Source organism: Anomalospiza imberbis, chromosome 22 (assembly GCF_031753505.1).
Source record: "Anomalospiza imberbis isolate Cuckoo-Finch-1a 21T00152 chromosome 22, ASM3175350v1, whole genome shotgun sequence".
Lineage (NCBI taxonomy): Eukaryota > Metazoa > Chordata > Aves > Passeriformes > Viduidae > Anomalospiza > Anomalospiza imberbis.
Window position 1 is genome coordinate 2558646 of NC_089702.1, and position 139531 is coordinate 2698176.

The 139531-nt window shown below is 43.2% G+C and overlaps 10 protein-coding genes, 2 long non-coding RNA genes and 1 pseudogene across 22 annotated transcripts in view; 6 read left to right on the forward strand and 7 right to left on the reverse strand.

Annotated features, from left to right (window-relative positions):
- LOC137486685 (olfactory receptor 6B1-like) overlaps positions 1–2516 on the reverse strand; it is a 2927-nt gene extending 411 nt beyond the window's left edge. The window contains exon 1 of one of the 2 annotated variants that reach the window (XR_011005777.1): positions 829–1539. Coding sequence is in view for 1 of the 2 variants with exons in the window: in XM_068212115.1 (XP_068068216.1) it covers positions 1629–2516 (888 nt within the window). In the remaining variant the exon portion in view is untranslated. Of the gene's footprint in view, positions 1–828; positions 1540–1628 lie in introns of those variants that run through there. The other variant, XM_068212115.1, reaches the window with a different exon arrangement.
- Positions 2517–5749: 3233 nt separating this feature from the next.
- On the forward strand, positions 5750–15443 carry LOC137487082 (histo-blood group ABO system transferase 2-like). Its single transcript, XM_068212722.1, has 6 exons — positions 5750–6078; positions 7319–7393; positions 8445–8513; positions 9950–9988; positions 13260–13394; positions 14699–15443. Exons 2-6 carry the CDS (start codon positions 7329–7331, stop codon positions 15441–15443), a joined length of 1053 nt encoding a protein of 350 aa, XP_068068823.1. The 5' UTR covers positions 5750–6078; positions 7319–7328.
- A 12673-nt stretch (positions 15444–28116) lies between these two features.
- On the reverse strand, positions 28117–29363 carry LOC137486772 (olfactory receptor 10C1-like). The gene has a single exon (XM_068212251.1). The coding sequence runs from the start codon at positions 29253–29255 to the stop codon at positions 28317–28319; it is 939 nt and encodes a 312-aa protein (XP_068068352.1). The 5' UTR covers positions 29256–29363; the 3' UTR covers positions 28117–28316.
- Positions 29364–35762: 6399 nt separating this feature from the next.
- LOC137487084 (ubiquitin carboxyl-terminal hydrolase 17-like protein 6) lies at positions 35763–42055 on the reverse strand. The gene is made up of 13 exons (XM_068212723.1): positions 41881–42055; positions 41196–41308; positions 40430–40630; positions 39908–40018; positions 39730–39832; positions 39517–39584; positions 39288–39358; positions 38674–38756; positions 38311–38422; positions 37847–37987; positions 37540–37640; positions 36063–36809; positions 35763–35775 (listed from the first exon to the last, which is right to left on the reverse strand). Exons 2-13 carry the CDS (start codon positions 41218–41220, stop codon positions 35763–35765), a joined length of 1776 nt encoding a protein of 591 aa, XP_068068824.1. The 5' UTR covers positions 41221–41308; positions 41881–42055.
- A 7729-nt stretch (positions 42056–49784) lies between these two features.
- On the forward strand, positions 49785–52822 carry LOC137486637 (acrosin-like). The gene is made up of 5 exons (XM_068212062.1): positions 49785–49891; positions 50049–50261; positions 50995–51260; positions 51531–51676; positions 52074–52822. The coding sequence occupies exons 1-5, from the start codon at positions 49806–49808 to the stop codon at positions 52626–52628; spliced, it is 1266 nt and encodes a 421-aa protein (XP_068068163.1). The 5' UTR covers positions 49785–49805; the 3' UTR covers positions 52629–52822.
- A 1521-nt stretch (positions 52823–54343) lies between these two features.
- LOC137487021 (G protein-activated inward rectifier potassium channel 1-like) lies at positions 54344–65502 on the reverse strand. The gene is made up of 3 exons (XM_068212665.1): positions 64607–65502; positions 58602–58818; positions 54344–56429 (listed from the first exon to the last, which is right to left on the reverse strand). The coding sequence occupies exons 1-3, from the start codon at positions 65255–65257 to the stop codon at positions 55858–55860; spliced, it is 1440 nt and encodes a 479-aa protein (XP_068068766.1). The 5' UTR covers positions 65258–65502; the 3' UTR covers positions 54344–55857.
- A 4639-nt stretch (positions 65503–70141) lies between these two features.
- On the forward strand, positions 70142–96018 carry MPP3 (MAGUK p55 scaffold protein 3). 6 transcript variants are annotated; one of them, XM_068212090.1, is made up of 19 exons: positions 70142–70269; positions 73108–73218; positions 74469–74587; positions 75073–75150; positions 77452–77532; positions 78039–78176; positions 79106–79187; positions 80001–80086; positions 81541–81615; positions 82578–82774; positions 84409–84473; positions 85638–85658; positions 87318–87359; positions 89115–89279; positions 89973–90053; positions 91436–91529; positions 92270–92378; positions 93513–93635; positions 94546–96018. In XM_068212090.1, the coding sequence occupies exons 2-19, from the start codon at positions 73194–73196 to the stop codon at positions 94723–94725; spliced, it is 1761 nt and encodes a 586-aa protein (XP_068068191.1). In that variant the 5' UTR covers positions 70142–70269; positions 73108–73193; the 3' UTR covers positions 94726–96018. The 6 variants fall into 6 exon arrangements, with proteins under 6 accessions (XP_068068191.1, XP_068068189.1, XP_068068192.1 ...); XM_068212088.1 differs by having other exon boundaries at positions 94543–94885; XM_068212091.1 differs by having other exon boundaries at positions 87321–87359; positions 94543–94885.
- Positions 96019–96885: 867 nt separating this feature from the next.
- LOC137486659 (ras-related protein Rab-18-B-like) lies at positions 96886–102946 on the reverse strand. The gene is made up of 7 exons (XM_068212094.1): positions 102757–102946; positions 102630–102685; positions 102402–102463; positions 100629–100701; positions 99563–99681; positions 98597–98663; positions 96886–97771 (listed from the first exon to the last, which is right to left on the reverse strand). The coding sequence occupies exons 1-7, from the start codon at positions 102837–102839 to the stop codon at positions 97596–97598; spliced, it is 636 nt and encodes a 211-aa protein (XP_068068195.1). The 5' UTR covers positions 102840–102946; the 3' UTR covers positions 96886–97595.
- On the reverse strand, positions 98716–99038 carry LOC137486661 (uncharacterized). Its single transcript, XR_011005771.1, has 2 exons — positions 98948–99038; positions 98716–98910 (listed from the first exon to the last, which is right to left on the reverse strand). It is a non-coding gene; the product is annotated as an uncharacterized lncRNA (long non-coding RNA).
- Positions 102947–102969: 23 nt separating the features above from the next.
- DUSP3 (dual specificity phosphatase 3) lies at positions 102970–114939 on the forward strand. Of its 4 annotated transcripts, XM_068212098.1 has the most exons (4): positions 103024–103161; positions 106481–106651; positions 108763–108989; positions 113704–114939. In XM_068212098.1, the coding sequence occupies exons 2-4, from the start codon at positions 106566–106568 to the stop codon at positions 113907–113909; spliced, it is 519 nt and encodes a 172-aa protein (XP_068068199.1). In that variant the 5' UTR covers positions 103024–103161; positions 106481–106565; the 3' UTR covers positions 113910–114939. The 4 variants fall into 4 exon arrangements, with proteins under 4 accessions (XP_068068196.1, XP_068068199.1, XP_068068200.1 ...); XM_068212095.1 differs by lacking the exon at positions 106481–106651 and having other exon boundaries at positions 102970–103161; XM_068212099.1 differs by lacking the exons at positions 103024–103161; positions 106481–106651 and adding an exon at positions 103470–103535.
- A 7734-nt stretch (positions 114940–122673) lies between these two features.
- On the forward strand, positions 122674–128857 carry SOST (sclerostin). Its single transcript, XM_068212060.1, has 2 exons — positions 122674–123370; positions 128436–128857. The coding sequence occupies exons 1-2, from the start codon at positions 123151–123153 to the stop codon at positions 128855–128857; spliced, it is 642 nt and encodes a 213-aa protein (XP_068068161.1). The 5' UTR covers positions 122674–123150.
- Positions 126609–128417, forward strand: LOC137487046 (trichohyalin-like; annotated as a pseudogene).
- A 3682-nt stretch (positions 128858–132539) lies between the features above and the next one.
- Positions 132540–139531, reverse strand: part of LOC137486636 (uncharacterized) — an 11583-nt gene continuing 4591 nt past the window's right edge. For both annotated transcript variants that reach the window (XR_011005767.1, XR_011005768.1), the window contains exons 2-3: positions 136680–136751; positions 132540–133268 (exon numbers count right to left, since the gene is read on the reverse strand). This is a non-coding gene — a long non-coding RNA (uncharacterized lncRNA). The remainder of the gene's footprint in view (positions 133269–136679; positions 136752–139531) is intronic.

The following is a 139531-nucleotide window of genomic DNA, read 5'->3' on the forward strand; positions in this document are numbered from 1 at the left end:
AAAATTATAAATATGTTCACATCTGGATTACTGCACCCAGCTTTTGGCTCCCCAGTGGAAGAGTGCCATGGATCATCTGGAGAGCATCCATTCCCTGGATGGAATTGAACATATTGCTCAGTGTTGAAATCTACTCAGTGGGCACCTACAGCCAGATTCACTTCCCTAAACATCAATTCCTGTTGCAGTTTGAGGTGCCACAGGCTTTTCCATTTGACATCCACACCAAAGAATCATACAAAAACTTGGGTTGGAAAGCCAGAACTTTACTTCCAGAGTATTTTAACTCACTCTGCAGTCACAAACATATTTCAGGGTGGTCAGGTTTTTCAGGGACTTGTCAGGCCAAGCTTTGCAAAGCTCAAAGGACAGAGATTTCATGACCTTTCTGGGACTGTGTTGTGGTGCTTCGTCACTCTGATTGATTTTGTTTGATTTTTTTTTTCTTTTTTTGGACTATCTTATCTGAATTTAATTTGTTGGAACAAGTTCCTGTTGCTTTCGTCTTTTCAGGCATGCCCAATTAAGAATTGCCTCTATCTCCTCTGTAACACTCTTCAGGTGGTGGCAGACTGCAGCTAAACACCTGCTCAGCATTCTCTTTTCCACACTTAATCAACTGCTGCCGTTTGTCTCTGTGTGCTGCGTGCTCCCACCCTTCTGTCATTTGGTAGCTCTCTGCTGGACTGTCCATTTTGTCCTTCTTGTAGTGGGAAGTGCCAAACTGAACACAGTAATGTTGCTGTAGTCCTGGGTAACAAACATAGTCCAAGATCATTTATCATCAGGCCTGCTGGTGCAAGATTTTCTATCTGTGTGTTAAATTACCTTAAAGTTTTTCCTGACCCTCTCCTTTGAATGTTACTTTAGGAAAGATCTGTGTTTAGACAACTGATTCTTCTCTTAGTGCTTATATCTCCTCATGTAATGTAGAAGGTCCACAGGAAAATAACATTTAAAAATCAGGAGGTTCATTTAGTATTTAAAATGGAAATTAAACTGTGCAAATTAACCATCTTCCCCAAAAGTAAAGGTTTGTTTTCTGAATCTGAGCTACTTCCCAAAGTTACATTTGAAGTTAATAAAGAAGAAACTTCTCAGTGGTGGTTTATGGTCTCCTATCACAGCTATCTAGAATGACTGTTATTATCTGAATTACTGAAGTTCCCATCCTCATTCCTGTGAAGAAAGCTGACATAACTATTTATCTGGGGCCTCAAGTTCTTGAATCCTAGTTTCATGTTAAGTTAGATCAAAGTCAGAATGCAATTTTGTCCTTTGGTGCATACCAAAAAAATACATTAAGAGAAAGCAATTATGTTTATTGCCTTTTCCACTCCTCGGGAATTATGTGTGATGTGTTCAGTTAGAAAAACCTTTTACATTCACACAGATTCATAGATTTTAGCTGAACATGCAGATTGACTCGGGAGAAGGAATTAAGCACTGATGTTCAAAGAGAACCCCAATAACCATTTCTGTCAAAGTAAAAATCTTAATAGACTTTCACAGGACTCGGACACATTCAGCTGGAAGATTATCTCCCAAGCATTACATCAGGGGTCAGATGCAGAAACTCTGGAGAGAGCAGCCCTGCTACAGAAGACCTTCAATAAAGTGTCCTTTACTTCCTGGTTCCTGAGGCAGTAAATGCATGGGTTTAGCATTGGAGTGACTATGGTGTAAATGATGGAAACCAGCTTGTTGAGATCCCTGGAGTTTATACTCCTGGGCCGGGCGTACATGAAGAGGGTGGCCGAGAAGAAAACGATGACCACAGCCAGGTGAGAAGCACAGGTGGAGAATGCTTTCTTCCTGTTCTGGGCCTTGGGAATGAGCAAAATAGTTCTGATTATGCAGGTGTAAGAAATTATGATGACAGAGAGAGGGATCAACAAAGTAAACAAGGCCGAGATGAAATCCACCATCTCAGCAAATCGCCGCTGGGCGCACGAGAGGTTGAGCAGCGGGCTGATGTCACAGAAGAAGTGGTTGATGACCCCGAGGCCGCAGAAGGAGAGCTGGGAAATGAAGGAGACCTTGAGCACAGCTATGAGAAAGCCAAGCAGCCAGGAGCCCGTGGCCAGCTGCAGGCAGGCCCTGTGGCCCATGGCGAGCGTGTAGTGCAGCGGGGTGCAGATGGCCACGTAGCGGTCGTAGGCCATGGCGGCCAGGAGGACACACTCAGTGCACACCAGGGCGATGAAAAAGTACAGCTGGGCCATGCAGCTGCTGAAGGAGATGTTCTTATTCTTGGCCACGAAGGTGACCAGCAGCTTGGGAACGGTGACTGAAATGTAGCAGGCCTCTAGGAAAGCCAGGTGGCCCAGGAAAAAGTACATGGGCTTGTGGAGCTGGGGATTGGTTATGACCAAAATGATGATAACGATGTTCTCGGTGACAGTCAGCAAATACACAGCAAGGAAAATTACAAACAGCAGAATCTGGAGTTCTGTGGTGGTAGGGAATCCCAGGAGGATGAACTCATGGATGTGGGTATCATTTTCTTGTACCATGATGACCTTGAAGACCTGGAATGAAAGAGGAGCAAAAAGGAAAGAAATAAGGGAATATTTTGTATTATTCCCCCCAAGCACCCTCTTCATACTGGACTTGCAAATACAGTTTAAGTAGAGATTCCAAACCAGCTGTTTGATTGACATTCCTTATTATTTAACCACTTCTGAATTTTTTTTGTGTCCTACAGCAGGATCTTGGATTCTGCTTCCAAGATTGGTGAATCTTGGAGCAGGATTCTTGGATCCTGGCTCCAAGAAAATATTTGGGCTTCACTGATTTCTTCACAGACCTTCTTACCCCTGTCTTCACTTAAAACACCGTCAGAGGGGAAGAGACAACATTATTAAATGTGTGTTTGATCTCAGTCCTGAGCTACCCCCCAGACAGAAGCAAACTTGAGCTGTTTTACGTCTCCCTTACTCCTGAGTATTTGCAGAAGAAAAAAAGTGTTTATTCTCTCACACAGAGTACTTTAATTAAGTTTGCTAGGTTTAAGGGTTATGTGAATTTGGATTTTTCTTTCAAAATTGGAAAAGACCTCTGCAGCTGAAAATTTCTCTCATTTTCAATGGATTGACTAAAATAGGCCACTTGTCTCCCCAGTAACAGTTTTTACAGAGTCTTGGACTACAATAATTACAGTAGCCATCCATCATTTTTCTTCTGCATTAATTGATAGACTGAGTCTTGATTTTTCACAAAATACCTGAAGTTTGATGTTTATGCCTCTTATTTCCTCTTCTTAGGGAAGATGTCAAACAACTTTTTTTACATATTCCTGCACATTTCTATCCAAAACTCAACTGACTTTCTAGAATGATGTACAGTATTTGTTATTCACAAATTATTTTTTCATATAAAACATTAAGAAAAAAATCCATTAATGTTCTGAAAAAAAAGGAAAAATGTGTTTTTGTGATACCATTATTTATTTGTCTTGGAGTTTCAAAATATTTATTTCAAATTAGATTTTTCTCTTGCATATGGATAATCTGTGTGGAATCAATCTGATTGCATAACTTACATATTTCATTACAAGTACATCATTGCTGAGATATAATAAAGTGACAGAATACTGAATACAATTTCATTTCTAAGGACACCTTTCACAAATCCCAGCCTTCCATGAGATTTAGGCTGTGGTAAATACTGACAGGAAAGGCAGGTAACTCATTTTCCAGTATAGCCAGTAGAGATTCAAGCAATACAAGGAAAAAACCCAGTTTAAGTGATTTAGCATGCTATAGAATACAAATCATAATTGAAAAGTGCCTGAATGAAAAGGATATTTAAAAAAAAAAAGAGAAAAAATATGGTTCCCCATTCCATTACAGTCTTTAAAAATTCCAGATCTACCTTATAGTACCTTAGAATATTGACTGGCACTGCTTTAATTTTAAAAGGGTGATTAATTGGAGCATTTCAGGTACCTGCCCCCAACTAACAGATCATTCTCAGGTGGCACCAAAAGATAAGTTCCATAATTCAAGAATTAAGCTTTTCAATGTAAAAATAATGATGAATGTTTTTTACATTCTAGTCCACTGAAAGTAGAATACAAATCTCTTTTTTACCACATAAACATGCTCAGAAGCACTGCCATCGCATAGAAAACACAGAGACAGAGTGAGGGAAAGGTTATATTTAACTTACACTCTCAACAGAGGTTGTAAGATTTTTAAAAGACCATAAAATACAATAAAGAATTTCCATATTTCTAGTCTTTTAATCTGTTACATCTGATTTCCTTTCTAAGCAACCCCTTTCTCTTCTCTCTCACACTTTGAGAAACATGTCCATGTTTCCCTTGAAAACTGCTCACAGCATCCCAGAATCCCAGAATCCCCAACTGGTTTGGGTTGGAAGAATTTTAAAGCCCATCCAGTGCCACCCCTGCCATGGCAGGGACACCTTCCACTGTCCCAGGTGGCCCCAAGCCCTGTCCAACCTGACCTTGGGCACTGCCAGGGATCCAGGGGCACCACAGCTGCTCTGGGCACCCTGTGCCAGGGACTCCCCACCCTCCCAGGGAAGAATTTCTTTCCAGTATCTGATCTAAACTTATTCCTTTTCCATTTGAAGCTGTTCCCCCTTGTTCTGTTGCTCCAGTTTCTGATAAGAACTGAGAATGCCATTTCCAAGACACTCACAATTTATGTTGGAATTCTCAGAGCTCAGGTGAGATCAGATGAGAATAAACATCTCTAAAAAACCTAAAGAAAAAGAAATTAAAGGCTTTTTGTCTAAGAAGAGATCGGTATCTATGCTTTTCTCTCTTCCATTTAGCCAAACCTTACCCCTGTGCTGCTCTGTTTCTCTCCAGTGGCTGGAAGCTGGTCTGTTGGTGGCTGCTTTGTTAAAAGCTGTGAGCACAAACACCTCCTGCAGGCTCCTGGCACTTCAGCTGAGCAGGAGATTTCCCAGGATGGTAAAATATCTCTCAGTACATTATCCTTAAAAGCCCAAGAGGACTGGGAACAGAATTAGAGGGAATAATTTCCCCTATTTTTTTCTAAACCTCACAGAAGGTGTTGCTCTGCTGCTGGTTGGTTGTTTACTTGTTAGTTTTTTATGTGCTAACTATTGTAGCATTATTCATTTTTTTTTTCCTTCTCCCAGGTCACTGCTGTCTGTGTGACAAGGCATCAGACCAGAACTCAGGACATTTGTACTTTGCTGGTGGCTCATGATGGGTAGCTCTGACCAGTAAAACTCTTCACTTATCAGTGCCTTAGTTTCTCCATACATTAAATTGTGGAAGAGGTTTTACAGCAACTTCTGTGAGCCAGAGAGAAGTTTGATAAGAGGATCCATGTTTACTCCTGAAAGAATTTCCTACCAAGGTCGCTGACACAGAAACCAAGAAAGAAGGAAGGATAAATAAGAGAAACATGCAACTGCCTATTCCAATCAGCACTTTGTTTGTCTCTGGTGAGCAATGAGTAAAGTGTAAACTTCTGAGCTTTGTAAGAATGTACAAAAAGCATGCACGCACAATAAAAACAGTTTGAAGCCTTCTGAAAATGGAGTGTGCTGCTTTGTATTGCCTCCATCTCAACTATGACATTAAATAATTTTTGCACTGGTCTTGAATATTACTTGAGGTTCCACAGACACAGTAGTACCCAAGCATTAAGTATCAATCATATTTTAGGTGTGAAAGACTCCATTCCGAGGGGAAATCCAACTCCCTGCACGTGCCTACAGCTTAGAGTGAGATACAGCCCAGAGAGGAGACACCCAAATATTCAGTACACACCCATATTCAAGAAATATAACCACTTTTTATCCCCTTAATTTTGTCTGGCCTCTGCTTCTATGTAACCCATAAAGGTTGCAGTGTTAGGGAATAACTGGCTGCTGCAGGTTTCTTGTTGTTTCCCCATTGCTCAGGTGACAGCACTCCCACAAAAGGTGAGCATTTGGGTGGAGGTTCCTCCTGGCCCCGAGCCCAGGGCTGACACACACACAAGGATCTGTGAGCTGGTACTGGTTCAGCAGGGCTGTGAGCAGCAGAGAACAGCAGCTGCTGAGGTGTGAGCATTGACAGAACCACGGGTGAGTGCTGTGGCTGGGTGCTGGAGCTCTGGATGCTGAGATTTCAGACTTTCTGTGCTGCCAGGCACTGACCCCCAGGAGAACACTGCATCAGACCTGAGGCTGTGGAGAAAACTTCCAAATGAATGATAGAACTGGGATTGTGGGTGTGCAGTTTGGATAGAAGTGTGTGATATCACAGGGTGGAAAACTCGGAGTTTAAGGTTTTAGAAAATAGTAATATATATAAAGCAAGATGGAGGTTTTACGGCAGCTGGCCCTCCTTCTTCTCCTCCTTCTTCTTCTTCTCCTCCTTCTTCTTCTCCTTCTTCTTCTTCTTCTCCTTCTTCTTCATGGGTTTGAGTGGTTTTGTGTAATTCGACAGAAAAGTCTGCATTGCAGGGCACGGGTGGTTGGTTATTGGGTTAAAAGTAAAAATAATTTAGATGTTATTTCTTAATTGGATAGGTTTTTTTTCCCTAAAAGACCAAGTAGAGAGAGATATGGGGCCATTTTGTAGCTTGTTAGAGAAATGCTGTAGGACTCTTGGCTTGTAAGACTGCAATATAATAAGAAATGAGTTGGGCTGAGAAAGGATCCCAGCAGGAGGAGATGCTGAAGAGCAGCTGAAAGCAGGGGATGGTCAATACTGGCAAACAGAATGCCCCAGAATCTTTTCAGAAGGCTGGCACAAAGGAAGATGTGGTTGAACCACAGTTGTGAGCAGCCCCAGAATGGATGGAGAAGCTGACCCAGAGAAAAGGAGTGTGACCTTCAACTTAGAAAGAAAGAGAACTGCAGCAGTGAGGGACAGAGTAGAAAGCAAGGTCAAAAAGGAGAGCTAGGGGGGAAAAAAGAGAGAGAGAAAGAGAAAGAAAACAGAAGAGGAGAGAGAGAGAGGAAGAAAGACAAAGAGCAGAGAGGGCAGAGAGGGGAAAAAAAAAAAAACCTGATTCAGAGTAAATCTGAAATGAGAATTACTGGTTTGAACAATTAAAAATGGCTTACTATAATACTGTAAAATGAGAGCTCAGTGTGTAGCATTGTGTGTAAAGATGTAGTATGTATTATAAATACCTAGATGTAAAACTTTCTATCTAGAAAAACAAATTTTTCTCTGTATTATGTCCAAACCTGCAGTGCAAAACAAAAGACTTACTCAGTATTTAATAACAACAGTATTTTCTGCCTTTTTGGTTTTGTGGGTTTGGGGGTTTTTTCCACTTTGCTGTCAATACAGAGTTCACAATCTTTTTTGCAGCACTAGGGAGATGAGAATCACAAAATTACATGGACTGGCTATTCTAGTGACAGCAGGAATCACTGGTGCAATCTGGTGGGTGTTCAACCTTTGATAATTATCCTCAACTAGCATTTCTTTCTATTGCCCAGACTGAGTTTCTTCTAACTAATGCAGATAACAATGTAAGCATTTACACAAAGCTAAATTCAAAATCCCCTTTTACACTTGAAAGATGAAAATAAGCAAGGTGTGGACACTTTTAACCTCTTCTAAAAGAAATTCTAAAAGTATGATTAATTGTCTCTGTGTATTCCTGTGAGCCCAAGTGTGTGTTTTCATGTTTACATCCCACACCTCTGTGCTCCAGACCAGCCCAAGGATCCTGGCACAGAGCTGGAACTCTGTGGAGTGGATTGAGCTGTGTTTGATTTAGCTGTATTTATTTAGCTGCACCGTGGCTGGATTGTCTTCCTTGGTTCTCCTGTCTGCCACAGTCAGGCTTTCATGGGGTGCATTCAGTGCTCTGGAGCCCGAAATCAGAGCAGGTGGGGTTAATTCAGAGTTGGCTGGAACAATATTGAAGATCTGTTCCAGTTGGAGGAATTAGAACAAGTTTTCAGCCCCACACTTTCTCTGCAGCAGAGCATCCATCACAAATGCTCACATTTTTGTTTAAAATGGCAGTCAGGCTCAGGAGATCCCACAGACTGGCCAGAGCAGAGTGATGCTGTGAACACCTGGCTTCAAGGGGCAGCTGCACAGCCAGTTCTAGCATCAGCTGAGACCAATCTCTGCTGTAAAAACAGCTTTTTACCTGCTGTAAAAACCAAGCTCTGCTGTAAAAACAGCTTTTTACCTGCTGTAAAAACCAAGCTCTGCTGTAAAGCACACACATTTCGTTTGGTGCAAGTAGTCTGGGGCAAATTAAACCATTCACAGATCCTCAGAGTTAATTGGTCTTCAGATAACTTTAGGCTAAACTCGTGTCTTGAAACAGCTGAGATTTGCAAATCCTCATCACCATACTGACCCCACAGATGTGTGTTCTGTTAGCTTTGTTTTATAGTTTCAGGCACACAGGAAGTGGAGGAGAGGTTGATTTTTGTTTCCATCATTGAATCATTGCTTTCTTATCCTGTCCAAGGTACCACCACCCTTTCTCCCCAGCCAGAACCCAGGAACACAAAGCCTCCCCTGGAGAGGATTCAGTCCTGTAAGTTCATTCTGCATGCAAACCAAAACAAAATAAAAAAGTAACAAAAGAGGTATGGACATAGTGGAGAGAGTTTACCAAAGACTTTACAACACTTATGTGAAAAGACTCATTCTTAGGCATCAGATCCATGCCCTAGAAGTGCTGATTTCCATTTTGATATGAGCCATCCTGCAGGGCCCAGCAGGCTCAGATTCCTGAGACTTCATACGGGCAAATGTGGATCCATTGATGCAGCTCCCCCAAAATCATGCAGTGAAAAGGCAGCTTAATCCCACCTGCCTTGGACACCTGGAAGCTGCTGTCTCTGTACCAGGAACTCATTCAGGCTTCCTCTGTATTCACTAAAAAAAATTGGGCCCTTTGGCATATTGTCTACTCCCTCTGGTTTAGTGTTGTCCACAAACTTGCTGAGAGCTAACAGATTCTGGATATGGAATCAAGAAAGATTTCTGGTAGTTTACCAGACTGAAACTTCCTGGGTTTTTAATGCTTAGTTTCATTTAACTGAACCATATTTTACTATTTTCTTTCTCTCGTTTTTGTTTTTTTTTTTTTTCCTTATGGATTACACTTCTCTTATCCCCACTGCTTTTTTTACTTCGGTTTGTCCTCTTCATCACTTCTTTTATAACACACACAGTTGTGTAATTCTCTGGAAATGCTGCTCTGAGGAGTCTAGCATATATGACACGGGGAGAAATAAACTTTAATACCAATAAAGCAATATGACAAAAGCAATGCATCCTTTTTGTAATTAATTTGAAACTTAAAAGACTGCAGTATGAGAACATTTTCATACCACCACCACTCCCCCACCCCAAAAAAAAATTATATGGCTAGATATCTTTCTGGATTTGTGTATATGTGATTCTTTTAATTTCCCTCTATTAGCCTGTTTAATCTGTTACTTTTAGTAAGTGTTTCCACCTGACAGAACCTGTTTTTCCTGGTGGAAAATCTAGGAATCAAGACTGGTGGGTTCCTACTCAGTGACCCATCCACAGGAACCTGCACAAGCAATGAGAATGGAGAGCAGTGACCTCTGCTCTGTGTCCTATGGACATAAACCTGCCAGAAAAATACAAATTTTGTGCAAGGTCTTTGGCCTTACTGGACCAGGCTCTCACTGGGTAGAAGTAAAACTGAGTTTTCCAAAGATGCGCCACAGAAACAGACACATCGAAAATAATTTTAAAACTGATTAATTTGCATTCAGCTCTACTTACACCAGCTGAGTAGTCTGTTAAATGTAGTTCACACTACATGAACTCATATAAATAATAAAATAGTGTTTATGATGGAGTCTGACTGGATGCTCACTGACATTGAGCCACAGAAAGCTCTCTTGTGGGGCTCATCTCTCAGAAAAAGAAAATCTGAAACTTCTGTGCCATGATGCATTTTTATATCTTTTATTTCTCCCTCATTTGCAGAAAAACAGACCTACATGAAACATCTCTGATGGTGCCATGGTAAGTGTATAAGTGTACCTCCTCTGGCTCCATTACCATGATATCCCATGGTTCTCAGAAACACAGACTGTGAGTGGCACAGAGAGGTCAGGACAGCTGAGAGCCAGACTGAATGAATAGCAAAGGATGCCTGGCTAGAAAAGCAACTCTTCCAGAAACCATCAGAAATGCACAGATGAAGAATCTTTCATTTGTTACTTTCAGAAAGGAAACCGAGAAATGATGGTGAATGTTGAAAATATTTTGGTTTAATTTTATCTTAATTCATTTTTTGCCTCCTCTGTCACCACTCAGAAGCTAAAAACAAGAGGCTTTGGCTGATACTATTTCTAGTGGTAGCAGTCAGCATCATACATGATGTGTAAATGCCTGTGGAATTAACATTTTAGGTCACTGGGATGAATTATTTTCTGGAATTGCCTATTATAGAATTATTTGCACTAGGGAAAAAAAAAGGAAAAAAAAAAAAGGTATGGACATACTGGAGAGAGTTTACCAAAGGATCATGAAGGGGCTGGAGCTTGTCTTCTATGAAGGATGGCTGAGAGAGCTGGGACAGTTCAGCACAGAGCAGAGCAATCCCTCCCATCTGCTCTGGAAATTAGCCTGGCTGGCTGAGGGAATAGAGAAACAGAAACTTCAGAGACACCGAAGGATTTGATCTGCAGCCTTGGAAGAAGCTTAGATTGATGTAAAAATACAATACACAGACATTAAGCAGAAAAATCATAAATTTGTGTTTCCATAGTTGTAGGTGAGAATGTGCCTTGAGGAAGTGACAAACTGGACTGATGAGATGGTGAAGGGCTGCAGTGTAAGGGTGTGGCTGCATGGAACAAGCTGAGAGTTCAGAAGCTATAACAGAAGCCAATGTGTGCACGTGAGTTCGAAGCCCATTGGACAAAAGTACCCGCAGTGCAGCAGAAGTGAGCAAAGCTGATGGGTTAGAAAAGCAAAATAAACCCTGTGGCAACGGCGCATTGGGTTAGGAAGTTCTACATTGCCTTGTAACAGAGAAACTTGTGACTGCTCTTGAGCTGTGGCCGAATGCTTGCTCCTCTAAAATCTCACAGCCCCTGAGACTGATGTTTGTCTGAGCAATAAATCCTTCTGAGCCTGAAAACAGTCCCACCCCTTCATTCCTAGCAGCAATAGCTGACCTTATTAGCAGAGCTCGAAACTCCATTCCTCGTGGGAAGGGGATGTTGTTCTGAGTGTCAGAGATAAACCAGTAAACAACACCCTAGGAAGAATCAGGGAAATACCTGTCCATCATCCCAAAGGAATTAGGGAGCAAATTAGGGATCTCCTCCTCCTCCTCCTTCCAAAGGAGGAGGAGATCAACAGCCCAGCTGAAGAGCCTCCATCAATACACAGGTAAGGAGCAGAAATCTGTGCTGCAATCAGAAATCTGTGATGAATTGAATGTGAAGATGTGAATTACGATGGCAGAAAGCAAGCAACCCTGAAGTCCTTCAGCCAGTTTCCTTAAGAGGGATATTTCTCAGAGAGAAAATAGGAGTCTGCCTACCTAATGTGATACAAGCAGTGGATGAATTCAAATTTCTTGAGAAATAGCCTGAATGGTCACATGAATGAAACTTTTCCTGCATTTACATATCTGTTAAATGGTGATTTTGACGCAACATAAATTCTTTGTTGGGTATCTTTAGTCTTGCGTGCGTAAGAATTATTAATAATTATTATTATCAAAGTGGAGAGCTGCACATCTGGGGCACTGCAGCTGAGGGCTGAAAGCTTTCCAGGAGAGACAGGCTGGGAACAACGGGAGCATGTGCTGCGCACTGTGTTAAGGGATGGATGGATTGTGAAAAGCTGCCTCTGAGTGACAGCCACCGACAGCTTGGGAGCTGGGGGGGTGACAATCAAGGATAGACACCTATTGCAGGTGTCTGCTCCAGGATTAGGTGACTTGGTGTTGTAGTAAGGTAGAAAAATTAAAAAGAAAGGTCTCATAAAATCAGGCCTGCTCTGTTAAATCAGTGGCTGCCCTTGTCAAGCTAGCACTTTGCAAATTCCCATGTAGAGGCAATCCTGGTGTGAGCAGTCTGTTAACATAACAATCTATTCCCGGGTAAAAACAACTAGCACCTGCATAAACATTAAATCCATCCCATGAGAATCAGTGAAGAAAATATATAAACAACTGAAGAGCAGAGAGTTTTGATAGACAAGTAAAATACCTTTTACAAAACATTAAAGTAACAAGTAAGCTACTTTTAAGTAGCTTAGAAGTAACTACTACTTGTTTCTTGTAAGTAGCTTGGTAGTAACAAGTAAGCTAGTATATAAAGTAGCAAGAAAGCTGCTGACCAATTGGAGTCACACATGAGGTCTGTAAAACTGTATAAAAATGAGTAGTGTGAATAAAAAATGGGCTTTTTCCACCATGAAGAAAATGGAGTCTGGTGGGATTTATTCTGATATCTCAGATTTTGCTGACAGTACTTCCTTGACCCCTAGCGATTTCAAAGGGAGACTGGAATGATTAACTCAGTGTTAAATCTGTGTTTGTCTTCCTGAAGTTCCTGGGCCTGATTTATTAAAGAAATATGGATATTGATCTAGTACCGATACCCAACTGTGACAGACAAAAACTCTCTAACAGTTTGAAGTTAGAAAGTGTATGTTTATTGCGGCGCCGGGCAGCGTGCGGGATAGCTCCCAAATACACGCTGAACCTTTCAGGTGATTACAGAGTCCTTTTATCCATACAAGTGTTGAATACCCAAAATGCAAATACATATTCATCATTTTGGTACATCCCATCCTCGCTGCGTAAGCTAATAATTTCAAAAGATATTAAGCACGCGTAGTTTGTTCCTTGAAATGGGTCAGGGGTGCCTTTCATGGGGAGGGGTCCCAAAGTGAGGAAGTAAATGAAGTCTTCCTCATTCTGACCTTTCTACCTTTTCAGTGCAAATATGACAAATGAACCATGGTAGAGCTCCCATTCCCTGTCTTCAATTGGTTTCAGAGCAGAGGAGGCCCACAACTGTCTGATGTTCCTAAAATCTATTTGTCAGTTTCTATATTCTTCATTATAAACCCAGCTAACTAAACATTGTGTTGACAAGCAATCAATTATTAGTTAACTACTAACTCTTCATTGAGGCCTACTCATTTATTTTAATTAACTCCAGTAAGGCTCATCTCTAACTAAAATCTCAGCTCCTCTAAAATCTCTAAATCCCTTAAAGTTTATGTTTCAGGCCATCTAAACCCTGCCTTCATTCTCAACCCCTTGCAGGAGACGGGATGTGCTGGTGTTGACACCATGGCTGGCTCCAATTGTCTGGGAAGGCACGTTCAGCAGGGACATCCTGAACGCTCAATATCTGCAGAAGAACGTGGTCACTGGATTGGTCACTTTTGCTGTTGAAAAGTATTGGTTTGCCTTTTATTTCTTGTTAAATAGTTAAACCTCTCTGCAGTACTGCTCATGGAGCACAAGTGAGAAACATTCCAAAGACTGAAAGTGAGCAGCTCTAGACTGGGAAAAATGTGGCATGTCAGTGTCACCTTCCAAAGTAAGGCAGCTGGCTGGGACATTGTTTTGAACAATGGACAAAAAAATATCCTTGGAAATATAACTAGCATTTTGACCTATTGAAATAAAAATTCTAGCTCCTGCTACATTTCTAACAACAAGCTTTCCCTCTATCCTCCACTAAAAAATAGAAAAATTCTGTGAAGTTGAGATGTTATTTGGTTTCTGTATGAGTTTAAAGGTAAAATATTAGCTCTAGTAAAAATATTAATCATGCTGTTACAGCTTTTATGTTCTTGGGAAGGTTCTTTTTCAAGTTTCTGAGGGAAGAACTATATCTCTATACCCTCTATCTCCACTGGCATCTTAGAGTTACACAGCAACTTCAGGTACTTCAAGGCAATCAAAGCTATTTAATTGATCATTTTCACCCTCTACTATGAAAACAGTCTGAGAGAGTTGGGGTTGTTGAGCCTGGAGAAGACAAGGCTTCAGGAAGGCCTTAGAAGCCCTCCTGTACCTAAAGGGGCCCTACAGGAAAAGGGGAGAGGGATTTTTTAAAAAGCTGGGTAGAGACAGAATGGGGGAGAATGACTTTACACTGAAAGAGGGTAGATTTAGATCAGATATTAGGAAGAAATTCCTCACTGTGAGGGTGAGAGGCCCTGGCACAGCGTGCCCAGAGAAGCTGTGGCTGTCCCTGGATCCTTGGAAATGTCCAAGGCCAGGTTGAACAGGGCTTGGAGAAACCTGGGATAGTGGAAGTTGTCCCTGCCCATGGCAGGGGGTGGAATGAAATGGTCTTTAAGGTCCCTCCCAACACAAACCATTCCATGATTCTCTGTTGATTCTATGATCCTCTCTATGAAGTTAAAATATTCCACTGCAGAAAGAGTGCCAGGGAGCAGGTAAAAGGGAGGGATGAGGGGATTTACATTATGGAGTGATATCAGAGAGCAGCACTGGGTGGAAGGCACGTGTTCTGTGAAAAGCTAAAATGTGAATTTTTAGTGAAAGCTAAAATGTAAAATGTGCAGCAGCATGAGGAAGGCTTGAAGGGCAGCAGCTGTGTTAAATAAGGAGCACTAACATTGTGAGAAGGAGCGACAGACAGAAAAAGACAAAGAAAGTGAAGTTGAAAAGCTGTTGTTCTTCAGCAGGAGGAGCCTCTCCATTCTTTTCCTTTCCATGTCTCTTAGATATGTCCAGTTCATAGAAGGGTTCATGAGCTCTGCCAACAAGTACTTCCTTGCTGGGCACCCCGTGAATTTCTACTTGTTCACAGACAATCCTGAGAAGATCTCTCACCTTCAGATGGCCCCTGAGAACCACCTGGTTGTCATCCCTGTCCAGAATGGCCCCAGGTGGCAGGACATCTCCAGGAGCCGTATGGACATCATCAGCTCCTACATCCAGAGCCATTTCCAGCACGAGGTGGACTATCTGTACTCCATGGACATTGACGTCCAGCTCCTGGCACACATCGGCGTGGAGATCATCGATGCCCTGGTGGCCACCATCAGCTCCTGGCAGGTCACCCCACAGCACGAGAACAAAGCCTCTGAGGCACACCCCGAGTCACAGTCTGCCATCCCTCAGGGACAAGGGGACTTCTACTACACAGCAAGCTTCTACGGGGGCAGCGTGTCCGAGGTCTACAAACTGACCCGAGCCTGCTCTGCAGGGCTGATGGAGGACACAGAAAATGGCATTGAGGCTCCCTGGCACCACGAGAGCCACCTCAACAGGTACCTGCTGCAGCACAGGCCCACACGCCTGCTGTCCCCAGAGTACTACTGGGACCCAGAGCACTACTGGGACTCAGAGCTGAGCCCCAGCACCACCCAGGTGAAGAGGATGTGCTCTCTGCGCCAGCACAGCCAGAGGCAAGCTCCTGAAAAAAAGAATGTGAGGCCTTTCCTCTTCCCAGCCCCACTAAACTGAGGGTAAGGGGCAAAGGAACTTTCCCTCTGTTTCTAGGACTGCACACATTTTCTCACATAAAGTGGGTCTCCTTAGCTAGAGACTACTAAACCTAGAATTTTCTTTTATTAGCAACTTCTTTTTCAACTTTTTGCTTTGCAGCTGTCCTTTCATCTGCATGTTTACAAGCACAGGCTTCTTGCCATCCTAAGAACATAGCAAAATTGATAAGGACATGCTCAAAACCAGTATTTAGGCATCTGAATAAAGTCAGTTTGCAAATTTACAAATGGTCCCCACAGATAAGGCTCTGTAATTATACTTGTCTTCTGTCTTATATTATTTGCTGAAAAGATGTCCTAACAACATGATAATTTAAGAATTTGAACGAGACACTACTAGCAAGCTTAAATCATTTACTCCTTAATTTCTGACAAAATGAAAGCACCTTCCTCATTGTTCAAGTTACAGAACTATCTGATTAATTAAAAACATGGGTGATTCTACAAATCCTAAATGTATGTGGACTATCAAAAGAAAATTAAATCATACTTGAAAAATCATAATCATTAAATCATACTTACTTTTTCAACTTTCCTTTTTCAGTGTTAGCTGTATCTTCAGATACAGCAATATTTTAACAGTGGAATCATTAGCCAAATGGCTTCATTAAAGCTTTCTATTGCTCTCAATGGAAATTATGATAGACAAATAACTGAAAATTGTGTACACAAAAAATAATTGGGGCAAACCAATCCTGTCACACAGCTGCAGTCACAATGCTGTGCTGCTGTGGGCCACTGAAAAGGCCACAGGAGCAAGAGCAAGTCCATCTGTTTTATTCTTGATTGCTCCTGTCATGAAGGGGTAACTCAGATTGTCCAAAGAACCCTGCCAAAGGGACCAGGGAAAGTGCTTCCACTGAAACATGATGTTGTAAAAATGCAAAACTGATGTCTTGTGAAGGTTGACCTAGAACAGAGACTGGAGGAGCTAAAGAATAAAGTAGGGATTTCTTAGGAGGCCTCGATGGATCCACCTTGGGCAGCACCAGAGCCCAGCCAGGGCTGCACCCCAGGTGAACCCAAAATGGTCACAAAATGCCTCACTGGTCACGGGGTCTCTCACTTTTATAAGCTCTGCTCCATTTGCACATTGGAGTTCATTGTCCAATTCCAGCTCCAGCCCATGCAGTCCCATCCTTGTTTCTCTCTCTTCAGCCCACGTTGTTTGTGCTCTTGGGCCTCAGATTTGGATCATTTGTCCTTGGTCCCCAGCTGGGGAAGGAATTGTTTTGTCTCCCTGCTCTGTGAACAGAGCTCACCATCCCATAATATGAAACCCAGACCCACCCACTAAAGCAGCACAGAACCTGAGAAATACAAAAGCTCAAACCCGAGGCATCAAACAAAGTTAAGCACAAATTAAACAGGAGGTGGAGTGGCTGACCCACACTTAGGACACATGAGCAAGCCAGGCTCTGCAGGAGGTTGAAGTGGACCTCTCATTTGTCTGGGTTATACATTTGTCATAATATCTGTTATGAAGGTGCTGCTCTTTGCTTCATAAGTCTTGTTTGGTCTTTTAATTGTGTTATCTGCTTTATTGCAATTGTATTCCTTCAGAGTGGTTTCTCAGATTTGAAAACAGAACAAGAAGATAACATCATGCTCAAACGTGGTTTGTCCAAAGACTGGGCAGTAAAAGGTTACTGAAAAAGGGCCAGACAAGAGGAATCTGTGTGATACGAAGAGTTTTCAGATAAAGCTTGGTGTGAAAGTTCAGCTGAAGCATTCTGGGGAATTGAGTTAGCATTCTTAGGTGAAAGTAATCAAATAATTCTAGGTTAATGGAACAGGACACAGATTTAGTTCTAAGACTCAGAGAAAGTCAATTCTGGTATGAACTAGCCCTTTTGAATCACTTCAGAAAGCATAGCTGATGATGGTCCCATGAAATCAGAGTGCTGAATTAGGTGAGGGGGTAAATTAATATTCTTTTTGCAGCATTTCCCCTCTGCCAGGCTTAATCCTCTGTTGCTATCTGATTTCTCAGTCACTCTCTGCCACTGCCAGACAGGTTTAACCTGTGAAACTTGACCCCTTGGGAGACAGGACACTGCAAGGGTCCCACTCCCACTTCCCAGTGCAGAACAAAGACCTCCACAGGTTCTACAGCCCCACTCCTCTGGAACATCCTAAGGACTGGAAGATCTCTCTTATCCATGGAGCTTCCTTGCCCAATGCCTCTGGAACCTAAATCAGGTTTCCCAGCACCTTCACAGACAGGAGTTAACACATAATGCACAGAGAAGAGCTGAGCTGGGAACTGTGAATAAGGACTACCAAATTCTCTGCCTTAGTAGCCCTCATCTTATCAAGGTAAGAAAATTTGGCTAATCCTTGCACTGGGCAAATTCCTGCCTTGTGCTGGGGTCAAACCTGGCCAAGAAGGAGGGTTAATGGGGTAGGTCATGGCAAAATGTACTGCAACTGCATGAATGGAGCGGACTTCAGCAGAGTTCTGTACCTGGGCCAGAGCAACACTGTGCAGCAGGACAGATTAGGCCAGAGTAAATGTAATTTGCTATTATTTCCATTCAAACACCTGGCTGCAAGGGATGGTATAATAGAGTCTGTGCTGAGTTGCAATTTAACTTTTAAGAGAGTATAAAGATTTGGAAGCCTTACTAGCTTCCAAAATCTAGTCCCACTGGTAATAAGAAATCAGTCTGTAAAGGCTAACAAATGGTTTAGCCTCCTGGACAACCTCACACATCATCAGGCCGGCTGCAATGCCAAGGCCTTCCATTATCAGAGGTGGAATGGGTTGTGGATTGTTGGATTAAGCCCTTTTCTAACCCAGAGATGGGGTAACTGAGAGGTGTTTTAAAAGCTTTTATTCCATTTTCAGTCTCATGTGAAGGGTGAGACAATACAGATGTTATAATTCACTCCATCACAATCAGAAGCCAATTATTTCCTAATTACAGTACATTATAAGTGTTTCTTGGTCTATCAGCTTTTGCCACCCCATGCTGTAAATGCCTTAAAGCCAATCATCCAAAATTACCCCTCGTGGGTCCCACTCCAATGCATCTTTCATAGTTCTGTTTCTCCAAAGTATCTAACCTTATTTGCAAGGCCATCCTTTGAAACTTGGTTGTATTTCCATTTCTCTCTCAGCAATGTCTCTCCTATTCCATGGCATTTCTGAGGCAGCATTTCTTATCTCAAGGTTTGCACACAGATGCACACTGTGTGAGCCTTCTGCCAGGCTTGGAGAATTCCCTACAAATCCACTTCCCACAGTGGATGTTGTAACTCACTCCTGTGGTATTTCCTCCCTTTTGTACAGGAAGAGCTACAAGGACCCAGTCATGAGGATGTGTACAGGTGACAGACAGTGAGTGCTCTGCTTGAGAGGAAGGAGCAAAGTGACACAATCTGTCAGGCCAAGCAGTGAGCTGGGATGTCCCTGACTTACACTGAGATCATGGGGGAGAAAGAACCCAGAACAGAAAGTCACAACAGTGCACAAAGTCTCCATGGCTCCTTGTGGGAACACAGAAACAGAAACTTCCAGAGACACTGAAGGATTTGATCTGCAGCCTTGGAAGAAGCTTAGATTGATGTAAAAATACAATACACAGACATTGAGCAGAAAAATCATAGATTTGTGTTTCCATAGCTGTAGGTGAGAATGTGCCTTGAGGAAGTGACAAACTGGACTGATGAGATGGTGAAGGGCTGCAGTGTAAGGGTGTGGCTGCATGGAACAAGCTGAGAGTTCAGAAGCTATAACAGAAGCCAATGTGTGCACGTGAGTTCGAAGCCCACTGGACAAAAGTACCTGCAGTGCAGCAGAAGTGAGCAAAGCTGATGGGTTAGAAAAGCAAAATAAACCCTGTGGCAACGGTGCATTGGGTTAGGAAGTTCTACATTGCCTTGTAACAGAAAAACTTGTGACTGCTCTTGAGCTGTGGCCGAATGCTTGCTCCTCTAAAATCTCACAGCCCCTGAGACTGATGTTTGTCTGAGCAATAAATCCTTCTGAGCCTGAAAACAGTCCCACCCCTTCATTCCTAGCAGCTCCTAACTCAGGAGTAAGGCTGAACCAGGATGCCTTTCAGAGCTTAAAAGAGAATTGAAAAGGAAAGATGGAACTGGTCATTTCCTCGTGCTCCTTAGTAGGCCACATCACCTAGAAAAAACATCCAGGATCTTTTCAGCTCCACGTGCTTGTCCACACAGACTCTGCAAGGGAAAAAAATGTTCATCCAGATTTCCAGTTTTGTCATTTTGTTAAACTGAATGGACTCAGGCAAGGCATAATGAAAAGTTCTGGTCCATGCTCTCAGTGGGAATAATTTATTTTCTGCTTGTTTGTCTCCCTATTAAAAGTCATGCCACCTTCAGAAACCCTTGTCTTTAAACAACTGGCACTAACAGAGTATTGGCACTATAAGACAAAGGCTCATGAAGCCTTAGATTTTCTGGAAGGAGATTGAAGGTGTAAACTGCTCCTCATGGCAAAATAAATCTTAAAATTGGTGCATTAAATTGGTGCTGTTTCATCCATTAGGTTGTACACTCTACTTAGAGCCTTTACAAATCAAAAAAAATCCATTACAAACTTCTTTTTACTTGCAGGAATGTGAAATGGGGGTGGATTTGTAGTCAGGGAACACAAGACAGGAATCATGGCTTGTTGCCTTCAGAAGTTAGGTTCATTCCCTGGCAGACTCTGTCATGCAAGTGTTTGAAGGAAATTCAGAGTGATGCATCCAAAAGAATTCCCAAGAATGAGTTTTCTCACTGAGGGAATAGGGGGCTGTGCGTTTTAATTGGCACCTGGAGGAGGAGAAGGCACGTAGCTGAACCTGTCCAGGGCAGTGGAACACTGACAGAGCAGAGCAGCTGGTGAATGCAGCAGGACTGGCTGTGGGTGGGACAGGCCAAGTGCCAAGCTGATAAGGTGGAGCAGGCCAGGAAGTCAGAGATGAATCAGGATGGATCAGTCTGGGATGACTGTGAAAAACGCCAATCACTTGTTTTTGGTTTGTTTTTTTTTTTTTAATCTTAAAATTTTATTAGCAATAAAATAGTTATTAAAATAGTAATAAAATTAGAGTAATAAAAATTTGGACAATGAGGCTTAGGACACTATGAGACAATAAAAAGCAAAGAATTACGGACGTCCAGATATTTTTGGGCACTAAGTGGCCAAAACCATGCCTTGTGAACAAAGGAATAACCCTTAACAGCAACAGCCTGTTGCATATTCATATATCTCATACATGATGCATAATTCCTTAAAAATTAAGATTTTTTCTAGTTTTTGTCAACTTCTTCCCCTTAATCCTGGTGGTTCCATAAAGACAGAGAGAAGGTGGAAGAATGTTTCTCTTTTCTGATAAGGAGGCAGTAACTCTTTATGGGCCCTGTCGCTGTTATCTCTGTGTGAAGAGTTTCTAGATTATCTCTTTCTTGAGCTAGTTAAACGAATCTCTTACATTGCAGTTTCTATTTTAACATTATGTTATAACCTAAAACTATATTTAACACACTACTTAAGAGAATTAATACAGCATAACTTTCTAACATAACACATATAATATTCATTTTAATATTTGTGAAAAGCCAATCATAAAATACACATTTTTCACAATGACCTAGCCTGTAGCATGGTAAATCACTGGCTCAGCGTGGACATTATGGCCTCTAAATAGAGATTCATGCTGTGGGTCAGGTTTGACAGGACCAGGGCACAACAAATCCAGGCTTTTAAAAAAATTGTTATGGACATGGCTAAATAATGAGTGGAAATGGATGTACGAGATAGGGTAGCAGTTGTTAGACTGGGGTAGTGGGCAAAATATGAGGCCAGAGCAGGTTGTGATGCAGAAGTGAATATAACTAAGGAGACAGAGGTCAGCCTTACCACAGCCTTACCACTGCCAGTGAATTTTGCAGCTGTGTACAAAGGCATCTCCAGAAACGCCTCCAGCAGTGCTTGTGACACAGTTCTGCAGCTCTGCTGAACCACCCCTACACAGCCTCCCCCACCTCCTCCTCGCACAGCAGCAGCTCCAGCAGTTGGCATTCCTGTCTCTCCAGGTGGTGCCTGCAGCAGAAATCCAGCACATCCAGGCTGCTGCTCCCATCTGCTGCCCGTAGCATTCACTGCAAGCCTCTCCCTGCCTGTGAGCCAGCAGCAACAGCAGCAGCTCGAAACAATCTTCAGGGGTACTCAGCACAAAGGAGAGCTTAAGCAGAAGTTACACTAAGGATGTGCCAGATCCAAGATGTTGTCCTGCTGTCACACATCAGGAAACTCGTGGTGACAGCAGGTGAGTGAATGAGCCTGAGGAGCAGGCTTGGCATGAAGTAATGTAGAAACACCTCCCTCGACCTGCTGGCTGTCAGATTAATCCCTCTTCTGACCCAGACATGGTGTAACTGAGAGGTGTTTTAAAGACTTTTATTCCATTTTCAATCTCATGTGAAGGGTGAGACAATACAGATGATATAATTCACGCCACCACAATCAGAAGCCAACTATTCTCTAATTATAACACCCTGTAAGTGTTCCTTGGCCTATCAGCTTTTGCCACCCCATGCTGTAAATGCCCTAAAGCAAATAATCTAAAATTACCCCTCGTGGGTCCTTCTACAATGCGTCTTTCATAGCTGTGTTTCTCTTAAGTATCTAGTCTCATTTGCAAGGCCACAGCTGGCCATGTTTTTATCCAGACCAGGATGAAATTGGCCTTGTGGGCTGCAAGCATGCATTGCCAGGTCATGCTGAGCTTCCCCACCCCCAAAGCCCACATCTTTCTCTTCATGGTTAGTGCCAGTTCATTGTCCCACAGACTGTTCTTGTGCTGGGGATGCCCTGACCCACATGTGAGACCTTGCTCGTGGCCTTGTTGATCACGAGATTGGCACAGGCCCATCTCTCAAGCCTGCCCAGGTCCCTCTGATGCCTTGGGAAGGCTGAGCAAGAACAGAGACTGCAGGAGCTAAAGAATAAAGTAGGGATTTCTTAGGAGGCCTCAATGGATCCACCTTGGGCAGCACCAGAGCCCAGCCAGGGCTGCACCCCAGGTGAACCCAAAATGGTCACAAAATGCCCCACAGGTCACGGGGGCTCTCACTTTTATAAGCTCTGCTCCATTTGCACATTGGAGTTCATTGTCCAATTCCAGCTCCAGCCCATGCAGTCCCATCCTGCTTGTTTTTCTCTCTCCAGCCCACGTTGTTTGTGCTCTTGGGCCTGAAATCTGGATCATTTGTCCTTGGTCCCCAGCTGGGGAAGGAATTGTTTTGTCTCCCTGCTCTGTGAACAGAGCTCACCATCCCATAATATGAAACCCAGACCCACCCACTAAAGCAGCACAGAATCTGAAAAATACAAAAGCTCAAACCTGAGGCATCACCTCTGTATGAATTAAGGCTGAGCTCAGCCTAGCAGGGGCACAAGTGCCTGGCACTGGGAGCCCAGAACTGAGCCCAGAGCTTCAGGTGTGCCCTCGCAGTGCTGAGCTGAGGGCAAGGATCACTCTCCTGACCTGGTCTCCAGCTGGACAACGAGCTATTGACCACGATTTCTTGGGTGCGACCATCCAGCCAGTTCCTCACACACAAGTGCTCCATCCATCTCCAGTTTAGGGACAAGGATGTCAGATGTTTTGCACAAATCCAGGATGCTGATGCCTGTTGCCCTCCCCTGGTTCACCATTTCCGTCACCCCCTCACAGCGGGCTACTGTGGGAAGTGGATTTGTAGGGAATTCTCCAAGCCTGGCAGAAGGCTCACACAGTGTGCATCTGTGTGCAAACCTTGAGATAAGAAATGCTGCCTCAGAAATGCCATGGAAGAGGACAGACATTGCTGAGAGAGAAATGGAAATACAACCAAGTTTCAAAGGATGGCCTTGCAAATAAGGTTAGATACTTTGGAGAAACAGAACTATGAAAGATGCATTGGAGTTGGACCCACGAGGAGTAATTTTAGATGATTGGCTTTAAGGCATTTACAGCATGGGGTGGCAAAAGCTGAGCAATAGCTTTGGTTAAAGGGACTTAGACCAGCCAGGAATAGTACCTATGATCTGTCTCTTGCTGGGAAGTGATTCTTGCTTCCCTTTGGTCCTTGTTCCTGGGATTTGTTAATCTCTGGGCAGAGGTAAACCAGGCCTCTTAGGAGGCAGGTGCATGTTGGCCTCATGAACACAATGCAATGTCCTGACAGCCCCTGGAGCTGTTCTGAAGTTTTCAATAACTCCTAACTCTCTCCAGCTCTGATGTTACAAGGGCGTAGCACCAAAGGAGAGCAGTATTCCCAGTCTCATCTAAATTTGTGTTGATGTGATCCTGTCAGCCCTTCCGAAAAGGAAATATTTGTGTTTGGTAAAAAGCTAAGAGCAATTAGCTGGAGTTAACAAGGACTTCTGCAATTAGACTCACTCCTGAGATTCAGAACTTTCCTAGCTGGTGATTGGGCCTCTCCCCAATTCTCTACAGCCCAGGAACTCCCCTGGGAGGGATCCAGCTGAGCACAAAGGCCTAGTTAAAACTTGGTGAAACTCTAATGCCTTGGGACGTCTGTACTCAGAGTCTTGGAAGGAAACTTCATTGAGAAGAGGGAATAGGCAGCCAGGGATGTGAACAAGGGCACAGGGGAAGAGCTGGAGAAACTGAGGTAAACTCAAGATACTGACACTATCAATGACTGCAGACAGACATGCTGCAGTGAGCTCCTGATCTGTCCCAATTTAAGGCCAAAATAATCTGCTCATTAACACAAGAGTAATTGTCTTGTTTCAGAGCAGGTTTGCTGGGAGACCTGAGGCATCACACCTGTTATGTCCAGGGCTGGTGACAGGAGGTCAGCTCTGTGAGGACCTTGGCAAATGGGCTGTCAACAAGGCAGACCTGCAAGGTCATAGAACCACAGAAACTCCTGAGCTGGAAGGGACCTGTCAGGACCATCCAGTCCAGCTCCCGGCCCTGCATAGGACACCCCAAGAGTCACTTCATCTGTCTGACAGCATTGTCCAGACACTTCTGGAGCTCAGATGGACTTTGTGCTGAGCCCACTCCCCTGGGGAGGCTCTTCCAATGCTCAACCACCCTCTGGATGAAAAAGTTTTTGTTGATATCCAACCTAAACCTCCCATTAGTCAGCTCCAGCCATTTCCTCAAGTCCTGTCACTGTCATGAGCGTGAAGAGATGGCCACCTGCCCCTCACTGCCCTCAGGAGGAGGGTGCAGACCACACGAGGTCTGACCTCAGGGTCCTCTCCTCCAGGCCTGCAGACCTCTACAATTTCAAGAAACTTCTCTGTAGGAGTAGCACACACGGCACACATGATCACAAATTATCATTGTCTCGTGGAGGGCCTCAAAGATGATGAGAATCCCTCTTGTGAGGCCAGGCTGAGGTAGCTGGGCCTGGTCAGCCTCGAGAAGACTGAGAGGGGACCTTACCCCATGTAAAAGTATCTGCAGGGAGGTTGTCAGCGATGAGGAGAGATGGGAAAGACTGATTTGGTGATCAGAATCTGATTTATTGTGGGACACAAACGCTTATATACTATTTTAGGGAGGCTAGTATGTTTTACTACAGTGATTGGGTTAATATTCACACAAACAAACTTATACATTTTAAACATCTCTTGCTTGCAGAAGTCTGATGTAATTTTCTTTTTCTGGTAAATCCATCTGATTTGATCCTCGTGCAATCTTGATTTGATTCTCAAAGTTCTGTTTGCTCTTGCCAAGGCATGCTCTCATCAAATCTCTTGTGCTAATCCCAACAGGAGGGTGTGTAGCAGGGCATTCCCCCAACAGGAGCTCATCTCTTGTGTATCACAAGGTCAGATAACTCAAGCAGGACAAGCTCTCCTGAGCAGAGGTACTTTGGGCCCATGGTTATTGGTTATCTTGGGGTTAATACTGGTCTGGCATCTCCCAGCTGCCCAAAAACACCTTGCTGTTGGAATGAGATCTGGAAGACAAGCTGGATTTCTGACAGACAGGCACATCACTCTGTAAACTTTATAAAAACCTTCACAAAGCAGAAATCTCCTGTGCATTCCATGGAAATGTGTGGAGTGTCTCCCATGAGTAGGGACTCTGCTTTGTGGTTTCTCCCGTGGGGTTAAGTGAAGGAATCTGTACATTATCATCATCTCAGTGCTAAATTCCATTTGATTCCCAATTAATTCCATTTCTTTTGCCATCTTTACTACAGCTACCTCGATATAGTGCACTGTTTCATGTTATGCTGTAATCTACTAGTAATTCTTTAGGTTTATACTATGTAGTAAGTAAATTTTAATATCTTTCATCTGCTATCTCTTGTCTGTTTAATAAATAATTAATTTTTATGAGCAGACTTAATTTGCCGTCATTAAAAGCTGCAGGCTTGAATTTAAACTGTATCCAAAATGTGAGGCTGAGGCAGGGCTTGTCTGAAGCTTCCACTCACCCTATGACAGGGGGTCAGTGTCTCTGGTCAGTGGTTTTTTTTAAAAAGGTATTAAGAAAGTTTTATTTTAAAAAATAAATAACAAAACATATATTAAATCATAAAATTAAATAAAAGAATAATAAAAATCCTATAATAATAATAATTCAAATATAAAATTAATCTTTTATTTCTATTTAGTTCAATAACTTTTATTATTCTAAATAAAAATTATATATACTATATATTTAATAATATTTTAACATATATATTTCACAAAACCAAAAAATAAAATATAATCATTTTACATAAAAAACATCTACAAATATAATATAAAAAACTTTTATATAACTAACAATCTATAAAACCACTAAAAAATTATACATAGCTCTATAAAAAAACACATATTAAAAACAAAAAATCCCAAAAAACCCTCTCTTTTCTTTCCAACCTAAAAACAAACAAAACCAACCTAACCTCTGTCTCAACCAAACCAAACCAAACAACTCCTACCACAAACCCAAACTATTTTTTGCTCTGCTCAGCCAAAGGGTGAAAGGCACTGGGTAGAAACTGCTGCACAGGAAATTCCACCTGAATATCAGGAATATTTCCGAGGATGTTTCAGATATTAACACAAATCTGCCTAAGGCTGAGTCAAGCCTGGCAAAGGAGATCCCAAGCTCTGTGTGTGTGTGGTTTATCTTTATCCTGTGGCAGTCTGGGCACATAAACATCAATAATTTGGAATGTCATCTGACCCCAGACCCTGTTTGCAGGGTCTGAATTCCCACCACAGTCAAAAGTAATCAAAAGTTAATGGAATCTGGTGACCAAATCTGCTGAAAAATGTAGCTGGCATCTGTAGGCCACAGTGACAACTTCAAATGTGGACATTTGGTTAATCTAATGACAAAACTATTATTTAATATCATTAAGTATTATTTATTTAATGATAAATTAAATTTTTAGCATAATTTTACATGTCCAGATGTGCTGTACCTGCCTTACAAATGCCATCCCGAAATAATGAGTGCCTCTTCCAGCCGTTGTGGCTCCCAGTTGTATGTCAGAAATGTCATTCCTAATTATGAGGAATCCATGCTAAAGATCACTCGATAGATGTCAAAACCATCATTCATAGAGTAAATGTGCTAAGTCCAAGGTGAAAGAAATTGTTCCTGAACAACAGAATTTCTACATTTTTCTTAATCTCCATCTGTCCAACCTTTAACAATTACCACTGAATCACTGCTCCTTATCTTTGGTACAGTGAAAGTAAAGATATAATTAAAACATCAACCCTGCCCTCCATTATAAGAAAAAAAATTAAACTTTGTCTCAGTATAAATCCTTCAAGTCTTTTGGTACAATATTTTCTAATTATATCAACGGTGATGGAAAATAGGTCTCAAATATGCTTTTTATATTTTAAATCAGTGATGACATTTGAAAACATGATGAATTAAATCTCTTATTGGTGTCTCATTTTCTTTTTTAATTAATGCTGAAAAATATTCTATATTTTTCTGGTTTAATTTTTTTTTTGGTACAAAATAAGATGTGATTAAAAACAAACATGTCAAGCTGCTGCAAAGAGTCATATCTTAAAATTTTTCTGTGGAATTGCAAACCCTCAAGATAAAAATTCATATGACATCAAATTAAGAACACTGTACTTTTATGATATTTCTATTTACAATTATTTTAAGGATTAATTTAAGGAGTAATTCATGTCCTTAACTTTCCAATATAATTTAAGTTTTGAGGATTTAATATAAAGAAATTTATTAACAGTCACAGAGCTTTACAGTGATTAGGGTATTCAAATACATAGACTTGGTCTAACAAGTTTAAAACTATTACTCTAAAATTAAAGAAATGTTTTTGAGGCACTGGAGCAGGAATGCAATTTTGCAAACCTTTTTTTTCCCAGTAACAATCTCAGAATTATAACCAGTACTCATTCATTTCCTGGGCTCCACATTGTAGTGTCAATTTTGTCCTCTCCTTTCCCCAAAGAAATTTACTAAACATTTTCAGGAAATTAATGCAAACGGATGAAAACTTATTCTTCTCAGTTCTTTCAGTAAAATCAGGCCCCTGAATATTACTCTTCTGTTCAAAAAAGTCAGAAGTATGTAAAACACAATTTTAAAGTTTCTGGAAAATAGCAAGGAAAAGAAAATAAAAATAAAAAATAAAAAAAGTTTATTTATTTAAGAATTTCTTAAGTATGTGGAAGAAGTTTCCTTCCAAAATGTTAACATAGCTTCTAACTCTTACAGCTGAAAATCTCCACTTTTCTCCCTCTTTCCCACCCAAAAGCTGAAGTGTATCTGTAAATTCATTTTACTGAACAATAATTTAGAGTGAAAAATACCACTTCAAACACCTGAAACACCCCAATTATTCCATTTCATTTCCCCACGAAATCAATTTTTCTCCATCTTTTCTTCAGGGCTTCTTTCACCTCTTTATTCCTCAAACTGTAAACGATGGGATTCAATAAAGGAGTGACCACAGAATAAAAGAGCGAGAGGAATTTATCCACGGATGCACGGTAGGTGTACTTTGGCCGCAGATACACGGAGCCTGCAGTGCCATAAAACAGAGCCACAACCAAGAGGTGAGAGGAGCAAGTGGAAAACGCTCTCTGCTGGCTCTCAGCTGATGCCATGTGAAGAATTGTGGAAATGATACGAATGTAGGAGTAAAGGATCAGGAGGAAAGGGCTCAGAATAGCAAAGACAGCCACCACAATGACCTGCAGCTCTCTTGGGAAGGTGTTGCCACAGAGCAGGTCCAGCAGGGGCTGAATCTCACAGAAGAAGTGGTCGATGGCAGAGCCACACAAGGGTGAGCTGAATGTTATGAGGGTGTGAATTAAACCCACAGCAGCCCCACAAATGTAACTCCCAGCAACCAGGCTTGTGCAGACCCTGCTGCTCATGAGAATTATGTAATGCAAGGGGTAGCAAATTGCAAAATAACGATCAAGGGACATGGCAGCCAAGAGAAAACATTCAGCAACTCCAAAGAAAAGGAAGAAAAACATTTGCATTGCACATCTTGTCTTAGAAATACTTACTGTTCCCACCATCAGGGTCTCGAGAATGGTTGGGATAATGACTGATAAATAGCAGATATCCAAACAGGAGAGCTGGGTGAGAAAGAAATACATCGGGGTGTGAAGGGTGTTGTCACTGTTTATTGTGAAAGCTATCACTGTGTTAGCCATCAAGGTGAGAGAATAAAGAGATAATAAAACTACAAAGAGCAAAGAGTGCAAATGAGAGCTTTCAGAAAAACCCAGGAGTCTGAATTCACTAAATCCACTGAGGTTCCCAAGGATCATCCTTCTCTGGTGCCTTGTGGAACTGTGTTTTAGATGAAGCTTCAAACAGCCAGGCAAATCTGCAATCAAAATACAACTGCCTGTTTGAACAGACAAAAGGATGACTAGAATTTAGGAACTATACAGATTTTGAAAAGATCTTCTGAAGAGATCTTCTGAAGGTTTCTAAAAAAATAAGGCAATCTTATGCATTTATTTTTGACTCTTTTTTTGACAGATTCTTCTTTCATAGCATTGCCTTCAAAGTTTGCATATTCACTACTGTCTTCCAATGCTCAGCTACCATTTTTACCCTGTAGAAAAAGACAAAAAAAAATGATGGCAGATATCTTTTTATGGACTAATCAGTTCAAGTCCCAAAATTATCAGTAGCAACATTTGAATATAACAAAGGTAATTTCTCTGTTACCTGTTATGGACTGTGGTGGAAGAAGAGGAAGGGGCAAAAAAAAAAAACCCTAAATGATGAGGTCTCCAGAAAAGCTTTCACATCTGAGCACTCTGCAGTGAAGCAGAAGAGAGGCTTTTCCACAGCTCTTTATACTGTATATATATATGTATTTATAAAGTCCACTGAGACTGGCTAGTGCTGATTGGAGCAATAAGGAACAGTTGTTAGAGGGTGGATAAACATGATGCATGTGTATGAGCTGACTCACAGCCACCTCTAATAACTTGGAAAGCATTTCTATATAAGCCAAATATCAACAGAAATATCAAGATCTGATTTTACTTTGAATTAATTACTATTACTTCATAAAGCAGCCAAATTAATGACAGAGTTGCCACACAGGCTTACCATACTTATGCTTTCTCAATAAAACTTGAAGGTGAAGCAAAAATGCAATCCACATTAATTTGTGGATTAGGGACAAAAGATTCACTCATTACCAATCTTAATTTTTATTGTATCCTATTAAAAGATCTTTTTTTATTTAGCTGTTGTTTGGTTTATTGTGTGGTTTCGTATTCAGATCCATCAGCAGCCCCACATTGTCTCTCTCACCACAAGGCCCCTTTCAGTGCCAAAGAGATTGATTAAAAATTGAATTACTGGCTGATACTCACATTTCCAGTGTTAAGACCTCTCATTCAGTCTGATCCTTTTTTCCCTGGCTGTAGGACTGTCTTTGCCCACTTTTATCCTTAGTCACTGACTGTAGAGTGACCTCTGCATCACAGTCAGATCCTGTGAACAGCAGAAAGTGATTTTGTAGGGAAGAACCACCTAATGTGATGTAGGTGTCTTCTATATGGTGACAGCTTGAAAGTGCAGTATCTGTGTTTCATTAAACAGAAACATAATAAAGACAGACATTATTATCCACAGAGGAAAATCTCTGAGAAATCTGAAGGACCTATCTGTGGTGGCATGATGTGCTCTCCCATGGCAGGCCTTTCCTGCACCATTAAATAGAAAATAAAACCAGAGTTAGACATGAGTTATGCACCCGTTCTTTCCTCCTGCAAAACCTTTAAAGCCATTTTCCTGTTTCTCTTTATAGTTTGTCTCCACCCCAAATTTTTATCCCTTAATTCAGGCAAGATCAGGCCCAAGATCATGAAAGGTCAAAACATGACAGATTAAAACAGATATGCAAGTGCTCTGTAGGTCTTTCTTTACAGTTTGTTCTAACAGGAGAACCAGAGAAAGAGTTGTGTTGTACCTAAACAATGAGAAGAAAATAACTGACTCCTACAACTGCAGCAGTCAATATCCAACAGACTCTTTTCCTCTGGGAACACAGATAGAAATACTTAAGATTTGTGATGTGGCTGTTCCAAAAACATTAACCACAGATTTCTCCCACTGGCAGCTGAGCTACTTGATTTTACTTCATTCTTCTGTCTCTTCTTCCTGGTGCTATTGTCCTCTGGCACCTACACAGGTAGGACTTCTCTTTCAGGGAGACTTACCAGCCTATGAAGTAAATGGATTATTGGAATTGAAAATCAATTCCAAGACATTTTTGTATTTTTTTAAAAAAAAGCTGCTACACCTGAAACATGCCTGGGACAAATGTTATTTCCTGGGATGCAATCCACCCTCTTTAGTACATTTTGCATGGTACTGTGGAGAATATGTGGGATTATCTGTGTTCACTAGGTAATTCTTTCCTGGAATGGACCCCATCCAGAGAACCCAGATATTAAACCATGCTTTAGGGTTATTCATTAAATCTCTCTCTTCTCCATGTGTGTTGGGTGTGTATTTTTTGGGATGTCACCAGAGTCTTACATTCCCATTTGAGTGACCCCATACTTATTTTACAGGAAATATTTACTCTAATGTAAATAAGTTCTGAGAAGTGATTTAAACACCCAAATTGATTTGCAAGAACTTTTAGCATATAGGTATGGGTTTAAGGAAATGTAATGAATCTGTGCAAGTCACACAGATTTAAACCAGTCTGTTAGCTAGCTGTGGTGTGTGCAACTGGAGGATATCCCCAGCTGAAATAAAATAATGCCACTTTCTAATACTAAAATCACAGAGTTAAAGAGTTTTATTCCTGACTTTCAGTGGCAAAAGCATAATTCTGAAATCTCTTATGGTGGTACTCTGCAGAACTGGAGACCACTGACTATTTGCCCACTTCAATTTGGGGTTTTTCCATAATTTTTTTCTGCTTACTACATGAGAACATTCCTTAATGCTACCTAGAGTGAAGATAAACTATTTTCCCCGTTGATGTCCAGATCATCACAATTAAAAATCAGTTGACCTTGATCTATTTTCTAGTCACTCTCAGATTTGAAGGCCCCTTTTTATGAGACCATGAAGAAGTACACAGACTCTAGGTTTTGCCAAGGCACTGCTAATCCTCTACATAATCAGCCTTGGCTTTATGTTCCTCTGCTGCCAGATACTTCCCCTGCTTCTGCTACTGTGTCTTACAGTCTGCTGAAACACTCCCACTTTAACCCACATTGGTGTCTGAACTCATATTTCATTTCTGGGTCCCACCATCAATGTGACTCTGCTGTAGAGGAACCCAAGACAAAGGAGTGTGCATTGATACAATCCCCACATGCACTTTGGGATAAAGTTGCCCCAAGAGATCATTCTTGCCCACAAATTTACATGCAGTTCTCCTACTTCTTCTTCCTAAGGTTTGTCCTTCCATATCTTGTCATTAATCAGAAAAAATTAAAAGAAAAACAACAACAACAACAAATCCCAAACCAACCAAAAATCAGACACTTTCTTTGCCACGTCTGCTGCAGCAAATAATGATTTAGCATTCAAATTATTTATTTGGGTAAGATTTATTTGAGAGGTGGGAGAGGTGGGCCCACCAAGTGGTCAGACCAGCATTCCCAGCACAGACCAACTCACTCAGTGTTATCCACTACCCACTGTGTTTGGGAGAAGGCTCAATAACCAAGGGCTGGCATAGGTGTTGGTCTTCATTCCATTTTACGAAATCCTAATCAAATTTAGTGATGCAAGGTGATACCTCTCCCTGCAGCCCATCCTTCCCTTTACCACAGTTTTGAGTAATACGACCCCCCCTCCCATTGTGGCAAAAAGAAAATCACTTTTCCCCTTCCACTATTTCATAGAATCATCAAATCATAGAATATCTCAGGTTGGAATGGGCCCATAATGCTCAACCAGTCCAACTCCCTGCTCCTTGAAAAAGTTATCAGTGAATGGAGAACAGACACACTCTGGACAAAGTTTGTTAGAGAGATCCTCCTGTCCAGTCAGCAGGTACAGAAAGGACATTGTGGTTTTCTAAACTCCTCAGAGAAGAATCTGGATGCATATGGATCCCAGCCCAGCCCCAGACTCTTCAGTTTATGTCTAAAGGGTTACAGAGGTGTAAGTGAGCCTGTATACAACTTTGTCCCATGGGGTTAAAGATGACAAAGCAAATATAATTAGATAAATAAAATGAAATATTTATTTAAATTTATTGCAAGGATTAAGCAAAATAACTTGATCAGAATTATTTGCTACGTAGCATAGGTAGCCATAACTACTAGTATAGTACACTGCACTATTTTTGAAGCAATAAAGAAGCAATTATATTAAATCTAGCAAAACAATTATTAAGTAGAGTAAATGTTACCCATGCAACAACCATGAGCAAACCTATTTGGCTCAGCCTTGAGAAGTGACCTTAAGGGGCTTCCCTACTCAAGGGAGGGATCTTCACACACCTTAGGGAGGTATGCTAGAAATTCTCACCATGCAAAAGTGGGACTGCCCTTCTGCAGCATAACATGATTGGCTGCCAGTCTGATACATTTTTAGATTTTGTATTGTCAGGTTTATTCAGCAAAATATGCTTTGCTGCTGAAAAACGTGTTAGAAGCTCTTTGGTTTCTTCCATGTGACACTTGTGACTCTCACTTCCATGTGAAGGCCTGGACATCCCTGCTGCTCCTGCCCTCAGATCAGGGAGTATCTGTTTGCATGTCCTCATGGTGTTGGAAATGATAGAACTTTACAAATACCCCTTCTAATTAATTGTTTTAATTAAGTTTTCTAATTACTTGTTTGAATTAATCATAAGCAGTGTCATTTTCCACTCTGTCATATGCCACTGTAGCCAACATTCAGCAAGGTTTGTCATAAGCTGCTTACCGCTTGGGAAAATTCCTGGAGCTTTACATTTTGCTAAAACAACTGTAATCAACCTTGATATGCTTCAGTGGTCTCAGACCTGGAAGAGGGATTTATTGCTGAAGCTGAACACTAGGAATGCAGAATTTATGAACCATGGGGCCATTGTGCAGAACCCTGAGATAAAGAGGGAACTAAGAAACACAATTCAGCAATTGTACTGTAATCCCATTCTCCTGGTTTCAGCTAGGGTAGAGTTAATTTCTTCTTTAATTTCTACTTTAGCCGTCACAGTGCTGTGTTTTGGATTTGGAATGAGAATGGTGTTGATAATACACTGAAGTTTTGGGTTTTGCTAAGTCATGTTTATCCTAAGCCAAAGACTTTTTGTTTCCTCATCTTCTGCTCTGCCAGTGAGGAGGTTCACAAAAGAAACTGGGAGAGAGCACAGCTGGGACAGGTGACCTAAACTGCCCAAAGGGACAGCCACACCCTAGAACATCATGCCTGGTATATAAACTGGGAGGAGTTGCCTAGAAGGGCAGCTGATCTTGGTTTGGGAAGTGGGCTCTGGAATCACTCAGCAGGTGGTGTGTAATTGCATTGTGCATCACTTGTTTGGTCCCTTTTCACTATCATTATTAATTACTACTATTGTTGTACTTTATTTTCAAATATGAAACTCTTCTTAATTCAACACACAAGTTTTACGTCAAATCTCCTCCCCATTCCACCAGCTGGGGGGCAGGGGGGGAAGAAGAAGTGGCTGAGCAAGCAGCTGCGTGGTGTTTAATTTCCATCCAGGTTTAAAACACAATACCTCTCTCTATCTGGAAAAAAGATAACAAAAAGACTGAAAATATGGACTAATTAGCATGAGAAGCAAGAAGTCAATAACCAATAGAAGACAGAGAACTAATTAATGAAGAGCAATTTATAGCCAATGAACATTAATTTCGTGGTTTGCTAAAACGTATAAAAATTGCAAAGCTTTGAAAGAGCGTGTGCATGTTTAGAGGAGCACTGTAATAAAGTAATGTGTGCTTTCTGATATTAAAGTAGCATTAAAGAGCTTAATCTATCCTGATGTTTTCAGTGACAGTGGTGGGTGTGATAGTTTGGCCAAGCTGCTCTCAGTGCTCTTTAACACTAAAAACAGGAGACTCTCCTTGTTCAAGCCATTCCTGGTAAGGTGTAAACAGCTGGAGCTGCTGTGTCCCTGCTCAGGCAGTTTCCTGCTGCAGCTGGCTCCCTGGGCACCCCCTGACTGACAGCTATCCCCTCAGACTGTAAAAGCCCTGTCCCACTCTTTAACAGGACAGACTTCTAACATCCCCCTTCTCGGAGTGTGGAGATTCCTTCCCTGAGTGGGGCCACCCAGCAAGGTTTCACTTTGAGAAAAAGAGACTTGTTCAGGGCCGTTGGCAAGGGTGAGTAAAGTCAGTCTCTACTTAACATTTATTTTTCTACCTTTAATATAATTGCTTCAATACTGAACTATATTAGTAGCAGTAACCATCTACACTGTGGAATAAAGAATTCTAATTAAAGCCTTTTAGTCTAGTCATTAGCATCATCATCCATATAAATAAATTCTTCCCTCATGTTTGAGAAGGTGTGTAGAAAACAAGGACACCTTTGCTAAAAACCGCAGTGCTAATCTTCCATTCTGCTTCAGCCAGGGCCATAATCTGACTGCAGCACTCCGGGAATGCCCTGGGTGCTTGTCTGACATGCATCTGTGGGCCATGGAAACCCTCCCCTTCCTCGCTGAAGGGTGGTGGGCAGTGCACAGCACGAAGCGGCTGCGGAGATCATAGCCCGGCTGTGGGGATCTTCTCTGCTCTCTCAGCCTGGTTCGGGATTGCTCCCGAGCAGCCCTGAGCATGGGAACCCACCTGAAGCTGCTGTTGGAGGGCCCTGAAGCTGCGTTATCCACTGGGGCTTTGCCACAACGTGGAGGACTTGTTGTCCCCCTGTTCCTCTTGCCCAGAGAGGGGAGGTGGGCTGTGCGCTGCACAGAGCGGCCGCGGAGGTCACAGCCCTGCCGCGGGGATCTCCTCTGCTCTCTCTGCCTCGGTCGGGTTTGCTCTCCAGCAGCCCTGAGTATGGGACCCTGCTTCCAGCTGGTGCTGGAGGGCTCTGGAACTGCTCTATCGACAGGGGTTTGGTCACGACATGGAGAATTTGTTGTCTGCCTCCTCCTCTTCCTAGGTGAGGGCTCTGTGTACTGCACAAAGCGGCCGCGGAGGTCGTAGCCGCCCCGCACGGATCTGCTCATCTCTCTCTGCAGCAGCAGGGTTTGATCCCAAGCAGCCCTGGGGGCACCAGTCCACTGCAGGCTCCTGCTGGAAGGCCCTGAAGCTGCACCATCCCTGGGAGCATGGTCACAGCTGGGAGGGCCCACTCTCTTCCCTGCAGAGTGGTCACAGTCTGTGGTGTCCACAAAGCAGCTGCGGCCATCCCTGCCCCACAGCGGGGATCTGCTCCAGGCCTGCTCCCTGCCAGCATCTTCCATGTCCAGCGCCATGTCCTGCAAAGAGGGCTGTGGAGAGTTCCTGCCCTTCTCTCCTGAAAGGGCCAGACTCAGTGGGGAACCCCCAGAAGTTCTGGGAGGGGACATTTCAGAGCCTCCCAAAGGCTCTTCTGGAGGGCTGCCAAGGCCATAGAGCCAAAGGTGCACAAATGGGATGGATCTGGGTGGGATGCTTTGAGAGGAAGCAGCATTGTGGCTGTGAAGAATGCTGCAAGGTGGGAAGGGGAGAAGGGAAAATGCTGAGATCCTAGAGAGGAATCCACTGCTCCTCTGGTGCCAAGTTACCCTCCTCCCCAGAGTTACCTTCATCCTGCCAGGCAAACCCTCTGGGCCAACAGAAGCCACCTGCTTGCTGCTGCTTGCCCACTGACTGAGGAAGGAAGGAGCATATGGTGGTGCCAGCGAGGAAGAAGCCCTTTCTCCAATCTTCAGATCAGAGCATCTGGAGAAAAAAAGAGTGATCTCAGTTTAGAGCTGTTGTTGCCTTCCCTGAGGTTCAGTCATTTTCTTGGAGAGGTTTCTATGACAGAGAGAAGACTTAACCAAGGCCACTAATGGAAATTTCAGCTAGAGTCTTCTCACCCAGTCTGCTCCTGTCCCAGCAAAACCTCATTTTTGTACTTTCTACAGCCTCCATTTCATAAATTCACAGACTTGTTTGGGTTGGAAGGGACCTTAAATCTCATCTTGTTCCACCCCCTTATCATGGGCAGGAATACCTTACAATAGACCAGGTTTTTCCAAGCCCTGTCCAACCTGGCCTTGAACACTTCCAGGGATGCGGCACCCACAGCTGCTTTGGGCAGCCTGTTCCATTATTTCACCAGCCTTACACTGAAGCATTTCTTCCTAATATCTAATGTAAACCTGCCCTGAGTCTGCTGAAAACTGATAGTCTTCATCCTATCCAACCCTCCCCACCTTTCCTGGCAGGCCCCTTTAAGTTCTCTTGCTCTTCTCTACATAAGTCCAGCATCAGAGGGCAGACAAATAGCCTGTTACATCAGGGCAGCAGCCTGAAGGACAGACATGGAGTAGTACAGGTTTCACAGCACTGAATGATGCAGGTAGTAATTGCAGTCAGTGAGAAAAACACTCTAGAGTATGAGAAGCAAAACAATAAACAGGGAAAAGGAAACATCTTCTGAACACATCTGAATCCTGGTTATTACCTGGCATAAAACAGCAGGTAGGCTTGCTGTCTGAGAGCTGTGTCAATGCAACAGAGCTCCACAGACTCATCATCCATCTGGTACCACAGCCCGTTGCTGGCCTGTGAAAAAAAGACAAGGATCTCTGCATGGTTTATCTCCAAAAACACAGGCAGAAAACTACCAAAGAGTATGTCAAAACAAATCCAGTCCAGTCCCTAAGGAGACCTTCTGCCCCAAAACCTTGGCTGTCAGTAACACTGATGGGAAAGTTTATCTTCCCCAGCAGACATTTTCCCCATTGGGAAGGAAGGAAGTAGCTGCTTACCTTTGTGTAGCAGAAATAGTGTCCTTCATGGCAGCTGACCCCACTGTGCACCAGGACAGCATACAGGGAGTAATGGAGGGGTTCTGCATCGGCCTGGGACATGTACGGGCGAAGATCCAGGTACTCGGGGTACTCCACAACCTACAGAGACACCAGGAGGGCTCAGAAGTGACCCTGACCTGTGACATAGAATAGTCTGCCACATCCAGGGGCCAGAGGTGTGGAAATACATCTCTGGGGCTCATGAACAGCTGGTTTTCCATAAAGCAACATGTAATGGTTTGGGTGGCAGGAAACTGTTCTTGGCCAAAGCAGCTCTGTTGAAGATGAGTGCTTGCCTGTCTTCCCAATGGAATTCTTCTCTCCCCAGAAGGGAACACGACTAACCCAACACAAGTGGCTTGTGCCAAGCTCTAGGAAATCTGCTCCAGGAAGAGAAAGCTGCACACCGGTTGTGTACACACCTTGCTGATCTTCCCGCCGGTGAGACAGTCAAACCTTTTCAGGCACACTGTGAGAATCTTGGGTGCACAATGGACTGTGAACCTCTTGGAGGCAGCAACATTCTTCTTACACCTTGAAACCAAGCACAGAGCCCAGTGCTGAAATGCACCCAATCCTCCCCCAGGTTGGCCAGGCAACTTCTCCTGACTCACACAGCTCGAGCTCTTGTGAGTCTTGCTATTCTATGGCTATTCACTGCCATGTTTTTAAAAAGCTGCATCTCATCTGTGTGCAGTAAACCTGCAGAAGATGACTTCTGCTCAATGACATGCAGCCCCCTCCCACAGGATCTCGTGTTAATATGTTCTTAGTAATCATCTTACTTGTTACATTTAAAGCAGTTATCACCGTCCAGGTGCTCGGGTGTCACAAAGTCCTCCAGAGCTGCAGTGAGGGACGAGGCTGCCTGGAGCAGTGAGAAGTGAGCATGCTGAGCTGCAGGAAATGCCCTCACCCCAAACATTTCCCAGGAGCTGACAAGAAAACCCCTGCAGATGATACTGAAGAGACCCACCATGAACCTCTCCAGAAGGAGGCAGAAACAGAGTGTGATGCTGAACATTTCCCTGTGTTCCAGCAGCTCCTGGAGCCATCAAAAGCTCCCTCCCTGTACCACTGCTCACTTAAACTAATGCCACTGTGCAGGGGCATCAGTGGTGCAAACAATGCAACCCATCATCCTGGGAGCCAGACAGGTGTGGGAGGGCAAAGGGAACAAGGATGAGGATATATCAAGGGTGCAGAGAGGATAATGCTGTTTGTCCAGCTTAAAAACAGTACCTACAGAGAGACCAGTGCCACGGCCTCTCCATAACCCTTCCCATCCACCACCAAGATCTCTTGTGTACACAGTCTACATTTTTAAGACAAATATGTTGACTCTGGAAAGCTGCAGGGGCCTTGGGATGTCTTGAATCACAACTGCAAAGCCTCTTACTTTGATATCCAAAGGAACATCCAGGAAGGCCTCATAGGAGTCAGAAATGGCTTCACAGCTGAAGCAGGTGACTGGAAGGAAAAATCCAAATGTTGAGCAATGGTGAGCTGACCAACATTGCCCATTTACACACTGCACCTGTCCCACCAGTCCCAGGACCAACTGTCAGGCACAGGCAGACAGAAGGGCACAGGCAATGCCAAAGAGAGTAATAGTTGTGGAAACGTACCTCTGGATCTCAGAAAGCCCCCAAATATTTGATAGACAACGGTGGTGGATTGAGAAGAGAGATCCAAGCTGGAAACAAGTGGTAAGACAGAGCATTATCTCCTCCACGAGTTTTGCTTGGCCTGAAAGCCCAGGGTTTAGGTTTCCCTTACAGGAGCACATCAAGCAGTCCAAAGGGCTCAGAATGTTGTGAGGGTAATTTGCTTGTGCTTACTCATTGCTTGCACTCAGACAAGCTCTCTGCATGGCATTGACAGTACAGCATAGGAAGTCATGGGCATCTTCCTCCCTGCCAGGCTGAAAATGCTCTCCTATACCTAAGAAAGAAGAAGTTTGTAGTTCTCTCATACAAGAAGGGAAGAAAACTTGTCAAAGTACCTGGCACGACTTACATCTGAAAACCTTGAGGACAGTCAAAGGCAGGATGGCACTGACAGGGGAATGCAAGACCTCGTTAATGTGCGCCTCCATGATGCACATCATGCAGAAACCTTGCTGGTGACCTGAAGAGGGATGCAGGGAAGGTTCTTAGGTTAGCAAATATCCACAGCAATGGGGTATTTCTCCTCTTCCACTCCCACTCCGGTGCAATACGCCACTGCTCCCAGTGTCCCAGCAATCCCAGGACATTTTAGAAAATGTTCTTAAGAGGGATGCTAAACCGACAGTTTTCTCTGCAATAAGCAAAGAGAGTTTAACTTGCAGGAATAAAGACTTGGAGTTACAAAGAGGTGTCTTCATGAAGGGTAAGACAGCTGGGTAGTTCAAATGGCTTCTAGGCTTGAGTGCTCAAAGAACATAAACTCATGGGGCTGACAAAGGGCTGCTGTTCTCCTAAATCAAATTCCAGATTCTGGGAATCTTTGGGATTTGATTAACAGATTTTCAAAGAGATGTTCCTAAAAAGCACTCACAGGCCCTGCTGTGCTCTCGGGACAGCAGGTAGTTGGCCAGTGGGGGGGTGTAGGTCAAGCACTGCAGGACTGCATTCAGGAAGCACGTGTTGCCCACATTGAAGAGCCCTGCTCCAGCACTCTGTCTCTGCTGCCAGACCATGCAGATCTTCTCTGGTGGAAAGAGGATCCTTTTTGGAGGAGCCAATCCTTCAGCAATGACTGCAGAGAAAATCCATTTGGAAAGAGATGAGGAACAAAAGCATATTTAAACTTTTGAGTTCTCCACACAAGCAGTCAGGACAACCAGCTCGAACCTTCAACTCAGTATCAGGGGAAGCCTAGCACTGCTGTTGAAATTTACTGATTTGGAAAATTCTGTACCCCTGCTTACTTTGCCAACAGTCCAACAAACCCCAACTCTGATTTCTGGGCCCCAGGGTACCTTCCTTTCTCACCAGAGTTGTAGACTAGATTATCAGGTCAAGTTTTCCTTGATTGTAACTGCTTGTAACTTACTGAAAACAAGCAAGTACTGAACACAAAAGATAACTCAAGGATGTCAGACCTCTCTATGAGCGATGATGTTTTGAAGTCTTGTACATAGTGACAAAGGAGAGACAAAAGGTGTTTTCCTGTGACTAATCATAAACACCTGGGTCAGTCTGGCTGCTCTCAGGAAACATCCCAGAGTTGTGAGCACATCATTCTGGGATCTGACCACCAGTCACATCAGTTTCTGTGGGGATTCACAAAGTCCAAACCTGCCTGTGAAGCTGTTACTCACAGAAATGATTCTCTGTTGTGGCCATTGCTTCTCTCAGGAACAGAGGGCAAAGCTCTGGATGATCAAGGACATCAGGACATGCTCCAGAAAGAGATCTGTGTCAATCCCATCACCTGATTGCAAAGAAATTACTGTAGCTCACCAAAAGTATAAAAACTCCAAATAAATACAACCTACAAAACAGCATCTGCCATCCAGAGTTTCAGTGGTGCTTGTACCAGCTGCCGAACTGCAGGCTCACACCTTTGGGATCAGTGACAGAGCCCCAGTTCACAGGAGGTTCAAAGGTTCCTCTGAAGTGCTCCAGTGCATGTTCCCTTCTCTGAAGAGGCCCTGATGCTGCTGTCACAGCATCAACAGCAGAGCTCTCTGGCTTTCCCACCTCCTCTGCAGGAGTGACCAGCTTTCAGCCACTAACTTAACTACTGCCTTTGCTGCTTTCCTTTTTCTGTCTCACTCCCTCCTGCAGCAGCCAAGGTGTGCTTTTTGCCACTCTGGGCTGAGCCCAGCCCCTCAGACTACAATCACCCCCTACTTACCTATCCTAGGCTTTAGTAAAGAAAAGAGAATCAGCAAATAAGAACTCTAGCCTAGCCTGGGCAGCCTACAGGGTATAAGCCAACTTAGACTTTTATCCCATATCTCCTTCCTCTATGATCTATCTCAAGAGTCTAATCAAAATTACCTTTGAGAGGATGAAAGTTGAGGAGGACAGTAAACAATAAATTTGTTTAAAAGACAGGCATGAGAGTAGCAAAGGAAGAAGCTGAGTTATCCTGAAGGCCAGCTCTTTCATTAGCCTGCTTTCAGGACACCGCGCATTGGGCAGGAGAGGTCACAATCACTGGAGAGCTGCCACATCTCTGCCGCTCTGTGACATCGGGCCACACCAGGATGTGTCCCCTTGAGGCCACACAACCACATGGTTGGCACAGGAACCCACATAGCTCCTCTCACAGGTGGAAGTCACTGGGACTCCCTCTGTGCTGCTGATGAAGAGGAGTTGGCTGGCAGAGCTGCCACTCCTTTCCCAAACCACAGAGCTCAATGAGTACAGGCCTGCCCAGAGATGGCACAAGCCTGGTCACAGTTCTGTCTGGCACACAGGCTGCTGGGGATTTCTGTTCCACTGTGAGACTTGTGTGGGCAAAGCAGGGTCATTTCCAGTGAATTTTATCTGCCCTCAAGGTACACCCACAGGCTGACCTGGACTGGCACCACCAAAGGGATCCTCCAGGGCCTGAGCTGGGTGAACCTTGGCTGCCAGCCCCCCACCCAGCTGCTGCCTCACCTGGGCAGCTTTTTAGCAGCTTCACATTTACTCCTTCCTCCAGGCTTGGTTAGGCTAGGTTTGATCAGACACAGCTTCAGCCAGATTCCCACTCAGGATGGCTGGAGGCAGTTTTGTTCCTGCTGCACTTGACCCATGTGGTTTAGGGCGATGCTCTGGATGCCTGGAGTTCTGAGCAGCCTCTGAGCAGCAGGCAGTTTGTGTTCCTCATGCACCAAGGAGGCAGCTGGCTGCTATTCACCCCTGATGCCTTGGGATTTTAGCTTCTATATTTTTCATATATTTGTAATCCTGCAATTCTTTAGTGTATAACTCTAAACTCCAAATACAGTGTTAGCTACTGTCTTCACATTTTGGTCAGACACAACAATTCCTCTCCAGTCCTGGCAATCAAGGACACCTCACTGCCTCAGGCCCAAAGAAATGTAAACAAAAGTGAGTTGGAGGGAGCAAATTTGGGCTAAATTACTTCATTATCTGAAGCTGTAATTGGAAGATTAACCCTCAATATGCAAACAGACCAAACTTATAAAAGTATCAAAATCTGTGACCTGTGGTCCATTTTTGGGTGTAGCCCCTGGGGGAACTTCATCTGCCCAATATGTACCTGAAGGCCCTTCAATAAATACAACCACTTTTTATTCCCTTAATTTTGTCTGGCCTCTGTTTTTAGGTAGTCCCAAATGGCATTACCCCCAGGTGAACTGGCTGCTTTGGCCCCTGCCCAGCCTGGGCCACCAAGTTTCACTACAAGGCAGCGACACACACTGACAGCAAGGATGGATTTTTGGAGATCAGGGCCCACCAAACAGGGTGGAGTTTTGGAGATCAGGGCTCTCCTGCTGGGGAGAGTCTGAGGCACAGGCAGGAGGGGCCAGAACCAGCACAGCACTGCTCCAATTTACTCCATTTGCATTTGTGTTAATTTAGGAATTTGGTTTTCCTTCTCACGTCCAACTAGGCAATAATTGTCCCTTTTCCCTGCAAGCCCCACAGCAGCCTCGGATCAGGATCCAAGAACCTGTGTGGGCAATGACCCACTTTGGCTGTGGCACAGCTGAGCCCGCGGCGCTGGAGGTGCGGCTCCTGTGGGAGCTGCCCGAGCTCCCTGCACGGCCCCGAGCCCTCCTGCCTGAACACGGCTCCCCTCTCACCTCCGGGAACAAGGCTGAGATTTACACAACTCTACTCCAGAGTGCTTTACAGCAGCCAGGGCTCAGGCTCTGTAAGCAGAGGGGCACTGAGGAACTCCACTGGAAGCAATTAATGATGGCACTTCTGACCACTGCCTGTCCCCTGCTCACAGAGGGCCATGACAGCTTTTGAAATTACACTAATTAAAAACAAATTTCAATTATTTTTAATTAACTTTTAAATAATTGATTTTATTGATCATAACCAGTATATTAATCATAAGCAGTGCGTTCGTTTTAAACCACTTTTAGCCAGCATTTAGCAAAGTTTGTCATGAGCTGCTATTGTGGGAACAAAGTTTGGAAAAATTACTGGAAATTACTGGAAATTAAAGTTTTGCTAAACTAACCTTGACATGCCTCAATGAACAAAGTCTGAAGAGAGACAGAGATATATTGCTGAAATTGGACACAAGGAATGCAGAATTCAAAGGTCGCAAGGACATTTTGCAGAAACCAGAAGATGATGAAGAGACTAGCAAAGACCATTCAGTACAAAACAGAAAACTCTCTACAATGTTGTGATTGTTGTATCCATATGGCCAGCCAAGGATTGAGATTTTCCCCAGCCTGCAGAGGGTTTAGGTGATGGGGCACCATAACAAAACTGCTCTCAGCAAAGGTTTATTCTGATCCTTCTGAGCTGGGGGGAAGCTGCAGCTTCAGGGGAGGGAGGTCTGCTGTCTGCATTTCATTTTGATGCCTCATCAAAACCACTGCAGGATTTAGATAAAAATCAAAGGGTAAGTGCCCAGGAAGGCTCCTGACAGCCTTAAACAAAACAAGACTTTGGATCCCGGTTGCTCCCTAAAGGAGGGAGAAGCTGGGTGTCCCTCTGCTCCCTCAGGGAGAACCCAGGTGTCCCTCTGCTCCCTTTCAGGAACCCAGGTGTCCCTCTGCTCCCTTTCAGGAACCCAGGTGTCCCTCTGCTCCATTGGGAGAACCCAGGTGTCCCTCTGCTCCCTCAGAGGAACCTGGGTGTCCCTCTGCTCCCTTTGGTGAACCCGGCTGTCCCTCTGCTCCCTCAGGGAGAACCCGGGTGTCCCTATGCTCCCTTTGGTGAACCTGGGTGTCCCTCTGCTCCCTCTGAGGAACGCAGGTGTCCCTCCGCTCCCTTTGGGGAACCCAGGTGTCCCTCTGTTCCCTCAGAGAGAACCTGGGTGTCCCTCTGCTCCCTTTAAGGAACCCAGGTGTCCCTCTGCTCCCTGGGGGGAACCTGGGTATCCTTGTGCTCCCTCGGGGGAACCTGGGTGTCCCTCTGCTCGCTTGCGGAATCTGGGTGTCCCTCTGCTCCACTGGGAGAACCCCGGTGTCCCTCTGCTCCCTTTGGGGAACCCCGGTGTCCCTCTGCTCCCTGGGGAGAACCCGGGTGTCCCTCTGCTCCCTTTGGTGAACCCGGGTGTCCCTCTGCTCCCTCAGAGGAACCCGGGTGTCCCTCTGCTCCCTTTGGTGAACCTGGGTGTCTCTCTGCTCCCTCAGAGGAAACCAGGTGTCCCTCTGCTCCACTGGGAGAAATCCCTCTGCTCCCTCAGGGAGAACCTGGGTGTCCCTCTGCTCCCTTTGGGGAACCCGGGTGTCCCTCTGCTCCCTGGGGAGAACCTGGGTGTCCCTCTGCTCCCTCAGAGGAACCCGGGTGTCCCTCTGCTCCCTCAGGGAGAACCCGGGTGTCCCTCTGCTCCCTTTGGTGAACCTGGGTGTCTCTCTGCTCCCTCAGAGGAAACCAGGTGTCCCTCTGCTCCACTGGGAGAAATCCCTCTGCTCCCTCAGGGAGAACCTGGGTGTCCCTCTGCTCCCTTTAAGGAACCCAGGTGTCCCTCTCCTCCCTCGGGGGAACCCGGGTGTCCCTCTGCTCCCTTGCGGAATCTGGGTGTCCCTCTGCTCCCTTGCGGAACCCGGGTGTCCCTCTGCTCCCTTGCGGAACCCGGGTGTCCCTCCGCTCCCTCGGGGGAACGTGCCCCGATCGCCAAGGGCCGGGCCGAGGCCGGGGCGGTGCGGGCCGTTCTCGGCAGGCGCTGCGCGGGCATGCCCGAGGCCGTGCTGACGGTGATGGCTGCCGGCCGGGAGCTGTTTTGGGGCGGCTTTGGGGCATTTTGGTCATTCGCAGGGAGCTGCGAGGGCGGTGGAGGGCCCCGGCGCTCCGTACGTGTCTGGCAGGGCGGCTCGGAGGCGCTGGTGTTCCTCTCAGCGCTGGAAGTTCCCTTCTCTCGTGCTCTCTGCCCTGCCCAGCCCGCGGGCTCCCAGAGCCGTCCCTGCGTGCATGGGGGCTGCTCCCATCCCGGGGCATTGGGCAAAGCCATTCCTTGGTGTGGGTTTGACGTTCCCCACACAGACAGCGCCGGGCTGTTTTGGGGAATTGGGGCTGTTCTGAAGACTCAGCTGGAGCCCTGCTCAGAAGGACCGGGAGAGGCCCAGCAGCACGGAGCCAGCCTGGCCGGTGCACAGGGGCACCGAGCAGGACACAAAATCTGTTACAGAGGTGCCACTGGCCACAACAGCACATGAGGAAATCTTCCTCTCGCTGCAGGTCAGAGGGAGCAGCAGATGTGATCAGCAGCGTTCCAGGCCCCTCTGAGGTGGAGGTGGAGAGTGGAAGAGCCTGGAAGAGACTGGCTGGACGCTGCAGTGGTCAGTGTGACACGGAGCTGTGGCCTGGTCAGTGCAGGTCACAGGCTCTGGCCCCTCTGTTTGGAGGCACAGGTCACCTCGGGGCTGGAGCCCAGCTGGAGGCAGGAGAGGCTGCGCTCAGCAGTGCCTCTGGAGTTGAGAATCTCTCTCTGATTCCCGTGTGGCTCAGGTGCCACTTCCCAAACAGCACGGAGAAACCCACCTCTGCCTTTAGTGTGCTCTGAGAAAGCCCAGCTCAGACCTGCTTCGTTTTCTAGTGAGGGAATTTGTCTTTTTCCAAAGGCTGCAGAACCCAGGAGCAGGTTGCCAAGTGTGAACAGTTGGATGTTTTCCTTTCTGTGAGCACTGGGGCTTTGGTCCTGCGTAAATCCGTGGGGCAGAGGGTGAGAGATGCTGGGATCAGGTGGCAGTGCTGGTTGCTGGAACATGCCAGGATCCTTCTCTGCAAGCTGCATTCTGTAATTCCTGAACCAGCCATGCTCACCTGCCTCTCCCATCAAGTGGGTTTGTTTTCTGGGGTCCTGTATTTCTTGTTGTCTTCCACAAATCCAAGGAAAAACATGCACTTTATTTCAGTTCTTCCCCTCACCTAATCCCCTAAGTGTTCATTTGGAGGTCTCTTGCAGCCCCTAATACTGAAGCAGTCTTTTCAGGGTTACCCAGGGGTTCTGGGGGGTTGAGAGCTCACAGATGAAGTGCTGCTTGTGGCCAGGGACCAATGGAATGGCAAGCAGTTGGCTCTCTGGGTAGAGAGGTCTCACTTCTAGCTAAGGGAACCCATTTCTGGCTCTGATCCACAAACTGGGTCAGGTTCAGGCAGTTCTCTCTAGACTGCCCACGTTGGTGAATGCAGCTGCCTCAACCTTTAATTTTTCTTTTTTTCAGACTCCATTGATGATGTGCCTTATGACCTCCTGGAATGCCATGGCAAAAGGAACCTTCTTTTCAGCTTCATCATGTGCTTCCCTTCTGGAGCAGGAGCTGCTGGCACATCAGCCATTGATCTGAGAGGGAATGAAGCAGGGTGCACAGGAGAGCATTTTCCAGAGCCAGAGGCCATGGAACAGGCTGGACACAAGCTTGGGGAGACAAAGTGAAATTCACCTCATATTAAAATCCTCTGTGGCCTATGGGGAAACAGCAAATCTCTCTCTGGAAAGCCTAAGTCAGGAATATGCCAGCACCCGTCATGCCGATATCTCCCTGTCTTGTTTCCAGTCAAACCTTCTGTTACACATGCCAGGGTTGCCAAGCTGGCCAGAAAAGTGAGGGCCTTTCAGACACAGCCTCTTCCCCTTGAAGACCTCTTGAGCTCCCCAGCTTCTTCTGATCTCTGCCCCATCCTTGACTTGTCCACCCCACTCCCTGCCCCAGGAGCCATTGCTGAGAAGGAGTTACCAGCAGTGCCTTTGGGAACTGGAAACCTCGAGACTGAAGCCTTCCAGCAGGAGCCCCAGCTCCCAGATGTACCCAGTACATCTGTAAATCTCCCCCACAACTGTTATTTGCTGAATAGAGCAGTCCCAGCACTGCTGTGTTTCATCCCAGCATTTAGTTAGCCTTATTTTTTGTGCTGTACAGTGTGGCTGCTTCAGTGAGGCCCTGTGGTCCCCCCACCTTCCCCTGCCTGGCCTGGCTGTCCCCAGGGCACCTTGCTGAACTCCTGTGGTGCTGCTGACTCCTGGGCTTGTGTCACATGTCCTTTCTAGAGGATGATTTTATTCAGCAAACTCCTTGTGCAGGACAGCAAAGCCGCAGAGATGAGCCCAGATGTCATCAGAGAGCCTGGGTGTGCTGAGGCAGGACATGGAGCTGATGGAGGTCAAAACTGCCCCTGGCTCACCCCATTCCAGTCAGCAGTGTGGTATCAGGGCTACCAAACTGTGAAGTGAGGTAGCCCCAGCGTGCGTCCCTGTGGGGTGAGGAGGACAGGGCAGGGGAGTGTGTGAATGGGGAGGGAAGAGCTTCCAGGTGTTCTGGATGAGGCATGGTAGAGCCAGGGCAGCCTTCCTGTGCACCTCAGGTGAAGTGCTGTGGGAGAAACCTTCACACAAAGCCTTGGGTTTTCCCACTGCTTTCCCCAGGTGCAGCAGGATGTCAGAGAAGGAATCAAAGCACGGAGGATTTCCAGTGAAGAAGACACCAGGAGGAGTTGGACATGTGTTATTCCATTCCATAAAACAAGGAAAACCAGGGGCCAGAGAGAGAGGTGAGGAGTTTCCAAAGTCTGCCAATCCCTGGTGACTGCCCTCCCTGCCCTCCCAGTGCCTCTGGCACAGATCCCAAAGCTGTGGGGCAGATTGTGAGGGTGAATGTCCCGGTTCTGGCCAGGATGGGGTAAATTTTTGCCATAACCAGGACAGGGCATGGCCAGGACCTGGAGGTTATTCTGAACCACTCCACACCATTTTCCAGGGACAGGGGAAGAAAACTCCTCTGGGTGACATGCATGGCAGCTTGGTTGGGTACTGCCAGGCTCCATGGCGTGGATGGTTGCATGTGAATTGTCCCACTCCATTATTAATATTGTTGCTGTTACTGTTCATTTTCTTGTTTCATTGCTGTTTCCATTATATTGTTCTTGTCTCAACACACGATCTTTACCTTTTGTGCTTCCAGTTCTCCTCTCAAGTCTACCTGAGAAGGGAGGAGAGAGGGAGAAGGGAGAGGAGCAGTGGTTTGCAGTGTTCCAGTGGGAACACCAGACTGGGGAATGCCATTCCCAAACCACAGCAGTGAGTGCATGAGCACTCTCCATCTCAGCCCCTCATGTTCTGCAGCCATGACCTCCAGCACCAATGGAGGTCAAAATTGGTGACCTCCATTGCAAGGAGGTCAATGGAGGTCACCAATTGAGCAAGAGGCAGCACTGAGGCAAAGCAAGAGGCAGCACTGAGGCATTTGCAGTACTCACCCTGCTCCAGACATGGAAAATTTATAAACAGGCTCAGAAGGGCTTCCTCGTGGCATTGAAACTCCTGTCTCCTTCTCACACTCTCTGCCATGGTCAGCAATTCCTCTTGCAACACTCAGGAGTTTCCAGGTTTGTTCCATCAGCTAAGGCTTATGTGCCTTGATGCATGCCCCCAAGTTGTTGGCACATGGCATTGTTCCTTCCTGTCCTCCTCCTAGCTTTGATGTGCCAGTTTTCTCCATCCTGGGGTGGCTCTGAGCACCCTCTCTGACCAAACACTGCCTTTGGAGTGACTTTCCCTTTGTGCCAGATTTGTCTGCCCACGGCGTCATTTTGCAGGTGCCAGGCACGGGACCCCTTTTGCCTTGCATGATCTTCAAGGTCCCTTCCAGCCCAAACCATTCTGTGGTTCTTGGGGGCTGTGGCCTTTCCCTGCCCTCTGAGGACACCATGCCCAGAACCTGGAACCACCCACTCTGTGACATCAGCCCCAGGGCTGCAGGTGCCATGGGCAGTGCAGCTGCTGCAGGCACTCCGGTCAGAGGCTGCACTGGAAGAGACAAGCTTTTGTTTCTTTCAGCTGACAGATGCTGCTGGCAGTGATGAATCTGCTGTACCTCTTCATCCTGCTGGCTGTGTACAGACCTGCACATGGCACCTGGGACAACTGCAGGTATGGCCCCAGGCTCTAGGAGGGTGCTTGTCCCCCACTGCCACACCCCAAACCCCATGTGGGAGCCTCCTTGCCAGCACCCAGGTGCTGGAGCAGAAGGAGCCAGCATCAGCAGCAGCAGCTGCTGGGCAGGGCAGTAATGACTTTGTGCTTCCAGAGGGACCTGTGGGCTCCGGCCCATGGCTTCTGACTACAACTCCATAGCTGCTGACTACAGAATTGTGACTGGCACAGGTGCCCTGCCAGGGGCCTGGCCCTGGATTGTCAGCATCCAGGACCCCAGGAAAATAGGCACCGGCCATACGTGTGGAGGGTCCCTCATCAGCCCACAGTGGGTCCTCACAGCAGCCCACTGCTTCCTCCAGGCCAGGTAAGGACGAGCAAGAAATGAGGGTATCCTCACCACACAAACAGTTGCCCAGCCTGCAGCACCTCGGTACTGCAGAGCCCAACTGAGAGACTGCTCAGAAGGCTGGGCTTGTGCCACTGCTGCCCAGCAGCCTCCAACGTGGCATTCCTGGAGCCTAAGGCATGCTAGGTCAGTCACACTCCTCATTACTCTGCTTTCCTCTCTGCCTTGAGAAGCAGAAGGCAGGGAAGTGCTGAGCTGCCACAGTGATGCCTTTTCAGGACTACCTAAAAACAGGCCAGACAAGGAATAAAAAAGTGATTATATTTATTGAAGGACCTTCAGGTACATTTTGGGCAAAACAAAAGCCACCTCAGGTGCTACACCCAAAAATAGACCACGGGTCACAGGATTTCACACCTATAAATTTGGTCCATTTGCATATTGAGGGTTAATCTTCTAATTACAGCTTCAGGTAATGAAGTCATTTACCCCCAGTTTGCTCCCCACAACTCACTTTTGTTTCCATCTCTTGGGGCCTGAGGCAGTGAGCTGTCCTTGATTGCCAGGTCTGGAGAGGAATTGTTGTGTCTGACCAGAATGGGAAAGCAGCAGCTCACACTGTATTTGGAGTTTAGAGTTATACACTAAAGAACTGCAGGATTACAAATAGATGAAAAATACAAAAGCTAAAATCCTAAGGCATCAACAGCACACGACTCTGCTTCCCCTCAGCCCTCTCTCTGCCTTGCAGGAACGTCACCATGTGGCGTGTGCTGATCGGGGCCACCAAGCTGACCCATCTGGGCCCCGAGGCCCAGGTGCGCCACGTCAAGCGGCTCCTGGCCCACCAGGAGTTCACGGCTGATTCCCAGCAGAACGACATCGCCTTGCTGGAGCTGGACAAGCCCGTGGAGTGCAGTGACTATGTCCAGCTTGCCTGCGTGCCCAATGCCTCGCTCACAGTGTCAGAGCTGAAAACCTGCTACATTGCTGGCTGGGGTTCTGCCAGTGCAAAAGGTGAGTTCCCAAAAAGAGCCCTGAGGGTGAGCTGGGCACACTGGAGAAATGGGTTGGGCTTCCTGACAGCAGAGACCAAAGTCAGGCTGTAGGATGTGTTCCTCTGGAGAGGTGGGCCTGGCCTGCTCTCCAAAGGCAGACAGAAAGGACACAGCACTTCAACAGCTGCTCCAGAGGCAAAGCCAAGCCCTAGGGAATGAGTTCACCCCCAGACAGGGGAGTGGAACTGGCAAGGAGCTGCTGGGTGCTCATTCCTTCCTGTGCTCCCAGCTCAGGGTCTGAGTGATGTCCTGCAGGAAGCCAAGGTCCGTCTCCTGGATATCCGGCTCGTTAACAGCAGCCGCTGGTACGCTGGGGCCATCCACACCCACAACCTGTGTGCTGGCTACCCACGGGGTGGCATGGACACCTGCCAGGTACGACTGCTGGGAGCCAGCAGTGAAGGTACCCCGTCACCATGGGCTTTGCCTGGCAAACCACTTTTCCTCCACTGCTGGAGTTTCCTTGCCAAGTGCCCATGTTCCCCAGGCCTCCCCGTCTGCCCAGAAAGCCCATCCAGTGTTCTCAGCAGCCCAGAGGTCCAGATTCTGGATCATCCATGCTCTGCCCATCCAGGATCACTGTGCAGATACAAAAGGGGGCTTTCACAGACACCCACCCTGTTTCCAGCTAAGGTTCTTGACACTCCAGCACCTGAGCAAAGCCTTTTTGTGCCATGAATACAGCTGTGGCAGGGGCTGCAAGAGAGAAGCAAACCTCTAGTGCTGACAGCAGCCACCCAACAGCACCCTAATCCTCTTTCCTGTGTTGCAGGGTGACAGTGGAGGACCTCTGGTGTGCAAAGATAACCATGCCAGCTACTTCTGGCTTGTTGGAGTGACCAGCTGGGGAAAAGGCTGTGCCAGAACAAAGCGGCCGGGAGTCTACACCTCCACTCAGTACTTCTACAACTGGATCCTGATCCAGATGGGCGTGTGCCCACCTGTAACAGCCACTCCAGCACCAGAGTCAACCTGCATCTCAACCCCTCTTGAGCAGCCAGAGCCAACACCAACAGAGTCAGGCTGCTCTACTCCCACTCCATATCCACAGTCAGCTGAAACAGCCACTCCAACGCCAGAGCCAACCTTCAGCTCAACCCCCTTTGAGCAGCCAGAGCCAACACCAACAGAGTCAGGCTGCTCTACTCCCACTCCTCATCACCCAACTGCAACAGCCACACCAGAGCCAGCCTTGACCTCAAACCCCTCTGAGGAGCCAATGTCAACGCAACCTCTCTTGCCTGCTCCACATCCGTACCAGATACTGGTGAAATTCTTAACTCAGGTGCACCAGATGCTGCTGGGCCTCATGAGAAAAAAGACATGAGCAGCAGGATGAACAGGATCCAGTGCAGACTGCAGTGGACCATAACCATTTCGTACTGGGGCAGTGCCTGCTCATCCAAAGGCAGCCTCAGGGTCAAAAGTGTCTTCTGTCCTGCCCATCTTCCTCCTCTGCATGCACACAAACGCTGAAATTGATTTAGTTGTGGAAATAAAGTTGCCTATTGCCACTGTTAACATGTGTTTGCAGTCCAGTCCAGTCTCCTGTGCAAGGCAAGGAGTCTCAAGCCAGGCACCAGCAAAACAAAGCTCTGATGGGAGAAGGGAACACAGGTCACAGGGGGCTACAGCTCTTGTGGACAGCAGTTGGGAACACTGTTTTATGCTGCCCATCAGTGGGATCCCTGGGTGTGGGACTTGAAACTGGACTCTCGTGACTCAGGAGACACCATTCCAGAAAGACTCAAGGCTGAAGATTGGCCAGACACAGGCTGAGGAGGAGTTCCACAGCCAGGAGCAAGGATTTCTGAGCAGTGGGCAGACAGAAGAGCTTTGTGCCACCCCCAGTGTTGTGATACATGAACGGTCCACAGCTCCCCTGCAGACACTGCTGGCACTCAGACTGACTCCACATCTGGCAAGGTGCCTCATGTTCCCCTACTGAGCATCCTTTACCACTCTGAGGAAGCCACATCTCTGCACTAAGGCTGGAAAGCAAACGCTGGGTTATCTTCTAGGTAAAGTTAAAACTTAACAAAATCTCCTCAAGTGCTGAAGTGTTTTCAGTCTTCTCCTCATTCTGCTTCTGAGGCTGTACCTGCAAGGCTGAGATCTCTGTCACCCTGAGAAGGTCTGTGTGCCATTCCAAAAGCACTGCACACCATCATCTGGTCAAGAGCCAAGCAGCTCCCCAAAGCAGAGCAGAGAAAGTCAGGCAAGAAAGGGGCAGGTAAGTCACAGTGGGGGATGGATATGCAAGGCAAGGCAAGGAAAGAGAAGGGAGGGGTGAGCAAAGCAAGGGAGGTTAAGGCAAAGATAGAAAAGGGATTTGTATGCAAGGCAGGCAAGACAAAGAAATTTTTATCTGGAAACAAAAGAGAACAGTTGCTGGGTTTCACATTCACATCAAAGGATATCAACAACACCATGCAAAAGAGCTCTCCTTTCAATGTACGGTCACATTCTTTTAATCATGCACAACTTCTTATATCAAGATATATTCACACACAGATACCCTCCAGTTTATTTTCTATTCTCTTGGAGGCGTCAGCTGGTTTAGTCTGAAGGGTCTTAGAGGACTAGCTGGCTTTTTTATTTTTTACAATGCAGTTTGCTTTTGAACCCTTTTAATGCTGCTTTGGGTTGTAACCACCCTTTTTTGGAGGGGCCCTGTATGACTCACCTGCTCCCCCACCACATCATCACTGTCCCAGTGACACTGGGGTGCTACCATCCCCCTCCCAGGCTTCCCCAGCCCCCCATTTTTACTCACCCCCAAAAGAAGGCACAAAATGAGTGCAACTGCCCTGAGCAGCACCTTGCTGATCTAATAATGTAATAATCCAATCTAATAATGCCATTTACATCTGTACATGCCCCAGCCCCACAAAGGGAGGGAAGCCCCCAAGCAAGTGAAGCTCCCCAGGTTCCTGCCTCACAGCAGAGGGGGAGTGTGCCCAAGGATGAGGCCTCATCTCCTGGAGCTGCTCTGCTGCCAACACACACATGCACATTTGAGTAAAGAATGCTTGAGACCCAAGGTGGATGTAATTTTATTTTATACTAATTTTGGCAGTTCTGGAGAGTAGGGAGAGTCATCATCATTTAAGACTTCATGCTGTCATCTAAGTAGTCCATACAAATACAGTTGATAAATGAAAATACAGATTTTAGCACATATATATTGTTGAAATTCATGTTGAGAACAGGTAAACAACAACAAGCAGCACATCTTATCCCTGCATAAAATAGCATTTTCCAGTTTCATACAGTAGACAGACCAAAAGCAAGAAATAGCGAGTTCTGCAAGCCAAGCTATTCCAAGCTTGGATACATCACTTTACCATCAAGGAATGCATTGCCAAACAATATGGCCATTGCCCTTTTAAATCTGACTGAATTTCGTGCACATAACAAGAGCAAAATTTGATCCTTCTATTGGAGAGTGCCCTGGTGATGAGCACCCTGTATGCTGAGCTACTGAATGCTGTTTACAAAAGAGCAGGGTGTGTTTATAATTACTACCAGCCAGGAAAGGAAAAGCCTCTCTCACAGACAGAGGTGGATTGAGCTGAATAGCAATAAATATGAAATCTACAAAATTACTGAGAATCATATATAAATGGAGAAGGCAAATGTAACAAAATGAAAATCAGCAACATCAAAGACTACCATTCATTAGTAAAACTCTGAGATGTGTAATGACTGAGCATTATTTAGCACTTTGTTTTTATTTATTTACTTACAATGTCTCCAAACTGAAATGCAATTTAGTTGCAATATAAAACATGCCAAGAAGCTGAGCTACTGATCTCAAGTTTCCTTCACAGTGAGTGGTGATATGGCCATTAAAATTCAGCATGTGATCCACCAAATCAAATGCTGAGGTCTAATTTTGGACAGGATGAAGATCCTCATGTTTACAAGAGCTCATGTGGGTCAAATGACCCAAGTGGTAATTGCACACTGCTTCCTCTACCTGAATGACCACGGATGAGACACTGGGAGCACAGAGGGAGCGTGCCACAGTCACTGGGAAAGAAGGATGGACCAGGAAAGCCTCTTTCCAAAGGATCACTGAGTGACAACTGGACTAGGACTGAGCAGTGTCACATTTTCCTCTTGTGTTCTGCTGTTCTGCCCATCAGGAGCAGTCCAGGACCTGAGCTGCACAAAACCAGGTTTCAGCTGCTGTTACACCCTTCTTGCTTCCATCTGTGTGACTAAGGATCTGATCCTTGCTTTGTGAAAAAGCATCTGCATACATGGAAGACAGGGTAGATTTGCAATGAGCATGCTGATAAGCATCATCAGGGTAAGAATCTCTTTGGCATGACAGGGTAACCATACTGCCCCTCAAAGTCCTGTTATGCTATCCAAATTGGATCTGTACAGAACAATTACACAAAAAGGAGCATTCTTCCTGAAAGCAGCAAAGCCAAGTTGTGACTTTACTGTGAAACAACTCTTCCAGGGCAGCAGTTTCAAATGCAGTTTATCAGCAACAACTTCTGTTTCTCCAGCTCTTAAAAGAAGCAATCAGAGTTCATTTTTCAAAGTTTGGCAGGAAAATTATCTTCCAGTTTCTCCTCTAGAGTGCCCATACCTGGAAAATCCTTCTGTAACTCCAGCTCGCTAGTAGACTGAGTCAGAGCCTTGGCATTTATTTTTAAGGCTTTCAGCTGCATCCTCTTATCACTGTCTTCACCATCAGAGATGGGACTTATTTCTTGAATTTTCAAGAGATCTCCAGTACTGAAAGTCTTCTGTGTGTTACTGGAACTCATTCTCAGGGCTCTTGGAGGAAGGCCTTCCTTCCTTGAGCTGATCTTCTGAAGTTTAGCAGGGAGCTTGTTCTTCTCTCCTGTAACATCAGCACAGTCAAGTGGACAAACCTGTTCTCTTCTGGTTTTCTTATCAAAAGGACTATTCAAGAGGGATGACTGGGACAGGTTTTCTTCTTGCTCTTTAACACTGTAAGGAGGAGTGGGGACTTCAAAGGTGGCGTGAAACTGAGAATAATCGACACGGAAAAAGCCATCTTCCAGAGACATTACTGGGAGGAACCTGTGACCCCACAGGACTTCATCTTCTGTGTACGAGGTCCTGGCTTGGCACGTCATTCCTGTGCAAATGGACAAGAGCATTCCAACGTGAGCAAGCAGACTGGCACATGGGACCAAAAGTACATGACAAGGCTGACAGATAAAAACCAATTGCAGCCAGCAAGCCAACGATTTTATAGGTTATAAAATAGGGCAATTGTTCCTAGACAATCTCTGGACAGTCAGTGGAGTGCCTCTAACTGACTGACTCAATTTTTATGCAAATATTGCAGACTTGCAACCAAGCCATAGCAAAATGTAAAATTAAAACAGTATTAGCTTGTGTTCTGGTTTCAGCTGGGACAGAATTTTCTTCATTGTGTCTAGTATTGGAAGCAATTAGGTCATCCCAAAGTTTCCCTTTTCCAGGCTGAACAATCCCAATTCCGACTTGACAGAGTAAGTAATTCTGTTTCTTGGGAGAAAGAACTATTGCTTGCCAGAGGCTTACAGTGTGGGAAATGAATTTACAGAAAATTCTCAAAACAAGTTTCAAAAGGTGGCCTTACAAAAAAGACTAGATACTTTGGAGAAATAGAACTATGAAAGATGCATTGTAGTAGGACCCACGAGGGGTCATTTTAGATGATTGGCTTTAAGGCATTTACAGCATGGTGTGGCTAAAGCTGATAAGCTAAGAAATACTTACAGTGTATTGTAATTAGGAAATGGTTGGCTTCTGATTGTGATGGTGTGAATTATATCATCTGTATTGTCTCACCCTTCACGAGACTGAAAATGGAATAAAAGCTTTTAAAACACCTCTCAGTTGCCCCATCTCTGGGTCAGAAAAAAGTATAATCCAAAATTACAGAATCCTTTGGCAAGGATCAGGTGTTGGGGGAGACAATGCCAAATAAAAAACATAACCTTGCTGTAGGTTGTGTTACTTTTTCTCCAAACAGTATGTCAAGACAAAAGCTGGGCAGAGCCACTGAAGCTCTTCCATGTTCAGACACAGGTGGCATTGTAAACTCATTGAAGATTTTATTCCACTTAGTGCAAAATACATCACTGGTAGTATTTATGTGTGTGAACTCACAGCTAAAATGTGTTCTAACAAAGCTGGCAAATCTGTTACCATGGCACCACAACAGCACTCACAATAATTCATACAAATATCCCAGGTGAGCAGAACTTTTGGACTTCCTGTCATGGCAGTCTCCAGAGGCAGAATCAGCAGTCAGTAAGCCCAAACTCTGATTTGCTCTCTGGTTGCTGCCACATGGATTCTCAAGTGTAAAATGTCTCCCTTTAACTATCCAGACAGGTAATTGCATTAGGGGAGGTTATGAATGCATGCTTATCTAAAATAAATGGTTCAGTTGCAGGGTAAGATGAGGCCTCTGCAGGGATCTAAACATGCCACACTCAATGTGAAAGAGCATTCTGCCCCAGTGGATTGTGTATTTGTGTGGAGAGCAATCAGACAGAGATGACTGCACACAGCTGCACCAAAGGGACACCCCTTTTCCAAGGCAGGAATGAGGCAGCTGCTAATCTTGTGGAAAGGACAAGAAAGCTCTCTGAGTAATTAAAGTTTAACAAATCAGAAGAAGAAGGAAGATCAGAACGCTGATGACCATACTGAATGATTTGGACTTTACAGTACTCAGGGATCATTGATGAAGAGCTCCTTATATAACTGGAACCCATTTTCATGGGATTCATAAAATAATTGAGTCCTCAAAACAAAAGGCCACAAAGTCAGCTGTCATCTGGACAACACCATACCCAAATTTTAAAAAGAAACAAAACTCTTCTCATATTTGTCAATAACCACATATGCCTACAATCTCTGTGACTATGAAATCTCTATTTGTGCTGTAAAACTGGATTTCTTACTCTGAATTCAATTCAGTGCAAGCTGGGCTGAAAGGAATTTTACAGCACTGGCAACTTATGAAGTTTAGCTTTCTTTCAGAGTGGTGGTCCTTAAAACAGAAGCCTCATAAGAATGTTGAGCTGTTCCACAGAGAGTGGCAGGCCGTGTTCTTGCTGGCCACCTTGGGAATTGGCAATGCAGAGCCTGTGGGGAAGGGAGTCTCTATTGGCTGGTGAGAGCCACTGAAGCTCTGCAGCATATGGCAGGATATGCTAGAGCATCCAGGACTAGCAGCTGCCTTGCTAAAAATATCAGCACTGAAAACAAAGACTAAAAATCAGAGTATGCAGGTTGTTCTAAGTCTTACCGGTGGTCTCAACGATTCCTTCGAGGATGACAACGATTTCAAATTGCTCACTCCTCAGTGATCTTTGTGAGAGACAGAAAAAGGGGCTCTCTGAGTTAATTTCATGACAGATGGTTAAAGGGGAAACTAAAAACAGCTGGTCAGCTCCAGTTCCAAATCCAACATCCAGTTCACACTGGTCCAGTGGCAGAAATTCTCCCTCCGGTGTCTGTCTGGACTAAAGGTAAAAAGATGATTTAGAAATCACTGTGTGAGGCAAAACATAAAATCAATGCAATAAAGTTTAAACCTGCCACTTCCATAACATTATCAGCTACACGTGCTAGGTCTGGGGGCTTCATAATGGAGATGTAAGTAATGCTAAATACTGTGAGCCTGCTATGCAAAACCAATTTTGACTTTTCTTCTTATGCCAGTAGATCTCACCACCACCTATAAACTTTACTGTGACATATATATGTGTGTGTATATATATTTCTCTATTAAAATATTAATAATATAATTATAATATAGATAATATTATGTTGTATCTTTTTGTATATTATATATAAATATATATTTTATATATTTATAAAAAATATTATGTTGTATCTTTTTATATATTATATATAAATATATATAATATATTTATATAAAAATAATATTATATTGTATATTTTTATATGTTATATATAAATATATATTGTATATATGTATTTATATTTTTAACAGATATTTGTTTTTGACAAAAATGTCATGTACCACACATTACATGCCTCATAATGGCTGTTCAACAAGAATATCCTGTGGCAAAAGTTCCTGTTAACGAGACCAAAATCTGCAAGTTGGGCACATTTTATTCTGTTGTTTGAATTCACGTTCCATTATTTTTGTATGTCACTAATTTTTGTTTGGCAGACACTGTGATGCACTAACTCAAAGGTAAACACCACAGTAATTGCACAGTGCATCTGGTAAGTGGCATTTTCACAAAAGCTCTTGAATTGACACTGCTGATGCTCTCATCCCTTGCATGTACCACATACTGCACTGGCCTTAACAATTCACTTGTTATTAAGCTAAGTGCCTCCTTTTTCTTCCCATCATTTCATAGGTCCAATAAAAATATTGATATAGTAGCTCCCCTCTACTCCATAGGGTTGTCTCCAAATTTTCCTGGTATTCAAAGTCTAACGAAAAACTACATCACTTGGCCAGGCAGCTCCTCTTGTGATTGCTTTGAAGGTCTCTGGTGGAAATTGCCCACCAAAATTAGAAGCTTTGCACAGCTGATAAATAAATCCTATTTAAAATCTTTTCTGTTTATTGTTTGATTAAAAAGCACTTAACGATTCAAGAAGATGACTACTGATCATAAATAAATAAATATTATTATAAGTTATACTATAATAAATGAATAAAGAAATCATTTTAATTGTGTTGCATTTTGGAAACACTGTTCACTGAGAGCAAACCAAAGGCAGCAGGTTTGCCATCAACTCGGGTTTGACTTGTGTTCTTTTAAGAAAGTTTCTGTCTTTAAAGAAAATCCCCAAGCAAATAGTCTATCTTCATATTGTCTCCTCTCCTCACATGGACCTTAAAAATGCTGATTTTATAACTGCCTGGTATTTACTGGAGATTACATAACCAGCTAGGCAGCAGCTGGAGCCCAGCTCGTTATTAAATACAATCCATGATTTCATCTATATGCTACATGTTTGTTTTGCTGCTGAGGAAGAAACATTCTTCCTGTCTAAGTAACAAAGCTCTCCCCTGCACAGGAGGACAAGAGTCAATTTCTCCTTTACTGATGAAGACAGAGAAAATATCAGGTGACTGCCTGTGAGAACATTTTCACAAATGATTTATGATCTGAAAGGTAAAAGTGCTATGAGATAAAAGCAATCAACACCACTGCTACATAGCAGTCATGACAGTCTGTTATGTGCAAAGGTGGAATCAGCCTACTGCAAAAACCTCGGTTCCCTTTTCCTGAGGCAAGCTGCAGAGCTAGGCTGCAGACCAACACTGCTTTTGTTGCCTGGCAGCTGTTCTTGCAGCGGGCGCACAAACTGATTGCCCAGGTATGATCTTTGCTCCAAGGTAACAAACCTGTATGAAGCAACATCCACATCTCAAATTGTCCCAAAGCTTCATCAAATACATCTACCTGGACAAAAACGTGCAATTTTGCACAAACTGTTGCCTGACTGACTCAAGAACTGTTTGATCTACACATCATTTTTCTTTTGTGGAAGAGTCTTCGATCAAATCCACTCAATAGTAAACGAATCCAGCGAGGATGAATAGAGGTAACAGATCTGGGAGAAAGCAGAAGGTTGTGTTTGAGGTATTCAGTATCTTACAGACAGGATTGATTTATGCAGGGCATGGAGGATTTTTAAAAGAAACTTGTTTGTTGAATAAAAATAGGTTAACCTGAATGAAGAGAGCTTAATAGCCCCAATAGGTTCAGCCTTCTAGCCAGTGACCTTTGTTTTACATCTACAGCTTTACTCAAAGGATCACAAAATAAGAAGACAGAGGGCTATAAAATGTCAGGAATAAGTCTGGAAGGAACACTTGTGACTCTTTGGAACACTTGTGACTCTTTGTTTTGACCATCCACATAACACAAAGTAAATTTTGCAGATTAACACATGTTGTACAAGGGCAAAATTAATTAGAAATGCCCTAACTTGCAATTTAAATGTGGTCAGAGATTGATAATCTAAAGCTCTCAAAGAATTCCTCTAAAGGTTAATTGCTTCACAGCTAAGAAAAAAAATTTAAAAGAAAAAAAGACTCTTGTGTCTTTAACTTTCTGCCACTGGATCTTCAAATCATCATGCTCTTCAAATCTTCACTTCTATCCTTTATTCATTCTCTTTGCTTTTCTAAACTTTGTTTATGCATAAATATGCATATCTCCCTTTAACTGGACATCATGCAGTTTTATTATTATTATTATTATTATTATTATCATTATCATTATCATTATTATTATTATCCCTCTGTCAGTTCACTCATTAGAGAACTCATATAATTATGTTTTGATATCCATAATTATCCATAATTTATATCCATCATCCATAATTTGATATCCATAATCTCATATAATTTTGTTTCGATATTAGGTGGACTAATTAAGTACTGGAGCAGAAAAAGTGCAATTCAAAAGATGCAGCACCATCAAGCTTAATATTGTAGCACATTGTAGAGAAACATATAAATCTAGAAAATGCTGAACTGGTACATGCTCATTGCTCCTCCCCCACACTCAGACCATCAGCTTGCAAGAAGTGTTATTATATTTTTTATTACTGGAATAATAGGATCTTGTTACTTTGATACCATTGCTGAAGATTGGTGTGGAATTTTTCAGTTGTTACACTACACTTGGAGCTCCACTGTAGATAATTCCTGGCATCACTGCAACTTTTTATTTTAAATAGTTTTAAATAGTATTTTAAATAGCTACAATACTTTTTATTGTAAATATGACCCGTGTGAGCTGGGCCTGTTCAAAGCAGAGAAGAGAAGGTGTGGAGGGTGATCTAACAAACATTCCAGAACCTGAGAGGAACGTTTTTTTCTGGAAAAGTTTTTGCTGAAACACACACAATTAGCCTTCTAACTGTTTTCCAAACTCTCCACAACTCAGTCCAAAAAGAGCCACAAACTTTTGCATGCTATCACTTTGCCATGCTGCTGCACAGCCCCTGGACACAAAGAAAAGGCAGCCCAGTGTGGCAGCAGCACTGCAGTCTGCTGGATGTATCAGGGCATGTAGCACACTGTCAGGAAATGCTGTTCAGACAAACTTGGTCCATTGGACTCAGCAAAACACCACATTCACTACTGAATAGCTCTCCTAGCTCAATTACAAAAATGTGATGTATTGCTCACATTCCTTCAGTGTGACACCAGTACAAAAGAGAATTCTGGCTACCTGCTCAGGTGCAGGAGAAGTGTAGCAAGATCAGCTGCTGGCAGCACTGCAGGGAAGTACAGAGGGCAGAGCTCCAACCACAGAAAGGATCTGCTGAAGGCAGCAAACACATTCTGGCACACGCACCCTAAGTTTACAGGACTCACAAAGCTCCCTGAAAGCAGCTGATGGAAATTCAAGGGTGATCTGAACAGCCACCACGGGCTCCCAATGGTGTGTCCAGTTTGGTGACAAGGATTTACAGGAGGACATGGGAACCAATACCACGCCTTTCAGTGAGGACTGAGGGGGCAGCTACTGCACATTCCATTCTAAATCTTCTTCTGTTCAAAGCTGGTGTTTGTCAGAGGTCACAAAGCAGCTTGAAGACAACACATGGGCATAACGATCATGCAAAAAAAAAGAAATCAGGAATTGCTCACTGATTCAGTGTCTGGCCTACAAAACAGCTGTCCTAAGACACAATGGTCATGCAGGTCCATCAAATGTCTTTGAGTTTTCTGTCCCAGTCACCTGGGAATTGTCAGCAGAAAGGACCTCAGGCTGTATGTTTGGTGTCTTATTTCAAAAGAAAATGAGTTGCCCTCTCTGTAAAAAGACAATGTGACCCCACTTTTATTCCACTTTCACTTGCATTCCATTTTGAATGATAGAATTAAATACTTTAGAGGAAATTTCTGGAGGACAAAGCAACAAAAACCATGGTTCAGCTGGCTTTCCAGCTCCTACAAAAATTGCTCCAGTGTAACTCATCACAGCTTGTTCCTATATATATATATATATATGTATATATATATATACACACAACTTCTTTTTAAATCTTAGCAGATTCTCCATTTTAAGTGGTATTATGTAGCAAGAAAAATTAATAGCTCAGTCTAGCATTCAGCAAAGAACACAAGGAAAACAGCCTTTCATATTTACCACTGCCCCATCACCTACTGCTTCGTGCTTGTTCATGCAGATCATTAAAAAGGGCAGAGAGAATTACCTGACAGAGCACAGAACATTTCTAACAGTAAAATATGATATCCCAAAATTAATGTCATCACTGAGATCCAGCTTCTGACAGCTGAGGAGCTTCAGAGAGAGCTCCTCACTAAGCATGCTCCCCTAACAAGTCACAGCTGCTGTGAGATGCTACATTGCTTAATCTTTTCCAGTGTTTTTCTTCCATTCTACTCCAGCCCAATTTATCTTCTGGACCTTCATGACTGCCAAACTCTTCTGGGGCTTTTTTTGTTTGTTTTGGGGTTGCTTTGGTTTTTGGGTTTTTTTGTTTTGTTTTTTTTTTTCGTTTTTTTGGTTTTTGTGGTTTATTTGGATTGGGTTTGGTTGGTTTTTTGCTTTTTTTTGTGTTATGATCACCTTTGAATTCCAGTTTTCTTGCATTCTGAATTCTACTGGCCATTGTCAGTGATTAATAAACAGATATTGGTGACAATCAAAGGGTGTTTCCACTAAAGCATCTATACAATCTCTCTGAAATGCTGTGAGGTCACTAGCTGGAACACTGGGATAAGGGACTGCAAGTTAAAGCTCACCAAGTTTCCCCAGGAGGAAAAGGAGGTCAAGGTTGATCTTTATCCTAGTTTAATACCACCACAAATCAATTCTTTATTCCCGGCCATAATCTCTAAGCAGCATGCCTTAGCACCCGTCCTTGGAGCTGTCCTGCATCCTGACACATCCATCCATCCTGACACATCCATCCATCCATCCTGACCAACCTGGCTTTCTGCCAGCCTCACCATGCACTGAAGTGCCCTGGGAGGTCTCTGCTGAGAGTTTTGCCCTACGCCTGCTTGGCTCTTTCACGGCTCCTGCTGCGAGAGCTACACCAAACCCTTCCACAGTCCTTCCCAGCGCCCCAGCCACATCCTCTCAGCCGCATGCCAAGGGACAGCGCGGCTGCCCCGGGGCAGGGCAGAGCTGCCAGCAGGCACCGGCAGCAGGTGCTGCCCCACGCTCCTGCCCTCTGTGCCCACCCCTGCAGCCGGCCCGCACCCTGCCCGTGTCGCCACCGCCACGCAGGTGCCCTGTGCCACCCACAGTGTCGCACAAGCCTCACCTTGATCAGCTTGCAGCGGATCTGGGCAGACACCATGTGGCTGTTGCGGAGGTTGCCCACACGAAACATGAGGCAGAGCTTGGCATCGCGCTGCGAGATGACGGCGGCACGGCTGAACATGAGGGTCTCGGCTCGCTTCTTGGGCTGCGACATCTTGATGAACATGCAGCCGATGAGGAACGCATCCACAACGGAGCCCAGCAGCGACTGGAAGAGGAACAGCACGATGCCCTCGGGGCAGCGCTCCGTGATGTAGCGGTGCCCGTAGCCGATGGTGGCCTCGGTCTCTACGAAGAAGAGGAAGGCGGAGGGGAAATTGTACACGTTGGCCACACACGGGCTGTACGTGTCTCCGTGCGCCTGGTGCAGGTCACCGCGCAGGTAGGCGATGCCCCACCACATCGAGGCCATCACCAGCCAGGCGACCGTGTAGGTCAGCAGGAAGATGAGCAGGTTCCAGCGCCACTTGAGGTCCACCAGCGTGGTGAAGAAGTCGGAGAGGTAGCGGCTGCTCTCGCCGCCCAGGTTCCCGTGCTGCACGTTGCAGCGCCCGTTCTTGTCCACGAAGCGCTGCCGCTCTCTGCGGGCGCTGCAGCGAGCGAGGCCCACGGCCTGGTACTCGTCCCCGAACTTCCTGCGCACGGCTGACATGCCGCCGGCTGCCGGGGGGCTCCGCGGGCACGCCGGGGATGCGGCGGGGCGGGCGGCTGAGCGCACCGCGCTGCCTGCGCGCAGCAGCCGCCAGCCAGGGCTCGGCGAGCGCCGGGATGCCCGCGGAGCCGGAGCGGGAGAGGGAGCGGCGCTGCCAGCGCTGCCCGATCGCCAGCGGGGCAGGGCAAGGGCCGGAGCAGCCGCGGCCTGAGGGGACAGACGGCGGCAGGAGCGCGCAGCCGGCGGGGAGAGCCGGGCTGGGCTGGGGCGGGGAGAGCCGGGCTGGGGCGGGGTGAACCGGGATGGGCTGGGCCGGGGAGAGAGGGGCTGGGCTGGGCCGGGGAGAGAGGGGCTGGGCTGGGCCGGGGAGAGAGGGGCTGGGGCTGGGGCTGGGGCTGGGGCTGGGGCTGCGCCGGGAGAGAGAGGGGCTGGGGCTGGGCCGGGAGAGAGAGGGGCTGGGCCGGGCCGGGGAGAGAGGGGCTGGGGCTGGGGCTGGGGCTGGGCCGGGGAGAGAGGGGCTGGGCCAGGCCGGGGAGAGAGGGGCTGGGGCTGGGCCGGGGAGAGAGGGCTGGGGCTGGGGCCAGGCCGGGGAGAGAGGGGCTGGGCCGGGCCGGGGAGAGAGGGCTGGGGCTGGGGCTGGGCCGTGGAGACAGTGGCTGGGCCGGGGAGACAGTGGCCGGGCCGGGGAAAGAGGGGCTGGGGCTGGGCCGGGGAGAGCCGGGGCTCGGGGCGGGTCCAGCGCCGGAGGTGTCTGGCCGAGCCCAGGTAACTCAAGGTAACCCAAGGTAAAAAACGCAAGGTAAAAACACCCAAGTGATGCACACTACAATCACACCACCTGCCAACTGATAGCAGATTCTGTCCCTGCACTCCTGTCAGTGCCCCTTTCAGGTAACTCCCGCAATTTATACATAGAGTGTGATGTTCTGTGGTGCATAACATCCTTTGGCCAGTCCATAACCTGTGGCCAGTCCATATTCTCCCACTCAGCTTTTGTGTGCACCTCCTCACCGGCAGAGAATGAGACACATAAAAGTCCTTGACTTAGGATAAGCACTGCTTAGCAACAACTAAAACCATCAGTGTGTTATCAGCATTATTCTCATAATACTTCCAAAACACAACCCTGTACCAGCTACTAAATTAACTCTATGCCAGCCAAAACCAGGACACTTGGGGAAAGACCTTATCCATAACTAAAGTGGATATGTAAGAGGTAAATTCTACAGATTCCATAGCAGTATTTCAATCTGACTGAGCTGCTGCTGAAAATAGCAAAATAGCTACTAGAACTCAACTCTTCTCTTCTCTTCTCTTCTCTTCTCTTCTCTTCTCTTCTCTTCTCTTCTCTTCTCTTCTCTTCTCTTCTCTTCTCTTCTCTTCTCTTCTCTTCTCTTCTCTTCTCTTCTCTTCTCTTCCCTTCCCTTCCCTTCCCTTCCCTTCCCTTCCCTTCCCTTCTCTTTCTCAAACACAATCACAGGTTCAGAGATTCTTATCTCCTACATTTTAGGGAGGCTTTTTTCAGAAACTGGATTTTTTTTCACTTCATTATTTTATTAAGAGCAGACAAAAGACATGCTTTTACCTGGGAATATTTGTAGTTTCTTCTGGCAAGGGTAGTTGTCATGAGAAAGAGCAGCCTCTGAAAGGGCAACACATTCACCTACGGAATTCTATGTTCTCCATTTTTGTAAGAAAATAGAGTTATCCTGCATGACTGACAAATCACAAAAACTGTACCCCAATTTCAAGATGTTTTTTAAAATAACCCTCCAGCTGCAATGCAATGAAAATGGTCTACAGTGTTAGAGGACTGCATTTGCATTCAGTGATGCCATCAGAGCACAGGAGTGTAAGGTTAAATCTCTAAGTGCACAGAACTGAAAACTGATTTGTAGGTTTTACATTTAATGGGATTTTCTTTCTTTTCCTTTTTCTTTTTTAACTTGTAAAATAGGGAAATTTTCACAATTTTATAAAGTCAAAGGATACAAGAAACAGCAACTTGCTAGATTTTCTTCTGGTAACTGCAGCAGACTGGTAAAGTATTACTAGCTGTTCTTGTAATGATCAACTTTTATTTGACGAAACCAGCTGATCCTGTATGCATTTAGTAATATTGCAGCCCCTGTACCTGCAAAACCACCCATGGTAAAACCTTAAACCATCTGCAGTGAAGAACTTAAGTGTCAAGAAGTAGAACTGGCAACTTCAAGAAGAAATAGCAATTACTTGTGTAACCATGACTTGACTTATATATGAATTTTTACAAATTAAATGAGAAGTTATTTAACAATGATCAAAGCTGCCTGATGACAAGTCTCTGCATGTCTTTGTCACTCTATTTTGACAAATTTAGCAGTTTTCCTATACTTTTACAGTCACAGCAGTGATTGATGTGGATGAAAGCAGCTCTGTTTGTAGCTCGGAAGATGGAAAACATTATTTTCTTTTACATTATTCTTTGTTTAGGTGAACCTTAGAATACTGGGAACCATTTCTTCTTTGTCTTTATTAATGACATTTATCACCATAGTGATGCATCACATATGAAAAACTTTGGAGACAATATTATTTACTTATGTATTAAATTCTGTAGAGCAAAAAATCATCATGTTTAGTGAATACTTTGGTAAATAGCTTGGTTATTCTTTTCAGAGTAATGTTCTGTGCTGCAGACTAGTCTTCCTACACATAAATATTTTTAAAGGATGTCTTACTCCTAAGAGCTTGACTGTCCAGTGTAGCTATACTTTTAAATTATTACTTAGTATTGCATCTGGTAAGTGAATAATATTGTCCTGTCCTTACTGCTGAGGACTTTTAAGGTTTGAACAGCTACAGTATTTTGCAATCTAAAGCTCATCTGTTCCTAGCCTGTTTCCTAAATAATACCATTTATTTTCTTGGAAAAAAACCCCAACCTACCTCTGTAGAGCCTAGGAGATCTTCTGCCATGCTGTGACTTTTAGTGACCCTCACTTTCTGTCTGTCCATTGGTTACTCCCTTCACTGAGTGCAGATTTTTGATGGAGACAATACAAATCAACACTCTCCATTTTCAGAAGGCGTCAAACTGTTTTTATTATAGCATGCATGCTTTTTATACATTCTTACAAAACTCATAAGTTTACTTATTGCTCACCAGAGACAAAGTGCTGATTGGAATAGGCAGTTGCAGGTTTCTCTTATTTATCCTTCCTTCTTTCTTGGTTTCTGTGTCAATGACTTTGGTAGGAAATTCTTTCAGGGGCAAACATAGATCTTCTTATCAAACTTCTCTCTGGCTCAGAGCAGTTGAGGTAAAACCTCTTCCTCAGATTTTTGTCTCCACCTTTAAGGTCTGGATGGCTTCTTGAGCAAGCCCTGCCATCTGCCCTGTGCTGTGAGCCTGCTCCCTCAATTCCTGGGCACCAAACATCCACCAGCACGATTTGCCCTAAGTTCTTTTTGTGCACGCTTCAACGCTGCGCCTTCTTGGGATGAATCCTCCTGTAAAAAAATTCAGAAACTCTCTGCAATGTCCTCCGAGTCTTGCAATGCCACAGCACACCTAGCAACACCTAGCTAGTGACCAGATGATGAACGACACTTGGTCCTTGTTATAAACGCCAATCACTTGGTTTTTAAAATTTTTAAAGTTTAATAATAATAAAATGGTTATAAAAATAGTAATACAATTAGAGTAATGAAAATTTAGAGTTAGGACAATTACAAGACAATAAAAAGCAAAGAATTACGGACGTCCGGATGCTCTCGGGCACTTAAGCCCGATAAGCATGCCTTGGGAACAAAGGAATAATCTTTAAAAGCAGTAGCCTGTTGCATATTCATACATCTCATACATGATGCATAAATTCCTTGCAAATCAAGAACTTTTCTGCTTTTTGTCAACTTCTTCCCCTTAATCCTGGTGGTTCCATAAAGACAGAGAGAAGGTGGAAGAATGTTTGTCTTTTCCGATAAGGAGGCAGTAATTCTTTATGGGCCCCCATCATTGTCATCTCTGTGTGAAGAGTTTCTTCATTATCTCATCTCTTGCTTGAGTTAGTAAAAAAAAAAACCCACATACATAGGCTCTATTTTAACTACAAAACTACATTTACCATACTATTAAAATGTTAATACAGCACTTCCAATCAATATAACATAATACATATAGTATTCAATTTAATATTTGCAAAAAGCCAATCATAAAATATGCATTTTTCACAGTCCTGAAGGGAAAGATGCGTGCTAAAGTCTTTACAAAGTTTGATGGGTGAAGGTATGGGTGTTGACCTTTGAAATGGGTCTTAATGTCTCTACTGACTTTGGGCAGCAGGTTTGTTAGCAGGCCCGGACAGCTTGGCTCCTGAGACAGGCAAGGGTCTGCACAAGGCTGAGCTTCTGGGGTAAAATGCCAGGTTCAAGGGGGGATATGGGCTGGAGGCTTTGGGAAAGCTGCACCCTCCAGGTACCTCAGCAATGGGGAAAGGAGCAGGGCACCGTGCTGCCAGGATAAAAGGGAGGCTGAGTCCTCTGAAACCCCGAGAGACAAAACCCCGCAGGCGTGTGCCCCTCCCTTAATTCGAATAAAGTTAAAGAACTCGTCTGTCTCTTTTTTGGACATAAACCTCTGGCGTTTTGGACTCTCCCGACAGTCCCCAAGGGTGACTTCAATAAGGGAAATCTGGAGGCCGGGCCGAGGCAGCTCCCCGGGGACAGCCGCGTCCGGAGCCGCCAGCTGTGGGGCGAACCCCCGGAGCGGAGCTGGCAGCACTAACGCTGACGGTGCTGACACCCCGATTTCGCCGCGGACCGCCGCTCCGGGGCGATCCGGCCGCGCTGCAGCCGCCCCAGCCGCCCCTCAGGCCGCGGCAGCTCGGGGGCGGGAGGCAGGCGGGAGGGAGGCGTGCGTACAACGGCTCTGAGGGCGCATGAGCGGGGTGCGCAGCAGGCTGCGGGCAGCTCCGCGGCCGGCCGGGGCAGCCTCCAGCGCCGCAGGAGCCCGGGCCGGGCCGCTCCCGCAGGTAACGGCGGCCCGGGGCAGCGCCGGGCCCGGGGCGCGGCGCGGGGGCTGCTGAGGCGGCGGGGGCGGCGCCATTTTGCGGGCCGGGCTCCGGTGCTGCCTTGGAGGCGCGGCCCGGCGTGAGGGAGCCCGCGGGTCTGCTGGCTGCGCCTGGGGGCTCGGTCCGGGTTGGGGCTGCCTGGTGGATGTGGGCCCGGAGTGTGCTCGCTGAGCGCGGCCTCGCGGCTCGGGAAGCAGCTCAGGCAGGGCCGACTCAGGCAGGGCCGACTCTCTCCGGTCCGGTGCGGAGCGCAGCCTCGCTCCGTACGCGGTGGAGCTGTGAGGAGGTCTGGGCCCTCAAGTGTCACCTCCGGCAGAATCACCGGCTCTGTGGAGCTCACAGAAAGCTCTCTCCGGGGCGGGACAGCCCTTGCCGGGGTTGCCCGTGGGGTGTCAGGCGGGCCCCCACACCGCCCGAGGCTGCCCGGCTGAGCCCGGAGCGCGCAGCGCGGCTGTGCCGGGCCCGAGCGCTGGGCCGGAGCTGCCCCCTGACGTGGGGGCTCGGAGGAAGAGTCCGGCCCCGCCGTGCCCAGCAGGGTTGTGCGGTTTTGTCTGTGCTTCGGTCAGCACCAGAATAGAGTCTTTTTCCGTGCTGGAGTACGTACGGTATCCCGCGAAAGAGCTTCACTCAGGTTTGACAGGAGGAGAAATCCTGTGTGGCCGTATCTATCACCCATGGCCCGGTCAGGATACTGATGTATCTTCTGACCTAATCGCTAGGGCCGTGTAAAATGTTAAACTGCAGATGCTTTCTGAAAGCAGCTATTGCTTTGAATGATACAATCTGGATTACAGAAGCTTTATGTAGTGTTAGGCTGTGAACCACAATAGGTTTATTCTCCAAGTTAATGGGGATATGCCAGGTCATATTATGCTTGTTTTATCTCCTGCTTTGACCCCATGGCAAGCATCAGTTCAGTTTATTTAGCCCTTTCAAAACATTAACAACCCTTTTTCTAGCTAAGAAAGGTGTTCCAAGGGGTTCAGTCTTGGGAGCAGCTGGTCAAGGATATGTGTGAAAATTGAATTAACTTTTGGGTAGATATTTTTAAAGAGGAAAAGTGTATTTGAGCCTATTGATGCTACTAATGATGAGAGGAAAGATTTATGGTTTTGAGACCCATCTTGCAAAATACCACATGCTGGGGCTGATTTTAATAGCTCTGAAGCCAGCCCTGGGTATGGAATGCTTTTCATTCTTTGGAGTGTTCATTCCAGGCAGTTCTGTGTAACTGGATTTTTACAGAGCATGGAAGATGCCTCTAGGGGAAGCCTCCATTTTGATTGCTGTGCCTAACTCGACTAATTCTGATGCTCCTGAGTTTGCTGTCAGGTTTTTAAGATGCTGAAATGTGTGTTTTCCAGGTTCCCGTGTGGGCTTTTTTTTTCACTAAGAACCTGGAAAATAACTTGGCTTTTCGTGGGGTTTGGTGCTAAATAGGTTTGACTGTAGGAAGCACACAGTGTTGCAAAGATGAAGCATGCAATTAAAGTGCTTTCTTATAATTTGAGAATATTTAAATATGTGTCAAATGAAATGCCATAGTCAAGGAACCAAAGCCATTGAATGAATTGCCTTTAAATTTCTTCAGCATGAAGTGTGTGAGTGAAATGTTTATTTCTTCTAAGCAGTAGGTAATAAGAGTGTTTAAATATTAAGGTATGGTATATATAATGCACTGGAGCACAATCCATGGATTAGAGTGAAATTTCAACAGTTAATTTATTTAGAGAACTCCAGCTATGTTTTGATGCTCAGATGGATTAATTAATTGTAGTGGTAGAAAATACAGGGTGTAAAACACAGGTGACTGTTGAGCTTAGTATTTCACTATGTTGTAGAGAAACTCAAGAACCTAGAAAATTCTAAATAAGTAAATGCTAATTTGCCATGCTGTACTATGGTATTTTCAGGCAGCTAATCAAGAAAATTTGAATTGGAAGACCATCAAACTTGTTTCATACAATAAAACTCTCAGAGACTTCTCTACAAATAGAAACACAAGGAGCATCCTTTTTTTTGTATTCAGCAAAGAGTTGGAGTATGTTGTGCTGTTGTGGAAGTTTATTTTTATGCAGATACTACTTCAACGAATTTTATAAGCATGAACAAGATTGTAAGTGCCCTGAAATATGTTTCATCTTGGACTGGCAATTACATGCATAGATTCAGTTTTGATTTTTTTTAAATAAAAGAAGAAATATTGCTCTGGAGTAATTTGCTCTCAGTGACAAGAGAAATCTGCAAGAGAAACAGCAGCAATTTCTGAGCAGTGGAAGTAGCTTTATTTTTTATAACAACCTTAGTACCTGTGACCAAGGTTGGTAGAGTGCCAGTCCTGCCAGCTTTAAGGAGCTGCATGTAACTGTAGCATGGTTTCCATCAGAATCCCAGGGATGTGTGCATTTCTTTGAGATGAGCTTTTAGGAAGCCCCAGAACACCTTGTGATGTGGCATCTTCCTGCATGCTCTGTTTGTGCACGTGGTATTTTCCAGTGCTTTTAAACATCCCTTTTCTTCTGTTTTTTCAGACAGTTATTTAGACCTGTCTTGAGAGATACTCTCTTCAGCCTCAGCTTTATCCAAGATACAATGTGGTTATTATATAAACTATTATTTTTCATTTTACTTACATTTTTCATTACATAACCTAGTATTTTACATTGTTACTTGCACAGCAGAATAACTGCAGAACTCTGCTCGATCCAGGTTAAACTGGAAACTAGAAATTTGCTATTTTTACATGCCTGACATTTTTCTTGCATACTTGAGCTTAGGTATTATGTTTGCTCGTTTCAGGTCTGCCTCTGAACCACAGCCCAGAAAGAAGAAACAATCCTCTTGCTTGAAGTTGAACATTTGTCTCTAAGAGTAAGAACAAAGCCATGCCAGTGCTTTCAGAAGACTCAGGTAATTCAGGTGCATGCTTTCAACAGAACAGTGATTGAAATCTTATCATAGCTGTTTCACACATAAAATCTATTTAAATAGGAGTAAAATGTAATAGAATTAAGATAATTCAACTGGAGTTTTTAAGCAATAACCTGCAAGAAAGAAGGCAGAATATAAAAGGTGAAAATTAATAAAGTTTGTCAGGAAACAGTTTCCTAATAACCCTAGAGCACCTGAATATATTCTGATAGACCTGAATATATTCTGATAGGCTCCTGTAGGCAGAGTTGGACCTCTGAGTGCAACAATGCCTTCTACATGTGCTTATTAAAGATCAGCCCATATATATCTGCTGCTTGCTGTGTCATTTCTTAATATTTTCTGAACAAGGCTTCGTAAATTTTGTAAATATTCTTCCTTTTAACTTAAAATAAGTGACTTTGTTCAAGGCTACTTTACTAGCTTCTCCAGTATGCTGCCCAGGGAGAAGTCACAGAATATTAAATGATGCTTAGGGCTAAAGCAGGAGTGAGTTTGAATCTCCTGGATCAAAATCCACTCTAAGGTTCATGGAGAGAATCGCCACAGGAATAGATTTGAACCCCCTCCACCTTTTTTTATTTCCTGTTTTGTTTTAGTCTTGTGTTCCCAGACATGGTTCACCAGGAAAAATCTGGCGTTTGTCTGGCTGTGTGTGCTGAAAAATTGGGATATTGGTGATTTAAATACTTTTTAGAAAACTAGCCACAAGCTTTGATTCCACCACAATGGAATTCTTACACCTATCCTTTCTTCCTCTGGTCAGGCCTGGCTTTTTTATAGGTGCCTCAGAGTGGAAGGGGCAGGATAACATTTGTAAGCAAAGTTGCTGGGGAAGTAGAGCTGGTACCTGTGCAAAAAAGGAAGTCATTCAGTCATTTTGAGAGTCTGCTGTGGTAATAAAAATTCAAAATTTGTAAGAGGGAAACAAAGGGTTCTGGAAACAAGGAGTAATAAAAGTGAAGTGGGAAATGTGAAAGATAATTAAAAAATATATATATATTGCTTTGTTAGCTTTTGCCTTAATATGATGGTGTCTTTGACACTTATGAGGGGAGTGTTGCAAAATGAGCTGTGGATAAACACAAGATAAACACAAGTGTCCTTGCAAATTTGATGATCACCAATGTGGTGCCCCAATAAATGTAGTGACTGTTAAGTCCGCAGTAGAAGGTCCTGTGAGAAATGCTGTGTACAATGTTTTTGTTCTGTCCTGAATTTAAATTTAGGGTTGCATGAAACTTTGGCCCTTTTGACATCTCAGTTAAGACCTGATTCAAATCATAAAGAGGAAATGGGATTCCTTAGGGATGTCTTCAGTGAAAGGAGTCTCAGCTACCTGATGAAGGTAAAAGTTTGTATTTATTCATGTACATTCTCCTTACAGTTTACTTTTTCTCTGTTCCCTTGATTTATCAACCATTTACTTTGCCAAACTTTTTTTTAAGAATTCTGTACCGACCACAGCATGTGTGTGTTTAAGAACAAACACTAATAATGTTTGACAATTAGCATATTTTGTTCAGAAATAAATTTTTCTGCTCTTCTTGCTAAAATGAAGATACAGTACCCCATAGCTGAAAAGTAGTGTGAAATGCCTCCATTTTTTCCCTTATGCTCCTAAAGTCTTTACAGATTTTCTGTCTGAAACTACCATGAGGAAAAAGAAGACTTAAGAGTCCTAAACAAAACAAAAATAACCCCAAGAGATATAATTTATCTGAGATATGTCAGAAAAATAATGTTCCTTAAATAGAAAAATATTCCAGTGTAGGTATATTTAGAAAGTTTTGTATCTCTCGGTAGAAATGTCCCTGAATAATCTTTTTTCAGATTCATGAAAAGCTCCGTCATTATGAAAGACAGAGTCCAACTCCTGTTTTACATAGTGCAGCAGGATTAGTTGAAGATGTGAGTAAAAATTCTTGTCTCATAATTTTCCTATTATTTACACTTGCTTTTCTAACAAATCAAAGCTTTGTAATTGTACTATATGTAAACATATTTCTCATCTTTCCCAGCTGTCTTTGTAATCTGTTGGCCACGATTAATCAAGGAAATGAGAGCTCAAAAATACCAAGTCATTAAATGTCTAGTGAAGATGGACACATTCAGGTAGAAGGAAAAGAGATTATGAATGTCCTTCCTAAGGGAGAGGCTGCAAAAAGCATTCAGCCCTGTGTTGACAATAGGCTATCCCAGCTGAGCATTCAGTCTTCTATTCAGCCTTAAAACCATGACAACCCAGGCAGCACTGCTGTTGGGTTGGGTTGGGTTGGAGGGACCTTGAAAGGTGATCTCATCTAACCACCACAGGCAGGCTCACCTTTCCCTAGATCAGATTGCTCACAGCCCTGTTTGTCCTGATTTTGAACATATCCAGAGCTGGGGCATCCCAAACTTCTCTTGGCAGCCTTGTTTCCAGCATCTCACTGTGCAGATGTTCTGGCATCTCACTACCTTCATCATAAAAAAATTCTTCCTTATATCCAATCTAAATCTGCTCTTGTTCAATTTAAAACTGCTGCCCCATGTCCTGTCAGTACAGGCCTTGGTAAAAAGCTTTTCTCTCTCTTGTAAGCCTCCTTCATGTGCTGAATTGTCATAGTTGAGACAGAGACAGCACAAAGCAACACTCTCCATTTTCAGAAGGCTTCAAACTGTTTTTATTATAGCCTGCATGCTTTTTATACATTCTTACAAAACTCATAAGCTTGCTCTTTACTCATTGCTCACCAGAGACAAACAAAGTGCTGATTGGAATAGGCAGTTGCATGTTTCTCTTATTTATCCTTCTTTCTTTCTTGGTTTCTGTTGTCAACGACCTTGGTAGGAAATTCTTTCAGGGGTAAACATGGATCCTTTTATCAGACTTCCCTCTGGCTCACAGAAGTTGCTGTAAAACCTCTTCCACACTAAATGACAGCAGTAAAGTCTCCCCCAAGCCCTCTCTTGTCCAAGCTGAGCAATCCCAATTGTCTCATCCTTTCCTCATAGGAGAGGTGTTCCAGCCCTCTGAGCATTTTGGTGATCCTCCTATGGATACACTAGAACAGGTCTGTGCACTGGGGACTCTGGAGCTGACACTGCTCTGGGTGAGGGGGTCTCATGAGAGCAGGAGAGACAGGATCACCTCCCCTGACCTGCTGGCTGCTTCTCTCCATGCAGACTGGGATATATTGCCATTATGTATCTGATGTTTCATCTACCAGCATCCTCAGGTCCCTCTCCTAAGGGCTGCTCTCAATCAGTTCATGTGCCAGACTGTTCACAGAGCAGAGTTGTGTCTTAGATTTGTGTGTACACGATGCCTTGTGCCTGTGAAGTGAAATTTATTCTGCATTTGCTGGCTCTTTACATGCACCTGTTTTCTCCCATAGCATAGGAAGGGGCAGTGGAAGGTTTGGGAGCTGGAATATCTCCCTTTTCAAAGTCAGGAGACCCCAGTGCCCCCCTTAACATACAGCACACCCCCTCTCCCTGTTCCCACAGACAGTGTACCACCTCCACAAAAGTTTCAGCATTGCTACCTGTCAAGTCATACAAAATTTTCATCTGCAGAATAGCAGAGAAGTTTTTTATAGAACTATATGACTTCCCTGCTTAGAACCCTTAACAGGGTAAAGAAATCTCTTTTGCCTCAACCCATTTTCCCTTTCTCCTCCCTCCCCTGCTTTCTCTCTCTTCCCACCCACTCAGCCCAGTGCAGAAGTGCCTCCATTATTTCTCTCATCTTTCATTTTAAAGGCCTGAGAGTCCAGGGCATATTTTGGTGCCCGGGTTTTGCAGGGGAACAAGGGAAGTTATGTTGCATGTTCCACACAGGTAATACTAGATGATTTCAGAAAGGTTTAAAGTCTTTTATCAAATAATACAAGAGCGTTGTTTCAGGTATCATTTATGTATTCCATATAGAACTTAAAATTTCAGAACTTGCTCCTGAAATTCTTTTGATGGAATAACTCTTAAAATGTATGTTTAGGGATTATGATTGTGACTCCTAATGCTGTCTTCTGTACTATCTAATAAAAATAGCTAAAGAAACTTTTGGTTTCTTTCAGGTTTCATACACTATGGACTGGGATCAGTTTTGATCTGTGCACACTACTTTGATGCATTACAGATGTTAGCAAACACTCAACAGAAATGTAAATACATGATCTTGTTCAGTGGACTCCCTTAATTTTGAGGTTGTAAATTTTTATTTTAAAGGTAATAGAAGAGTTGCAGACAGCACCAGTGAATAATGAAGAAAAAGAGCTGCTTCAGCTGTTGTCAACACCACATCTCAGGGTAAAAACCACATTGAGGATCTTAACAAAATGCCTTTGCAGAATTGTAATAGAACATTTTGTAACAGAAAAGTTAAATAGAAGCCTCCCTAGGAGAAAGGAAAAACCTCCTCCAAACTTCTTTTCCACTGGGATTTCCTGCACAGACTTTAGGATGTGAAGGAAATTGAAAAGAGACAGCTTTCCAGCATAATGCACCATGCTGTCTTCCATTCCTCCCTTCCTTAGTGTTTTCTGAGGGACCAGGAAAGAAAAGGAGAAGAAAAGGATGCCTTCTTGCTTTTCATTGTCCACTTTGCTTTTTGTTTTGCCTGGATTTATTTTAAATATTATCATATACCAGTATATAGTTTACATGATGGGTAAGGTAATTGCTAAATCTTTTTTAGAGGATTTGTGGTGAGGGTAGAAAGGGGGAGGTTTAATTTTGCTGTAATACTGGAAACATGAGAATGGGAATTGTAGTATTACTCCATTACATTACTGTTTTTTATTTCCTTTATGCAGGCAATGCTTATAGTACATGACACTGTAGCACAGAAGAACTTTGACCCAGCTCTTCCACCTCTACCTGATAATTTTGATGATGATTTTGATGAGGAATCAGTGAAAATTGTTCGGCTAGTGAAAAATAAAGAACCCTTGGTACATATTAGATCACCCATCTCTAGTCATAAAACTTTATAGTGCAAGAGTGTTATTGAGAGTATGGAGGAGATACTTGAAGATGTCATCAAATAGCCTTCAGAAGCTGGGAGTGTTCTGAAGCTTATAAAGTAACATAAAAAATAATTTGGTAAATGGTAAATGCACCTTCACAATTTTGCATTTAGATGCTTTGTGGGCATAGTTTATAATGCCAGTTAGCACAGGAAGCACAGTGAAGAAACTGTATTTGTTGGAGCAATTATGCTGATTATATGTATTAATTCTTTTGACACTGTAGCTAGCATTCAATGACTTAATGTGTTCATTTGCATGAAAGTCAGTGAGAGTATGTTCAATACCTGTGTATAAGCATTGTATTGTCAAGGTCCTAAATTTATACAAATGGAAATGGAAGAATTGATTCCTTAAGGAAAAACAGTTGTATTGGGAAAGAAATCTGCTTTTTGTGTACCACAGTAGTAGAAGGGAGCGGTGACTGAATTTCTGATTAAAGTTTTGTATTGCCAGCAGAGGTAGGAGGAGGGAAAAGAAACCAATTACTTGGCTTTTGTTGTTTTTACATGTAAAAGTGCTGACTGTATTGTATAAAGATTCAGAAGAAGAGGAGAAAGAATTTGTTACAATAAGCTGTTTTGCACACTTGAGTGATTTTGATGACCACAATAATGCAGGGAGTATAAGCACTTATCAAAGTCAGCAGAAAGGAAGGTGGGTTCATCTTCCCATAGTCACTTGGCATGGGCAAAACTTGAGTAATGGTGGAAATCATCAAGGAGAAAGAGGAAATCCATAGAATAAATTAATTCCAGTTGAAAAGACATAATAGCATACATGTTATTTCACTGCTTGCTAAATTCAGGGCAAATTTCTTACCTTTTTTTGGGTGGGGGTATGTTTCATTTCAGGGAGCTACCATCAGAAGAGATGAGCACACAGGAGCTGTGATTGTAGCAAGGATCATGAGAGGTGGTGCAGCTGATCGCAGTGGTATGATTGCAGTAGTACATTTCTGAAGTTGCATTTGGAAACCTCTGAAGTTTCCTAAGCATGCTCTGAGCATTTCTGTATTTCATCAGGAGTCTGTTAATCTAATTACATATGCTTTTTATTGAATTGGCCATTAGGAAAAAATGAAAACAGAGATGAAAGATGTATGTTTGAGCTTTAGAAAATCACAAAGAATGTTTTTAACTTTTAATCTAGTAGCTTGGTTTATTCAGTGTATCATGTGTTGCTTTCTGTTTGCTTTACTGAGAAATCCTTTTATGTCAGTTAAGAATAGCTGTATCTATGACAAGTACACAATTTCTTATTGAACTGGATAAACAAATGTAAATCTTGTAGAGTCTCTTCGTGGCTTGTTAAAAAAAATTTAGTCTAGCATTCTTTCTGTGAGTGTGAAGTATTGATCTGTCAGTTGACAGGCATGTCATTCCTGCCTTTAAAATCAGCAGCATGTCTCTGACTTCTTAAGATTTGGGCACACTCATGAAACTATTCCAGTTTTTCATACTTAATACTGATCACTGATAGTGATTTTCCAGAGTACCTTGCCACAAGTTGCCTGTCTGCATGCTGCTCTCATTTGAGACTGTGCTGCATGGATAAAAAGGTGCCATTAGGAATAAAGGCAGGAGGCTCTGAGGCACATTTCCAACAAAGGCACTTGGCTTTGGTACTAAATCCATCAGTCTGGATGAGGGAGGAGAGGAAGTACATGCTAATGACTTAGGCTGGACATCAGAGGAGTAGTGCTTTCCAGTCTCTAGACCTATTTTAATTTACTTACCATCTTTTCAGGTCTTGTCCATGTTGGAGATGAACTAAGAGAAGTCAATGGTATTACTGTGCTTCACAAACGGCCAGAAGAAATAAGTCAGATTTTGGTCTGCACTGATTTTCATTTCAAGATCTTTTCTGTTTGGTGATCTAGTAATTACAGTAGATGATGAAATTTAACCATGAGTTTAAAATATAGAGCTAAAAGATGCAATCCCTGCTTGTCTTTGCATTAAGAGTTTTTCTTCTCCCAGTGGATTAGTCTTCTCCTTTTGACTTCAGAAACTTCTGCGAACTGGATTGGTACCAAGTAAGATACAAATACAAAGTTAACATGTTGCTCTGTCAAGAACTTCCCTTTAATGCTTTGTATATGGCAAGCAAACTGCAAATTAGATACACCCTCCTAGAAGATGATTCATAATGTGGTGTGTTAGGAAGCTGAAGAGAGTCTTGTCTGTGTGTTCAGAGTAGAGCTGTCAGTCTGTTCTTTACCAGATTCCTGGTGACATGAGCAATTTCTTGCTTCAAGCTTCTATAACATGAATACCCACGAATCTTGGTAGAAAGTGTTGTAGCTCTTATGCTTCTTTATCTCTGACTTCCCTCTTGTGGTGTGGTTCCCCCTTGTCTTGGTGTGGAGTTAGGGACACGGTAAGGAGGCTGGTGTCAGCTCCATCACCTAATTTCAATTTAGATCAAATAATCCCAAATAATGCCAGTGACTACTTTTAACTTTGGGGGTGGGGGGTATCAAAACCACTTAAATAGTGTGTAAGGCTTTATTTATGGGGATCTTGGGATACTCTGTATCTGTCCTGTGTAATTTCTAATTACATATGTCCCATGTGAGTTAATGCCTGAAGTGAAACACTTTCTTTTTCATGGTTTATTTTCTGAAGAAAAGCTGCAAATGTTTATCTGTGTTTGCTTTTTAATCTGTGCAGAATTGCAGGCTTCTCTACAACACAGTTCATCTCATGCAAAATAAGGCATCTAAAACAGATAAGATAAACCCATTCTAGATTTCTGAAAGACCTAGAAGTGCTTTTTAGCTTACTATAACTAATAATTGTAATTTCCTAGCAAAGATTTCTAGAGTTAAAGTAGGTGTTTATTTTGTAGAAGCTTACATTTCACTCTAACAACTTAGCCACTATGTGGAGAAAACACAGCAGTATTTTTCAAAGCAGCACTCTAAAATGTCTGCAAAAATTTAAGTCAGTGTTGTACTAAAAGCCACAGAAGTATGAGAAGTATGTAACATCCTTTGAACTGTAGCCCAGAAATCAATGCAATTGCTAAAAGCAAACAAAGGAATTTTAGTGCAGGTCTTAATATGTTTTAGCCAAGTAGTTACTGTGGATGTCTCCTTGGGCAAGACACTGTTGTGGAGTCACGGATCATCCTGATATTCTCTGTAATGCAGTTAAATAGTGGATTAGCTTGGCCTGTTAGAGTTCTGAGGAGACAGCTGCTAGCTCCTTAACTGGAGCTTGAATAGTCTGCATTTTATCCTTGTCCTGCTCTCAAAGTATAAAACCATTTCTGTTTTTCTCAGGCTCAGTCTCAAGGGTCAATAACATTGAAGATAATTCCAGCCATCAAAGAAGAAGATCGTCTAAAAGACAGCAAGGTATGCAGCTGAAATGCTGAAGCACATCTTCACACCCCTGTGAGTGCAGCATTCCTGCTGCTCCAGTGGGAGCTGCCACAGGCACATAATTGAGCTACAAAGATAGCAGAGTGCTTTCTTGTGCAGTACCCTTCTGTTCAATAGAATTACTTGCATGACTCTTCTCCTCTCCATCTTGGCACATGTTCTTTTATAGCATTTCAGAAATCCTGCCTCTTCTTTTTGGTAGGTGTAATTAAATTTAGTGTTCTGCTGTCTCTTCTCATCATGGCAGCTGTAATCTGTCCATTATCTCTGGGCATTTTGCCACTCACTTGAGTGAAAATGGACCTCTCACCAAGCAGAGCTGCATTCACCATGTGACCCCATCAGCCCATTTCATCTGCCCTACCTGATCAGCAATAAGGAACTGCTTGACTGGTCCCCATAAGATTGCTCTGTCAGCCTCTCTCCTTCCCTGATTTTGGTTGCTGAACTTTTCCTTGAAGCCCACAAATCACTTTCTGAAGTGGCTCTGCTGTTGTGTTAAAGTGTGTTAAGATACAAATCCAAAGTTGAATAGTAGATTTTGATGCATTAAAGGAACATTTTAAGGACAGTATTTACAACTAGGCAACTTTGCCAAAAATCCATTTTTATTGTTTTCTCCCTTCCCTTATTTTTTTTTCAACCATTCCTTTATTGCATTTTGTACTTAATGTAGATTGTGATCATGTTTCTTGGAACTTTGGTCTTTTGAGTCTCATGTTCCACAATTCTGATATATAATTACTGGGTATGCCCTGGAAAGTTAATTTATTTTTCTGCATAAGCTGCTGGGTGTCTGTATTTTTGAGTGCTTGCGGGAGGGATAAAGTGTATATATCATTAGCGGCGTTAGCATTGGGGAAAGCCTTTTAAAAACAGATATTTGAAATTCCAGATAGGACGAGAAGAAATGACATGGTAGTTTTCTTTTGAAGGTGTTCATGAGGGCACTTTTCTGCTATAACCCCAAAGAAGACAGAGCCATTCCTTGCCAGGAGGCCGGGCTGCCGTTCAAACGACGCCACGTGCTGGAAGTTGTGAGCCAGGATGATCCCACGTGGTGGCAAGCCAAGCGTGTTGGGGATACCAACCTCAGAGCAGGCTTGATCCCCTCAAAACAGTTCCAAGAAAGGTTTGTCAGCAAAGATTACAGGATTTATTTTTCTTTCACGTGTATACAGTGTCACTATATTGATATATTGATTTTATGCCGGGTTTTTTTCACAGAAAATGAAGGGCATGGTCATGCCAGGGTGAATACAGCTGCTAAGGGGAAAGTGCTAAAAAACTTCATCTTCTCTAATTATATCATAAACTTCCTAGCTTGATTTGAGTGTTTTGCCATTGTCTTAATACTTTGTAGCATGAGGACAGAAGCACTTGCTAAACAAACAAGTATGTAATGAAATGTGGAATATCAGTCTCTTAACCATCTTGGCTTATGGTTATGTGACTGTATTTCACAGCCTTGTACTTCTACAGATTTATTGTCATTATTTTGAATTTCTGCACATAATATCTGATTTTTCTTCTGGCTCCTAAGACAGTATTTAGCTTGGACTGGGATACCTTCTAGGGCTTGAAGTTTCTCTATTTTCATAGCAAGATGCCTGTGCATTCTAAAGCAAAATATCCCTCAGTTCTTGTCTTTGCAGCACAGAAATCCTATTTTGAGAAGGAACCTGTTTTAAGCCATTGGTCTCACTTTGATTCATGCTGCAATTCACTATAAATGTCTTCTTTGGATTGTAGGTGTTACAGAGGGGGATCTAACAGTTGAACAGCTCTGATGCTGTTGCTGGCCTGCATGATTTCCATAAGGTTTCTAATTGAGGTCTTGACTCCACTACATGGAAGCTCCTTTGAAACATGAGGCAGATTCTGCCTCTACAGCTGTTTCCTTCTTCCTGGGCATGCATATGTGTCATAAAATGCTCCTGCACTGCTGCACTGCAGTCTTTTAAATTTTTTTGACATTGCAAACAAGTAAAAAGAATATAGAAGTTGCTTCAGTGTCTGTTTCCCCTGAGTGACTGTATTTATGCCTGAGCAGCATCTTTTGTCTGTTATGAATATTGCAAAAAAAACACTTGGGAAGAAATTGTGGTTCAATTGCCAGCCGTGAGGGGTTTATTGAGGGCTGGATTTTTGTGCAGGATTGTTGGGATGCTTTTGGTGTTGGGTTTTTGGCAAGAGGTGTTGAGCAAATAGGAATTGTGATCTGGTTTGTGATTTTAGCACTTATGAAAATTTTACTTGATAAGTAAAGTGTGTGATAAGTAAAGTAAGTGTGAAAAGGTTCTTACCTTTTCACACCAGCTGGGTGACTTGGTTTGTTTACTAGTAAATAATAGAAAACCTCAAACTGATCTGGAAAAAGGTAGATAATTTCTGCTTATGCACAGCTCAATGAATGCTTTGGACAAAGGTTATCCAGTTTTCTTAATGTTGCAAAAAAAGATCATGTGGGCAAAAGGGAAATATAAAAAAAACCCAGATTGGTAAGCTATTGATTTCTGTGCTCTGATATATTAAAGCATAGAATGTTTTAGAATTTTCTTTTCATTCCCTTGCCAGTAACAATCTGAGACTGTCACAGTTTTAAATAAAACCTTTTAAATAGTTAAATCAGAGACATTTTAAACTTTTTTAGAAAAAGCAGTATTTCATTCTTTATTTTCCATGCTATATGTATAACATGCTATAAATGCTCTGTAATTCTGACTTTCCATATCTAAAATATGATTTTTTTTTTTTTCTATTCAGACGTCTGACTTACAGGAGAACAACAGGCACTCTGCAGAATACCAGAACTCTGAAGAAACCATTATGTAAGTCTGTTCTGTTCTTTCAGTGATGTTTTAATTGACCCTAAGTTCTCAGTATTTTTCTGTTATTTCAATAATGATGTGTTTGACTGTATTTTGCCACTGATTGATATTTTAAATACCATCTGCCATTGGTTGATAGGCATGGACACAAGCTGCCATGGGGAGGATTTGGGTTTGAGCTTTATCCAAGTTGCTAGTGCCTATTGTTTTCAAACATCATAGCTGTCCCTCTCTTCCTGCTCTCAAGAACATGAGGCTTTACATATTTAGATGCCTTAAAATTTGCTAGTGTTCACACTTTTTCTATGGTTTGAAATTTGAAAGCTGCAAAAATAACCTAATCCATACTTCTCAAAATTCTTATGTGAGTGTATGAAACTACTCCAAACTCATATGAAAATAAAGTGTAGCTTTAAGGAGCATAAAAATCACTGGAGCTGGAAATATAATCTGTATTTCAGGCTTAATGATAAAGAGTTGGTCTTAAGTAGACTTGAGAGTGATTGTTGTTTACAGCTCTTCAGTCTCTGACACTGAATTATTCACAAAACCTCTACTTGTGAGGAAATTCCTAGGGAGTGCTGGAAAGCAGAAGCTGTTACAATTATCCCAAAATGTGTTTCTGTTGCTCTTGGGTATTTTAGCACTGTTGATGTGGGGGGAAGCCTGTGACTGTGTGCAGCCAGGATTGTGCTAGGGCTGCCACCCTCGTGTAGACAAGGGTTCTGGAAATGGTCCCTTTTGAGTAATAGAAGTGAATTTCTGCCTTTGGTGCATGATGAGATACAGGTATTCTCATGCTACAAGGAGGGAGGATGCTCAATCAAGTTATAAAACAGTATTACTGATGAAAATGAAGCTTTTCCAAATTAGTTTCCATTACACTCAAATTAGGAGGCATGTAATGAGGAGTGCTGCTTCAGCTTTATCTGGGATTTTTTCAAGACAATTAAGCTGCTAACTGGTTATAATAACTACATTTCAGCCCAAAATTCTTTAATCAGTTGATAAAGGTATTGTATTGCAGTACTTTTTTTTATGATAGGAAAGCCTGTTAAGCAAATTAAACCACAAGAACCTTCCTTTTCATTTTCTCTAATTTTGATCAATTATTTGTCCATCTTTTAATATCATCCCAACTCTGCCTTTCATGCTAACTTATAGATGATCAGTCTTCTGACAAAGGTAGGTGCTCTCCTAACTCACTTTCTGTCTGAATATAAAGAACCAATGTATTTTCTGAAATACTTGCTACAATTCCAAAGGGAACAGTAGATATATTGTTCCTAGGATATTTTCTTTGTGAATTATTATTTAATCTAAGTCAGATTGATGACTTAAGTAATGGTAACTTCCAAGTTTGCTTCTGAGTCAGAAGAAAAGATTTGTCTTCTGAGATGTATTTACATGTTCTGTAGGTTTCTGAGTGAGGTTCAAAGACTTGCAAGTTAAATGTAGTCTTTCTAGCTGTATGTTTAAAAAATAAAGAAATAGTGGGGTTTAACATTTTAGGGCACACATGTCAATCCTAAGTGATTTGTCTTCATTGCTTTCTGTGTTATTTTCATTATGAGCAACTCTGGGCTTATGCAGTTTATATGTCATGTACCAGCTGCCTTTCCAAATATCAGGTATTTCCTGCAATTCCATATGCTGTGATATTTTTTTTTCACATTACAGTTGCTTGTTGATATTCATATTCCAAGTATTAAGTATTCCATCAACTTTGATGAAAGTACTAATCATATTCTGGAATTAGAGTATAGCAGTCATGGCCAGCTGTCAAAGCACAGTCTGAAAGAGCTTGCCTTGAACAGCAGAAAACAAAAAAACAAAACAGCTCTGATCTTAGCTATGAATTGATCTTACTGCTATTTGATTTTTTTTTAAATTTAGGCAGAATGTTCTGGGAGTACACATTGGCATTGCTTGGTTACAACTACTCATTAAAAACCAAAGCACTCTCTTGGCTGGCATCTTTGGTTAAAGTTCTAGGTGCTATAGATTTTTGCTTGTGGTTGGGTTTTTCCCACACACCACCATCCCAAAATGTTCTGTAAATATTGCAAGGGCACAGGTTTCTAAATGTTAACTAGGCATCCCTCTTTCAGGAAGTATGAGAACTCAGTATTTGTCTTAGGATTGCAGAGTATTTTTTTGCAGCTAAGTTATCATGGTTTTATTATGCACACTTTGGGGGCCTTGGGGGTGGTTGTAATTTGAGGAGGGACAGGTTGGGGGTTTTTAACATGGTATTTTACATAGATGTATATGATCAAAGCATCAAATCTTTATTTTTTTAATAAAGAATTAATAAGTAATGATAATTTAACTCGGTCAAAATGAAGGAGGTTAGAGTTCATCTTTGTAATTTCTGATGCCCTTTTTTCTAGCCCAAATGATAATGAAATATCAGAAGAGGAAATTTTCATATATAATCATATTCATGTATAAAGTTATTAATTTAAAAAAGAGCTCTGTGTTTGTAGAGTCTTCTTTTTTACTTAAGCCTGAGTCTCATACTTTTACCAGCAGCACTAATCAAATGTCATGAACACTGAAAAGCATAAACTCTGGGAACTGTAAATACCAAGATATAAAATAGTTCAATATCAGAGTCAAGGATTTTTTCAAATATAAACCACTAGTCAAGGCAAGTATTTTTTTTAGTATTAGCAATGATTATATTAAAAAAGTATGTGCAAACAATGCAGGGTATAAAATTTCTTTCCTTGCCAATGAGCCCGACTTGTATCACACGCATTGTCTAAGATATTTCCTTCCTCCCTCTCACTTTCCTTTCCCCTGTGCCCTACCCCCTCTTCCTTGCTTTCTAATTTACAGAAGACTGTGACTGTGAAGGCTATTTCAATGGACACTACATAGGTGAGTAACCAAAACCCTTTACCTCTTCCCTAGCATGCCCACCTCAAAGAAACCCAGAACCAAAATGAAAACAAAACACTCCCACCAAATAAAAACCCCCCATAAAAACCCACCTCCACATTAAAAAATTAAAACTGGACTACTGAAATGAATTTCCCATACATTCATAACTTAGATTATCTCTGTGAAGAGGCATAATTTGACCTTGACATAACCAATACTTGGCAGTTAAAGTTATATTAGGGGATTTTATTATAGGTTGGGTGTTAGGCTTTCTATCCCATATGCAATGGGATGTGAGGTTTTCTGTCCCACATGTGAGGTTTTTTTATCCCAAATGCAATGGGATGTGAGGTTTTCTATCCCAAATCTGAGGTTTTCTATCCCACATGTGAGGTTTTCTATCCCATATGCAATGGGATGTGAGGTTTTCTATCCCAAATCTGAGGTTTTCTATCCCACATGTGAGGTTTTTTTATCCCATATGCAATGGGATGTGAGGTTTTCTATCCCAAATGTGAGGGTTTCTGTCCCACATGTGAGGTTTTTTTATCCCATATGCAATGGGATGTGAGGTTTTCTATCCCAAATGTGAGGTTTTCTATCCCACATGTGAGGTTTTCTATCCCATATGTGAGGTTTTCTATCCCATATGCAATGGGATGCGAGGTTTTCTATCCCAAATCTGAGGTTTTCTATCCCATATGCAATGGGATGTTAGGTTTTCTATCCCATATGTGAGGTTTCTTTATCCCAAATTAAATGGGATGTGAGGTTTTCTATCCCAAATGTGAGGTTTTCTGTCCCACATGTGAGGTTTTTTTATCCCATATGCAATGGGATGTGAGGTTTTCTATCCCAAATGTGAGGTTTTCTATCCCACATGTGAGGTTTTTTTATCCCATATGCAATGGGATGTGAGGTTTTCTATCCCAAATGTGAGGTTTTCTATCCCACATGTGAGGTTTTCTATCCCATACTCAAGGTGATGTGAGCTTTTCTATCCCAACTGTGAGGTTTTCTATCCCACATGTGATGTTTTCTATCCCATATGCAATGGGATGTTAGGTTTTCTATCCCATATGTGAGCTTTTCTATCCCAAATGCAATGGGATGTGAGGTTTTCTATCCCACATGTGAGCTTTTCTATCCCATACTCAATGGGATGCGAGGTTTTCTGTCCCACATGTGAGGTTTTCTATCCCACATGTGAGGTTTTCTATCCCACATGTGAGGTTTTCTATCCCATACTCAATGGGATGCGAGGTTTTCTGTCCCACATGTGAGGTTTTCTATCCCACATGTGAGGTTTTCTATCCCACATGTGAGGTTTTCTATCCCACATGTGAGGTTTTCTATCCCACATGTGAGGTTTTCTATCCCACATGTGAGGTTTTCTATCCCATATGTGAGCTTTTCTATCCCACATGTGAGGTTTTCTATCCCATATGCAATGGGATGTTAGGTTTTCTATCCTGTATGCATATTTTCCCCCTTCCCTGGAGCCCCTTGCATTTTTTGGATCAGCTGCCAGCAGCATTCTGCTCCTTGATCTCAGTTTTAATATCTTCAACACCTTTTCCTAATGGCAGCAGCTTTTATTACAGATTTCTCTTATAACCTGAGCATATATGCACTGATTTGATTATAGACAAAATTTATGGGAATAACTCACATTTGAAGACAATAACTTGAAGCTGAACAAGCCTGAACATCTGGGTAGGTGGGAACATGTATCTTCTGTTTCCCGCACAGCTGGTTTACGCAGGAGCTTCAGGTTAAGTCGTAAAGAGAAGGAAAACAATGGGAATGAAGGCAAGCAAGCAGAGCAGGCAGATGGAGCAGAGTTCCTCACATATGAAGAAGTCACAAAATATCAGCAACAGCCTGGTGAACAGCAGAGGCTGGTGGTTTTGATTGGTAAGGTACCCAGTTGGTTCAAAATTTTTCACATTTCTCCCTCTTCCCTTGTCCTGCCCTTCCAGGGGCTTTATTTAGATGTTTGCTTTGGGGTGTTTTGTGGTTCTGGTGGGTTTTTAAAATGCATTTCTGTTTTTTTGTCAGAACTCGCTCTTTTATTTTAAATTACATTAAAAAACAAAGAGGGAAAAAAACTAAGCAAGGAATCAAACTCACAAAATCCTTCTAAAAATAACGATGCAGGACTATTTCTCATTTTTCTGACTCACTTTCCCTTGGTTTATACTCCAGTGTTTACATAGGCTGTCAGAATTATTGATGAAGAGGCAGATGTTAGAATTACCTAACAAGATTTTGCATGCAATTGCATTTCAGCTTGTCAGCCTTGTACTAAGCCAGTTTCTCAGGATGCCCTAAAATTCAAGGGTATCTCATAGAACTGACAGCTAGGATCACAGATTTCCTGATTTAGTGTCTGCCAAGTGACTGTCCAGCAGTTGTTCAAAGAATTACATTTGTTCCTGTTGATCTTCAAAGCAGAATATGGCAGAGCAGGTCATGAGTTCTCTCATGAAGAGGTTTCTGCAAGCACACTTCTGAATCACATTCTTTGTGTGCAACTGATATATTTATTTTCTGCAGTATTTCATTTCACACAGAAGCCTATCAGACAGTTTTATTTGATTTTATTAGGTTGTTTGGGGGCCAAGTTAAGTGAGCTCAAGCAAAAAGTTGTGTCAGAGAACCCCCAGGAGTATGGTGTTGCAGTTCCACGTGAGTAAAATTTACTGATTTGTGTTTGGTGGATCTTCATTCCATAAATGCTGTCTAATGAATGTTGTGCCATCTGCACTAATGATAATTTGTGCTCTGATTATTGATTATATGCATATTTCTGAAGTACTTCCCTTTTTTTTCCTCATTATAATATTCTGTGTTTGCCCTTAATAGGTGAATATTTGTGAATATAGGTGATTGGCATGCCTGCATTTTGGAGTTCTGTCAGCTCAGTGGGGTTTTTAAATTGTGTTTTTCTGAGTGGGCAGATTGCGTTTTCTCCGTGTCTGTTAAAAGAAAAACTGAATACAGGAAGAAAAAATGGAATGTGACTAGCAAAAAGAGCTGGTGTGATAAACTAGTATCTTAAAAGTCAGCCAAAACATTGTGTGTTTAAAAGAGGATGACTTTTCTTGAGAACAGCATTACAGCTGCAGTTAAAAAAAAAAACCAGCAATAAATCAAGTCAAAATTTGGGCAAGATTTTAAGCTGTTGATTAGTATATCTAGGCTGTTCAAACAAGCAAGTCAGAGTAATAGAGAAATTAGTGATTCTTGCATGGCTTTGTGGCTAGAGTTACACTGAATTTTTTTTAACTGTATTATTTTCTAAAAAAAAAAGGAATTACCAAATACACACACAAAAATCAGTTCTTATTTTTATTCCCCAAAAAGCTACTTTTTGAATCCAAAAAGTTAACCTTGAGGGCAGTGTTTATATGTTATTTAAGACCTTTAAAAAGAAAGTTTTTCAGGCAGACTTTAGTAAGTTCGCAAAAGAAGCCAAGTGAGTAATTCCTACTTGATTTTAAACATACTCAAAAAAAATAGGAGACACCACTTTTATGGTCTGGCACAGATTTGCAGAATGATCATCAAAGCTTCTCCTACAGTAATAACAATTATAAAGAAATTGCACCAAAAGTAAGGGACTCACATAATTATGCACACAATACCTTGGGAAACAGCCATGAGTATTCTTACTGTAAATTCAAAGGCAGCATAATAGGACTCTATATATTTCCTGGTTTTATTTTTGAGCTTTCCAAGAAAATGAGAGTCCAGAATTCCCAACAATTAAATTACACTGTTTTCTGTAGGATATACTCTGCTAAATCTACCAGGTGTAAGAAGGGTGCTTCCTAATTTTTTTTGTTAGTTACAGCACTCCTGGGAGCAAACAACTGCATTTTTGGTCATACAATATATGAGATTGAGTTTAAAACAAAATGTTATGGTCTGATTTCTATTTTGTTCATTTGAATTTGCCACTGTGTAACTTTCTTGTTTGAAGTTGTGAAAATGTGACTGGAACTAAGTAGAGAAAACGTTTGCAAAGGCTGATACGTCTCCCATGTCTTGCTTCCCTTCTCTTCTAGATACAACAAGGTCAAGGAAAAGTCATGAGAGAGAGGGAGTAGAATACAATTTTGTTTCCAAGCAATCATTTGAGACAGATGTACAGCAAAACAAGTGAGTTAATTTTAAGATACTGGTATAATTGACTATTTAAAAATATTGCTTGTTCAGTTTTACATCGCATGAATACCAAAATCAGGTGACAAGTTGGACAAGCTGTATTAGAAGGATTCAGCTTTCTAAGTACAAAGCTCTTTACTGAGTCTGGACTGTCAGAGCAAACTCAAACATTTAGCTGAAAGCAATTTAGGAATAACATCAGTAGGAGGATCCTGAGTTAGAATTTAAACCTGCATTAGTCTTCTGATCGGTCAGAATTGAATCTAATGAAAGTAACAGATACTTGGTTAGGCCTGCTGTCTGTTTAATGTGATGGGCAAAAAGTTTCATTCACAAGTCTCCTGGAAAGTGTGTGCTAGAGTCAACCTGTGCTTGTACCTGCCATTGTGAGCCCAAGTGTCTTTCCTCCAAGTTCAGGTCTTTATTAGTCTCCCAAAAGATGGGAGAACTGCAGTCCATTTCCTTGCCACATTTGCTCTGTTTTCTGTGAAAAATATCCATTCTTCTTTCCCTTTTTGTCACTAGTGCTGATTAACTGTTAATGATTTATAAAGAATTGCTGCTAAGCAAGGAAGAAAAAAAAAAGTGGAAAAAATAAAATCTCTCCCTACTCACCCCTGGTTTTCTGCCTTTCTCCTCCCTCTTTGACTGCTTTGAACAGCTATCAAATGTTCTAAGTTAAATATTCTTAATAATTTTTGTAGATGGTATTTAAAAGTGTATTGACTTTTTAGATTTGTGGAACATGGAGAGTACAAAGAAAATTTGTATGGCACAAGTCTGGAGGCAATCCGGTCTGTGATGGCCAAAAAGAAGGTTTGTTTGGTGGATGTGGTACCTGAAGTAAGTTCTGCAGCTTATTTTAAAGAATGCAAATATGATTTGCATATTGCTGCCTGAGCAGAATGGGACTCTTGGGAATGCAGTGCAGTGGTTACAGTTCCTACATGTGCAGCTGGGACATGCCTTGCAAATGAGACTAGATACTTAGAGAAATAGAACTGTGAAAGATGCATTGGAGTAGGACCCACGAGGGATAATTTTGGATGATTGGCTTTAAGGCATTTACAGCATGGGGTGGCAAAAGCTGATAGGCCAAGAAACACTTACAGTGTGTTGTAATTAGGAAATGGTTGGCTTCTGATTGTGATGGTGTGAATTATAACATCTCTATTGTCTCACCCTTCACATGGGACTGAAAATAGAACAAAAGTTTTTAAAACACCTCTCAGTTGCTCCATCTCTGGGTCAGAAAAGAGTATAATCCAACACAGCCTGGTGTCTCTTTAGTAGTCCTCACTGTGGGACTTTTCCCTTGCTGTAGGACTAATGTGCATCCCTGTCCCAGCCTGCTCAGCTCCTGGAGACAATCCTTAGAACAAAGTTGTTGTTTCTATTCTAGTTCTGATTTAAAAAAGCTGGCCATAGCACACCCACACCCCCCCAAGGCTCTCATTAGTAGGATCTCAAAGATACAGTTCCCATTTTTGGGTGCAGATACACAATACAGTAACATCATGAATCACCCCAGGACAGGAGCAGTGTAAGCAGTGCCAGTAGACCTGCTCTTAATACCCCCATGCTGTGAGTTAATACTTGAAAGTTTGATCCAGATTTTCTAACTGGGCTGGGAAAAGGCTTGTGGTACTACCTCAAATGAATTCCAGGTTTAACATTTGCAGTGTTTGGCTGCTTAGGCAAAGCAAACCATTATTTGTCCATGAAGTCATGGTGTTTTATACTTTCCTCGGTATTTTTTGCCATGTTCTTGGAATCACAGTGCTATTCAGGCCATGCTCCGTGCACTCTTGTGTGCTAGCCAGGACACTGGCATGAGCCTTTGTTTGAAGAGCAAGATTGCTGTGGTCAGGTGAAACCACTGAAACCAGTCTGAGTCTAGCATGGACATGTAGCAAAAAGAAGTCTTATAACAAAAAAAAAAAAGAAGTCTTATAACAAAAAATCATCTGTTCACAGGCAGTAAAGCACTTGAGGACTCCTGAGTTTAAGCCTTATGTTATCTTTGTGAAGCCTCTCATTTCAGAAAAGAAAAAACATGTCTTAAAATCTCAAATGTCAGAAGAAATCTCATCCCCCTTCGTAAGTATTCCAACTTCTAATCTCTTCTTTTTAGACATGAAAAAAGTATTTGGGCTAGCACCTCTGTTACATGAAAGAGCTCCTCTTCCATAACAAGAGCTAAAAAGTGGGGCACTAAGGAGGTGCTGTAGCCTTTCAGATGGAACTTCAGAATGGAATTTTTGATTCTTTAGCTACTCAGGTTTTGAAGTAACATGAAGCCAAGTGCCAGTCTTCCATATGAATCTGGGTACATCATCAAAGCTGCAGCAGGGGAAGCTGCTGCTGAACTCAGATAAACCAACAATCATTTTACATTTCTGATGAGCAGCCCATCAAAAGGTGATGGTAGCCAGCTCTTTGTTATACCCCCAAAGTGACACCCACACAGCCAGTGTTCTAATGGTGTACTCATAAAACACAGTATGTGGATGTCTTGAGGATCAAACCTAGATCAGCTGCAGCTTGGTGATGTGTAAACCTGAACAGAGTGCATAATGTCATTATTTTGGGTAACCTGAACTTAAATTTATATGTTACAGAACTTAATTCACTTGGTTAGTTTTTGTGTAAGCCCTCAAAAATACTGAACTTGGGACAGCATTTCTTTTCAGTTTTTGAGGAGTGTGGTTCCCATATCTTGGGTTAGGCAGTAACTACAACTACATAAAATGAAGTATCACCATTTTATGTCACTCCTGTAACATATTTTCTCCCTTCCCTGAGACCCCTTGCATTTTTTTGGAACAGCTGCCTGTGGCATTCTGCTCCTTGATCTCAGTTTTAATATCTTCAGTACCTTTTCCTAATGGTAGCAGCTTTTGTTACATGTTCTCAGAGTAATGACTCATTGTGCTAATATACTTTAAAATGCCAGTAACCAGAAGGGCATGCTGTAAACTTCATACCAATATCTTGTGTTGATCAGCAGGATGAAGAACAGCAGGAAATTATTAATTCAGCAGCATTCATTGAAGAGCAGTATGGCCATTTAATTGACACTGTACTGGTGAAAGAAGATCTCCAGAGTGCATGTAATGAGCTGAAAACTGTGTTAGATAAACTAAACAAGGATTCATTTTGGGTGCCAGTCAGCTGGGTTAGGTCATAGCTTGTTACCATGTTTAAGAGAAAGACTGTATAAAAATGTTTTGTAAATACATGAATTAGAAAAGGCAAGTACATTGAATTTGCTTCAAAACTGCTGGTCTTACCTAGAAGGCAATAAATAAAGACTGTATGAGGAAACACTAAACAAAGTCACAAGCTGACACTGCCTTTCTGAGTCAAAATTTTGAATAGCAGCTGTGATTTAGAAGTTGATACTCAGACCAAATAAGCCAGTCCAGTCTTGTATGGATCTTTAGACTGGAAATTGTGCATTTTGTTACAGTGGTGTTTCACAGAGGGTCCCACACTTCCAAAGCATTTTGTGCTGAGACACTGACAAGATGTAAGCTTTGTCCTTCGGCCACAATTCTACCCACAAATTTTGTGGCTAGATTTAAAACCTCAGAATAAAGTACCCTTGGGAACAAGCTCCTTCAGCTGGGCGGGAAGTGTTCTTTGGAGAGAGGTTACACCATGCCAGTTACTCAGAAGTTCAACTGGCCAGCAAAACATGCTTCCCTTCACACAGAAGCGTTAATTGCAAATCCTTTAGTTAGGCACTAAAAACTAAGCCAGCTACAGAAGGGTTTTATGTCCATCACATTTCCCAGTACTCCACGTTGTCTTGCACAGGTCGCAGGTCTGCTCAGCCACAGCTTATGCCCACTTTCCCAGTCACAAATGCTGAACAACCTGGGAGTGTACCTGTATGACTGGTCAACTTTATAGTGTACGTGAAAACAACTGCTTATGGTTCTAAAACAGGACAGCTAAGAAGCTTTGTTCCTGCAAAACATCTTTGCCTGTGCTACTTGGTGGGACAGCCTTGACACCAATGGAACAGCTCCAAAAAGGGCGCTAAAAGGAGGAGCTACAGGTCAAAATCATCATCCTTCCAGCACTTATGACTACTTCTGTTCCAAATCTGGTAAAGGTTTCCAGAGCATCTAACTGGCCTGAAGAAGAAAACTGGTAGAGGACCTTGTATATATATGAGGAGACTTGAATATACAGTATTTTTGAGTGGGTCTTAGGAAGATGCAGAGATGATTCTGTAGCTGTGCTTTATACTTGGGGGATTTTAGGGGAGAGCATTGTACAGGTGCATGTTAGCTGCAACTACTTTCTGGTTTCACTTGCCTGCTGAGGTCTAATATTTCCTGTGTATTGTGCCCTTTAAACAAGACCTTTTGGTGTACCAGTCCTGTTCCTTATATCTTAACAGATGATGTTATTCTTGTTCCATGCCATTTAGCAGAACTAGAAGCTGCATATTAAAAGCACATTTCTTACATACCAGTGTCACTGAATCTACATTCTGTCAAGCCCATAAAGTTGTGTAGAAGAAGCACCCCCATCCATCCTCTCCAAATGGCAGCTTTCATGTATGGTCCTGCCCATGGGCATTGAGGTTCTGTTCCCACTGCTACAAAAACAAGAACTTTTCCCAGGCAGGTCCCTGCACTTGTCAGCGCTGCAGCCTGGTGGCCTCAGAAAATGCTGAGGACTCCTCCATGTGCAGTGGGCTGTCAGCCCTGCAACCATGTGCCAGCAGAGCCACCAAAATGGATTTGGCTTCTTAGAGAGGGAATTCATGACTGATGTACCTTGATCCTATGAAAAACCGAGGGAAATATTTTAAAAACTATTTCAATAACAGCATTTCAAACTAAGTCATTTTATGAAAATAATAAATGGCCAGATTGATCTCACCCTAGGTCTGTATTTCAGCTTACAAACAGATTTTTATAGTCTGCAAGACATAAACGTATTTAGAAGACTCAGATTTAAGTTAAAAAGCTAAGGGTCAGAATTTATTTAAAGTAAGGTTGCTATCATAACATCTTAAAATATTTTGATTGTTTAGCAGTAAATAAAGCTGTATGTTTTATGATCTAACACAGTGTAATAGTAGAAACATGCATTAACAGAAGCAAGGCACAAGTTAAATACAAGGTACACCTGAAATTTTCAGTTACTTTAATGTAAGTTAGCAAAATACAATATTGCCATTAAAAGTGTAAAAGATAAAAAGGTGACTTCTTAGTGGGATTGGTGACAGACTCACCCTAGTGCAAAGTCTCCCACAGGCAGCAATTTTCTGTGAAATTGAGTTCTATCAATTTCTGATAAAATTTTTATCAATTCTGATAAAACTTCCAATTTTGTCTGTGGTTACTGGAAGAGGACAAGGGTTTGCAGAGAACCTCAGTGACTGCAAAACCACAGCCATGGTGTGAGACAGCCCAAAATGATGAGTGCATCTCACCCCTGATCTTCAGTGCAAAGAGAACAGCACAGGGTCCCCTTCAGTGTCCTGCACTTTTCCTGACAAGTGTTAAAATACACATCCTCTTCATCACAGCCCTAAAATGAACCCGTAATTCAGCTTACTGTCTGGGGACATGTAGCAATTTTGACTTTTTAAAACCATTCAAAACCAGGAAACTATGTCCACTGATCAAACTCCTGCTGAGTAACTACATGAAGGTAACGTGGGTGCCTAAAAGCCTCCCATGGCATCCCAGGGGAGAGAAGCTTCTCAGTAATATTCCAGAATTGAATACCACCTTATTTATGCTGAGGCAGGAATTCCAGCAAAAGTCCATGTTGAAGGTCATATACTCAAAGCAGCACTATGATTTAATAGTGAAAAATCTGAGAGCTACCAAAAAAAAATACCTGCAGACAGCAGTTGTGCAAAAGATAAGGAGAAACTGTATTTTGTTAACGAATAAAAATGTATTTTGCTAATGAGTTTGTGTTTTGGATCTGCACAACTGATGGCACAGATTGGTGCTTGGAATCCCATCCCCACCCCTTTTTTCTTTCCAAGTCCCCTCCAGTCAGGCAGAACAGCCACCTGTGCATTTAAATAAGTGCACAGGAGGCACCACATAACCCTTTGTGCTGCTGTGCTGATGATTCCATGAGCTGGACTCCCTTCTTTGCTGGGCCCTTATCCCAAAGATCTGGAGTCTGCAGGATCTTTATGACCAGTTCCTCAAAGGCATGTTGCACTCCATCCTGTGTCTTGGCACTGGTCTCTGGAGGAAGGGGGAAGCAAATATTTTATCTTATTTGCAGGGAGTATATTCCACTTTGGAAAAATTTATTTTGGGACCAGAGAGAAGATGGGAGTTTTTTAATGAGTGATCATCCTCTCCATTCTCTCTTAAAGGTACACTTAAGTTGAATAGGATAAACAGAAATACATCCCAGACCGAAGTATCACATTTTTCCACCAAAAAGAAATCCACAGTTCCCCATTTTCTCCATAATGGAGAAAAAGAAATTGTTCTCAGGTTGTGACAGCAAATCTAGAAGATAATTATTCCATAATAAAGCTGAGAAACAAAGAATACAGAGGGGATTGCAGGTTGTCCCCTATGTATTTCAATTTCTCCTAGAAATCTTTTCAAGAAGCTTTTTCTTTAGAAACTGAGTTTGTTCCCCACCTTTATATCTTCACATTGTACATTTTATTGTTGCTCTAAGAATATTGTCTTTTATGTAGCTGCAACAGAAACTTGGAAATGAAAGATCAGCCATGGTCCTTGCAGACAGCAGTAAGGAGGAAAATTTCAGTCTTCTGGGCTCTGAATTTAAAAATCCTGCTAGTTTCAAGAGAATATAAAATTCATGCCTGTACAGTATATGCAGTAAATCTGTTTCAGAGAAAAATACTTCTGGTTGCAGTCAATGCAGAAGCTGAAACCGACATCCTTGCACACTAATTACAACAAAAGGAATTAATTAGGTATTTTTTTAAAAGTAATAATCCATCAACCTGAAATACAATTGTAAATTCATGCTTGACAATACCAAAATAAACATTTGAACGTGGAGGTTTTTGTCCCAGAGGTGCATACCTATAAAAAGCAGTGAGTGTTTCCTAGCAAGCTGGAGCCCTTCTTTTCTCTCTACTTCACGGTCAGGCTGCAGAGACAAATGGAAAACATGACTGAAATAAGCTACACTTGCCACTTTAAAAAAGTACCCAGAATAGCACCACTGAAATGACAACAAAACCACAAAAATGAGGTTTTGTTGAAAGGAAAAAATGTCTGTGATATGTATTAATCAACTGGATTTTCCCACTCTATAGCTCACTGCCAGGCTGGCTGTTAGGGGGTCAAACGGAACAGCAGCAACATCAAAGCACAGAATCACAGAATCTCCTGAGCTGGAAGGGACCCACCAGGATCATCCAAGTCCAACACAGCCCCAGAACCACACCATGTGCCAAACCAGCAGGAAATGAATGTGTTGCTGTGCTCTGAATCAAGCAGAAGCAGAAAGGCCCAGCAGTCAAGAATAAAAGGCCCATCAAAGGCTCTGAACCTGGGCACACTGCGCGGGGCAGAGGAGAACCCAGCTCAGCAGAGCCACACTCAAATTCCCTCACTGCAAGGCAGGAGCAGAGCACCTCACTGTGCAACAGGCATCTAAAAGTGTCAGAACAGCCCAGAAACAAGCAGCAAGCAGTGCACCTCACAGCCACACTCCACAGAGCTGAGCTCCTGTCCAACAGAGGCTGGTCAGAAAACAGCAGCTGTGCTGCAGGTAAGCTCAGTGTTAGGCAGCAGTTTTTGGGCAGACCCTTGCACCATCTTAATGGAACATCATCAGTTGCATCTCTCCAGGAAAGCTCCCATTAAATCTTTAACAATATCTGCTTCTAAAATGATAGAAGTGGAGCCTTCCCAACTGAGTAGCAGAGTGAATTACCTCCTGACACAACAGCTCTGTTACTTAGAGCACTCACCTCACATTTACACACTGTGATGAATAAATAATCCAGGGAACAATGGAAAAGGATGCATTCCCAAACTGACCTTATCAGTTTTATTGCCAACCAACATCTTCACAGTGCTGCTGGAGGAGGTGTACATTTCCAGCTCATTCAGCCAGCCTCCTACTCCTGTGAAAGTGTCTTTTCTTGTGACATCATACACTGAGAACAGAGGAAAAGGAGCTTAACAGCTGTAGAGTCCTGGACAATGTTTCCTTCATTGTGACAGAACTTAGTCCATCCACACTTCCTAACTACTGCCTGGAAAAAGCAAAAGGTACCAGGGAACTACAGAAAGGGGCATCAACCACACACTCCTCCCAGAGCTGGAACACACTGGGCTGTGCTCACCCAAAGTCACTTCAGGATTACAGAACACAAGCACCTCTGCAAGGGAAAAACAGATTTACCAACAGAAATATTCTACCTGTTGGTAGTGCTGAATTAGCCCACACAGAGTATTTTAAAATAGGTATTTTGTCATCTAATTTTATGTATAACTACATGCACACACCATTGCTAAAAACATGGACTGAGTTAAAAGCTGCTTTTAGGCACTGGTAACAATAACTGCATGTACATAAATCACTAAGCTTTAAAAATAATAGAAAGAATATTTTGTACAGCAAAGTTAAGGTTAACCTTCACAAATCCTGAAAGGAAGAACCCCTGTTTTCTAATTACTGTTGCCACAGAGAAAGGGCTTTGTCTGTGTACAAACCCCAAGTCTTCCCATAATCACAACAATCACATCAATAGTTTTGGGGGAAAAAAAAAAACATCGTGGGGAAAAGCACACAACACAACCCCTGATTAGCCTTATTACCAGAAAACCACCCATGTAATAACTACAAAGCTAATAATTCATCCGCTCAACAGCATGCAGCATGACATCTGTGTCATTTTAATTTAAAGTATTTTGAAGCAGCAGTATTTCCTGCCTGTGGTTTTGCATACTCAGTGTTTGAGCTAATGAGCAGCAATGTTGTAAAAACCATAATTATTCCTCTGATTATCTTGGATAACCTCCTTTTGCAAGGAAATGCACATTTAGGAGAAATAAAGACCAGAATTTCTGTAATCATGCTTTTCTTCCATTTATTTCATACCTAAAACAACCCCTTGAGCTCCTCGGTAGTAACTGGGAGTCACTGCTCTGAAACGCTCCTGTCCTGCTGTATCCTACAGAGGGAGGGGAAAAAACCCCAAACACACAACATCAAATACATTTAGAATAATTTTAAAAAAGGTATTTTAAATGAAACAAGATGAGCAAATTTAAAATTTAAAATTTTTAATCCTGAGCAGTAAGGATACATGAAATATTGATGTGAGAATGAGGAAAGCAGTCAGGAAACAGCAGCAGAAAATGGTTAAGGAGTGGGAGAAAAGCACGGAGAAGACCTGACTGGAAGTAAAAAGGACAAAAAGACACCTGTAACATGAGTGAGACAATAGGAAAGTAAAAGGGACTCCAGAGAAATACATAAAAGGCAAGCAGCCACACAGATGGGTGTAAAACCAGCTGAACTGAATGAGGTGAGGAATAACTGATATTCCAGTGAGAGACTCTGCAGGAAAGGAGACTGAGAGGTTCCAAACATCTCCCTCTGCTCCTTTACCACAAGACAAATCTGGCTAGAAAGAACTACTTCAAGACTGCTACGAACCTAAGGAGGCAAGAAATTTAAAATCAGTAGTTTCATTCAATTATTACTGCAGTATGTCTCACTTAAACTCATTAATAAGTAAGAAGTGAGGTACTAAGTACAATATGGAATTCAAAACAAATAATAAGGAGGCAACAAGTCAAACAAATATTATTTTTTTAAATTTATTTCCTTTTATGTACAGCTTACAATTGATGGATTAACAGCTATATTGTAATCTATTTATTCTTTGTTTAAAAAAAAAAGGAAACTAAAATTGGGACTGTACTTACCTAATTCAACCCATTGTTACTAAGGAGATTGTATTTTAGTCCCAATTACTTAATTAGTAATGGCATTTTCTTCCTCAAATACCTATGACCATACACATAAAATCTCTCCTTCCTAAGGCTCCTTCATTCCACTTAGAAGAATGTAATGTTTGTTTTATATTACAAATAATCCTGATCACACAAATCGGCTGCAATCTGATTTCAGTCTGCAGATGCTGAAAATTCAGCATCAGGAAGTTCAGGACAAATGCTCGAGGTTTCCCAGTTAATCTGAATCTAGCTTTAAATAGTTCAAGAACAAGTTTGTGGGGTTTTTTGGTGTGATTTTAACCAAAATAAAGCATCACATAGTGTTGTGATGCTACAGACAATCACCCAGCTCCTTACCCAGAGCATCACCTTTGTCTGCTTGACTCCATTTCTGTGCTCCTGGCTCCTGCAGGCACCTCTCTGCCGGCTGGGTTTGTCTTTGCCTGAGGTGGGATTAATCCAAACAATCTTTCCTGGATCACCTTTCATGTGTCCCACGGGGACTTCATCTCCGTGCACTGTGTGCAGGGGTCAGACTGGGCAGGACCAGCTCCACTGATGGAGCCTCTCTCACATGCTAACAGCTTCAGAAGCTTTTCGCTCCCCAGAGCCTTGGAGAAACTGCAGCAAAGAGCACTCAAAGCTCCACTGGAACGGAAGGAAGTCCCAAACCTTGGCTAAGGAAGCCTTTAGAAGCGTTTTTCTTTGTCTGCAGCTACTGCTGTACGATCACAACACTTTCTGCACGCATTGTAGCCTAAGGACAAAATCTCAAGGTGCAGAAGACTTTAGCAAAGAGAGAGGAGGAGCAGGAAGGAAGCGGGAGTGAAGAAACCACAAAAAGATGCTCTTGAAGCTTGTACATCTCTCAAAACCCAACATACCCCATTCTGTCTGGAACACGACCTACCCAGATGGCCAGCTGTACTGCACGGCCCTCCACCACCATTTTCTTCATTTTAATATCAACACCTACGAGTTAGAAGGGGAGGCTCGTCAGAAGGAACCGCCGAATGCCCGCCCTGGCAGCCCCCCGCATCCGCACGACCCCGGCTCCGGGCCCCAAAAAGAACAAGCCCAGCAAGAAGAAGCCCAGCAGGAGCAAGCCCAGCCCCGGGCGGGCGCACTCCGGGCTCACCGACGGTGGGAGTCAGGCGCGGATCAAAAGCACCGTCCATGAACCTCCGCAGGAGGCTGTGGGGAGAGAAAGGGCGGCCTCAGCCCGGGGCTGCGCTCGGGGGGCCCCGCGCGGGCCGCGGCAGCACCTGGACTTCCCCACGCCGCTGTCTCCGACCAGCAGCAGCTTCAGGGAGAGCCCTGAGCTCGGCGTGAGGCCTGCGGGCTCCATCCCGCAGCGTTCCGGGCCAGCGGCCGCCGCTGCTGCGCTCCCCGAGCGGCCGCCCGCTGCTCTCGGCCGTGCGGCCCCGGCAGCTGCCGCGGCCCCGCCTCTGAGGCGGCGGCCGGGCCCGGGCGGGGCGGGAGCGGGAGCGAGAGCGGGCCGGGCTGGAGCCGCAGCGCCGAGGGCTGCTGGCGGGCGGAGGCTCGGCCATGGGCGATTACCAGATCTCGGTGGAGGAGCTGAACGAGCTCCTGTCTAACGGGAGCGGCTGCTACAGCCTGCCCAGCGCGCACAGCAACGAGGTGGTGCCGCGCATCCACGTGGGGAACGCGTGAGTGCGCCGGAGCGGGGCCGGGCGGGGGCGCGGAGCGGGCCCGGCCCGGGCGGCTGCGGGGGCCGGAGGGGCCGGGCCGGGCCGGGTGCGGTGTCTGAGGGGCGGAGGGGCCGGGCCGGGTGCGGTGCCCGGCGGACAGCGGGGCAGGGCCGGGCCGGGCCGGGTGCGGTGCCCGGCGGACAGCGGGGCAGGGCCGGGTGCCGTGTCTGAGGGGCAGAGGGCCGGGCCGGGCCGGGCCGGGAGCGATGCCCGGCGGGCAGACGGCCGGGCCGGGCCGGGTGCGGTGTCCGGCGGACAGCGGGGCAGGGCCGGGCTGGGCCGGGTGCGATGCCCGGCGGGCAGAGGAGCCGGGCCGGGCCGGGCCGGGTGCGGTGTCCGGCGGACAGCGGGGCAGGGCCGGGCTGGGCCGGGTGCGGTGCCCGGCGGGCAGAGGGTCCGGGCCGGGCCGGGCCGGGTGCGGTGTCTGGGGGGCAGAGGGCCGGGCCGGGCCGGGTGCGGTGTCTGGGGGGCAGAGGGCCGGGCCGGGCCGGGCCGGGTGCGGTGTCTGGGGGGCAGAGGGCCGGGCCGGGCCGGGTGCGGTGTCTGGGGGGCAGAGGGCCGGGCCGGGCCGGGTGCGGTGTCTGGGGGGCAGAGGGCCGGGCCGGGCCGGGCCGGGTGCGGTGTCTGGGGGGCAGAGGGCCGGGCCGGGCCGGGCCGGGCCGGGTGCGGTGCCCGGCGGACAGAGGGCCGGGCCGGGCCGGGCCGTGAGGCGCAGGGCAGTCACCGAGCAGCTCCCGGTGCTTCGAGCCGGGGGCAGTCAGGCTGCAGGACGGGATCGGCTGGATCTCAGCGGGCCCTGCGGGGTTTATTTTTTACAGCACATCATGATTTCAGTTATCCGCTCCAGTTCTGTCCTAGCCGGCTGATTCTCCTTCCACTTTTTGGTCCGTCTGCCTGTGAAATTCGGGATTTTTTTTTTTTTTTAATACATGTATAATATACCGGCTCCCTGTTCTTACTTTAGGTTTGTACCTCCTACAGGTCAAGATCGTAGCTTGTCACTAACTTGCTCCTAAGGCAAAGCAAATTATGTTTGTTACTGCAGGTTGGTGCAGGAGATGCACGTGTAGAGATGGGACTGAAGTCACTCAGAAGCCAGTCTGGTGTGTGACAGCCACCATCTCCTTCACACTTACAGCACTTACCTGGAGAAGAGGAAGTCATAGCTTGCAAGCTGATTTGTGCATTAAATAATATAAAAATATCTTTGAAGGTAGTTAGGTACTGCAGAGTCGTTTGCATTGTTCAGTAATTTATTTAGAGAGTATGGATTTTAATATGTTCGCCTGCAAGCCTGTCTCAGAACAGATAATGCAGGTATAAGTTGAACAGTGGGAAATCTCTGCCTAGTAGAAATCTTGACCATTGAGAAAGACTTCTTATGTAATAAGTGACAAACAGAAATATCTGAAGCACCAGTGCAGTTTGTAGCACAGGAACAGTTCAGCTGGTAGTTGGATAAACAGAAAACATGCAGTTGTATTGTCAGTGTTTCTAAAAGAATGCTGAAAAATTGTGGAGAGCAGCTAAAACTAAGAAATAACTTTGTGGCTGAAAAAAACTATTTCACAATTGGAACAGATAATCTACTTAATTTGTCAAGACTTAAGAGGCAATAATATCTTTGAAGCATCCACAGAGAGTTAAGGTAATGCTGAGGTCTAGTTGGATAGATGGATTTGCATTAAGATTTGGTCACTGCATGGTGAACTTTGATATTCTCTAACTGGAAATAATATTAATTCTTAAGAGGATGTTTTGTATCAAGTGGAGTTGAGGTATATTCTGCATTGAAGCGGCATTTGCTATATTAGTCATTCTGGAAGAATATGAATTTCCAGCATAATTTTGAGCTTCATGTCCAGCTTTTTTACTCTTGCTGTGTGCAATATAGGGTCACATTTTGGATAACAAGCAGCAAAGATTTTATAACAATAAAAATTCACAGAGAAGCCAGAGTAGGGGGATTGGAATGCCAACATGTGATATGAAAGCAATAGAATTTGAACAGGAACTCACAGGAAAAAATTCAAACCTCTGAGTGAGATTCAGAAACTTCTGTTGGTTACATTTTAGAAGATTTTGCACAGCAGTGCTGCTGTCTCTCGTTAAGAGTTACTCATCTTTAGATAAAAATGACAACAAAGAGACATTGAGGCTGATGAGGTTAGATTGGGTCACAGTGTAGAATAACAGTTTATCTGTCAAGTGACTGGAAGTTGCAGGCAGAGCCAAAGTAACAGATCTTCCAGGCAATACACAAAAGTCAAAATTAATGAAAATGCAGAGATAAAATGATAAAATATTTTAAAAAATTATGGGTTTCCATATTACCATAGGCAATTCTGACCTCTCAAGAAGATTAGACAAAATTTGTGAAGGCAAGAGTAAAAATGTAATACCCCTAAAGCAAGAATTGTATAGGTGATAGACTAGCACAATTATGTCTTTTTCAAACAGTAAGAAAATAACAATTTGGGATGCACTGCAAGTGCACATCATTTTGTGTTTCTGTTTAAGTGGAGATGTGTTTCAGTGTAACATCTTAATCTGACCAGAAGGGTTGGACAGAATTAATTTTTGTCAGGGTTGCAGGTGACGTAAAAATGGGGACAAGAGGGAGCAGTCAGCACACTGGAGGGTGGGAGGCTTTTTATCCAGAGCACCCATTCTTGTGAAAAGCAGTGTTTTACCTGAAAATGGACAGGCTTAGATTTCTGAACTGCTGACTAAGGGAATTTGTTTGTGGGGGTTTTTCCCAGATGCCTGGAAACCTGTAACCTTGTCTCCAGAACTGTATTTGGTAAAAATGTTCTGGTTTTGAATGCCCAATCTTATTTTTTTTCTGCCTGCTTTAATGTATGTGGGTAACCCATGAAGCAATTCTTTGCTCTTAATGTGCTAGAAGTGCAGGTGTGTTGTAAGGAGTATGGAGGGCATTCTCCCAAAATTAATACTAAATTTAGTGACTCTAAGGGAAGTGTTGGTAAGGAAACAATTTTGCATGGACAGGACAGTGCAAATTAAAATGTGTTAATAGGCTGGCCTTTTTTGCCATTAAAAACTTGGTTTATTTGTTTATAATTCCATATGCCAATAGTTCACAGCCTCGTGTAGCCTAAATTGCTGATGAATGGTTCTCCAAAACCTGTTTTGTGGCTGGTAAAATAATTCATCTCTGTTCAAAAGAAACCCTTCTTACTGGTGGTTCTCACAGGATGAGGAACTCTAAATCTTCCATATTGAGAATGGACGAGATTCTGTGGTTTTTTTTCAGGAACCAGATGAAGCTGATGTTAGCATCTCTCTGCTATTTGAAGGAGCTAGCATTTCAACATCCAACATGATGCAGCTGGAATGAAATGTTAAGGATGAGAGAGATCCAAGGACTGTTTGGAAAGGGAGAAACAAATGGCATACAAATTCTCTCTTTTTCACCTCTAGCTGTGTAAGAAAATCATCTGTAAAATCTGCAAAAATCATTCACTGGGAATGAGTTTGCCTCCAGGGAAGCCAGTCTGTTGCCACATTCAACCATGATTTCAGGATGGGAGTTCCTGTTGATGCTGAACAGTCAGATACATGCTGATCTATATAATGTTAATTAAACCATATTCTCACCCTGCTAAGCATAGGAACTCACCGCTGAATTAACACTTTTTGGTTTGGCCTTGCTCTGTAGGATTTTTGTGTTGAAAGCAGAATTCTCCAGACACTGAAACTTCTCCCCTGGCACAGATGATGTCCTGCCAGATGGAAAATCTGTCAGCATTTGTTTGGGTAATGAAGTCTTACAAATATTTGGTTCATTGCCATAGTTGCTTGGCACAGACAGCAGAAAATGTAGAAGCTTCAGTCATGCATAAATCTTCATCTACTTTCACTAGAATTTAAGGGGTGTGCAGTCATCAGGAAGAAAGGAATTCTCAAGATGTTCATGGCCTTGAATTACATCAAAATTGTGAGTGAATGGACTCAGAGATTCATATAGATGTAAACTGACTAATTTGGGTGTTTAAGTTTTTAGATTACCTAAGTGTCCAGCCAAAAGCCCTGGCTGCATTGCCATCTCACAGAAACCTGTCCAAAGTGATACTGCACAAATGCTTATCTGGAGTTCAGCTTAACATTAAGACCTCTTGTATTTGCAAGTTATGAGTTGAACTGTAGGGAGATTTTAAAAAATATTTCTGTTTTCATATCCAGTTGGACACATACTGAAAGCTGATTTTTAAAACAATCTGTCTTTTCACAGAGTGTGCAGGAACTGAGTTATCCTTCAGCTCAAGCTTTCTGTCACATCCTGCTAATGTTGACCAGTGGGCCTTAGATTTTACTGGGAGACCCATGTGGTGTGATAAAACGTGGGTTTTTTTTTCTTCCCAGGAAGGTGAGGCAAATATTGCGACTGACATATGGAAATAATCAGACTCAGAATGAAAAGCAGTGGGATTGTGGCAAAAAGGAGTTCATGGTGTCCTGATATCACTTAATGATTAGCTCCTCTTACTGCAGATTGCATGCCAGGGCACAAGCAGAGACTGGTGCATGGTCAGCTGTGTTACTGAGCACATGGGTTCTTTGCCAGTGTGCATCCTGGAGCTTTTATCAAAGCTTATGGCATTATTACTGGATCTAATTAATTGTCATCATCAAGCCTGAAAGGCATGATTATTATCATCCAGCTCAATTATTCACTAATAGGGTAGGTCACTTTTAGCCACCTAAAGATGGAAGCTGGTGGTTTTGCTACAATTATTGGGAAAACTGAGGAGTTGGAAAGGACTTAGCTGACCTAAAAGTCCTGAATGCTTTCTTAAGCACTTTAGCATCTTAAACATCACTTAATCTGGATTCTTTCACATTCACATTTCATGATTTCAGCTAAGACACTGAAAATTGTAACACTTGTGATGGAAACACTGAGTCTCAAAGGCTGAATGATATCTCTGTGTTGCTGGCCTCTGCATAGCCTTGATCTTCCCAAGACTTTAGAGGTGTGGAATAGCACAGGGCATAGGACTACACCTCTGAGTAGCCCTTAGATGAGTCTTTTGAAGATTTAAGTAACATTTACTCAGTTACTTTCTTCTTGTGGCCTGATAAGAAGTCAGTGCTGTTTCACAGTGCTTAAAATTGCCCCCTAAAATGTCAGTTTGTCTGGGCTGCCTGCTAAAGTAGCAAGTACCGCTTGTCAAGTTCTGCAATAATTAATCTTAGAAGTTAATGTGTTATCATCTCCAGTATTTTCCTACTTTGGTCAGAATTTTATGTTCAGAAAGTTAGAATTTTATGCCATAGTAGGATGTAACAGATGCAGATTCACTTTCATGTGTGCATTCCTCAGTTGTCAGCCAAGGAAGCAGCATTCTCTCATGCACAAGTAGTGACCATGGCTCTGAATATTTTTGTGAATTTATAACCTGTAGCCAATTCACTTTTGGGCACAGCACATTGGCATCTATTAACAGAAAAATTCAAGGGTTTGGTTATCAATACCTAAATACTGAGACGATTCACCAAATTCTAATCATTTTCTTGACACTTTTTGTCATGCAGGTTCATAGCCAAGAACATTATGAGGCTGCAGCGCCTGGGGATAACCCATGTTCTGAATGCAGCAGAGGGGAAATCATTCATGCATGTGAACACTAATGCAGAGTTCTATGAAGGCACAGGCATCAGATACCATGGCATTAAAGCTAACGATACACAGGAATTCAACCTCAGCCGCTATTTTGAGGAGGCAGCTGATTTTATTGACAAAGCCCTTTCCCAGAAGGATGGTAAGGCAAACTGAAATACCTTTCTACCATGTTTTCTGTGCACTGCATATGTTTCTTAGAGGTTTGCTGTTTAAAATGCTTCTTTGCTCATATTATCCACAGAACAACCAAGTGAAAAACTCAGATAAAGGGCCTGAATCACAGGCACAAGAATGCACAATGAGATAGCCAAGTCTTGTGTTTATACTTGTAGGTCTCCAGTACATGGCAAAGGGAAGTCTGTCGCTGTAGGGGTGACTTTGAAATGGGAAACAGCTGCTGCATCTTATTATAGTTTCTTCTGGGAAGAGATGTTTCTACTTTTCCTTAGAAAGGTTAAGTCACGTCAAAAATATTCTTAAAAAAATAAGTTAATGGTCTAAAAGTTGTTTAAGGACATTAGAAATTACATTTTAAAGGCAGAAGTGATATAAGGAATAGAAGTACTAAAGAGTAGTCACATAACCCGTTACATGGGTTTTTTCCAAATGTACAGTGGGAATACAGACTGCCACCTTACATTCTTTATTACAAGAAGTCATTACATTATTTTACGTGTTGATTGCCTCTATTTCCTAGGATTGCAGGAAAGTTGAAGGTTATATTTGCAATGTTGTTTATTGCCACATTTCTCTGTAGTGTGTTTCCTCAGAGCAGAAATCCTAGGACACAGTGCAGTGGGACAGATGGTGTTTGTGTTGTCTAACTATTTCAACATTCCAGTTATTTCTGCACATGCTTAATTTCCTTCTTGCTTCGTGACTGAGCATTGAATCAGAGGAATGAGAACTCCCACAATTCTAGAAGTTCTTTCTCTGAAAGGGGTTCTGGAGCTGTGACGTAGGTTTTGGCAGATGGAAAGAAATTCTACATCCTCTTTGGTGGAGTATGAAAAATTCTAAAAATTAAATGCAACTCTTGCAGTTAGCATTGTGACTCACTGAAACAGGCTGCGAGGGGAGAGAAGAGTTTGCTGTGCCATGACTGTACCTGCTCAGTTTAATCTCAGTAGTTTCAGGGTCAGTAAATTCAGAGTCAATCTGGATTTGCAGTGGTTCATTTGCTGATTCTTTCAGCCTTAGCAGTTGTTTACCACACCCACCACTGGTGTTTTAACGTGGTAAACAGAGAGGAACTTTGGAGCTGGGTGATGTTGGAGTCAGTTTTAAGGTTACCTGGCTACTGCAAATGGTTACTTTTGTTTGACATAGGAGTGTAGAGTCAGGATAGTGAAGAGAAGAGGAATATAATAGTGTTCTCCTTCAGTTTCATTCTAGTGTGCAGTGCCTGAAGGTCTGGAAGGCAGGTCTGGTATCCCTCACAGAGAAAGGCTAGAAACCTTTTTGCTGCTGACCACTTGCTGAAAAGTCAATTCTCTTCCGTGTATATAATCAAGAATCTCCAAATTTTGCTAATTTATGACTACAGGCTCTTAAGAAATGTTGAGAATTAATTATTTTTGCTCTTTTACCATGATTTGCCTTGAGCTGAGAAGCTTTTGCTGTTTAAGGCAAATGTGGTAACAGGATTTCTGTTGGTGTGATTCAAAGCAAGTTGTAATTATGATAGGAGTGTGTGTGTATGGTTAAGCTTGTTTTCTTGTCTCAAAAAACAATTTACTCTGGAGAGTAGACTGGGACCACATGTCCCACTGCATTTGGGAAGGAGAAAATTTCTGGAAAAGCAGGTTAAAGAGAAAGAAGCTGAGAAACAATAAAATCAGATTTGATCTCTCAAAGGGAGCAGTGGCCTGCTTTTCTGGTTTTGGATACCTCACTGTAGGATTTCCCCATGTGGTGGGTTAACCTTGGCTGGACACCAGGTGCCCACCAAGCCATGCCACCACATCCCTGCCTCAGCTGGACAGGGGAGAAAAAGAAAACAAAAGGCTCATGGCTCAAGATAAGGGCAGGGAGATCACCTAGCAATTACCATCACGGGCGAAAGAGACTCAACATCAGGAAGTTAATTTCACTTAATGCCAATCAAATCAGAGTAGGGGAATGAGAAACAAAATCAAACCTTAAAAGACCTTTCCTCTACCCCTCCTTTCTTTCCACGTTCAGCTTCATTCCCTATTTCTCTGCCTCCTCATGCCAAGCAGCACAAGGGGACAAGGAATGGGGATTGCAGCCAGTTAATCACACGTTTTTGATGAACACACACCTTCCTCTTCATTCTCTTCCCCCGCTCCAGTCTCACCCACAGGAGACATCCAAGAACTTCTCCAATGTGAGGCCTTCCCAGAGGCTGCAGCTTTGCATTACCTGCTCCAGGCTGGATCCCTTTTTCCATGGGGCACAGTCCTCCAGGAGCAGTTTGCTTTAGTGCAGGACTTCCACAGGATCACAAATCCTGCCTGAAAACCTGTTCCAGCATGTGTTCCTCTAGCCATGGAGCCACAGGTCCTGCTCCAGTGCTGCCTTCCCATGGGTCGTGGCCTCCTCTGGGCATGTCCCCTGGCTCTGGCATGGGGTTCCCACGGGCTGCAGGGCGTGTCTGCTCTGCTCTGGACCTGCATGGATTGCAGGGGGACAGCCTGCCTCACCATGGTCCTCCCCACAGGCTGCAGGGGGATCTTCTCTCCAGCACCTGGAATTCCCTCTCCTTCTGCCTTCACCGACCTGGGTGTCTGCAGAGGTTTTTTCACATATTCTGACTCCTCTCATTCACCTGCTGTTGTGCAGCAGGTTTGTTTTTTTTCCCCGTGTTAAATATGTTACCCCAGAGGTGCTACCACTGTCACTGGATCCAGCTGGCTCTGGCTCTTCTGGACACAGGGGAAGCCTCTGGCATCTTCTCACAGAACACACCCCTGTGGCCCCCCCACCACCAAAATGTTGCCATGCAAACTCAGTACAACCCACCTAATTATGTAGAGTGAGTTCCCTAATCTGTCAGCTGGAAACATTTTATTGGTGCTGACAAACAGCATGGTTGGATATTTCTGCCTCTTGTCTCTGCAGAGGAGGCAGCTTCATCTACTTGAGTGTTGATGTGGCCTCATAAATAGCCAGAGAAGTGGCCAGGTGTGATGCAGCATGGAGTTAGTGCAGCAGTTGGCAGCAATGCAGCAGAAAGGCTGGATATCCTTGAAGAGATGCAGTACATGCCAAACAGCATATTTGTTATCAGTGTATTTTAAACTTCATTTATTTGTGCTCTTTGGTACTGGTCATCTTTAGGGGCAAAGCTTGTCAAACCCAACAAAGACTGGAGAAGTGCAGTGAATAGACATCGTTTGACTCTTGTGATACAGCAAAATCTGTTTCAGTGAGATTGTTTGACATGCAACCTATTTTTTTTTCTTTTGCATTACCCTTGCTCACAGACTGTGTAGCTACTACCAGTGTGAACACCTCTCTTCTAACTGCAGCATGTCTCCTGTAGCATTTCAGCTCTCAAGCTGTGGAAGGACTGTTATCAATACATTCCATATCCTAGCTATTTCCTGTAACAGCATGGGGTTCAGGTGGTGGTTGCTGCTACCTCTATCTTATTCCCCAGTAAGCATCTCCTGTGGAACAGCAGCTTGGGTAAGCATCCAGGCAAAGCAGTCAAGTCCACACACCACACTCACCATGGTTAGCTCAGCAAAGAGAGGCAGAAGGGCTTTTTGTACGATCAGTTCCAGTGAGGTTTATTTCACCACACTGAAGGAGAACCAGAGACAAAAGACAGCACGTGCTCTGCACAAGGTTAAGTAGGAGAGGGCATGGGGAGGCACAAAGGGCAGGGCAAAGGGGATTGGCTTTCAGGGAAGATGGGGCTGGCCACCAGGGTACCACAACCAACGAGGAAATAGGGAAAGGAGAAACCAGGAGAAGCTGGGACTTATGGGGAAAGGAACTGGGATTGATCAGTATTAAGCAAGAGTCCATTGGGAAGTTTTTTCTGTCTGCCCAGGTGGGAAGAAACTATGGTCTATCCCAGGCAATGCTCTGGGGATTTCCCTGAGGGGGAAGGATTCAGAGGATTCCACAACTCCCCTGTTTTTTCTTACTATGAAGACTTCTGCAGACACTTAACTAAACAGGAAAACATGAGTAAAACAATAAAAACAATGATTACAATCCAAAAAATTCCTTCAATAAAAGGTGAAAACTGTCTTGTCAACCCCCATTGCCCGAAAAGTTCATTGATCCAATCTGGGTTCTTTTCCACCTTTAAGTCCTTTATTTGTTCCCTCAGCTTCTGGATGCTTGCGTGGATAGATTCTGAGCGTGAGAAAAGCAATGATTACAATCCAAAAACAATGATTACAATCCAAAAAATTCCTTCAATAAAAGGTGAAAACCATCTTGTCAACCTCCATTGCCCGAAAAGTTCATTGATCCAATCTGGGTTCTTTTCCACCTTTAAGTCCTTTATTTGTTCCCTCAGCTTCTGGATGCTTGCGTGGATAGATTCTGAGCGTGAGAAAAGCAATGATTACAATCCAAAAACAATGATTACAATCCAAAAAATTCCTTCAATAAAAGGTGAAAACCATCTTGTCAACCTCCATTGCCCGAAAAGTTCATTGATCCAATCTGGGTTCTTTTCCACCTTTAAGTCCTTTATTTGTTCCCTCAGCTTCTGGATGCTTGCGTGGATAGATTCTGAGCATGAGGAAAGGTTGAGGCAGCACATCCCTTCAGAGTCTTGGCAGCCATACCCATGGGCAAGCAGCAAAAAGTCTGTTATTTCCTGTTGCTTTCAGACACCCCACTGAGCTGTGACTGTGTCCCTGCAGGCCAGGTGTTCGTGCACTGCCGGGAGGGCTACAGCCGCTCGCCCACGCTGGTCATCGCCTACCTGATGCTGCGGCGGAGCATGGACGTGCGCAGCGCGCTCTGCGCCGTGCGCCAGAAGCGCGAGATCGGCCCCAACGACGGCTTCCTCCGGCAGCTGTGCCAGCTCAACGAGCGCCTGCTGAAGGAGGGCAAGATCAAGCCCTAGAGCACGGCACCACAGCGGTTGTTTTTTCAGTTTCCCAAAGCTTTAGAGGATGGCTTAGGCGCTTCGGAGACGCAAATTTCAACCGCCGCGCTAAAGCGAGATGGAATTCCTGCTTGTCTAGTGAAAGAACCTTCTGGAACTCTGTGACTCTCTCGAGATGGGAAAAAATTGTGTCACTGTTTGGAGCTGTTGCCATAAAGAGATGTTTTTAGAGGGATAACTCCAGTGATAAGAGCCCCTGCAGACTCCATAGCATATGTGGCTTGCATTGACCTTGAATGTGATTCATTTAAGCTTTGTCTTTAGTCTCACCAGTTCCCAAAAGTCCCAACACATCTCTTCACTCACTCTTAATAGGAGCACTGTAATTTCTAAAGCTTCTTTTTCATGCACACAGGTGCCTAAAGTTTGAATGTAGGAGCTTCAAGGAATGGGAAGCATATATACAAATGCACAGATGCATTCACTTGGAAAATAAAGTGCATGCAGTGTTTTGTGTGGATTTATGCAATTCAGAGTGTGAGAGTAAAGCCATTCAGAGCCCATGCTTGATGCACCCTGTCTTTCCAAGTTTAGTTTTTTATCTCTTCTGTTACAATGGACATGAAATAGTCTGTTATTAAATACTCTTTTATTTTTATTTTGAAATCATACTAGAAAAAATATGTCAAGAGCAAATGCTGAGGGAAGAACTTGAACAAGGAAGAAATAATAGTAGTATTTAGATGTGCTTGTGGTGGATGTATAATTAAGTCCTAAGTATCCTAATATAATGCCTTTCAAAGCTTGTATGGAATTACAGTGTCTTTATCTCTTCTTTACTATCACTGTTCAGTGACAGAATGGAATCACCACACGTGCAGATTACTTCCAGCACAGGTGTGCTTACAAAGCAGTTTGCAGAAGATCACTCTTGACTTCTTGGATTGCTTGCATGGTATCGTTAAATAAAAATGAGCATTGTAATGTACCACACTGTATAGGAAATATTTACATTCTATTCAAATAAATGATGACTTGATTCTGTTTACTACAGATGAAATGAGTCATTGCAGTGCTGGGAGAGGGAGCTTTGTTTGCACTGTGCCTGACTTAGTGTGTAAATGTGTGCCTGTGAGTTACAGCACTGTATTCATGCAAATGATCTCCCACTGCAGACTGGAATTGTTGGTTAAACCATCACAAACCAGGGTGACTGTTCCATTCTCACCTGTGCTTTAATGTAGTTCTAGAAGGAAAAATCTTAACACTGTTTTCGACAGAAGCACTGCATTAGTGACACACGTGATCCCACAGGTGTAGTTTTGGCTACTCAGTGCAGCAGTCAGAAATCACAAAGGACATGCATGCATTGTTTTACTGCTGTTGGTGGGGCTGTGTGGTTTGGAGGTGTGGGAGTGGCAGTGGAGGCTCTGGATAGCAAGGTAAGATTCTTGAAGTTCAACTCCAGAGGTGATTATTCTGCTTGAGCTCCAGTCTTCCTGTTTTTCCTTCCACAGGATGGATCTGCCACATCAGGGAGCCTTTTCTCTCTTGTGTCCTTCCAGTGACAGTGGAGGAGCACTCTGCGTGGTGTTCCCTGTCACATCTCCACAGTCAGTCAGTATTCAGTGCTTGCTTTGAATTAGGACGATTCAGTAATAATACGCAGTACTCAGTTCCACTAGCTAATTACACATTTAATTACATTAAAATTATGTTTGCTTTCTCCCATTGATCCATATAATCAGGAGTAGATTAATTGCTTCTTCAAAATTCCCAGTTACTAATTTCATGTTGTGTGAAATAGGAGTAGTGGCTTTAGAAATAGGAATACTGGCCTTACCTTTTCTACAATGCTGACTTTTCATACTGCAGTCTAATTTATAAATTACCCTTTTAAAATTTAAAAACACAGATTATAAAACATAGATCTATAAACATAGATTATTTTTTTTTGTCTTGTCTCACACCATATATTGTTAACAGCTATTTGCACTATAAGGAAGAAAAAGGGAAATTCACACTGGATGCACTTTATCTTTCACCTGTTACTTGGAGGTCAAAATTCCAGTCCATTCAAGAGCTAAGGAACCATGAGGCATTAGACCTTTGTTACTCTTGAGTAGATTGTAAGAAGTTGTCAGATTGGAACCAGAATGGTTTATTAAAATTGAGTCTGTTAACCTATGGTGATGCTTCTGTAGTTGTCAGTATCAGGAAATACTGAAAATCAAAACAGGGGAATGTGTTCGTATATTCAAGATAATATTTTACTTCATGGGACACTGGTCACTCTTACGGTAACTGGCCCATTTGTCTCAGTATAACAAAACTGATTTAGCAAATGTTTTATAATATGAGGGTGGAGAGGCACAAGTCAGACAACGTTATAAAAAAAGTGAGACAGTATATCATATTTAAAATTACTGATAGGCAACTCAGCAACGAAACCGTTTCTGCTTTTAGAGCAGGCTAAAAATAGTTAAAATGTCAGAGCACTGCTCCATTAATGGATCATACCCTTCCTCTGAGTCTTGCTCTCCAAGTACAGTCATGTTGCAAATTCCTCTGCCCATTTTAGCTGGCCAGGAAGATCTTGTATGTCTCTAACCCACAGTGATACGCTGTAAACGTTTAAATTTCTCTTCCTGATTGTAGAAGGAAAGATTACTTAAAACATGGGAATGACAGCTTTCTTTCCTTGTAATATGAAATTGAGAATGTATTGGAAAAAACAGAGCTTTTTATTCCTCTGAAATTGCTGAGCACCTGCCCTTTGCTGTGAGATCTTGCTTACAAGAATGCTAGTTTAGGAAGGTACATTTTAAAAGAATTGTTTGTTGCAAACAGCAACACTCTCCTTTTGGAGTTTATACTTTCTGGCCACAGCTAAAGTAGTGTCATCAGGACTGACATTAATGTGTTCATCCTGAATAGCAGGGGGGTGATTTTTGTGTGGATGGTACTGTGGAGAAGGGAGGGTGTCTCTATAAAATATGGAACAAAGATCTCTGCCATGCCAAGTCTAGCCCAATGAAGGAAAATGCAATAGCTTAGGGGTTTTGTACTTTAGAGTTAGTGAAGTTAGAGAGAGGGTGAAGAGGGAAGGTGAGAAGGTGACAAAGGAACAAAGGTGAAAGTCCAGATGGACAGAATGGTGATGCATGTAAAATGATGATGCATGTAAAAATTCACCTACTCACACTGAACTGAATCTTTCTTAGCTGATGAATAAGTACAGGAAAGAAGTCTGTAACTGAAAATTAAGATTGAAAGCAAAAGTAACATCTTGTAGTTCTTTCTTCATGCTTTGGTCCTGCAGTGGGGCTGCAGTGTGGGTAGGTGTTGTACCTGGCATGCAGCTCTGCACCACAGTACTGCCAGGAACACTTCAGGAGAGAATGGTGCACTGCTGAAAAGTGAACATTCCATGAAGTTATTTCAAACTTAGAATGAATGGCATCTGAATGCAGAGCTAGCAGCCACAAAACATTGTATTGTAATTCCATTTTTGGGTGCTAAGGCTGTATTAAAATTGGACACCCTTTTCTTCTACAGTAATTATGATTGGTGATGTGAGAACTCATCTTCATAAAAGGCCTTGGAGATGAAAGGCACTGTGTATAATAATAATAATAATAATAATAATAATAATAATAATAATAATGCATGTTTCTGAGTTGAAAAACAAATTTGTGTCAAATACATCCTCCTCCTCCTCAGCAGAGAACAGCAGCAGAATTTTAGCAATGTTTATTTTCATCATTTAGATACTTTCATTGAGCTGCCAGAACTAATTAAACCTCTGATGCCAGAAGCAGAACTTTTTACCTTCTATTAAATTTTATATTAGTTATGCTAGTTTGCCGTGATGTTTTAGCACAGAGACTATCTAGTGGAATCTGTCTTAGTTTAGCACAGAAGTTTCTTCCAAAATTACTTTCTGGGCTTCACCAATGAGTAAAACTAGAAACAGAACAAGCCTGAGAAGTGTCTTTTAAGGATTTGCTGGTGAGAATTAGTGTCCTATTAATTTCTTCTGCAAATAAATCCTGGAAATAATGAAGTGCTGGTGTGTGTTTTAATTGCAGTTCCTGTATGCTGATGTTGCTGGCTGGCTGACTCACCAGATGGAGCTGTAGGCTTGTTATTCTTCCCTGGAGAGTCATCCCTGAATCCCTGAACTGTGCTGCTGTGTGAATGCAGTGAATTCTTACCACTGAAAAAGACAAGCCACCAGAATGACTTGGCAGTCTCTGGTAGAGAATAATAAGAATCCATTCATTTTGGCTTCTTGCAGGAGATCACACCACAGCGTTCAGACTCTTGTATTCACTCTGTAGTCTGTGGCATTGCAGAATTCTTCTGAGGCAGCTGAAACTTGCTTGGGAAAGGCTGCATCATGGGGAAAAAAAAAACCAAACAAACAACTGTTTGAGAAGCAAAGTTCTTGATCGTGTCAAAACCAGAATTCCTGGGCAGTGTGTGAAGTTTGAACCGTTGTCCACAGAGAGGCTGGAGCTGCACCTGTACAGCTTTGGGCTGGGATGCTGAGCAGAACCTCTCTGGGCAGGCGTGGGCAGGGTGAGCACCTGAGGCTGGAAGTGACTGAACCAATTTCTGGAACTGGTTTAGCTGGGTCTGCCTGCATTGCAGTGCTGCAGTGCCAGTGCTTCAGGATGGGTGCTTGAGTTCAGAAAGGAGCAGCAGTGGATTCAGATTGCCAGTTAACTCCTGGTACCTGCTCCTGATGCCTCTGACTCCTCCTTGGAACAGAGCACTGCTTTGGGCTGAGGTGGGGCTCCCCTTATTCCCAGTGTCTGCCAGGGGACTGTGTTTTGGGTTTGTGCTGAGCACAGTGACGATCTTACAGAGATGTTTTTGTTGCTGATGAGCAGGGCTGACACAGAGCCGAGGCCTTTTCTGCTGGGAAGGGGCTGGGGGTTGAGAAAATGGGGGGAGACAGCTGAGCCCAAGGGGCCAAATGGGTAGCCCAGGCCATTTGGCACCATGCTCAGCATGTACAGCCTGGAGTGCTGCTGTTGGTCCTCCCCAGTAACAGCTGGGTCCTGCTCTGCCAGAGCTGGCTGCACACACCCACTGCCCACAAGAGGAGTTCATGCCTCTCTTTGCTTTGGCTTCTGCTTTTCCTCTTTGAATGTCTTCGCCTCATGCCATAACCCTTGGGATTCTGTCCCCAGTCCTGCTTGGTGGGCAGTGAGCAAGTGTTGGACAAAGCTTTTTTTTGCCTTAGAGATGGGGCAACTGAGAGGTGTTTTAAAAACTTTTCTTTTATATTTAGTTTCATGAGAAGGGTGAGACAATACAGATGTTATAATTCATGACATCACAATCAGAAGTTAACTCTTAATTACAGTACACTATAAGCATTACTTGGCTGATCAGCTTTAGCTACACTATGCTGCAAATGCTTTAATCATCTAAAATTACTTTTTGTGGGTCTTACTACAATGTATTTTTATAGTTCTATTCTTTTAAGCATTTAGTCTTTTTTGTAAGGCTATCTTTTGAAACTTCTTTCTAGTTCAATTTCTCCCTCAGCAGTATCTGCCTTATTCTGTGGTATTTCTAAGTTAGTATTTCTTATTTTAAAGTTTGCATACAGATGTGTACTGTGTGAGCTTTTTTTAGCTTTTGAGAGTTTTCTACAACTCCATTTCCCTGGGTTTGGCTCTGGCTGTGGGGAAACCACAGCACGTGGCTGAGGATGGAACTGTTCAGCTCAGAGACAGCAGCTCAGCTCTGAATCCAACAGGTCCAGTATCAGTCCCACCCTGGCAGTGAGGGCTCATTCTGAGAACACTCTATCCTCAATAACTCCTTTTGTTTTTTCCTGTGCTTCATTAACAGTACAAAAATCAAATTTTTGGGAGTGGACTTTTTTCAGTAGCTCTGACAAGCTCACTGTGGTATCTTAACCTTCCTAAAGGCTGAGATGCTTTCAGATTAATGTATTTAGCCTAACATCATTTGCAAATCACTTGAAAGTGTATGTGGTCTTGAGACACTGAAATGATGATATTTTCATCACTATCATCTTGTTTTTACAAGGAATACCATATTTGAGATTCTGAAACATGATACATGAATACATCTTCGGCATAAATGCCCTAGAGCTAAAGTCATGATTTTTCTCTTTTTGTTGGTTGGTTTTGTTGTTGTTCCATGGCTGGAAATCAGTCTGGCCAAGGTCTTCTGTTTAACACAAGAACATGTCCTCTATTCAACACTTCACACAAGTAGTAGTATGCAATGGATTTAAAGGACTGTGAGCAGGCAAGCAGCTACAGGGTGTGGAAGAATGTTTTTGTAGCTAAGGAATCTGAATGTCTGAGATTTGGGTTTGTTCCTGGCATCTCTTAGGCTGCCCTCTTAGCTTATGGACAAGAAGTTTGAAGCCACAAGCTAAATACAGCTTCTGGTTTTTCATTCAGAAATAGTTTTGGTATTATTTCTCCTTGTGGGTTATACAGATAAATATAATAGTTAATAACAGTTAATATATAACAGTTAATACAGGGGTTGGTTGTTTAAGTACTTGGGAGAAGCTACATCAGGAAGAATTTTATGTTTCATGTGACAGTTGATTACTCTAAATCAGATTCTCTCCAGTAGCCCTGCACTGACAACGACAGCTTTTGGAAATATTCCACGAAAAGAAATTAACAGAAACTGAGCTTTGGTGGATGCATACAACTCTGAAGGCATTTAAACAAGGGAGTAAAGAGGTAGCAAGGACTCGGTGACTACCAGCACTCAGCTTTGTTCTGCTCTCCTGTTCTGCTTGTCAGCTGTACTCCCTGCTGCCACCAGCTGTGCTGCCACTGTGGACAAGGCTCTCTTGGAGAGTACCCACACATGGTGGTATTCCTGTCTGACAAAAATAATACCAAAATCGTTGTTTAGTTCCTGGTCCTTCAGGACTTCGAGTCCCTCACGGCTTGGTCGGTTTAGCTCTAAGCCAAAAATAGATTTACTACAGGTAAGTAAGCAAAATTATGCTTAGAATAATTGCAATAGTTGGGAGTTTGGTTTCCTGTATTTGTGAGACCATCATTAACTGCTTTGACAAAAGGAGGAAGTTAATTAAAGATAATCAGTGCCACTGATGATGATGATGATGATGATGATTATAGAGAAAAAATAATGAGCATATTGGAGGCAAATTATTTGACAACAGTCTGTATTAAAGAATGTGCTAAGAATATTTCCTGACTGTTTGAGGAGAAAAAATATTGTAGAAAGAAAATAGTGTTTTGTTTTCCTCCATAAAAACAGAGTCATTTCTGAGATGGGGTGCGGGTTTTGTATTGGATGGTTGGATGCCTGAGGTGTGGGCTGGAGGAAGGGAGGAAGGGGAACTGACAGTAAGGGCACACTGTAGTGTGAAACACAATGCATGATTTCTTTTAGACATTCCTTGGAGTATTTGGAAAGGAGAGCACTTCTGAGAATGCTGATTTCTAATATTTGGAGTATTTGGAAAGGAGAGCACTTCTGAGAATGCTGATTTCTAATATTTGGAGTATTTGGAAAGGAGAGCACTTCTGAGAATGCTGATTTCTAATATTTGGAGTATTTGGAAAGGAGAGCACTTCTGAGAATGCTGATTTCTAATATTTGGAGTATTTGGAAAGGAGAGCACTTCTGAAAATGCTGATTTCTCATTTTTGGCTGAGCAAAAAACAAGGAAGGAAAGCACCTTCCAATGTGTTTCAGATGGCAGTGCTTCAGGACAGGCCTGTGGCAGAGAGCAGCCGTGCTGAAGCTCAGCCTCAGTGCCATGGTGCAGCTGCTGGGGGTGTTTGTGTGTGCATGAAGGGGTGAAATGTCCCCAGTCACTGCTGCTGCTCATCATCCAGGGCACACCAAAGGATGGAAAGGGACAGCACACCACGTCACATTTGGTGGCACCTCTTTTCTGTACCCCACCAGGGGAATTGCCAGAATGGAATGCAAACCATTCTGAGTCCTGCAGTCACAGGGGAAAGTCAGACTGAATGGGTTTGGAATCTCTTCTACAGGAAATATTTTCCTGAGGAAGTCTGTGACAAGCATGGCAGGAACACACACGTGTCCCTGGACTGCTTCAAGCAAACATTTTGTTTTCAGTAGCTCTGACAAGCTCACTGTGGTATCTTAACCTTCCTAAAGGCTGAGATGCTTTCAGATTAATGTATTTAGCCTAACATCATTTGCAAATCACTTGAAAGTGTATGTGGTCTTGAGACACTGAAATGATGATATTTTCATCACTATCATCTTGTTTTTGCAAGGAAGAATACCATATTTGAGATTCTCAAACATGATACATGAATACATCTTCGGCATAAATGCCCTAGAGCTAAAGTCATGATTTTTCTCTTTTTGTTGGTTGGTTTTGTTGTTGTTCCATGGCTGGAAATCAGTCTGGCCAAGGTCTTGTGTTTAACACAAGAACATGTCCTCTATTCAACACTTCACACAAGTAGTAGTATGCAGTGAATTTAAAGCAAATGCAAACATGTGTTAGGTGTTTTTTCCCAAGAGTTAAAAATGTGAGAGGGAGCACATCAAAAATTATGATGTACAACATTCTGGCTGTTTAATTTAAAAACACACTCCAAGCAAACTATTTTTAAGGAAAAGTAAACACATTAACTTCTCATATTGAAATGAAGCTCTTCCCTGTTTCTTCCAGTGTATTTGTGAAACAAAATGTAGAGCTCCTTGTTTTGGAGAGAAAAAAAGCTACCCTAACCCTAATCATTTCCCTGCAGAATACCTGAGCTACAGTTTCTAGATTTACTCACTTTATACAGCGAGCAAATGGAAGAGGAATAACAACAGCAAAATGTAAAAAGTCTGAAAAACCTTTGGAAAAGACAATAAACAAAGTTTCAAATATGGGTGCAGGCAGAAGCGGGTTTTAATTACACCATTGTTAGTAAAACTGCAGGAAGGCTCGTCAGGTTGCAATTCATTGTAGTCTTGTCTATCACCTTTTGTTGCCAGGCTCAAAATTGAGGTAGATAAGAGAGGTTTTTGCATAACAGTTGTAAAATATTGTCACTAACCCACCCCCACACACCCATTTTATTTCACACTGACAAAAGCTGAGATGAATGAGTTGTCTGGCCCTTCCCACTTTGTATAGCCATTGGCTGGCTTGGTTCTAAAAGGGATTTAAAAAAGGGGAATAATGTGCCTTTGCCCAGGATCTGAGGCTGTCAGGGTGCTGAAAAGCTGATCTGTGACCATGCAGATCCCTTGGGCTGTGTGTGCTGTCTGTGTCCTGACACAAATCACATCTCACTCTGTGCAAGGGTGGCAGATGTTTAAAAATGATGCTACAGAAATCATTCCTGAGATCACTGAAAATACAGAAACGCCAATGGAGCCGACTTTCAGCAACAACAACACCATGAATCAGGCAAAACATGGAGGAAGACACATACAACAAGCTCCAGACCTGAATGGTAAGAAAAATATCATTTTTACTGTTTTGGGTCCTAGCAGACAAGTTGTAAAAGAATATTTGTTGCCATCTATGTTTGTTTATTAGCACTTTAGGTGTGGCCCAGCTGCTTTAAGTGATAGAGATTTACATCTACTGTTGAAGAAGTATGAATATAAACATTAGAAACAATATATTGGAGTTTACTGATGAAAACATCAAAGTGATGAACATTGCTACTCTGCCCAGCTGCTCTCTGCAGACAACTCCAATACATAAAACCTGTAGTAGATGTTACTTAACACTTCTCTGAGTTTTGTGAAGAAATATCACAAGTTATCTTTCTCTCTTTAATATGAGGATGGGGGAATGGGTTGACAGTGGAGACAATAATACAAATTTCTAGTATTTAGGAACATCCACACCAATTATGACCAGAATCACACACCAAAAGTGGCACATCGAGGTTGTGTTCAGCTAAATGAGAGAAGTGTGCTGCTCACTGTCCTTTGCTAACAGACAGATCTTCAGCCAGGTTCCAGCAGCCAAAAATGATTCAAGATACACTGTCACTTGACCAAGTGTCTAACTTTAGCAGTGAGGCAAGACACCAGCCTTTTGAGGAGAGACAGAAGATGGAAAGCTAACACCAAACAGAGAAAGGTAGCTTTAAAAAAGTTTTCCACTGGAAAATAGGGCAAGCTTGGTCCTCCAGACACACAGCATAAAGCACAGAGCAACACAGGCACAGATCAAACTGAGAATTTCCACTGTTGTGCATGGCAGATCTTAGCCAGCCTCCTTTTTCTGGGGACAGCTGGAAGGCAATTGTGAATTTCTGCTGCAGCTGACATTAAGGCATTTAAAACCACAGGGTTATCAACATTTTAAAAGAAAGGGGAAAAAAGTAATGCTTTTGAGAGTGTGACCTTAAAAGTTTCTCATATTTCTAAGGGGGGGAGCACTCTGTTCCTCCCAGGCAGCCCCACCAACCACCAGGTCAGAGCAGGTTGGTTTTCTTCTCACATCTCAAGACCTTCATTTTTTAGCCTCCTGCTACTCTGACATCAGCTGAGAACCTGCCCCACTGACAGGTGCTTATTTTTCAAAGTGGAAAGCACAATAACTTAAGAAATCCAAGACTGAGGGAGACTGGGCAGTTGTTTAAGATACACAATGGTTTTGTAGACTTCTTTTGGCATCTTTAACATAAGGAATCAAAATTATGATCCAAAGTGGCCAGACCTTTCTGGAGCATATGCACCAGACCACGAGTGACTTTGCACCTGCACACTCACAGGACAGGACATAAATGCAGATAAAATCACCTACAGAGCTGAGGCAAGTGCCTGGATATTTAACTGCCTGTGCCTTATGGAAGTACAATGCACCTTATTCAACACATTTTTTTATTGACAGACAGACAGAATTTTCTTAGATTCTTAGAGAACTTGGCAGTGTTAGACTGAAGTGCACGTGGAGTTCAGTTGCCAGTATTTTTGTCACAGCTGGCAAGGATTGCTTAATTTCATTAATGCAATCCTTCAAAATTAAAAAAAATGAAATCTTGCTATACTTTGACAAATATAAATATACTTTGACAAATATAAATCTGAGCACTGAAAGTCCTGTTTCTGTACTTCACAGGAAAACCAAAAATTAAAATGTCTCTACAAATACTGTTCTGCCACTAATGATTCAGGGTCAGAATCCCTTTTTGCTGAACTAAACCTTGTGCACAGTGAGGAGAATGGGCTTAACAGACACAGCCTCCTCTGTGAGCTGACCTTTGAAGGCTTCCACCACAAACAGTGCTCCTGAGTTAAATCTGTCCTTTTGACTAAGAGAAGAACATTCATGTAGATGAATAACTAATGTAGATTCATAACTTCTAGATGAAGTTATTTGATAAGCCCTTAAAAATCAAATTTTGTGTCTTCCCAACAAGGATGTCATTTGGGAAAAGCCACTTTTGGGAAAAGTTATGGTCCTACAACTGGAAAGTTTCTAAATACTTAATGCTAAGAAATCTTGTCTTTTCTAATGCTTCATTTGCCTAGAGTTATCCATTGAGAAAAAGGAGAGGAAAAAAATCTTTAAGGTTCCTAATAGCCAGGAGATGCCTCTAGCTCTCTCAGGGGAACTATGTGGGACATGTGGAATTACCACAGAGAACAGGAAACTTGGAAAAGCTGCTGCCTGAATAGTGGGAATTCCTTAGTGCTGTTGCTACCTGTGATTTCTCTAACCTGGAGCACACCATGCAAGCTAAAAACCACTTAAGGAGCACTTTTTTTTTTCTTCTTCCAAAAGAATTTAAATCTGGAGTCAACATCTGAAGTCAACAGAGTTAAACTAGAGCACTGGGGGAAGGTGTTGCCCACAGGTAAATGGAGCCAGGAGAATATTGCCAAAAATTCCCAGCTGCTCTATTTCCCCCCTGCAGAGCACTGACATGAAATGCACCTGGTGGATTTTATTCACCAATTTGCACATTGCTGTTCAAAGATCTTACAGCTGGAGTAGCTGAATAGTCAGGAGCTGCATGCATGAGCCTTTTGAGATATTTCTTCTGAAAATCTGCTGTCCAAGCCATTCAGCTTGTGTCTAGCTCAGAGAATCTGCTACAGGAACCGCTGTGGTTTGACACTGGCCCAGCACCAGGCACCCACAAAAGCCACTCACTCACCCTCCCCTGCACAGCTGGGCAGAGGAGAGAAAATATTTTTTTTAATCTGTCAGATTATAGCACTTGTGGTCTGATAAGAGAGTGAGATAAACTGAGCTGGAGGTAGCTGGAGGTTTGGAGGTTTGAGATAAGGACCAGGAGAAAAAACACTCCAAGAGCAAAACAGGCTTGGCTTAGAGGTACAAAATGACTTTATTACTACCAGGATCAGAGGAGGACAATGAGAAGTAAAATTATCTTAATTACTAAGGTAATAAAACACCTTTATTACCCCAAACTGTTCCTCCTTCCCACCCACAGCGCAGGCAGACAGGGCATGGGGGCTTTGGTGGGTGCAAAACAGGCTTGGCTTAGAGGTACAGAGTGACTTTATTACTCCCAAAATCAGAGGAAGGTAATGAGAAGTAAAATAAGCCATTAAAAACACCTTTATTCCCTCAAAGTGCTCCTTCCCACCCACAGTGCAGTGTACAGGGGGTTGGTGGGTGCTTTCTCAGAGCTGGCAGGGAAAGAGCCTGGAAAGAAAGAAAAAGCAGGAATGAAGGGAAGAACAGGAATGAGGGTTACAGGAATGAAAGAACAGGATTTAAGGCAAGAGCAGGAAAGAAAGCAGGAGCAGGAAAAAAGGAAAGAGCAGGATTTAAGGAAAGAGCAGGATTTAAGGAAAGAACAGGAATTAAGGAAAGAACAGGAATTAAGGAAAGAAAAGGATTTAAGGAAAGAAGAGGAATTAAGGAAAGAAAAGGATTGAAGGAAAGAACAGGAATGAAGGAAAGAACAGTATTTACGGAAAGAACAGGAATGAAGGAAAGCAGGATTTAAGGAAAGAACAGGAATCAAGGAAAGAGCAGGAATCAAGGAAAGAACAGTATTTAAGGAAAGAGCAGGAATTAAGGAAAGAGCAGGAGCAAAGGAAGGGATTTAAGGAAATATTGGGAATTGAGGAAAGAGCAGGAAAGAAGGCAGGAGCAGGAAAAAGGAAAGAACTGGAATTAAGGCAAGAGCAGGAATTAAGGCAAGAGCAGGGAAAAAGGAAAGAGCAGGATTTAAGGCAAGAATAGGAAAGAAGGCAAGAAGAGGATTTAAGAAAGAGTGGGAGAGGAGGCAGGAGCAGGAAAAAAGGAAAGAGCAGGATTAAGGTAAGAACAGGAAAGAAGGCAAGAAGAGGATTTAAGAAAGAGCAGGAAAGAAGGCAGGAGCAGGAAAAAAGGGAAGAACTGGAATTAAGGAAAGAGCAGGAATTAAGGCAAGAACAGGAAAGAAGGCACGAAGAGGGTTTAAGGAAGAGCAGGAAAGAAGGCAGGAGCAGGAAAAAAGGAAAGAGCAGGAATTAAGGCAAGAACAGGAAAGAAGGCAAGAAGAGGATTTAAGGAAGAGCAGGAAAGAAGGCAGGAGCAGGAAAAAGGAAAGAACAGGAATTAAGGAAAGAGCAGGAATTAAGGCAAGAACAGGAAAGAAGGCAAGAAGAGGGTTTAAGGAAGAGCAGGAAAGAAGGCAGGAGCAGGAAAAAGGAAAGAACTGGAATTAAGGCAGGAGCAGGAAAGAAGGCAGGAGCAGGAAAGAAGGCACGAAGAGGGTTTAAGGGTGAGCAGGAAAGAAGGCAGGAGCAGGAAAAAAGGAAAGAACTGGAATTAAGGCAAGAGCAGGAATTAAGGCAAGAGCAGGAAAGAAGGCACGAAGAGGGTTTAAGGAGGAGCGGGAGAGGAGGCAGGAGCAGGAAAAAAGGAAAGAGCAGGAATTAAGGCAAGAACGGGAAAGAAGGCAAGAAGAGGATTTAAGGAAGAGCAGGAAAGAAGGCAGGAGCGGGAAAGAAGGCAAGAAGAGGGTTTAAGGAAGAGCAGGAAAGAAGGCAGGAGCAGGAAAGAAGGCACGCAGAGGGTTTAAGGAGGAGCGGGAGAGGAGGCAGGAGCAGGAAAGAAGGCAAGAAGAGGGTTTAAGAAAGAGCAGGAAAGAAGGCAGGAGCAGGAAAAAGGAAACAACTGGAATTAAGGCAAGAGCAGGAAAGAAGGCAGGAGCAGGAAAAAGGAAAGAACTGGAATTAAGGCAAGAGCAGGAATTAAGGCAAGAGCAGGAAAGAAGGCAGGAGCAGGAAAAAGGAAAGAACTGGAATTAAGGCAAGAGCAGGAATTAAGGCAAGAGCAGGAAAGAAGGCAAGAGCAGGAAAGAAAGCACGAAGAGGGTTTAAGGAGGAGCAGGAAAGAAGGCAGAAGCAGGAAAGAAGGCAGGAGCAGGAAAGAAGGCACGAAGAGGGTTTAAGGAAGAGCAGGAAAGAAGGCAGGAGCAGGAAAGAAGGCAGGAGCAGGAAAGAAGGCACGAAGAGGGTCTAAGGAGGAGCAGGAAAGAAGGCAGGAGCAGGAGAGGAGGCAGGAGCAGGAATTAACGCGTTCCCTGTTCGCAGATGCCGCGGCGTTCAGCTGCCGGGAGGTGCGCACCACGCGGTTCCTGACGGACGGGCCGTGCCGCAGCCTGAAGCCGGTGAAGGAGCTGCTGTGCTCGGGCCAGTGCGAGCCCTCGCACCTCCTGCCCAACTCCATCGGCCGCGGCAAGTGGTGGCGGCAGAACGCGCTGGATTTCCGCTGCATCCCCGCGCACAGCCGCACCCAGCGCGTCCCCATGGCCTGTCCCCAGCAGGAGACTCGGACTTACAAATTCCGAGCGGCCACGTCCTGCAAGTGCAAGCGCTACACCCGCTACCACAACCAGTCCGAGCTCAAGGACTTCGGCAAGGAAAGCGCCCGGCCCCAGAAGAACAAGAAGCCCCATCTCTCCAGAGCCAGGAGCGGCAAATCCAACCAGCACGAGCTGGAAAATGCCTATTAGCGGGTGGCTCTGGGTGACACAGACTAGCAGCTCCGGATGGTTTCTAAACCATCCAAAGGCACTCAGAGGCCGCAGCACGATGTTCTGACTGCAGTAGGTTCCAATTCCTTCTGCTAAGCTGGGTCAAAGGCTCACATAGGCAAAAATCGATCAGATTATAGCACTTATGGTCTGATAAGAGAATGAGATAAAGCCAGCTGGAGGCACCCCTTGGAGGTCCATGGCAGCTTGTGTGTCCTGCACGAGTAGGAAGGAGAGGAGAGTGAAGCTGTTGTGGGGACAGTCACGCTTTGCTAGGCATCATTCCACTCACTTGGTGTGAAAAGAATACCGAGATCCCTTTCCCGGACAAGGATGCAGGACAAGGTTGCAATTAGGGACGCACCAGGAGAGTCCGCACTCTCTGAAGGAGCCCTAGAAAGTTTGGGGTGGCAGGGATTTCAAGTGATGGTGAATGAAGTCAAACTGTTGGGAAATTAACACACTATCAGATGTCCTCATGCACCAGTTGTTTCCTCTCAAACACAGAAATCAAAATATGGCACTGGTGTTCTCAAAACAGAAGTGTGACAAATCTATTTCATACTTTTAATTAAAAGATTAGGGGGTCGACAAATTCAAAACTGAGATTTGGCTACTAAAACCATATTGATTTAAGAACAATGATTTGTTTTAGGGACAATTCAACAAATCCTCCTAAGCGGAGCAGATTTATGAAAAAGATGCTCCTCTCAAACCAGATAACCTCACTGATGTTTGTCCTGTAAACAGCTAACATTATACATCATTTAACATAGAATATACTGATTATTCCTTATTTCCTAGAACGTGTTTGACTTTAATATCAGCTTAGATACATCCATTTACATTTTCTCTTCTGTAGAGTTTGGAGTATCTGGCCACACACTCTGTAGCACTAAAACTGTGCAAACCAAGCTCTGTCAGTGTGGTGGTGGTTCTGCATTAAAAGTGAGCCTCTGCTAAGTCATGAATTCCTCTAGAAAAATCTTTAGGATATGCAGCTTTGGTAAGTCTTTAGTTTGGCAGCAACTTTCCTTTACTTAGCTTCTCAACACTCAGACTAATGTTTGTGTTTTTACATTAAAGGATATTGTTAGAAAGTGAATTGTCACATACTGTATACGTCCTGTAGAATTTCTGCTGAAATAATATAAACTGTGGAAATTTGAAATGTTGATAGATTTTTCAGTTATTATATGTGGGACCAGAACCTAGAGAGAAAAGGTGTCATTTCAGAGAGTGAATTACGTATTTATTTTTTTCCAGAAAATTATTTATGCAATGTTTTAACTTGTAGAGAACAAGAAGTAATACTGCTTTAAAAATATTCATCTGTTATTTTTAATTTTAAATACATTGTTAATAAAGTAGAAACAATAATTAATTATAGAAAGACTCATTGATTTTCAGTTACAGTCTAAAGCTGATTTCCTGCAAAGCCAGGGATTTACAGAACAGTCAGGGTGTCAAGTCCAGTTTCTATGATCAAAAGTGTTGAGATCCTTAATTCTACCAACCTACACATCCCTAAAGAACCTCCATCCTGGAACCCCTTGCTCTGGTACAGGAAGTTTCTCATGGAAAAGTTCTTCCTGGGCAGATGAGTAGCTCAGAATTATTTCCATATTCTCATTTCTGCTTCCCCCAGACATTTCCTGATTGGTGTGTTCACAACTGGAAAAAGCCACCAAAGAAAACAATAAATCTGTGAACTGTCAGTCAAGAATTCATGGTTGAAATCTGATTGCTTCAGATTTCTTTCACTGAAAAAAAAAAGAAAAAAGAAAAAAAAAGAAAAACAGTGTGGAATCCCCTTTCAAGGGCTGCCAAGCAACAGTTAAAATTTTTTACAGTTTGGTATTGTAGACCTATGCTCATTTTCATTTAATCTTTAAGAAACATTTTCCAATAAAGTCAGAGAAAACTGAGCTTGGGCTGCACATGCAGGTCTTTCAATGCAGATGCAAAGATGAGCAGCTTTTTCAAGACAACCAGTACATAAATTGTCCTTTCCTTACTATGACTTGATACATCACATAAAAACCCAAAAACCATTGTCACAACTGCATCAACATTTCCCAAACTTATCATTGCCTTCATGAATTTGACACTTGAGGCTTAATTTTCAGAATTCAGTATGAGCACTGCAAGCAGTGCTGAAGTGAGAAAAGCAGCTCAGTTCTCTGGAAAGCTGCTCCACAGTCTCCCAAGCATCTAAAGGCAATGAAATATTGGTTTTTAAATATTGATTCTGATTAGCCAGTGAAAGAGACTTGCTCCACTTCATCTCAGACTCCAGCCTGGGTTTCAGGCAATTCAGAAGCATCAGGCCTGCTTCAGGTGAGCCAGGAATGTCTTTCTCCCAAATATTTCACCTAGAAGAGGTCCTCTTACCCAAAAACCATGTCCCATACAGTTCTTGTCTACCAGAAGTGTCAGTGTTTCCTGCTGTTAAACTGCCACTCCGAATCTTGCATTTTTCTAACTCACAATGTAAGGATCTATTCTTTGCAAGTCATAAAAGCTTTTACCAGAATCCCAGCGGGTGAAGAGTCCTTTTGTGCTGTATTTCCTCTCAACACCCATCCTGACTGCATGATTCTCACTGCTTTTAGCACAGGTTAGAGGTGGATGAGATGAGCAGTCTGCAGACATGACTGGCCTTCTGTAATCTTTCCCCTGAAACAGTCACCTCCAACCACCACTTTTGCAATTTATGTTATCAGGAGAGGAATAGGAAATAGTGTTTTGCTAACAGCTGGAAAAATCAAAATATAGGATGTTTCAGAGATAGCCTGCCACATTCTCCTCCACCACCACATCCAAGTGGGTTCTTTCAGACAGAGAATTTAAGATTGTCCATTTATTTATTTATGTTTGCAATCACCCTCTATTTTTAACCTCTAATATAAGTGTGCATAACCTGAGAGGAGAAAGCATCCCTAACTGTGGGTTTGAGAAAGTGTCCGTAGGAAATCTGAGTTTCTCTTTTACACAAAATTATATACTTCCAGTTCTTTTCAAAGAATGGACAGTGATCTGCTGGGTGCTCCTTCTACAAAAGCAGATTAGATTAGATAGTTTGTCTTTGGAATTGTAAATTCTTCAAAAGAGAGCGAACGTCTTCATTGTCATTTTTGCAGTAGAACAGCACAATTTTGCATTGTTTAGGTGCTGCTGAGGTTTCAGTAGTAACAGGTCACTGCTTTTACCCTCCCTTGGCTGGAGGCAGCTGCCTGTCAGAACTGGGCAATGCCACGATGGGAAGTTCTCAGAAAAGAAATCAGGTCACTTTTTTTCAGACAGAATCCATGATTTCTCCAAATCTGCTTTTCCACCCCACTTTTATTTCCATCACTTTGTGTAGACCGTGGCACATTCTCTACAATACACTCACTGGCTTAAAATAGTCACTGTGCTCACTTCATTGCTTTTTCTGGCAAAAATAGAATTCTGCTGTAATTCAGTGAAAAACAAATCTACCAGCAGAAGAAGAATCCTGCTGGTATCCACAAGGCCCCAAAGATTTTGCACAAGGTTCATCTTTTTAATTAGAAATTGCACAATAAAGAGCATAACTTTATCCAGTGAGCTCCTAGGCCCAGAAAACACATCACATGTGTGTTCTGCAAGTGTGGTTGAGAAAGTCAGCGCTGTGAAATAGAGAAGGCATAAACATGTATTTTTTTAGCCATATGACATCAACTTATAATTAGCTTGTTTCACTCAAATTAGTGCAGCATATGGGCACACAGAACAACTTTTCTATAACAAACAGCCTCAAAAGCCTTAAACTATCATATAGCATATTTGTTTGTAGCTGGAGTTTGGATTGAACATGCTGTGCAGCTGGAACCTGAAATTTGATCAGCTGGAACTCCCCTTGATGGGCCAGTAATGGAAATCTACTTCTAAAATAACTCAGCATTTAAAATAAAGCCAGCACAAATTGCAGAACTTGCAGCACATGCAGCCACTGTCATTTAAGCTCCACAAAAGTGCAGCTGCTCCCTACAGTCCTGGAGCCACCAAAGGAAAATTCAACTCCAAGTTTTTTCAAGGGATTGACATTTTCCTTCCCTGTGGAAACAGATTTTAACACTGCATGTTGGAGAGTCAAGCAGCAGAGTTCCATGGACAAGGCTCATGATGCCTTGTTGCCATTTCACTGCATTGGGAACATGGGGCTTTGCTGTATTTTTTATATTATTCACCAAAATGAATTTTACTCTGGGTAGAGTATAACAAACACAGTGTGTCCCAAGACCAAAGGGAGGAAGTAATGCTGATTTTTCTGTCTCTGTTAAGCATTTCTGATGCTGTACCCTGAACTGGTTATTTCTTTCAATCCTAAAAGCTTTCACTGCTCATCTATGAGAGCAAGTTCTTACTGTAAAAAAAGGATAATAAAACGAATCAGTAAAGCCTGAATAGAGGTTAAGCTCATCAGCACATGCCCTGCTAATTCTGAAATATGACAAACACAAAGAGACCCTTTAAAACACATCACCTTTACCACATTACAGTGTACAGATAAAATGAACACTTCAGGGATGGGGCAGCCACAGCTTCTCTGGGCATCCTGTCCCAGCGCCTCACCACCCTCAGAGTAAACAATTTCTTCCTAAAATCTGACCCTCTCCCAGTTTAAAACCATTGCCCCTGGCTCCCTGATGCAGAGACCTGTCCATGTTTCCTCTAGACCCTATTTAGGTGTTGGAAGTCTGCTAAAAGTTCTTCTGGAGCCATAAACATCCATTTTAGCCCCCCACCCAAGGTGAGTGTGTGATGTGAATCTTTATTTTTTTGCCCCATATTGGCCACTTAGATTACAGCTGATTCCAGCGGGCCTGTCATGACACTTGGGAACCCACACTTCAGATGGAAATGGTGAATTTTCTGATGAAGAAAGAACACATTGCTCTGTTCTTGGTGTCCAGAAGGGTAATACCATCATTTTCATCTCAAAGGGGAGCAGCCTCAAGTCCTTGACTGAGTCCTGAGTCCCAAATCCTTGAGTTACAAACCCAAAGCCATGCATCTCCCCACTGAAGACTTTCACCCCAGGATGTTTGGAGCATTAACCCTAAGGCTCAAGCTTTCTAGTTCATGGCTTTCCAGGCAAATTAAATATACTCTCAAACCAAGCAACAACAGGGTATTTATTTCATGGTTATCAAGCCCCTAAATTAAACAGACATCATTATCACTCCCCCAACAATTTAATGCTTGAAGCATGAGGTTATTTCAATTAAGAAAACAGCTTAGCTCTGGCTAAATAAATAAGTGATGTCATTCTTCATTCAGACCTCCAGATTCTTTGGTGTAAAACCTTCCCTTAGGAGAGGTTTTGGGACACGGTGGCTCCTCTGAGACTATTTACATCTCTCAATTTCTCTAATCTCTTCTTCCTCCCTTCCTCCTGTCTATTTCCTTCCCTTTCACTATAAACTGGCCAGTATTTAACTCTAATGCTTCCAGTCTGCCCAACATGCTTTTAGAATTGGGTGGTTGTTGGTTTGTTGTTTTGTTGGGGTTTTTTTTATATCCAGAAATAAGGCTTAATTTAAGGTAATTACTTCCCCCTTTGGAGAGTTCTGCTATTTGCAGGGCCTTATTTTTTTTTTTTTTCTGCCTAGTCAAATTAGCAGGAGAAGTTAGTTTTAAAAGTGATAGTTTTCTCCTAAAATTGTTCTTCAGATTAAGGGTAGAGCTCAAACCCAGAAACTTCTCACTCATGTTGAATTTCTGCATGTCTAGAAACAAAAGTGGTGCTATCAGGAAATTATTGAGGGGAGGAAGAGGACAAACAATGACACAGACTTCCAGTGAAAATAAGTATTTAAGCCTGATCACCAATTAGTATGGGCTTCCAAATAAATTAATGTTCAAATCAGAGGTGTCCAGAGTCCTCCTTGGAGTCAAAAATGGGCCCATTGGAAAAGACACTTTTCTTTAGGACTGGTTTTTTTTTTTTCAGCTGTAATCTCTAATATGGCATTGAGAACTCACAGTCAGTCATAAAGATTGAACTTGCACTTTGTGGAAACAGAAGTGTTAATAAATGCAAATATTCAGTGGAGCATTGTCCACTGGTAGGAGTAAGTGAATAGGACATCCTTAGCGGGAAAACTGGCATAATTTCAGAATCCAAGCACCACACCCTCAGGCAAATCTCTATCTTCTGTTTGGAGTGCTGTCTGAATAACCTGTAAGGATTTTAACTAGTTCCTCATTAGTTTGGGGGGTTGGAACCCCAAAGGGGCCACTGGATGTGTGCAACTGCTTTGGAGCACAGTCTGAGCTGGCAGTTTGCATGTGAGCAATAAACCCAGCCCACATCCAATTCACTTTTAAACTACAGAGCCCTCAAATCTGGAATTCTGGTTTGGTCAGCAGTGCCATCACCCTGTATTTACTGAAAAACACCACTATTATTTTGAAGTATGTGTTACACATATAGACATGGCAAAGGATCCTGAATTCACTTGTATTTCTCTGCAAACAGTGGAAATATAAATTCTAATATATATTTAGAGTGCAGATAGAATGACACAGGCCAAGGGGTATTCATGCAAATGTTTTTTATGGGTGGTCTTTGGGGAAATGACTGTTATGGTAAAACTTCTTTGGACCTGGCTCTACAGGGAGACCTCACACACAAGTCTGGTGAAAGGCTGGTTCAGAAATCTTGAAAAAAAAACTTTAAAAAAAAACCCTAAAACCCAAAAAACAGAAGTAAGAAGAAAGTAATGCCCAAGAGATAACTGCAACTGATATGGATTTCTGTGGAGCTGTACTGATTTTTGATATCTAGCTCCTAAGACAGCATTTAAAGGACAATCACCCAGATTGCATTTATAAGGATATCAGTTTTAAAAGTAGTTTAAAAGAAGATCTTCTGTGTATGAAAGGCCAAAAAAGCCATACTAATCAGCCAGAATAAACATATTTAGCAGTAATAAAAGAAGGATTCTTCACATCTGCAGCCAATGGCAATTTAAAATTAGTTAATATTCAAAAATTTCACTCTGAGTTACTGAGCAGTATATAGACATACTTAGCTCCAAGAAGCACATACATAAAGGATATAGATGTGAAAGAAATAAATGGAAGTAGAACAGGATAAATATATTGCAATTGTGTGGCAATGTATTTGTTGAGGAAGAAAAGCATTTTTATTGGCAAGGCAAATCAGAAAAGTTTAAATGGATCTGAGTTACTGAGTCCATTTTGCTTGAGTGACCAAAGCCTTGAGCCCCGTGCATGTTTGGTGTTTTGTGTCCTAAATTACAATATCTGGCAAGAAAAAAAATTGGGCTTGTCTTTGTTCCTCAGTTAAAGCAGACTGAGAAATTCCCTTCATAATTAGTTAATAATTCATGGGGCTAAAATTGTTGTTGTAGCACGATCTGTGGGAACAACAGAGGAGAAACATTTCCTGCAGAAAGAATGCTGAAGTTTAATTACTACACATCACACGAGGCAGAATTTCAATTTTTAGGGCCCTGTGTTCAGGCAGTTACTAGGTAGCCAGCTTGTAGTGGAATATTGATGCTTTATTCTAATCTCTGCTGTGCCAGAGAACAGCGGAGGGGCCTCATTCTCATGATGGGGTAGGAGGAATGCTGCACATTTCTTAGGTCTTATCATCATGTACATTGCTATGCCAGGCAGTTTAATTAATAACTGTCGACATCTTGTCATTTATCATCACCCAAATAGGAGGTAAGGACCCTTCCATGTACAAATAAATTAAAGTTGTCTCCCCCAGTCTCACGGCTTTGCTGCTGTCACTCACTCGTGTTGTCCTTCCTGCAGTTCAAAGACTTGCATCTTATCTTGCTCCAAGGTCTGGGCAGCTATTTCTGTCCTGTAAAACAAAAATACATGCAAGCCTCGTGGATAATCAACAGCAGTATTGCTGGGGAGAATTAAATTATTGAGTTCACCAGAAAACATTTAGCACTAGATTTTAAATATCAAACCGTTCGATGATTAGATTATTGAGTTCACCAGAAAACATTCATTTTAAATGTACTACACGGAAGTACATTTTAATGTCTTCTAGATTTTAAATGTACTACAAGGAAGAGTCTTTCATGAGCAAAGAAATCCAGAAACACCACAGTCAGATAATGGTGTCAAAATAAGCTTTTTCACTGACTTTAAATGTCATCAGGGCAATATCTTATTTTCATATCACAAAGCTAAATACTAACTAGTTCATGTAAGTAAATTGCTCATCTTTCTTTGGAATCACATACAGCACATAGGAACATTCTGGGTACTGTAGGAGATTTTGTTCCCAACACTCAGGCCTAAAAAACTTTCTCTCTGTGAATGCTTTGAATCTTAATTGTAATTTGCAGGAAAAACCAATTCCAGCTGAAATGAGAGGGGCACTGTGATAGACACACTCCCAAACACAATGCATTTTTGGTAAATAAAAATAAAAGTTTATTAGATGTCCTCTATCATCAGGGACACAGCATGCCAGGGACAGCACACAGGGAAACAGGAGCCCCACAGATATTGTTATTTAAGTTTTAAAAAACCCCAAACTGAACTCCATTTGCTCTGCGCAATACACTGAATTGTGAGAAATTTCCATGTTAATTTGTGATTGCAGACAGAGCTCTGTGTGTCTGTCCAAGACTGAATGTGAGAAATTTCCATGTTAATTTGTGATTGCAGACAGAGCTCTGTGTGTCTGTCCAAGACTGAATTGCGAGAAATTTCCATGTTAATTTGTGATTGCAGACAGAGCTCTGTGTGTCTGTCCAGGACAAATGACAGAGCATCTCTGTTTCACTCTGCAGCACCTCTGGCTGCCTGATGGAGCTGCCTCATCCGTGGCTCCTGAGAGCAGCAGGAGGTGCTGGACTCCTGCAGGGACCACCAGAACCTCCAGGCAGAAGAAGGGTGCTGGCTGCCTTTAAAGAATCATATTAATCCGCAACTCTCTAAGGTATTTGTTAAAGCCACCAGGATGATTCAGGCCACGTTTTCATCAGGAAAACAGCTGAGGAAATGGTGGCATATGGGAGTATTGGAACCCTGGATGCTGAGATTTCAGACTTTCTGTGCTGGCAGGCACTGACCCCCAGGAGAACACTGCATTGACCTGAGGCCGTGGAGAAAACTTCCAAAATGCAATGACAGAACTGGGATTGTGGGTGTGCAGTTTGGATAGAAGTGTGTGATATCACATGGTGGGAAACTCAGAGTTTAAGGGTTTAGAATGTAGTAATATATATATAAAGCAAGATGGAGGTTGGTCCTTCTTTTTCACCTTCTTCTTCACCTTCTTCTCCATGGGTTTGAGGGGTTTTGTGTAATTGGATAAAAAAGTCCACATTGCAGGCACAGGTGGTTGGTTATTGGGTTAAAAGTGAAAATAATTGAGGTGTCATTTCTTTATTAGACAGTTTATCCTTAAAAGGCCTTGTAGAGAGAGACAGGGCTCCATTTTTACCTTGTTAGAGTGAAGTGCTGCAGAAGTCACCATTTGTGAGACTGTAACAGAGATAAGAACTAACAAACAAACCTAAAAAGAAATACCATCTCACACATTTAATCTCGACCTTGGCAGAGAAAAGAAGCAAAAGAAGCAAAGAAAAGAAGCAAAAGAACCCAGGAGGCAGTGTGACCCTCTCAGGTGTCCCAGCTCTGTCCCTTAGGCTGACCCCACGTGCAGGAGAGCTTCTGCAGCACTGGGGAATATGTCTCTTTCAAACTCTACACCAAAATTTCATGAAGAGAAGACACAAACACCAGCCAGCACACAGATAAGTGCAAACAAGAAAATCCTGCACCAGAGCTTGTGAGATCCTCTTGTCTAAAATGTCACAGGGACAAAAAGGAGCAGGCAGGAGATGGAGCAAAGGACAGAGACCTTGCACATGCCAGCCTGAGCAGCAGCCCAGGGCAGACCTCAGGCCCAGGTGTCAAAGAGCTGAACTGTGAGTGCATTTTAATAATGAGATGTGGTAACTCTGGCCCCTTCTGGCTGCAGAAAATTGCCCTGTTTGGCTGGAGCCAAGCTGAAATAGCACGTTGGGCATGCATCAGGAAATTACCTCAGAATATACGAAGCCTCAGCCTCTAGGTGATAAGTAAGGGCCCAACAAATTAATCTCATCATCTGCATGCATCTTTGGATGCTGCTCTGTGCCAGGCCACAGTGTGTGGGCTGGAGCCTATTTTTTTTCATTTGTCTAAGTTAAATTGGTGGTTTGAGTTACTATGATACAAATGTTCTATTCTGTGCTGTCTGCATGGCAGATTGTTCTTACTGAAATAGGAAGAATTATCATGTTGTATTTTACAGACCTGTGGACAAATGATTATGAGCCTTCTTTTGGCAATATATCTTGAATTATATATTACACTTGCCTGGTGAAGGGAATTCATGGACATCCTATGTCTATTTTCCTTTAATGGCAAGTATTTTTATTAATAATTGCAACTTAATTATTTATTATGCTATTCAGAATCCACTCACTTCTACAGTCTAGCTCTGAATTGCATTCCTCACTGTATTATTAAGGCCTCTCAAGATCAAAAATGAAATGGAAAAAAAGAGTTGCCTTAGACTCATGTTTGGAACTTAGGTATGCTATTAAAAAAAAGAAAAAAAAAAAAAGCCCA

Coding starts and splice junctions, on each gene's coding strand:
- DUSP3 (XM_068212095.1), top strand. CDS start 103,040: ATGGGCGATTACCAGATCTCGGTGGAGGAGCTGAACGAGCTCCTGTCT. Junction 103,162..108,762: donor CGCATCCACGTGGGGAACGC/GTGAGTGCGCCG, acceptor TTTGTCATGCAG/GTTCATAGCCAAGAACATTA. Junction 108,990..113,703: donor AGCCCTTTCCCAGAAGGATG/GTAAGGCAAACT, acceptor GTGTCCCTGCAG/GCCAGGTGTTCGTGCACTGC.
- MPP3 (XM_068212088.1), top strand. CDS start 73,194: ATGCCAGTGCTTTCAGAAGACTCAG. Junction 73,219..74,468: donor AGTGCTTTCAGAAGACTCAG/GTAATTCAGGTG, acceptor ATTTAAATTTAG/GGTTGCATGAAACTTTGGCC. Junction 80,087..81,540: donor AAGAAATAAGTCAGATTTTG/GTCTGCACTGAT, acceptor TGTTTTTCTCAG/GCTCAGTCTCAAGGGTCAAT.
- LOC137487021 (XM_068212665.1), bottom strand. CDS start 65,257: ATGTCAGCCGTGCGCAGGAAGTTCGGGGACGAGTACCAGGCCGTGGGC. Junction 58,819..64,606: donor TCCGCTGCAAGCTGATCAAG/GTGAGGCTTGTG, acceptor TTTTACCTTTAG/TCCAGACAGACACCGGAGGG. Junction 56,430..58,601: donor AGGAATCGTTGAGACCACCG/GTAAGACTTAGA, acceptor CCATTTGCACAG/GAATGACGTGCCAAGCCAGG.
- LOC137486659 (XM_068212094.1), bottom strand. CDS start 102,839: ATGGAGCCCGCAGGCCTCACGCCGAGCTCAGGGCTCTCCCTGAAGCTG. Junction 102,686..102,756: donor AGCGGCGTGGGGAAGTCCAG/GTGCTGCCGCGG, acceptor CTCTCCCCACAG/CCTCCTGCGGAGGTTCATGG. Junction 102,464..102,629: donor GCGCCTGACTCCCACCGTCG/GTGAGCCCGGAG, acceptor TCTAACTCGTAG/GTGTTGATATTAAAATGAAG.
- LOC137486772 (XM_068212251.1), bottom strand. CDS start 29,255: ATGATCCTTGGGAACCTCAGTGGATTTAGTGAATTCAGACTCCTGGGT.
- LOC137487082 (XM_068212722.1), top strand. CDS start 7,329: ATGAGAATCACAAAATTACATGGACTGGCTATTCTAGTGACAGCAGGA. Junction 8,514..9,949: donor CCTGGAGAGGATTCAGTCCT/GTAAGTTCATTC, acceptor CCTCATTTGCAG/AAAAACAGACCTACATGAAA. Junction 13,395..14,698: donor GTCACTTTTGCTGTTGAAAA/GTATTGGTTTGC, acceptor CATGTCTCTTAG/ATATGTCCAGTTCATAGAAG.
- LOC137486637 (XM_068212062.1), top strand. CDS start 49,806: ATGCTGCTGGCAGTGATGAATCTGCTGTACCTCTTCATCCTGCTGGCT. Junction 50,262..50,994: donor CACTGCTTCCTCCAGGCCAG/GTAAGGACGAGC, acceptor TCTGCCTTGCAG/GAACGTCACCATGTGGCGTG. Junction 51,677..52,073: donor GTGGCATGGACACCTGCCAG/GTACGACTGCTG, acceptor CCTGTGTTGCAG/GGTGACAGTGGAGGACCTCT.
- SOST (XM_068212060.1), top strand. CDS start 123,151: ATGCAGATCCCTTGGGCTGTGTGTGCTGTCTGTGTCCTGACACAAATC. Junction 123,371..128,435: donor ACAAGCTCCAGACCTGAATG/GTAAGAAAAATA, acceptor CCCTGTTCGCAG/ATGCCGCGGCGTTCAGCTGC.
- LOC137487084 (XM_068212723.1), bottom strand. CDS start 41,220: ATGGCCACAACAGAGAATCATTTCT. Junction 39,833..39,907: donor TGTCCTCAAGGTTTTCAGAT/GTAAGTCGTGCC, acceptor CTTCTTTCTTAG/GTATAGGAGAGCATTTTCAG. Junction 36,810..37,539: donor TACCTGCTGTTTTATGCCAG/GTAATAACCAGG, acceptor TTTTTTCTCCAG/ATGCTCTGATCTGAAGATTG.